Source organism: Mus caroli, unplaced genomic scaffold, assembly GCF_978045245.1.
Source record: "Mus caroli unplaced genomic scaffold, Mus_caroli_1 scaffold_2, whole genome shotgun sequence".
Taxonomy (NCBI): Eukaryota; Metazoa; Chordata; class Mammalia; order Rodentia; family Muridae; genus Mus; species Mus caroli.
The window spans coordinates 119,053,531-119,197,709 of record NW_028227257.1 but is presented as its reverse complement, the minus strand read 5'-3'; the positions used below and the strand labels follow the sequence as shown (position 1 = coordinate 119,197,709).

General features: G+C 39.2%; 1 protein-coding gene across 7 annotated transcripts; it reads left to right on the top strand.

Moving 5' to 3' along the window:
* The first annotated feature begins 61,563 nt into the window (after positions 1-61,563).
* Tank (TRAF family member associated NFKB activator) lies at positions 61,564-140,484 on the top strand. 7 transcript variants are annotated; one of them, XM_085834853.1, is made up of 9 exons: positions 94,849-94,934; positions 98,863-98,896; positions 111,681-111,747; positions 112,306-112,414; positions 113,134-113,252; positions 129,193-129,263; positions 129,837-129,952; positions 135,296-135,846; positions 138,932-140,484. In XM_085834853.1, the coding sequence occupies exons 3-9, from the start codon at positions 111,721-111,723 to the stop codon at positions 139,106-139,108; spliced, it is 1,170 nt and encodes a 389-aa protein (XP_085690979.1). In that variant the 5' UTR covers positions 94,849-94,934; positions 98,863-98,896; positions 111,681-111,720; the 3' UTR covers positions 139,109-140,484. The 7 variants fall into 7 exon arrangements, with proteins under 7 accessions (XP_029329448.1, XP_021006880.1, XP_021006871.1 ...); XM_029473601.2 differs by having other exon boundaries at positions 112,303-112,414; XM_029473588.2 differs by lacking the exons at positions 98,863-98,896; positions 111,681-111,747 and adding an exon at positions 61,564-61,663 and having other exon boundaries at positions 94,787-94,934; positions 112,303-112,414.
* Positions 140,485-144,179: the final 3,695 nt, after the last annotated feature.

Genomic DNA, 144,179 nt, shown 5'->3' with positions numbered 1-144,179 from the left:
TGCAGTCCTATAGGTAGTTAAGATCTTTACTGTGGTCTGGACATGGTGATGTACTCCTTCAATTCCAGCCCTTGGGAGACAGAGGCAGACTACCATGGTCTGCAGAGTGAGTTCCAGGCCTACCAGGGCCACACAGTGAGACCCTGTCTCAAACACAAACGAATGAACAAACAAACAAATCTTTACTCCTCTACTTGAACGCCTTGCTCTCTCTCCAACAGAAGGAGAAAAAGATGAGCTCTTGGATTAATTTGACACAGATTCAAAATTGCTCTGAAGAACATAGGTATAAATATTTTTGATGCTGTACAAATGGTATTTTCTCAAGTTAATTGCCTGTTAGAGAATATTTAGGCAATTTACAATTTAATTTTTTTTTTAATTTTATGTGTATGGATATTTTGCCTGAATTTATGTCTATATGCCCTATGCATGCCTGCTACCTTCTGTCCAGAAGAAAGTATAATATCCTCTGGACCTGGAGTATCAGACAGCTGTGAGCTGCCATGTAGGTGTTAGGAACCCAAGTCTTCTGGAAGGGTAGTTAGTGCTCTTAACCACTGAGCCATCTCTCCAGCCTCCCAATTCTTTGCGATATAAATGAATACCCAGCTGAATGACCTTGAACATAAATAGATGTTTGTCAGCCTCTTCCAACTTCCTTAAGAAAATCCCCCGAAATCAAATTACTGAGTCAAATACTGGATGTTTTCAAGTTTTCCATACACTGTTGTCAGGTGCCTGTTTTCAGGAAGTCTGTACTGATATATAGTTCCACACTGTGTCATTTATAACCATCTAAGAATAAATTACTAATATTGTCCCTCTCATAAATACTCCGTCTTCTTGAATGTTTATAGAGTTGGCAATCAGCTTCCTTAATCTGTGACAGTGACCAAGAAGTTTCTAAAGATATCCTAGGAGATTGTAAACATCCCTTGCCACCTTCTCTTTGGGATTCCTGCCAAACAACCACTTAGCTTAAGATCCCTGAGAGGAACTGGAGCTACCACTGCCTCCTGAGAAGCTAAAATGAGGTTGGTGATTTTTCTCAGTTCTAGCTCTGGAACATCTTTAAGAAGTACCTAGGACATGGCAGCCATCAGGCAGGGGTGAGGGAAGAGTTTCTAGACTCTCTTCTGTCTTCATTTCTTCTTTTACCCCTATTCTTTGATATGGGCAATTCCCATTTTATAGGTGTTTGCTCACACTATGCATGTTGCAATTACAGCATAGCTTGGAAGTTCTAGAACAATTCCCTTAAGCACCTATTCGAATATCCCCAGTCACCTGTACTTTCTTCTTGGGAATCCATGGGTGACACATTGAAGAAAGACAAAGATCCTTGTATAAAACATTGACTCAAACTAGCTGAGGTATTTTGCTCATCAGACTATGTTGCTTTCTGTGGTTTAAACAGCGATAAGAGAAAGACTTTCATAATAAGGAAGAGTAGCTGAAATCTACTTGACCTTGTCCCTAGGTCATTGTGAGAAAACAGAGGGAAAAACAGAACCCAGTATATTTGGACTGTCATTAAATCTTCTTCAATTTCGAAAGACATTGTCCTGTCTGATGATATCTAAGATACTATTGCATTCTCACTTTTCTACTCCAGGTTAGTCTATGTAAGCCCATGCTTTGTGTTCCCAGTAGGAAACAAGCCTTTTTTTTTTTTTAAGATAAGGTTTTCCTTATGTTACGCTGTAGCTTTTGCCTCACCTTCCTGGGTGCCAACCTTACAGGCATGAACCACCACATCTACTGAGGACAAGCCTCCTGAAGACCGTGGCTCTTCATTTCTTACCTGGTACTTTAGCATTCAGGATGCAAGGACTACATCTGTGATGTATATATAAGTGGAGAGGGATTGAGTTTCAAGGCTGCCCTTAACTGAGCCCCCTCGTTACCTGGCTACCCCCACTGCTCTCAGACTATGCCTGCATGGCAAGTATGCCAGAGACAGAACTTTGAAAAGGACATCATGATGTCTTCTTTCCAATCAGGATTTGTCTCACAAACAGTTTATAAGTATTTCACTATGATTTCTGCCCAATTGTTACCCCCAAATTCAAAGCAAAAATGAAATGTGGGGGTTTCTTTTAGATAAGAATGACTACAGCTACACCTACATATTAGAAAGTAGAGAAATGTTTGTCTTTTAGTCATGATGAACCTATTGAGTACAATGATTCTCAATCAAAATTTCTGTGAGCAATTTCAGACAGAAGAGTCAAAAATGTGAATATATATATATATATATATATATATATATATATATATATCTCCACCCCATTTTATACTGAGTTTTAAGAAAATAGATCCTTAGAAATCATATTTTAGTCCTGCCTCTGCCCCTAACAATAGGGATTTTAACACAATCATCTTTCTAAAAGAACAACTGTCGTTTTCTCAGAGAGCCACTGAACCCAGATTTGTAGTTCAAATTCAGCAGCTCACTATCTCTGTCTTTTTTTTTTCCTGGCTGTTTGCAGGCTGGACTTGTTACAATTGGGTCACCTCCCTTCATTCCTTAACTGTACACAATGTCCACGCACTGAAACATCAGATGCTGTAAGACCACGTTATTCCAGCTCTGACAATTTATCTGCAGTTCTTGTGTGTTAAATCTCGTCATTCTGAGACTGTCTGTACTCCTATGATTATGTACGTGGAGAGAGGCTTGCAGGGTTTGTTTACAATTAAAGACGCCATATGCTCCTCTAAGAAAAAAGATGCTAATTACCAGGGAAAAAATGAGGCATGGAAATATGGAGTTGCTGCAGTCCTACTATGCCAGCAAGCAAGACACCTTCTATTCAACGGGAACAAATGTGACCAGTCTATCTGTTCAGAAGAGGGTAAAGAGTCAGAAAGCCGCCTTCTACTACTTACATACAAACTCGAAGTGTGACATATTTTACATTTTCAGACAAAACTGCTTCAAATGCTTGTTCACATATAAAGTTATATATAACAAGATTGGAAACTCATGCTACTTAAACTGAGTATTTACCAATGGTTGAGTAAAAAATAAAAACTTCAGTAAGACATTTGTCTTCAAAATAATTGCTGGTGCTTGAATTCTTCAGGGTTTTTTTTTTTCCTTTCCTCCAACTGGTTTGTGACTATAGGTAAATTTTTGTTTTCAGGAAAGAACAATATAATGTATGTAGCTTTGTGCCCAACAACTCATTGCCATGAAATGTCACTATACGTCACACTTTTAAGGACAGTGATACCAAGACCCTTGCACCGTAGTTATTCATCACCCCAGGTCTTCTCTTCAAACACAGGCATTCACATAGAATTTCCCCAAGAAGAAAACCCTAACAGTGTGACTAATTGATCACCCATAACCATATGAACACAGTGTAAGATCTGGCCCAGTAGTCTGTACAAGGAGCAGGCTTCAGCATTATTGTAGAGCAAACATAAATTTCTCCACGTTCCCAACAGAACTAAAACAAGAAGTCTAGGCTGTCAGCAAATGGTTCCTTCATGAGCAAACATTTCCAGAAGTTAACTCCAACTCTTGTCATTTTCTTTCTTTCTTTTTTTTTTTTTTATAAAATTTTGAACTTTATTTTTTTTAATTTTTAATATTTTTATTACATATTTTCCTCAATTACATTTCCAATGCTATCCCAAAAGTCCCCCATAGCGCCCCCCACTTCCCTACCCACCCATTCCCATTCTTTTGGCCCTGGCATTCCCCTATATTGGGGCATATAAAGATTGCAAGTCGAATGGGCCTCTCTTTCCATTGATGGCCGACTAGGTCATCTTTCGATACATATGCAGCTAGAGACAAGAGCTCCGGGGTTCTGGTTAGTACATCATGTTGTTCCAACAATAGGGTTGCAGATCCCTTTAGCTCCTTGGGTACTTTCTCTAGCTTCTCCATTGGGAGCCCTGTGATACATCCAATAGCTGACTGTGAACATCCACTCCTGTGTTTGCTAGGCCCCGGCATCGTCTCACAAGAGACAACTATATTTGGGTCCTTTCAGCAAAATCTTGCTAGTGTATGCAATGGTGTCAGCGTTTAGAAGCTGATTATGGGATGGATCCCTGGATACGGCAGTCTCTAAATGGTCCATCCTTTCATCACAGCTACGAACTTTGTCTCTGTAACTCCTTCCCTGGGTGTTTTGTTCCCAATTCTAAGAAGGTGCACAGTGTCCACACTTTGGTCTTCATTCTTCTTGAGTTTCATGCGTTTAGCAAATTGTATCTTATATCTTGGGTATCCTAAGTTTTGGGCTAATATCCACTTATCAGTGAATACATATTGTGTGAGTTCTTTTGTGATCGTGTTACTTCACTCGAGATGATGCCCTCCAGGTCCATCCATTTGGCTAGGAATTTCATAAATTCATTCTTTTTAATTGCTGAGTAGTACTCCATTGTGTAAATGTACCATAATTTCTGTATCCATTCCTCTGTTGAGGGACATCTGGGTTCTTTCCAGCTTCTGGCTATTATAAATAGGGCTGCTATGAACATAGTGGAGCATGTGTCCTTTTTTCCGGTTGGGACATCTTCTGGATATATGCCCAGGAGAGGTATTGCTGGATCCTCCAGTAGTACTATGTCCAATTTTCTGAGGAACCGCCAGACTGATTTCCAGAGTGGTTGTACAAGCTTGCAATCCCACCAACAATGGAGGAGTGTTCCTCTTTCTCCACATCCTCGCCAGCATCTGCTGTCACCTGAATTTTTGATCTTAGCCATTCTGACTGGTGTGAGGTGGAATCTCCGGGTTGTTTAGATTTGCATTTCCCTGATGATTAAGGATGTTGAACATTTTTTCAGATGCTTCTCAGCCATTCGGTATTCCTCAGGTGAGAATTCTTTGTTCAGTTCTGAGCCCCATTTTTTAATGGGGTTATTTGACTTTCTGGAGTCCACCTTCTTGAGTTCTTTATATATATTGGATATTAGTCCCTTATCTGATTTAGGATAGGTGAAGATCCTTTCCCAAACTGTTGGTGGTTTTTTTGTCTTATTGATGGTGTCTTTAGCCTTGCAGAAGCTTTGTAGTTTCATGAGGTCCCACTTGTCAATTCTCGATCTTACAGCACAAGCCATTACTGTTCTATTCAGGAATTTTTCCCCTGTGTCCATATCTTCAAGGCTTTTCCCCACTTTCTCCTCTATAAGTTTCAGTGTCTCTGGTTTTATGTGAAGTTCCTTGATCCACTTAGACTTGACCTTAGTACAAGGAGATAGGAATGGATTGATTCGCATTCTTCTACATGTTAACAACCAGTTGTGCCAGCACCATTTGTTGAAAATGCTGTCTTTCTTCCACTGGATGGTTTTAGCTCCCTTGTCGAAGATCAGGTGACCGTAGGTGTGTGGGTTCATTTCTGGGTCTTCAATTCTATTCCATTGGTCTATTTGTCTGTCACTATACCAGTACCATGCAGTTTTTATCACAATTGCTCTGTAGTAAAGCTTTAGGTCCAGCATGGTGATTCCACCAGAGGTTCTTTTATCCTTGAGAAGAGTTTTTGCTATCCTAGGTTTTTTGTTATTCCAGATGAATTTGCAGATTGCACTTTCTAATTCGTTGAAGAATTGAGTTGGAATTTTGATGGGGATTGCATTGAATCTGTAGATTGCTTTTGGCAAGATAGCCATTTTTACAATGTTGATCCTGCCAATCCATGAGCATGGGAGATCTTTCCATCTTCTGAGATCTTCTAGAATTTCTTTCTTCAGAGACTTGAAGTTTTTATTATACAGATCTTTCACTTCCTTAGTTAGAGTCACGCCAAGATATTTTATATTATTTGTGACTATTGAGAAGGGTGTTGTTTCCCTAATTTCTTTCTCAGCCTCTTTATTCTTTGTGTAGAGAAAGGCCATTGATTTGTTTGAGTTAATTTTATATCCAGCTACTTCACCGAAGCTGTTTATCAGGCTTAGGAGTTCTCTGGTGGAATTTTTAGGGTCACTTATATATACTATCATATCATCTGCAAAGAGTGATATTTTGACTTCATCTTTTCCAATTTGTATCCCTTTGATCTCCTTTTGTTGTCGAATTGCTCTGGCTAGGACTTCAAGTACAATGTTGAATAGGTATGGAGAAAGTGGACAGCCTAGTCTAGTCCCTGATTTTAGAGGAATTGCTTCAAGCTTCTCACCATTTACTTTGATGTTGGCTACTGGTTTGCTGTAGATTGCTTTTATCATGTTTAGGTATGGGCCTTGAATTCCTGATCTTTCCAAGACTTTTATCATGAATGGGTGTTGGATCTTGTCAAATGCTTTTTCCGCATCTAACGAGATGACCATGTGGTTTTTGTCTTTGAGTTTGTTTATATACTGGATTACGTTGATGGATTTCCGTATATTGAACCATCCCTGCATCCCTGGGATGAAACCTACTTGGTCAGGATGGATGATTGTTTTGATGTGTTCTTGGATTCGGTTAGCAAGAACTTTATTGAGGATTTTTGCATCAATATTCATAAGGGATATTGGTCTGAAGTTTTCTATCTTTGTTGGGTCTTTTTGTGGTTTAGGTATCAGAGTAATTGTGGCTTCATAGAATGAGTTGGGTAGAGTACCTTCTGTTTCTATTTTGTGGAATAGTTTGTGAAGAACTGGGATTAGATCTTCTTTGAAGGTCTGATAGAACTCTGCACTAAACCCATCTGGTCCTGGGCTATTTTTAGTTGGGAGACTATTAATGACTGCTTCAATTTCTTTGGAAGATATAGGGCTGTTTAGATCATTAACCTGATCTTGATTCAACTTTGGTACCTGGTATCTGTCTCGGAACTTCTCCATTTCATCCAGGTTCTCCAGATTTGTTGAGTATAGCCTTTGGTAGAAGGATCTGATGATGTTTTGGATGTCTTCAGGATCTGTTGTTATGTCTCCTTTTTCATTTCTGATTTTGTTAATTAAAATGCTTTCCCTGTGCCCTCTACTGAGTCTGGCTAAGAGTTTATCTATCTTGTTGATTTTCTCAAAGAACCAGCTCCTTGATTGGTTGATTCTTTGAATAGTTTTTCTTGTTTCCACTTGGTTGATTTCACCCCTGAGTTTGATTATTTCCTGCCGTCTACTCCTCTTGGGTGAATTTGCTTCCTTTTGTTCTAGTGCTTTTAGGTATGTTGTCAAGCTGTTAATGTGTGCTCTCTCTAGTTTCCTTTTGGAGGCACTCAGAGCTATGAGTTTTCCTCTTAGAAATGCTTTCATTGCGTCCCATAAGTTTGGGTATGTTGTGGCTTCATTTTCATTGAACTCTAAAAAGTCCTTAATTTCTTTCTTTATTCCTTCCTTGACCAAGGTATCATTGAGAAGATTGTTGTTCAGTTTCCACGTGAAGGTTGGCTTTCTATTATTTATTTTGTTATTGAAGATCAGCCTTAGTCCATGGTGATCTGATAGGATGCATGGGACAATTTCAATATTTTTGTATCTGTCGAGGCCTGTTTTGTGACCAATTATGTGGTCAGTTTTGGAGAAGGTACCATGAGGTGCTGAAAATAAGGTATATCCTTTTGTTTTAGGATAGAATGTTCTGTAGATATCTGCCAGATCCATTTGATTCATAACTTCTGTTAGTTTCACTGTGTCCCTGTTTAGTTTCTGTTTCCATGATCTATCCATTGGTGAAAGTGGTGTGTTGAAGTCTCCCACTATTATTGTATGAGGTGCAATGTGTGCTTTGAGATTACTAAAGTTTCTTTAATGAATGTGGCTGCCTTTGTATTTGGAGCATAGATATTCAGGATTGATAGTTCCTCTTGGAGGATTTTACCTTTGATGAGTATGAAGTGTCCCTCCCTGTCTTTTTTAATGACTTTGGGTTGGAAGTCAATCTTATCAGATATTAGAATGGCTACTCCAGCTTGTTTCTTCCTACCATTTGCTTGGAAAATTGTTTTCCAGCCTTTCATTCTGAGGTAGTGTCTATCTTTTTCTCTGAGATGAGTTTCCTGTAAGCAGCAAAATGTTGGGTCTTGTTTGTGTAGCCAGTTTGTTAGTCTATGTCTTTTTATCGGGGAGTTGAGTCCATTGATATTAAGAGATATTAAGGAAAAGTAATTGTTGTTTCCTGTTATTATTGTTGTTAAAGTTGGCATTTTGTTCTTGTGACTGTCTTCTTTTAGGTTTGTTGAGGGATTACCTTCTTGTTGTTTCTAGGGCGTGGTTCCTTTCCTTGTATTGGTTTTTTTCTGTTATTATCCTTTGAAGGGCTGGATTCGTGGAGAGATAATGTGTGAATTTGGTTTTGTCGTGGAATACTTTGGTTTCTCCATCTATGTTAATTGAGAGTTTGGCTGGGTATAGTAGCCTGGGCTGGAATTTGTGTTCTTTTAGTGTCTGTATAACATCTGTCCAGGATCTTCTGGCTTTCATAGTCTCTGGTGAAAAATCTGGTGTAATTCTGATAGGCTTGCCTTTATATGTTACTTGGCCTTTTTCTCTTACTGCTTTTAGTATTCTATCTTTATTTAGAGCATTTGTTGTTCTGATTATAATGTGTCGGGAGGTATTTCTTTTCTGGTCCAGTCTATTTGGAGTTCTGTAGGCTTCTTGTATGTTCATGGGCATCTCTTTCTTTAGATTTGGGAAGTTTTCTTCTATAATTTTGTTGAAGATGTTTGCTGGTCCTTTGAGTTGAAAATCTTCATTCTCATCCACTCCTATTATCCGTAGGTTTGGTCTTCTCATTGTGTCCTGTATTTCTTGGATGTTTTGAGTTAGGATCTTTTTGCATTTTACATTTTCCTTGATTGTTGTGCCGATGTTCTCTATGGAATCTTCTGCACCTGAGATTCTCTCTTCCATCTCTTGTATTCTGTTGCTGATGCTGGTATCTATGGTTCCAGATTTCTTTCCTAGGGTTTCTATCTCCAGTGTTGCCTCATTTTGGGTTCTCTTTATTGTGTCTACTTCCCTTTTTAGGTCTAGTATGGTTTTGTTCATTTCCATCATCTGTTTGGATGTGTTTTCCTGTTTTTCATTAAGGACTTCTACCTGTTTGATTAGGTTATCCTGTTTTTCTTTAAGGATTTGTAACTCTTTAGCAGTGTTCTCCTGCAATTCTTTAAGGGATTTTTGTGCTTCCTCTTTATTGTCTTCTACCTGTTTACCAGTGTTCCTCTGTATTTCTTTAAGTGTGTTATTAAAGTCCTTCTTGAAGTCCTCTACCATCATCAGGAGATATGCTGTTAGATCTGTGTCTGGCTTTTCCGGTGTATTGGGGTGCCCTGGACTGGGCGAAGTGGGAGTGCTGGGTTCTGATGATGGTGAGTGGTCTTGGTTTCTGTTAGTAAGATTATTACGTTTACCTTTCGCCATCTGGTAATCTCTGGGGTTAGTTGTTGTCGTTGTCACTGTTTAAAGATTGGAGCAGAAGCTATGTTCCACTCACCAGCAGTCTCAAAATCCTGTGGCGGGGGTCGTGGGTAGCTGGCAGTACCCCGGTGCTGGTCCAGCCGGAAGAGGCCTGTGGTCCTACTCAGGCCGGTTTTCTGCTTCCCTAACTAATGCAGTCTCAGGTCCCGCGCGCAATTGGATTGGAGCAGAAGCTGTGTTCCACTCTCCAGAAGTCTTAAGATCCTGTGGCGGGTGTTGTGGGTAGCTGGCGAGTGTCAGCCGACCCTGCGCCCTAGCTACCCCGGTGCTTTTCTGACCGGAAGAGGCTTGTGGCCCTATGTAGGCCGGATTTCTCCCTCCCCAACCAAAGCAGTCTCAGGTCCCGCGTGATTGGACTGGAGCAGAAGCTGTGTTCCACTCACCAGCAGTCTCAAAATCCCGTGGCGGGGGTCGTGGGTAGCTGGCGGGTGTCAGCGGACCCTGCGCTCTAGCTACCCAGGTGCTGATCCGGCCGGATGAGGCCTGTGGCCCTACTCTGGCCGGTTTCTGCTTCCCTAACTAATGCAGTCTCAGGTCCTGCGCGCAATTGGATTCCTCTTGTCATTTTCAACTGATGTTATCAGAACTCCAAAGCAGCAGGCACTTGACCTTAACCACGCAGTTTCATAGAAGATGCACATCCCTCCAGCATCCTCCATACCCTATCCACCAGAGTCGGGAGGTAGAATAACTTTGGAGTCACTTCCACAGTGACTCAAGTTAAGTCTTACAGTTGTGTAACACAAGTAGATATCAGCTCTTGTTTCTTATGCTTTAAAATGACAATTGTTCAGCAGCAGCAGCTGCAGCAGCAACAACAACAACAACAGTAGCAGCAACCGCAGCATGACTGTTTGGGGATAATTTCTTACCACTACTTTCCTCTACCCAGAGGAAGAATTTATGCCTTCCAAACTCTCTCAAGAGAATGGTGAGTAAACAGAGCTAATGTGGCCCTAATGTTGGCAAATTCAATATGGATACCCAGGCTTCAGGTACTGAAACTCCACTGGGCCCAGGGACACATCAGGAAACACAATGATGACAGTGAAAGACTTAGGTAAATAGAATAGAGCCTTTAGGGCTGACATGACATGAGTGCCAAGACTTGAAACTCTTTTGACCTTCTGGGGTTTTTGCTTCAGCCACATGAAGTTTGTTAGTTAGGTTGTAAACAAAACAAAGTGATCTTAAGTAAGTTTGGTTTATTATTCTTTTTTTTGTTACATTTACATATTTTTGTGTGTGGTCACACATTTATGTGTTGTTGATGATGATGATGATGATAATGATGATGACAATGATGATGATGATGATAATGGAATCAAATGTAGGGCCTTGTTAAGCAGTGGACACTTCCTAATGATGAAGGCAACCACCTCCATCCACCACCACCATCCACTACCTACATCCCTCATCTCTATCCACTACCTCCATCCACTACCTCCATCCACCACCACCATCTACCACCTCCATCCCTCATCTCTATCCACCACCTCCATCTACCACCTCCATCCTTCACCCCCATCACCTCCATCCATCAACTCTATCTATTACCTCCATCCACCACCTCCACCCATAGCCTCCATCCACCATCTTCATCCATGCCTGCTCTCCTGCTTTGCTTTGTCTACCTTCACTTTGATCTCATCTCACCTTGGTCCCCAAATCATTGGTTACATCACATTAAACTAAATTCAAACTCTAATTTCCCAGATTTGATAATTAACCCCTGATGTTTGCCTATCTACTTCGATTTGATTCACTCTGGGCAATCCTCTAAGCAGAGAGCCCTCCATGGACTAATTCATCTATGTCATATGATAAACCACAATACAACTTCCTACACAATAGCTATGAATGATAAAGACCTCCACATGTGTGGCCCCACAGCATTATTGTAAATGTGAGTTTTCTTCTCCAGATGTTAATTGTCTTTTTTTTTTTTTTTGCTCCAAAAGTATTTATTTATTTATTTTAATTAGGTATTTATTTCATTTACATTTCCAATGCTATCCCAAAAGTCCCCCGCCCACTCCCCTACCCACTCCCCCAACCACCCACTCCCACTTCTTGGCCCTGGCCTTTCCTGGTACTGAGGCATATAAAGTTTGCAAGACCAATGGGCCTCTCTTTCCACTGATGGCCGACTAGGCCATCTTCTGCTACATATGCAGCTAGAGACACAAGCTCTGGGGGGTACTGGGTAGTTCATATTGTTGTTCCACCTATAGGGGTGCAGATCTCTTTAGCTCCTTGGGTACTTTCTCTAGCTCCTCCATTGGGGGCCTTGTGATCCATCCAATAGCTGACTGTGAGCATCCACTTCTGTGTTTGCTAGGCCCTGGCATAGTCTCACAAGAGACAGCTATATCTTGGTCCTTTCAGCAAAATCTTGCTAGAGTATGTATTGGTGTTAGCGTTTGGAGGCTGATTATGGGATGGATCCCCAGATATGGCAGTCTCTAGATGGTCCATCCTTTTGTCTCAGCTCCAAACTTTGTCTCTGTAACTCCTTCCATGGGTGTTTTGTTCCCAATTCTAAGAAGGGCCAAAGTGTTCATGGAGGCTTACTGACGAATAAGCTCACTGTGGGGCAGCGGGTGTGGGGGAAAGAGAGGAGTGGGAGAGAACCCATGTCCTGCCAGAGTTTTGGTGTTTTGGGTGGGCGGACGCAGGAGGACTGTGTACATTTTTTGCGCAGCCCCAGGTGGGTGTCTGGCTGTGTTAAGCCACTGACCCCACACGGAGGGTGGTGGACAAGGGGCAGCCCCAGGTACCAGGTTTTTAGCCTCCGGCATCTCATGCTGGATATGGAGGAAGAGCTGAGAACAAAATAGGGGCCCCGAGGCAGCACTCGGCCCCAGGGATGAAGGGAGAGAGCAGGGGGAGAGGAGGCACTGGATGGCTTTCACGTGGGCAAGAGTCCTTGGTCAGGTCCCTGGCTGGAGCACAGGATGGCCTCTTGGCGGGAGGTTAGACACGACTCTTTAGGAGAAAGTCCATCCCATCATTCAAGCATGGTGGGCTTTGATCATCAGAGACAGTCTAAGGTTTTAGAGCTTTATTGTAGAAAGGCAGGGAGAAAGAGAAACGGTAGAAAGAAGGGCCAGCTATGGCCATGTGGAGAGAGGGGGAAAGAGAGAGAGGGAGGGCTAGAGAGTAAGAAAGGTGAGAGCTTAAGAGAGCTAGGAGGGGCCAAGCAGCCCCTCTTATAGTGGGCTGGGCTATCTTCTTGTTGCCAGGTAACTGTGGGGAGGAGCATACCTGGCTATAGTCAGGTAACTGTGGGGGTGGAGTCTAGCCAGAATGCCAGAAGCTTGAGACATTGTCTGCGTGACTGAGTCACCAAATTATGGACAGGCACCTGATTTTGGAAACATGACTCGCCTTTCTGTCCCTTGTAGATTTCTCGGTTATAGGCAGCCTATTTTGGTTGAATGGGGCTTGCTCTGGTGACCCAAAAGAAAAATAATCTATTTGGGTGCTGCTCTTAAATAGCTTTTCATAGAGTTGTGCACATCTTATCTCTGACTCATCCTGTCAAATATTTCTCTGATTCATCACTTTGACTGCCGCTCAATAAGATGTTATGTTCAAGCATGGCTGCTTCTGTCTACCAACTAACTTTATTTTCATGGTTTGGGATTAATGCTATGTCTATTCCAGCTAGAAGAATTAAAGATATATACTAAAGGAATGTCTGTATTTCAGCCAGATCACATATACCAAGAAGGTCTTTGGATGTGATCCCTATCTAGAGCTGCCATGTTGTTGGATTAAAATTTCTCTACACATTATTTTGTTATTAATGATTATTAACTATCAATTTGCAACTTCAGAATTGTTTTCTATATTAACTCGTTTAGGCCTAACAACTATGCCTTCTTATCACCCCCTTAATAAGGAAAATAAAAGATCTGAAAAGGATGGTCAGGTCACAGAATCGTGCAACAAGCAGAAGGAAGAAGACCTATCCCCAAAACACTAAGTTGGGCTTTTTTTTTTTTTAACCACACATGTAACTGGTCTTAAAACATGTACAATCATTTCACCTATGGGAGAATTGTGGCTTCCGTATTCTAAAACACATACAGTAGTTTTAATCTTGAATTATCTCTAAGACTTGAAAACATATAAATAGTTACTCTCATCTGCTTACAGATAACCCACATTGTAACACCAGTTCCTAAGTGTATTTCTTCACCTTTAGTTCTCTTTCCACATATCCTTCCAGAAACATGTATTGCAGATATTTCCTCATGATAAGGTAGGTCCATTACTGTTCTAAAACAGAGCAACTATGAACATGAGACCTTCTAGAACTTGAGCCTACTAACGCTCCCTCTGGAGGGAGTAGAGGAGGCTCATAAAATATCAGGCCTTCATGACATCCCTACAAGAGCTCTTCTCTCTCAAAGAATATATAACAGGTAAACAATAGATCAGTGGGGGAAGGAGGGACAGGGGAAGAGGACAGAAAACTCTTCAGTGATGTTGCTCCTATAAACTACACAGAGGATTTCCCAATAGTTTGCATTTGGGTTGTCCCTGCTTCTGTAATTAACCCAAATAAACTCATTGGTTCACCAAACTGGACTTAGAAACTCTCTTATGTGCCCTTTATGTGAAGTATGTAGACATCTCTTTCTGACCTCAGGAAGAGTCAGACAATAGCATAGCTGTAATAAGGGTGTGATCTTTGCTGGCTAAGCCTACCTATATATACCTAGTAGGCTTTCCCTTCCTTACTTCTGGTATTCCTCTAGCCACCAAGGACCCTAGGCTATGCTTTCAAGGAGGGAGGTAATCACATGAGCAATAAAGTGGAACTGATCAGCATATTGGACCATTGCTAGAAAATCACTTCTGTGATCTTTGACAAGGGAGCAAAAACCATCCAGTGGAAAAAAGACAGCATCTTCAACAAATGGTGCTGGCACAACTGGAGGTTATCATGTAGAAGAATGTGAATTGATCCATTCCTATCTCCTTGTACTAAGGTCAAATCTAAGTGGATTAAGGAACTCAACATAAAACCAGAGACACTGAAACTTATTGAGGAGAAAGTAGGGAAAACCCTTGAAGATATGGGTACAGGGGGAAAATTCCTAAATAGAACAGCAATGGCATGGCTTGTGCTGTAAGATCAAGAATCTACAAATGGGACCTAATAAAATTGCAAAGCTTCTGCAAGGCAAAAGACACCGTCAGTAAGACAAAAAGGACACCAACAGACTGGGAAAGGATCTTTACCTATCTTAAATCAGATAGGGGACTAATATCCAATATATATAAAGAACTCAAGAAGGTGTACTCCAGAAAAATCAAATAACCCCATTAAAAAATGGGGCTCAGAGCTAAACAAAGAATTCTCACCTGAGGAATACCGAATGGCTGAGAAGCACCTGAAAAAATGTTCAACATCCTTAATCATCAGGGAAATGCAAATCAAAACAACCCTGAGATTCCACCTCACACCAGTCAGAATGGCTAAGATGAAAAATTCAGGTGACTGCAGATGCTGGCGAGGATGTGGAGAAAGAGGAACACTCCTCCATTGTGGGTGGGATTGCAAGCTTGTACAACCACTCTGGAAATCAGTCTGGCGGTTCCTCAGAAAATTGGACATAGTACTACCAGAGGATCCTGTAATACCTCTCCTGGGCATATATCCAGAAGATGTGCCACCCGGTCAGAAGGACACATGCTCCACTATGTTCATAGCAGCCTTATTTATAATAGCCAGAAGCTGGAAAGAACCCAGATGCCCCTCAACAGAGGAATGGATACAGAAAATGTGGTACATTTACACAATGGAGTACTACTCAGCTATTAGAAAGAATGAATTTATGAAATTCCTAGGCAAATGGATGGACCTGGAGGGTATCATCCTGAGTGAGGTAACCCAATCACAAAGGAACTCACACAATATGTACTCACTGGTAAGTGGATATTAGCCCAGAAACTTAGGATACCCAAGATATAAGATACAATTTGCTAAACGCATGAAACTCAAGAAGAATGAAGACCAAAGTGTGGACACTTTGCCCCTTCTTAGAATTGGGAACAAAACACCCATGGAAGGAGTTACAGAAACAAAGTTTGGAGCTGTGTCAAAAGGATGGACCATCTAGAGCCTGCCATATCCAGGGTTCCATCCCATAATCAGCTTCCAAACGCTGATACCATTGCATATACTAGCAAGATTTTGCTGAAAGGACCCAGATATAGCTGTCTCTTGTGAGACTATGCCAGGGCCTAGAAAACACAGAAATGGATGCTCACAGTTAGCTATTGGATGGATCACAGGGCCCCCAATGGAGGAGCTAGAGAAAGTACCCAAGGAACTAAAGGGATCTGCAACCCTATAGGTAGAACAACATTATAAACTAACCAGTACCTTGGAGCTCTTGACTCTAGCTGCATATGTATCAAAAGATGGCCTAGTCGGCCATCAATGGAAAGAGAGGCCCATTGGACTTGCAAACTTTATATGCCCCAGTACAGGGGAACGCCAGGGCCAAAAAGTGGGAGTGGGTGGGTAGGGGAGTGGGTGGGAGGGTATGGGGGACTTTTGGGATAGCATTAGAAATGTAAATGAGAAAAATACCTAATAAATATATATTAAAAAAAAAGAAAATCACTTCTGCAGAACAGTTCATGAGCGAGCCAGGTGCAGTCAACTTTGTATGCAATAACAATAACCAAAAATATATACATAATCACAAGGCCTCCCATTGCAGGCTATGGGCAGTGTTCCCTGAATGGCAACAAACTGCACAGGCTTGCTCCCAGGAGATCCCTTGCTACCTGCTACTGGTTATTACTTCCTGTCTCCAAAGGTAACTCTAATATTTCTCATACAATTCCCACAAATTCTTTCTCCTCACCTTGGATGCTGCCTCCTTAATTCAAAGGCCTCACCCACCCACTTCTCTCCTACTTCTGTCGGGCTAGGTGATTCAGTTGCTCTGGTATGTTACATAGTTTTCTATCCAGGCATTTCTTCATCTATTTTCCATGGTTTTGTTAAGCATTCTTTACATATTAAAAAATGGTTCTTTGCTGCATTTGTGAACACCAGTCTGCCTAGCATCTATCTTTTAACGCTTTAAACTTCCTTTCTAATGAAAGCCCTACATTCTTGTTATTCAAATGGTCATTTCTTTTAGGTTTCTAGACTTTGTGCCACTGAAAAGCCCTTCATTTCCTAGGATGTTGCAATTGCCCACAATTGTTTTGTCTGTGGTGTTTGCTATTATTTTCCTGCAACTCAATATTTCATTTATCTGCAGTTTATTTAAGCTGTGAAAGATTATCACATATCTTAGTCTTGCTCGTTTTTAGATAAAGGGTATTATTATTATGCCATACAATTGGCTCTAATACAACACTTCATTCTACCTGTAGGTCAGGGAGATATTATAGCAGGAGACCCAAATGTTCAAGTAGGGATGGAAAGGGTCACCATCATCTTAGGTACTAGGAACTGCTACTTTGTGCCAGATTTCTAATTCCACCTGTGGCTGGGCCTCTTCTCCATCCCTACCTTCACTTATCAGCTTCGGGGTTCTTCTGTTCTTCTTGGTTTCTACTTGGGCACCTTATCCATCCTATCCCTCTCCCCAGCTTGCTTCTGCTTCTTGCCCTCTTCAGAGCCTAATGTGATACCTGAGGCCCGTTCTCCAGATCCAGATCCTAGCTTTACATTTTTTCAAATGCCTCAGCAGAGGCCTTGCCATCTTTGCTGAATAATAAGCATTTGCTTCTCTAACTGAAAATGTCAACACACAATGTTCCTTAAGTGCTTGGTTTATTTCTGTACTCTGTGTTTCACTGATCCATCAAGTATCAAAATGTTTAATTTTTATATAACTTTGTAGGATGATTTTTTTTTAAAAACCTGAGTGTTCTCCATTTGTGACCACCACTTTTTATTGCTCTTCTGTTTCCCAATTCGCTCTTTCACCACCCCAATCCCACAGTGAACTTTAGTATCGTATTGCATAATACTTGACCTCAGGCATTCAGCAACAAATGGCAGGAGAGAATGATGACCCTTGACAAAGTGATCTTGACCATTGAGCTTTAACAATGGATTCTTTAGTTTCTTCCATCTTTTTGGTTTCTGTTACACAAACTGTACAGCTGGGACTCAAAATCGAACCTGAATGATTATTTAATAATGACTACTGCAACTATTAGCAAATGATGAAACTGTATTGAAATCAGCTCTTAGCTGGACTATGCAGCAGAGACATCTGAGTGGTTTGCTCCTGGAACTGTAAAGCTGTTGTGGATATGGGCAGAAACAGGCACCTAGGGCCTTTCCCACTCAAGAAACATAAGATTAAGAAAAGCTGCGCTGCTTTCTACTTCCAATGCAGTAAACCTAGATTACTCTCTTGCTTCCGAAGGTATGGAACAGTGTGAATAGTTGACAAGATTTCCTAGGGATTCAGGATAGTATAAAGTGAATTCGAGTGAAGGAAGTAGAGAATTTAACTTGAACATGACTATGTTGTTCTGATGTTCAAGCTGGTCCTACCTCTCAGTAGTTGCTGCAAGATGAAGAGCTGTCCCTGCCCCCTCATCTAGACAACATGGGAGAGCTGGCTCCTAAGGCATGAGACTGGGAGAGCTGGCCCTAGTGGCTCAGGCACAGGAGAGCTGGTAGGCTCACAAACACAGCTTGCACCCGGGCCCAGATCCACAGCTTTGAGTTGGCACACCCTAACACAGATCTATCCCATTTGTGAACTGCTGAAGTGTATGAAAGGGTCTAGTTCTGCAGAACCAAAGTCAAATCCACAGGATCTCTATGGCATTGGTCAACAACAGGCTATCTGAGAGAAGCCCTGATGAGGATCCAGTATTCATAGTGTAGCAGAAGCCAAAGGGCTCAAGCCAAACCAATGACTCATTGCAATGCACATTTGCAAGTAAAAATGTTTGGGCAAAAGGGTGTACTGCAGAACGTTACCACAGCTGCTTCCAGAGCTTCCACACAGAAATTTCATTGTTGTTTTGCTTGTTTATTTTGTTTTCTTTTCTTTTGCAGGGGAGGTTGCAAGGGTGAAAGGCAGATACGGAGGGAGGGGAAAGATGAGTGGGCTTAGGGTGCATGATGTGAAATTCACACACACAAAAAAAGTTATTTTTTTTTAAATATGAAAGAAAAGGAAAAGAGTCAGAAAACACACACATGCCTTCCATTCTGCTTCACTGGTGGAAACACTTATGGGCACACTGAGCATCAAGGAAATCTGGGACTTGTATTTGGGTCATTGCATGTCTAGGAAGAATGAATCTGGGAGGTAAGTGGCCTGCTTGGTGGTACAGATTTTTGTTGTTGCTGCTGCTGTTGTTCAGATGGATAAAGAAAATATACTCAAATGTTCATAGCAACCATCTCTTGTTAGTGAGATTTGAGGAGACTTTCTCTTAATGTTTTCTGAATTGTCTAAACATTTTTAAATGACTACTTTCTTCATAGGAAGACAGCTTGAAACTTTATTAAATTAAGAGAAGGAAGGCTAGAGATGAATACACATTACTGCAGTTGTGTTTGGAAGACAAGATCCCTTTTCCTTCTTGCTTTCATGTGGTTTCTGATTTTTTTTAAAAAAATTTATTTGAAATTTTAGAAAGTAGTTCACCAAATGTCTTAGTTCTTGCAGGGGCAGGTAGAAATGTTGTCACGGACTATATTTGGGCTTCACACATGGTCACAATTACAGTGTACTTCTGTCAAAGCCCTCTGCTTTCTTTGTTCGAAAATAGAAAGTAAACCTGTTTATATATGACTCTCAGTAAGATGGTGAACAGCACAGAAATCTGCAGCCTGGCCCCTTAAAGCAGCCATTTTAAGGAAGTCATCTGCTCTATTGTAGACTGGTAGGTCTATGCACCTGCTAAGTAATTCTCTTCATACAAGTTGTAACATTCTCCAGCTATAGAACAATTTCTCAGTGCTTACTCAGCTATCCCTGTGGGACATAGCTGTCCCTTCTCTCTTACCTGGGATCTTCTGTGCATTCATGTAGGGCTAGCTCACTAAATTATCCACTGAGGTCCCAAACCATGGACACACAAGATGCCATATTGCTACCACGCTTCATATTTCAATGATGTTCATGAAGACCTAAGAAATTAATTAAATTCGTATTAACTGATCCTGATTAATAAAGATTGAAAGAGAAAGAAACTAAACTATCATGAACAAAATTTATAAGACTCGGGACAGCAAAATAGCTCAACAGAAAATGTGGTTTTTCCATGTGGGGAAACCCTAATAATTAAAGTCAAAATCTACCATGACCAGATAACTCCTCTGAACTAGATGCGAAATGGAGGGTTCCCTTTACCAGCAGGGCTTTCCCTTCTCTGATCTTGTCTGAGGAGCCCAATCCCCCCATACCCTCTACCTGGGGAAGGTCAAGGAGTCCTTGGCAGACCTTCAAGTTCAACTCTCCTAGCCCCTTTCCCAACCAGCAGGTACCTGGGATACCTGGGATGCCTCTCTGTACAAATCAGACACGCACAGTACTTTAAACTCTAGGCAATAATTTTTATTTACCCTGAAAACTCCTTCCAACTCTCCAAAATTCATATATCCCTTTTCCACCCTGAATAAAGTGTATGCATTCAAGCCCCAGTGTCTTAGTTAAGGTTTCTATTGTTGTGAAGTTGCACCATGATCAAGGCAATTCATATAAAGGACGTTTAACTGGAGTTGGCTTACATGTTCAGAGGTTCAACCCATCATCATCAAGGTGGGAAACATGGCAGCATCCAGTGAGAGGACTGAGTTAGCCAGAGCCAGGCTGACTCCACAACAGGTTGCAAACTGGCAACTTGGAAGTCAAGGCCTAAGTTTCTGTTTCCCAGAAATGAGAACCTGGATCCAGGAACTTTTAGCTAGCCAACCACAGCCTCAGGCAGTCAATCTGAGAATACCTGATCATTTGGCCTGAAGCAAGAATCAGTAGCTAGAATGAGTAAGAAACCACCCTGGAAAATCTCCAGAGCCCTAACCAATTATAGAATCAGATATACCCCCTAGAAACAGAGTTAACCTATCAAGATAAAAGGGCACATACCCATCCCTGAAATTCCCCTGACAATAAAAGCTGAGCCTGCGAGTTCACCAGGGGTCTCTATTCCCAAATCAGGAGACCCCTACTTGCAAGAAATTCAGCTGAATAAATGCTCTTTGCTTTTGTATACTATTTGAGTCTGGAGTATCATTTTTTGGCAATTCTCAGGCCCTAAAACCAGAGAGACATGCTGGAGAAGCTGAAAATTCTACTCTTGTTCCAAAGGCAAAAAGGAGCAAGACTATCTTCCATGTGGCTAGGAGAAGAGTCTGAAAGCCTGCCCTCTCAGTGACATACTTTCTCCATCAAGGCCATACTTTCCAATAGTGTCACTCCCTGGGCCAAACATACTCAAACCACCACATTCTATTCCTTAGCCCTCATAGACTTGTTCAAACACATGAGTCTATGGGGTACATACCTAGCCATAGCATAACGCAGACTACATTTAGTCCAGTTCAAAAGTCCCATAGTCTATAGCAGTCTAATCAATGTTAAAAGTTCAAAATTCAAAATCTCTTCTGTGATTCATGCAATCTTTTAACTGTAATCCCTTATAAAATCAAAATTAAAGTGCAGACCACATACCTCCAACATCACAGGATATACATTATCATTCCAAAACTTCATAGTGAGGAAATACTGGACCAAAGCAAAACTAGAAACCAGATGGACAAACTCCAGACTTCACATTCCATGCCTGATGCCTGACTCTTTTCTGCCTTGTTGACTGTAGCACAAGTCTCTTTGGCTGGTTCCACTCCCTGTTAGCAGCTTTCAACAGGTATCCCTCAGTTCTGGCATCTCAACCATCTTGGGGTATCCAAGGCAACACCACAGAATGGTACAGCTTCTTGATCCAACGTCTTGGATCCACACATGATCTTCTGGGGCTCTCAAAGGGGCTTTGGTCACTTCTACAGCTCTGCCCTCTATAGAATTCTGGTTGACCCCACTCTACTCCTGCTGCAGTACTTGGTGGTCATCCTATGGCAATGACATGACCAATATTCTGCAGTCTTCTGCTGTGACTAGGCTTCACCAATTGCCTCTTATATGCTCTCTCCATGGTGCCTCAACTTCTTTGCATGACTCCTTTAGTCCTGGGGCTATCAACTGCAACTGGGGCTGCACCTTTAACAATGGTCTTCCCTTACCTCACACAATGCCAAGCCTCAGCTGCTCTCTTATTGCCTTCAAAACCAGTATCACCTTGATAATTTTTACATATTACCAAGTCCAGCTGAAACAAGAGGCACAACCTTGTCTATCTCTGGAACACATCTTCTTTGTGCTCTCAGAAAACACTTCCAGATTTCACCTCAGTGATGCTGGTCTCTTCTTAATCACCATTAATTTCTTAGCTCCACCTAACCAGCATCAATTGCCCCAGTAGTTCCTTCTATTCTGGACTCTAAAACCAAGCCACATGGCTGAAGCTTCCAAGTTTTGCTGCTTGTGGGGCTGGAAGATGGATCCCCTTGTTCTATTGCATTATCACCAGCTTTCTTTTTTTTTTTTTTTTTTTTTTTCAACTCCTTTATTGCCTAAGCTTGGCTGTCCTGGAACTTGCTCTCTAGATTGACCTTGAACTCAGATCTGCATAGCTCTGTCTCCTGAATGCTGGGATCAAAGTTGTGTACCTCTACACCTGGAGTTAAGTTTTTCATCACCTAGAACTTGCTCTGTCCAGGCTGGCCTTGAACTCAGAGATATGCTTGCCTTAGTCTCCTGGGATCAAAGGTGTCTCAGCCAACACTTTTTATGGCCACGATTCCTCAAGATCCAGATCAAAAAAGCTGTGTCTTCCAGCCTCAAGATCTGGACCACAAGTGTGTCCTCCATTTCTGGATTGTAGTTCATTCCAGATTAAAAATCTAAATGTAACTATAACCAGGTAAGAATGTCTAACATGATATAACTATTCCTTGTTCAACTGCAAACACATAGACAATAAGTTTAGCTGGGTAAGATCTTGTCCCAAGGTCAACACTCCCTTGATTGTTTATCTCCTTGAACACAAGATTCAACTCCATCCTACTTCTTCATTATTTGAGCCATATATTTTATACTTTTCCTTTTGAAGCCTACTATGATTGATCAGAATGCTCTTCATGAGACTAAACCAGAGAACAAAGTCTCTAGTGGGCTTCTGTGAGACTTTTGCTATCAATGCAATTAATATAAATCTCTTTACCTTAGCCTCAGGTAGACTCTTCAGACAAGGGCAAAGAGCAACTACATTCTTCACCAAAACACAACAGAAGTAGTCTCTAGGCTACATAACTGAACTTCTTCTCCACTGAAACCTCTTAGACCAGGTCTGCACAGTTCAATCATCTTCAGCATCAAAGGTTTCCATATTCATACTAGAGTGGACCATTAAGCCCCTCTTAAAGCATTCCACTGCTTTCTGAAGTCCCAAAATACACATTTCTCCCAACAACATCATGGTCAGGCTGATCATAACAATACCCTACTCTGGTTACCAACTTTTGTCTTAGTAGGGTTTCTGTTGCTATGAAGAAACATTATGACCAAACTCTTATAAAGGACAACATTTAATTGGGGCTGGCTTACAGGTTCAGAGGTTCAGTCCATTATCATCAAGGAGAAAAGCATGGCAGCATCCAGGCAGGCATGGTGCAGGAGGAGTTGAGAGTTCTACATCTTGTTCCAAAGGCAAACAGAAGAGGGTTTTCTCCCATGTGGCTAGGAGGAGGCTCTCAATCCCATCCTCACAGAGATACACTTCAGTCAACATGGCCTTACTTCCCAATAGTGCCATTCTGTGCACCAAGCATATTCAAACCTCCACATCCACCCCAATAAAGTTATGTGCCCAACTAAAATCATCTAAGAGAGCTGTTTTGAAGGAAGGTAAAATATTGTAAATTGTGAGTTGTTTAAGAGCCCACTGCCCAGGCCTGGGACTGGGAACAAAGCGAACAGCCTCCAGGCCTGCCAGGGCAGGGCTGTTAAGGCATTCCTAAGAACATCTTAACTGTGAAGATGAAAAGAATTCAAGGACGCAGGCAAGGCTATCTTGTCTGAGTCCCCACCATTTGGCCAGAACCTCCCCCTCTGTCTATTGCCCCTTAGCGCCAGGTAAAAGTCATACATCAACTGGTTGCTATGTGAACAAAGATAAGCCCCCAGCCCACAGGAACAAAGTCCTGTTGCTCTGTAATCCTTCTGTTAATGTTTGAATAAGCCAACAGTGTGTCGCTATGCTGAATTCCACACCCCTAAACCCCTTACCCCATAAAAACTCCTAGCTTTCGAGCCTCGTGGCCGATATCCGTTATCTCCTGTGTGGGATGCATGTCGGTCCGGAGCTCCGTAATTAAACGTCCTCATGTAATTACAGCAAGAGATGGTCCTTCGTGATTTTTTGGGTGCACACCGAATCGGGAATGGGGTGGGGGTTTCCCCACTAGGTCTAACAGTTTCACTGAAGATCATTGAAGAATGCTTTCAGCCTTCATCTAAAAGAACTGTAACACTACGATAAGATCTTTGAAGTGGTACCTACCCCCCCCAACCCCCACCCTCTGCCCACTCATTCCCAGCCAGTATCATACAGATCCCATAGCTTCCAGACTCTGTTTCAACCTTCCAGCCCAGTGTGCACCATCTAGACACCCTGAGAGGGGAGGAAGTAGAGTACACAGAACCACAGCTGGATCTCAACACATATACCATAGCTGGTACCTGGGATGTGGTGCCACAGCTGGAGGAACTACATACCTGACAGCAAACTGCCAACCCTGGTGACCTGAGTTTCTTCCCAGGGATTCAGAGGATGGAAGAAGAGAACCAATTACCTCAAGTTGTCCTCTGACCCTACATATGCACTGTGGCACGCATAAAAGTAAAATAAAACAAAATAAATAAATATTTAAAAACGGAATTCTCAATAACATAAAAATAACAGCATATTCACAGAGATAAGTGCATTTAGAAGCACATATAGCAGCAGAAAACAAAGCAAGTGGAAGGAAGGTACTGCACCTGGAAAATGAATCAAAATTGTAAAATGTTTTTCTTCCTTTTCTCTTGCCCTTATATATTTCTCTCTCCTTGGAACTCAAGGTACCCAGACATCACTTAAATGCAAGCATCATGATATAATGAGCAAGAGGAACACTTACTATACACAGGTATTCACAAGCATCTCATGTTTCAGGGGCCCAGTGACTCTGCCTGTCAGCTTTTGGTGTGATGTGTGTGGAGGAAGGACTGGAGGGAAGAGAATGATATAAAAGAATTCAGGTCCATTTTAACCTCTCATCTTAGATAAGATTGCAAATGTCTGCTTTCAGTTTTAGACACATCCAAGTATTTAAAAAATCCACCCCTTGCTTTATGCTCAGAGGTATTTTTGTTTTGTTTAATTGTTCTGCTACTCCAGTGCTTCAGGTTTGACCATGTATTTTAGTTGTTTTATCAGCTGCCCTAGCACGGTCCTTTGTTCCTCTAGATTTCCCCTTCCTTCTTTGAGAAACACACTGAACACATTGATTCCTGGCAGCTGTTCTGCATCTCTTTGTGATGACTGAGACAAAGAGTTAGCTAGGTCTGCTGTACCTGTCAATCAAACTGCCTTGGAATTTGCATTTATAAATATTCCATTGATGATTTTTTTTAATAAAAGCTATTATTGCCCTACCTCATGTTTTCATTTTCCTAACCTACCCTTATTATTTATGAAGCACAATAGATAACCAATATATCATCCATATTTAAAGAAAAGAAGCCAGATCTGATGGCACACAAACACACACACACACTCGATCCCAATACCAGGCTGCCTAAGGGTCACAAATCCAAGCCCATCCTGAAATACTAAACAAACAAACAAACGCAAAAGAGAAGCAAAGAGGAAGAAATACCTTCCTAAAATGTCCTGCAACTCCGGATTTCTAAAAATAATTGAAGATCAGTGCCTTTGCAGAATAGATTTTTATGGTTCTTACCCCTTATCATCCCCAGATCCCAGAGTTTGCTCTAGAAACTAATTAGAGCTTTTGCTGAAGTCCATTTTTAGCCTATGTTGATACAGTAGGTCACTGTTGGCTTCTTAATAACTAGAAAGCTTTTTCTTCTAAAAATGGGTCTTGTAGAAGAGCATCACACCCATAAGAATGTATTTGATGGTAAAGAAATATGCTTCTTTGGTTTATGGTAAATACATGCATTTCTTTGGTTAACTTGGGCCCTCTTCTGTTGTCTGCCAAGAGAAAGCTCCTTCAGCTTACACTTGGCAAAATGGCAGAGACCTAAGCTATGGGAGAAGGCTGTCCTCACACTATTTGCTTTGTAAGGGGAAGAAGAACTTGTTGTAAATTGTGTAAGTTGATGAAACACTAATAAATTGTTGGGACCAAGAAGATTTTTTCTGTTTTATTTTTTTTTGCAAAAGGGCACTGCAAAAATTATGAATACAGAACACGCAGAGAAATTTTAGTAGTCATTTCTGCCATATGAAAAGGAAACTAGAGAGGTGAAGGAGATCTAAGGCCTAGAAAAACGTGGATGAGAGGACAGAATGCTAATATCCATTTATCAGTGAGTGCAAACCATGTGTGTCTTTTGTAATTGGGTTACCTCACTCAGGATGATATTTTCTAGTTCCATCCATTTACCTAAGAATTTCATGAAGTCATTGTTTTTAATAGCTGTGTAGTACTCCATTGTGTAAATGTACCACATTTTCTGTATCCATTCCTCTGTTGAGGGGCATCTGGGTTGTTTCTAGCTTCTGACTGTTATAAATAAGGTTGTTGTGAACATAGTGGAGCATGTGTCCTTATTACATGTTGGAACATCTTCTGGGTATATGCCCAGGTGTAGTATTGCTGGATCCTCCGGTAGTACTATGTCCAATTTTCTGAGGAATCACCAGACTGATTTCCAGAGTGGTTGTACAAGCTTGCAATCCCATCAATAATGTAGGAGTGTTTCTCCTTTTCCACATCCTCGCCAGCATCTGCTGTCACCTGAGTTTTTGATCTTAGCCATTCTGACTGGTGTGAGGTGGAATCTCAGGGTTGTTTTGATTTGCATTTCCCTGATGACTAAGGATGTTGAACAATTCTTTAGGTGCTTCTTGGACATTTGAATTTCCTCAATTGAGAAGTCTTTGTTTAGCTCTGTACCCCATTTTAATATGGTTATTTGGTTCTCTGGAGTCTAACTTCTTGAGTTCTTTGTATATATTGAATATTAGCCCTCTATTGGATGCAGATTTGGTAAAGATCTTTTCCAAATCTGTTGGTTGCCATTTTGTCCTATTGACAGTGTCCTTTGCCTTTCAGAAGGTTTGCAATTTCATGAGATCCCATTAAGTGGATATTATCCCCAAAGCTCAAAATAGACAAGATACAATTCACAGACCACATGAAGCTCAAGAAGAAGGATGAACAAAGTGTGGATGCTTCGGTCCTTCTTAGAAGGTAGAACAAAATACTCATGGAAGGAAATATGGAGACAAAGTGTGGAACAGAGACTGAAGGAAAGGCCATCCAGAGACTGCCACACCTGGAGATCCATCGCGTATACAGTCACCAAACCCAGACACTATTGTGACTGCTAACAAGTGCTTGTTGACAGGAGCCTGATATAGCTGTCTCCTGAGAGGCTCTGCCAGAGCCTGACAAATACAGAGGTGGATGTTCTTAGCCAACCATTGGACTGAGCCAACCATTGGTCCCTGATGGAGGAGTTAGAGAAAGGACTGAAGGAGCTGAAGGGGCTTGCAACCCCATAAGAACAACAACAATATCAACCAACCAGACCCCCCAGAGCTCCCAGGGACTAAACCACCAACCAAAAAGTACACATAGAGGGACCCATGACTCCAGGTGCATATGTAGCAGAGGATGGGCTTATCTGGCATCAATGGAAGGAGATGCTCTTTGTCCTGTGAAGGATCGATGCCCCAGTGTAGGGGAATGCCAGGGTGGTGAAGTGGGAGTGGGTGGGTGGGGGAGCACCCTCATAGAAGAAGGGGGAGTGGGGACGGGATAGGGGGTTTCCAGGGGGCATGGGGGAACCGGGAAAGGGGATAACATTTGAAATGTAAATAAAGAGAATTAAAAAAAAAAAAAAGAGGACAGGATGACCAGCTGTCCCTTTTCCAAAGCTATTGACTATTTAATAACTAGCAACATCTGGCCATTTATCGAATGCTTTATTGATTATTGTTTCTAGAAGCATATGATGACATAACTGTGCAGAAAGGTTTTGAACAACGAATTGTGGGGGGGGGGGAGAATGCCAACTTTAAAAGGTTAATCTAAACAAGAATAATAAGTGGGTTTTGACATCTGTATCAGTCAGGGTTCTCTAGAGTCATAGAACTTATGGAATGTCTCTCTATATTGAGGGAATGTATTGTGATGACTTACAGTCTGTAGGTCCAGCTAACCCAACAATGGTCAGCTGAGGATGGGAAGTCCAAGAATCTAGTAGCTGCTTAGTCCGATGAGGCTAGGTGTTTCAGCTGGTCTTCTGTATAAGCTGGAATCCTAAAGAAGTAGGCTCCAAAAGATGTGCTGGCAAGTTAAGTGCAAGCAGGCAAAGAAGAACAAGTCTTCTTCTTCCATTGTCTTTATGTAGGCCTCCAGAAAAGGTGTGGCCCAGATTAAAGGTGTTTACTACCACACCTGGATCTGGAAGTTGCTTTGTCCCAGTCTGACCTTGAACTCAGAGATCATCTTGCCTCAGTCTCCTGGGATTAAAGGTGTGTAATGCCTTGCCTGGACTTAAGCTTTTCTTGGCCACTATGCCTCAAGATCTGGATCACATGTATGCCCTCCAGTTCTGGATTATAGTTCATTCCAGACACAGTCAAGTTGACAAGAAGGAATAGCCATTACAACATCCACAACTAATTCCACGTTATGTAATTTTAGAAACCCACACTTGCCTCTCTGTCCTAAAGTCTGCCAGGATTCGCATGGCCCCAATACAATGGCATTAAGAACAGTCTATCATTGTTTATTCTTTGTGATCAGTTGTTTATCCGGTGTTAAACAAATATTGTGGGAAGAATAGACTGGAACAGGCTTCAGAACTATTCTTTGGATGCTCATCAACAGAAACACAGAGAGACAGCAGAGCTCAGCACTTGGATAGATAAAATCCAGCAGGAAATCTAAAAGAAAACTGACTCGAATTTTAAATCTTCAACAATGAATAGAGTCATGGGATTACTGGTATAAATGCAAACCTGATGCTGCAGAAAATAACTCTGAATTTTTGTTTCCAAAAAATAAATATATCAACTTGTCTTTCCAAGGAGATCCTTAATGATACATGTGCCAGGGTAATGTATGCATATATATATATATATATATATATATATATATATATAATGTGTGTACTTTATATATAGGCTTTTTTGAAAAAAAGCAGAAGTAAAAAAAAAAGCATGAAGAACATATAACATATGGCATTCTCTGTCGCCTCAGCTGGTGTTTGCCATTTCCTGCTTGTAACTTTCTTAATTTTACATCTTCTTTTCAATTTCAATATACTAGACATTTAAATCAGAATTTTAAGTTGGCCTCCCCCCTTTTTTCCCATTTGCTGTTCCTGCTCCTATTAATTTTTTTCAGCTACACGATGAGCTCTAGCTAATTTAAAGAAGGGCTTGTGATTGCTGTGAGGTATTATCAGGATTAATCAGTGCAGTGTTCATGATGATGCGACTACCCAGGGTGAGAGATACTCAGAGGTGAGCAATAAAATCAAAACTTATTCTAATATCTTAATCAAATTCTGTAGGACTTTAACTGATATTAGGGAGATTGAAAATCTGTGACTGATACAGAGCTGGTCTTCAAAATAATACCCAAGTCATTCTGATCCACTTCCGCATCGCCCCTCAGAAGTGGTGCCTTGGTTTCCTAACCCCAACCAAAGCCAGGCCACCTGAGGAAGAAGTCCTCTTTAGAAAACTCAAAGCAAAAGCATCCTTAACCCTCAGACAAACAAGTTCTTCCTCAAACCACCTTACTAGGATTCCAAGTATTAAGAACCTGGTCTCTGCTGGCTGCAGAAACATTTCTCATCAATTCCAAAAGTCAAAAGTGAAGGGAAGAGAACAAAAATTAAAGCCACCTTACTCCTACTACAGTGAATCTTAGGGGCCAGCCAGACAGCTCAGTGGATAAAGTTATCAGAGCCTGAGTCTGATGCCTGGACCCACGTGACCGGAGAAGAGAAGCAGTTCTCAAGAGTTATCCTCTCACGTCCACATGACTGCCTGACACGTAGGGAATAAGTAAATAAATGAGATATAATAATATCTCTGCCGGGTAGTGGTTGTGCACGCCTTTAATCCCAGCACTTGGGAGGCAGAGGCAGGGGGATTTCTGAGTTCAAAGCCAGCCTGGTCTACAAAGTGAGTTCCAGGACAGCCAGTGCTACACAGAGAAACCCTGTCTCAAAAACCACAAAAAACGTTTAACAACAAAAACGTATCTGTTCTACACTAGAAATCAGTTGCACTCTTCCATACTCAGGCAGTAGTGCCTAAGATGAGACTGTGTCCGCTAAGGGCTAACCCGGATCTCGGAGCTTCACCCGGATCACAGTTCCAAAACTAATCGCTGAGGCTGGGACTAGAGATTAATTAGAATTAATTCTTAAGTCAAGTGAATCTTTGGGTGTGTAAGAAATCACATCTATTGCTAAATAAGAGAATTTTCGTGTTACCAAACAGATGGGGAAAGGCTATAAAGATTACACAATTAAGGAAAGCCAAAACTTAGTGTTCTTCAAACAAAACTTAACATTTTCATTTCTTGCCCTCATGCCTTACCCCAGCTAGAGAACTAATATGGAACTGAGGCTTAAGGCCCTTAGACCCCAACACCTATAAATCACCATGAAAATGTACTATTCCAAGCGTGACAAGAAGAAATTCTTATGATGAACATTTACAACATTCAAAAAAAAGTGATGCAAGATGTCAAAATATGTATTTAGTGACTCATAAAATTCCATTGCCCTAATGTGGAAAAAGAAAAAAAAAAGGAATACCACAGTTAAAAAATATTTTCTGCAGATGTCTCTAAAGTACTTCTAACTTTAAAATAATTCTTCCATGTTCTCGGCAATTTCTCCTGACCTTAAGTAGCTCTCATTTCGTTGATATTTTCTTAGCACTGTTCTCTAGGATTAGATACAGATCTAAAGGTAGAAGAAAGGGGATGTGACTGCTGGACTTTCACTCCCTGCTTACCCCCAGACACACAGCCAGACAGGGGAGATAGGAGACAGAAGGGGAAGAAAATGAGTGTTTTAAACCCCATCCCCCATCTCCATCTTTGTGAAAAGCGATGTACAGTTTCCATATTATATATAATGTTTTAAAATTGTTCCACGGTCCATTAAAGTAAAACACCATTAGCAAAATAGCAATTTCATACTGACAAAGATAAAGAAAACTCTACACACCAGAAAAAAAAAAAAAACCAAAAAACCAAAAATGCCTCCTTTCCCCAACCTCTGAAGAAAATTATCTTTTACGAAAATTGAGACCAAAGGCTAACTAAATCTTTCTACAGATAGGCATTCATTGTTGTGTGTTTTGTTTCCTTGCTAATGGTTTTGTTTTTAAGGCATGGTGTCATGTCGCTCAGACTGTTGCAGAGAGGCAGATGATTTCACACTCTTGACCCTCCTTCTCTACTACCAATGATGAGATTACAGTCATGTACTACTTTGCAAGGGTACAGGTACATTTCTGATAAGTGAAATATCTTTCAAATGATCTCCACCCTCCAGTTTGACATAGTCCTTACCACCACCTCCTAAGTTTCCCAGGCCACTTCACACATTCACCTAGTTTCTTAGTCCCTGTATGTACATCAGATTTTGGACCTCAAAGTTAAAATCATCTTTTATCCACTCACATAAACTCAGCACAGGAGGGGGCTTCCAAATCCATCCTTTATCTGTTAGATAATTAGATTTTTCTGATACACACACACACACACAAGCTTTAGCAAATCAGAAAAACAACAAAGGGACTTTGAAAAATTAGAAGGCTGAGTTCTATCTCTCTCCCATTGAATTAAAATAGCCAAGGAAGAGGGAGAGGGAAACTCCTCATCTATTCAGGTAAATCTACCTGGTGAGCAGCCAGCACACATTTCCTTATTATATCTAATAACAAAGAGCTTGCAGTTTGTTTGTTTGGTTATTAAGCCCTGGGGTAGTTTGACAGTATATCACAGATCCTTGTCAAAACTTGAGGGGTTTGTTATCAAAACTAGTCTTAGCTTCTTCTTCCTGATGTACATCTCATTCTCTCATTCGCTGCCTGTTAAGTCTGGAGAAATCTGTCCTTCTCTATGTCCACGTGAATACCTATTTAGGTATTTCAGCTGTCATCAACAATATCTTGGTGATGGGAGGAAGGGGATTTTGCTTCCAAAACTATGAAAGAGAGTCCGTGTGCAGAAATGACACATTGGGAAATGATGAAGAGCAACATCTGGCCCAGATTGAGTCATACAGGTGCCGTCAACAAAACAAACAGGAAACTTCCTTACTAAATAGCAGAGTTAAACTTCCAGGCTATTTTGGACGTTATACAGGCCTATTAATCAATTAAGTAAAAATGTAATTAGAATGGATTTGACCAGATGTTTGTCTGTACTAGTTGAAGTGATGATCATTATAACATGGCAAAAATTCATCCATAAAACTGACCATAGAAATTTAATAGCCATAGCTAATATACTATACTATACTATAACATAATATAATATGCAGATAGACAGTGTAACATATTTGATTCTTTTCAGAGTTTTAACTCACAAATAATCTCTCATCAGTAATAAATAAATCCAGTGTCAAGTGATAACAAACCCACATGAAATGAAGAACAGACCTGTCACATGATTTACTCATTTAGAATCATCGCCCACTCAGACAATCAAATTCCCAAATCTGACACCAATGCTCAAGCCCTGCAGATCTTCATCTTTCTGGCTTACAGTGTCTAAGAGGAAGCTGGGAAGAGAAGGAAAACTTAGCCAACACAAACTAAACTGTGATTGTAGGACACATATCCCCAGACAAGAAGAAAAGCAGGAGAGAAAATAAACCTGAGAAACTGAGGAGTGGTGAGGTACTGCTGGGACATAAACATCTGCAAGCAATTCCCAGGCACATCAGGAGCAGGCTGTCAAAGACACAGATGCAGGGCCACAGACAGGAAAATGGCACCGCCCAGCTGAGCAGCCCTAGCACCGCCATACAGAAGAAAACTGACATTTTTCTTGCAAGACATCCCATCTAAGGAATTGAGCTCTGGAACATCTGGGGAAAGCAGCTGAAAGGGTTGCTGAACCTCAGCAGCCAAAATGTTTCCTGGGGGTCACTTATCATCAGAGTGGGAGATACAAAGACATTTCCTCTTCAAGGAAATAACTTTGAAAAAAATGATGTATAGTTACTTGATTCTGCCACATTTTGTTCGGCATGCAAAGGTCCGTCAGGACAAAATAGAAGAAACAGTATCTTCTATGTCAAGATGTTAATTCCTTCTAGTGACTAAAAGCTGGGATTATCCGTTTGAAACAAACAAGAAAAAATGACGATGGACAGACCTGGTGGAATAAAGCTTCAATTCCCTGCTCAGGAGGCAGAAGTGGATCTCTGTGAGTTCAAGACTAGCCTGGTGTGCATACGGAGCCCCAGACTAACCAAAGCTACATAATAAGACCCTGTCTCAAAAATTTGAAAACATATAAAAAATATTAACACATGACAGTAAAACAGCATTCTATCCCATGCAAATGTACAGGAATGAGATTGGAAGTGGACTGATTTCTTCTTCAGTACATTTCTTCTTCAAGGACATGATATTAAAACTCTGCTGTGAGTCTGGAGAGATGGCTCAACAGTTAAGAGCATGACTGCTCTTCTGAAGATCCTGAGTTCAAATCCCAGCAACCACATGGTGCCTCACAACCAACCATAATGAAATCTGATGCCCTCTTTTGGGGTGTCAGCTACAGTGTACTTACATATAATAAATAAGTAAATCTTTAAAAAAAAAAAGCTCTGCTGTGGAATTGTAAACAGATTACAGATCTCTTTGAGGCTTGTTTTGATTTGTTTTGCTTTGTTTGTTTATTTGTTTTGATTTTTGAGATAGTATCTCTGTGTCGCTGCCCCTTTCCTAGCACTCACTTTGTAGACCAGGTGGCCTCAAACTCAGAGATCTGCCTGCCTCTGCCTCCCGAGTCTTGAGATTAAAGGCATGTACCACCACACCCAGTTATTTTTGAGGTTTAAAATATATCATTTCATTTCTTTCAGTTTTTAAATTTTACTAGTTTCCAGTGTTAGTTTAAAGATAGATAAACTTGCTCCAATTGTCATGTGTGCCTATACTACTGTTTATTAGTAAGTTTTATATGTATATGTGTGTACACATGCCTGCTTTAGAAAAAACAGAATTTAAATACACAGGAAAGGCCAACATAATAAAATTCAAAATATTAAAATCAAAGCAATTATTCATCTTTGTTCATATTAAGTCTGTTTTATGTTATAATCTGTGTGTATTATAAAACATGTAAATTGGAATATAGGTTAAGAAGCCATATCTGAAATGCTGTGACCAGAAAGCCTGCAGGTTTCAAAAGATGATTTAGATTTTTGGAACATTTGTATAAGCATTATTGATTAAACTTCAATATAAAGCTCAGAAGGCTATTGAGCAGAAGAATTCTTTCTTAAGAGCCTTACCATGAAAAGAAAAGGGGATGTCAAAATGAATAAAGGAATGAAACTATAACTATATTCAGTGTAGAGTAACAACACAAGACAGTTGTCAGCATCCTGATGATAAGTAACATAAAGATAGTTATCATCAGGAAGATGGACTTTACTGTAGGCAAGAACATTAAGAAGTTTTAACAGTAAATGATTCTTAAAATTGTATTTCAAAAATAGCATTTCACTATCAGAAAACAAAAGAGTTTGAGGAAACCAAATATCAAATCTACTAGTTGAGTTCACGTGATAGGCATATGGTTCTCTCTATCTATCTATCTCTTTCTCTCTCTCTCTCTCTCTCTCTCTCTCTCTCTCTCTCTCTCTTCTCTCTCTCCTTCCTTTCCCCCCTCTCCATTTCAATGTAAAATGACTAGGTCTTAAAGTAACTGAAAGGAAATAGAAGTAGAGTAGAGGAAGAGTACAGTGGAGATGGATGTAAATAAATTCATTTATTAGACTCACATAATGCTTTGAGAGAATCTCCCTCTACAAAGAATCTTAAGCTAGAAAAGACCCTGTTTTTTAAATCAACAAGTAAGAAAATAATAGTTTAAACATAAGCTACTGTTTTCACAAATTCTAGACTTTCTTTGTGAAACTGAACTTCTAAAAAGCCAGGCAGGAAAGAATGTATAAAGTCCACAGTACAGGGCAAATGAGAATACAGCTGTAGAAATATACTGAGTCAACATAAGGAGACACCGTCCACAAGACGAGAGTGGGTGGCATCAAAGGAAAGAGAGGATACTAGGTAAGGAACTTGGATCAATTTCTTCCAAAGGAGATACACAAATATCCATTAAGAATCTAAAATGATGTTCTATATCACAAATCTTCAGAGACATCAACACAATAGCACAATGAGCTATTGTTTCGCCTACTAGAGCAATGAGAGTAGGGATAACATATTGGTGGGAATGTGGAAAATGGAAAGCTTTTTACACTCTGGTGGGATGGCAGGATTGTGAAATGGTGTCACTTCCATAGCAGCTCCTTTAAAAATTAAAAATAGAACTACCATGTGAACCCAGAATCCTAGTTCCCAGGATTTGGAAGTATTGAGAGTAGTTTTAAGGAGAAATGTTTATAGTGGCATTTACAATATCCAGGGATGGAAAAACAAAACAAAACTATGCACCCATGGGCCAGTAGAAGAATGGACAAACAATGGCATTTCACTCAGTCTTAAAAGGAAGGAAATTCTGTCATATGCCAAACATGGATGAAACTCGAAAGCATCATGTTAAATGAAGCATCAGAAAAAGACTATGATTCATTCCCCTTACATGAGATGTATAGACCAATGCACAATCTTCTCAACAATTCACTGACAAATCCCAACACTTGGGAAGACCACTGTGAGTTTCAGGCCAGCCAGCACTACATAGTCATAGACAGATAAATAGATAGATAGATAGATAGATAGATAGATAGATAGATAGATAGATAGATAGATAATCACCCACAAAAACAGATTCTGGTCAGCACTCTGTTCTCCAGGGTGAACTTGTGATCAGGACATAGAAGATAGTTCAGAGTGAGTGCTGGCTGTCAAATTCTTGGAAGAATTATCAGGAGCCACAATGACTTCCAACAGAAGACTGCATAGAAAAGGTTGAGACTGCATAGAAAATTGCCTAGGAGACTGCTTTCAACCCAGAGATAAAGGTGGGTATTATTGGCATAACCAGTGCATTCTACCATCAGTGAGAAGGAGGTCTCCAAAGAACATGGGAATCAGTTATAGAAAATAAAATGAAAACATGAGATTTGGTGTGTACATTTCTACCACCTGCTACATTTCCCATGTTCTGAGATGGAAAAGTCCCTGCAAATTGCACAGATAAGAATAGGCTTCTGGAAGTTATGTTTTGAGTTTTGGTGCTGAGTTTAACCCAATGCATGCCCATAACAACAAGAGGAGGGAAAAAAAAGTACTTGACAGTAATATATATATGGAGATGATCAAGACCGTCTTATACAGCTTCTACTTTTCCTGGAATTACAACATATGTATTTGAGCCAAAAGCAACTCCATGACAGAGGGTTCTCAGAAGGATCGTGAGGCCCTCCCTTTTCCAACTACATAGCTGTGTGAGGCTGGATTTTAAAAATATACACTTCAACCAAAACAACATTTCACAACAGATTGAACGCAGGAATAGACACGAGAATCCAGCTGTCTTCTAGTGAGACAGACATTAAAGAGCTTTGCAAAGATGCAAAACAATGCCACTCTCCACATTAATTTTTGTTTTTTAAAATAAAATTAATATATATGGTTGTATAATATATAATTATGTTACTATGTCAATAAACCTGTCTCATTAATTTCCAATAAATTAGTACGTCTACTTAAGCTTCTCTAATTTCTACTATGATGAATAGTAGCATAAAACATTAATCACAGATTTGAAGGTCTCCTCAGCAATTTTCAAAAACATTGGGTTACCAAGAATGATGATTAATGCCCTTAATCCCAGAAACTTGGGAGGCTGAGGCAGAATAGTCCGACCTTATGGATTGTCAGCTTAAAGCTAAAGTGGGTTACACAGCTAAACAGTTTATTAATTAAGAAATAACACAAAGGTACCCTTAAAGCAGAAAGAACCACTGTTCCTAAGAACCTAAATGTGTGCTGTATGTAAAAGACACTTTTTGACTTTATAACACAAAGGAAGGACAGAGACTAGGGCAACAACAGAAACTAAGGACACATAAATAGCACAAAAAAAGGTGACGTTAAGCTTCCTCTTCAATATCACCCTCACAAAAACACTCCATTGGAAGTAGTTCCCACTAGCAGAAAATGACACAGACTTTAGGGAGCATCAAAGACTAACAATACTTGACCACTCATTTGTGTCTGATCCGATTTTATTACTGTGTTTTATCCAAGGTTGTTCTAATAACTGATTTAGCTTCTGATTTGAGAAGCTCATCAAAAAGTTAAACACCTAAATGTGTACATACATATACATGTGTGTGAGTAAACATGTATGCATATGGGTGTGTGTATATATATATACACTCACGCACATATTGAGGCCTGCCCCTCTAGCATAGCTGTAGCCATTTTGTTCCATGCCTGCCAGCTATTTCATATCATTGCTGTAATATGCCTGCCAGTCATTGACAAAGAAAAATAACTTGACTTAGAGCAGGATCATGCTGAAGAACAAACCCTGTTATGTTCCATATATTATGAGGTTTGTTAATATTAAGAAACTGCATAACCATAAGCTTCACATAGGACCCATTATATTAAAGGTTTGAGTGAGGGCCAAACACCGGGCAGCACTGCCAGGACCTGCGTATGAGCTCATAGTGGTTTCTGAAGTTCTAGCCTTTATAAGCTGGCCCTGAGAAATGTCCAGTGCACTGCTTTTAGCTCTAGAGCCTGAGCTATTGTCCTGGTCCATCAGTCTTTAGGTGTGTGTTCAATAAACTATCCCTGTCTGACTGAGATCGGTGTGAGGTCGATGTTTGTGTGATTTGTGGGGAGGCTCCTGGATCCCAACATATGTACAAGTATGCACACATATATATGAGACCAGGCTGGTTATAATAAGTGTGTTTCAATGAAAGGGGACAGTGTATGCTAAGGGAAAACATAAACAAAGGATATTTATTACAGCATTTACAAAGCACACAACACATATAGCCAGCATCCCCTTAGAGAGAGGATCTGGTCATTTACGGACAGCACTTACTTGATCATAAATTCTAGATTCCCCTAGAACTTTAGCTTACAGAATAAACAGAGAGTTCCATGGTTACACGTGGTATACATTCCTGTTCCTGACCTGGTTGAATCTGAGTTTGCTTCATCCCTAAATCCCTTGCTACGGTGTTTTTGTTTGTAATAATATGTAGATAATAATATCTCCCTTAGGAATTCATCCTAAAAGGATGCTATAAAGGGAGATAAGATTGGTGATGGCAATGCTCTTTGTTGGAAAGGTGCTATTTAAATTTTTAAATGCTATTATTAGGGCTCTGCAGTGCAACAGATGGGACCTGGAGGAAGCTTAGTGTTGATATTTCCTTTGAATATTTCTTCTTCCCATCTCTCACTTATTATTTATTAAGAGTCTATCTCTGATGTGCATAATAATAAAAATGGGGGGGTCTATATTTGAGCTGAATTTACCAGGATAACCTTATCCAGACAGTATAAAGTATGTTGCTTCTGTCCTTTGGCAATGATCTATACCCTTGGATTGCTGGCCTGCTAGGACTTGATGCACATAAATAGATTGATTATAAGCTATTTTCTTTGTAAAAGCATTGCTTTTTATAGTTGAAAAAGAATATGAAGAAAAAGCAAAGACACACTGCTGGTGGGAATGCAAATTAGTATAGTCTTTATGGAAAACACTATGGCCCTTCCTCAAAATATTTAAAATAGAGCTCTTGTGTGATCCAGAGTCCACTTCTGGATCTACATTAAAGTGGTGCAACTACTTTATTAGTATATGGATAAGACATCTGCACTCCCATGTTAGCTGCAACAGGATTCACAGTAGCCAAGATAATAAACTTCATTGTCGACTAAGAAATGAATGGGCAAAGAAAATGTGATGTATGTACCCCACACTCCAGCCACAGTGAAGGAAATTCTGCCATTGGTGATAATCTGAGTAAATCTAGACAACATGAATGACATTAAATTGACATTAAATGACAGAAAATTAGGATAGACACAGATAAGCATAGATAAATGAATACCCAGGGATCTCATTTATGAAATCTGCAGAAGTAGATTCTACAGAAATAGAGGGTCGAATGGTAGCTACCAGAGGCCGAAGTAGTTGGAGGAGGGTAAGGAAGAGCTATTGATTAAAGATTATAAAAGTGTAGTTGGGAGGAATAATATCAAGTATGATAACTATAGTTAATAATTCTATGTTACAATATAAGGGGTGCTAAGTATTCTTTTTGTAGTAATTACCATGTGAGGTGACATATTTGTTAATTACCTGGATTTAACTATGTGTGCATATGCTTCAAGATATCTTATTGTATATAAGAAGTGTATAGTTTCAAAACTATCTTATTTTAAAATGTATTGGTACTTAATGTCCGTGAAATGAAAGTAGAGCAATACAACATTAAAGCTCCGCCTGTGATTCAGATGTTTCCCTGGGGTGGCTAAATGAACACCATAAACGAGAGCACCATCGTGCCATTATCGGTAGGTACCAGCAGTTCACAGCAGTGAGGGAGGGAGATCAAGAAGGCTCAGTGATGGGAGCACTGGCCAAAAGAGGACAGCATACAGCAGATATAAAAATGGATTTCCTATAAAGACCTGATTTGAGAACCTAACAGAATCAGATCATGCCCCTCTCTCTTCCACTACCTCCACTTCCAAGTTGCTTTCTGTATACAGTCACCTCTGGCTAAAGCATTTTTTTACTTCAAGGCTGACCTAGTCTTCCTTTTAATTGTATGTAAAGTGTTTCTGCAGCCAACTCTCTACTGTGATACAGTTCCGCACTGAAGACTTGACAGGGAAAATGCCTGGAACCCATCTTTACCTTGCCCGACTTGTGGATTAACACCGTCACAGAGAGGGAGATGCTGCTTCAGAAGCGATGCGATGAGCAGGCTGCTGCTGGGCAGAATACGAGAGAAAAAGAACAGGTTGTGCCTGTTTATTGCTGCTTGGTGTTGTTCCCAAATAAATGGATGCTAATTGAGAGGGAGTGTGGCTTCATATTTTATGACACCCCGGGTATATGCTAGGAAGTCTCAGGAGAGGTGATTTAAATTAAAGCTAATGTTGAACTCCACTTAATTAGCATTGCTGTGGATGATTTCATTTTTTTTCCCTGTTAAGGGAAGAATGTGTGAGGTTACTGTTTTCCTGTTGCAAATACTAAACTATATGATGGAGGTGAAGAAGTTATTTCAGAAATGAATGACTTGCTGGCAAAAGAGAACCAGACAAGGATGGCATGTTACTAATTAAGATGAGTGATGTACTAGCCAGATGGAAGGAATACAGATTAGAACAATGGAAAGAAATCCTCAGAATGACACCATTATTTTGGAAACTATTGTAAATCAGCCAGGGGTGGAGACTACAAGCAATTTCCCTGACAAATGAACCAGTCATCCTGAGCATCCTGTAGGAGGCACATGATGGAGAGTCCATACTAAAACCTTGAATGTTCATCTCCACCTAATGGAAACCTAAAAGTCTAGCAGGAGAGTGACTAGCCCTCACGTTAGCCAGATCCTGCCAGTCAGTACGACAATTACTCTAACATTGGCCTCCCTTCATCTTCAGCTCTGCCACTTGCCTTTATCTTTTTCTCACATCTATGTGTACGCTGTGCAGACTTTATGCATCTGATCAAGTTTCTTCCTTAAGTGCCATGGAAGGAGTTGCCCTGTTGGCTACAACAAGGGGGCTGAGACAGTCCCTGATCTCCTTTTCTATGAGACCATCTCTCAATTTGGAATCCCAGCCTCTCTCCAGTCAGACAACAGTCCTGAATTCATCTCCCAAGTTTCTCAAACCCTGTCTAAAGTACTCAACATCCCTTGGTATTTCCATATTCTGTATTCCTCCGAGTCCTCAGGAAAGATAGAATGGACTAACCTTTCCTTTAAAACCACCCTTCCTTGTCAAATTGAACTTCAAAGCACACGATTGATTTGTTGTGATTTAGCCATGTGACCCTAACCTCTGACCATTGCACCAGGCACAAATACTCCAGAAGCATTTTTGCAGATTAATAGAGAAATAAGTGGGCCAGAGAAGAAATACAAGTGTGTAATGATCCTACAAACTATTTGCTAAATGGCCTGTCCTGCTCAAAGTCTCAGGAGAAAAATTCTGAAGTTGGCCAGAACGCAGTTACCTACCTCTGCCAAAGTGGACGACTGCCATCTCAGAATCAAGATGATTATTCAGCTCTCTGACGCAAGTCAAACACACTCCCATCTCCTGCTCACAAGGCGCCAACATAAAATGGATGCTGAACTGGGAGAACAGGTGTGTTTGTGCTTGGAGAAAGCAGCCAGGGATATGAAAATGACTTAGCAGCTGGTGGGAAAGAAGATTGAAGTTGTGCCAGGCAAAAGGTGCTTTTCCCCTAATTATGCAAAAGCTTTAATTTCATTGATCATATTGTTCCCTTCTTTCTCCCTCTAAATGATATGAAATCTATATAACAACTCTTTGGGGAAGTCCAAATCATTGCCAGGGATGCTTAATAAGGGAGCGAGGGGCAGAAAACACTCTTAGGTGAATGACCTTGCTATTTTATGAGCATTTGTGAACTGTGGTAAGATTAATTAGCAGGGAAAACACATATAAAATGAGATGTAGTCATTAGAGCTCAAAAATCTGTCAATAGACCCAGGGAACCTGAAAAGCTCTTTAATATCCCCGCCGCTATTAAACTATTGACATTTATTCATTCTTCTCATTTGATAAAAATGTATCAACCAACAGTGCCTTGGTGGGCACTGAACCATACTCAACGAAACATAGGTTGAAAAATATAGTTCCTACTTTCTATAGTGGCTCACAATGTAGGCATGAGAAAAATGATCTGCCCTCACTCCTCTGAGGTGTGAAAGAGGCAGTGATTTAGATAGAACATGATTCCAAGGTCAGTCTGTCTTTTCATTTAAGGTGGAAAGATAATTTTTTAAGTTGAGTCTTAGGTGAACTTGATGATTTGTAAAAACAACAAAAACAACTTGGTAAAGGATTTTAATTAAGGGCAAGAAGCTTGCTCACTCACATGTAGCAGTGACCTGCGGGTTTATGGTGTCCCCTAGCATTGCTCTGTAACATACAAGTGGTCCCATATAAGTATGTTTGTAAGATATGCCTAGCTTTGGTAAATAAAGTTTAAAAAGCAGAGAATTATAAAATCGCACAGACACACGCACACACGCATGCACAAACATGCACATATTCTCAGCAAAGAACAACTGCATGCAAATGTGTTGGTGACATTGTTGTTCTTAATCTCACTTCGTTCCCATTTAAGAAAGCAACGTGTGCCAAGTCACCAAGTTAAGGCTACCTTCTGACTCTACAGCTTGTGGTTATGAACCAACATTACACATCTCTCCACACTGTCAAAAAACTGTATCAGCCGTCCTCAGAGCTGGAAACAGCAGTCACAGAATGAGGTTCCGTATCTCTCTGTTTGACTTATAAAATGTCAATCATTGTGTGGTCTCAGATACATTGACTTGCTCACTGTTTGGTAACATTGCAATGACAATGTGTTTTAAATATATGCTGGAAGGACAATTTAAACACTTGACAGCAGTGAGAGTCAAGACAGACCATATTTTCTTTTCTGAATCTAGTATGCAAGAGAATCTGCACATACTGCCAGGGTTTCATTGTCATTTACATAGTCTTGGAATGGGAAAGTGCTGCTTAAGCAAGCATTTCACTGGTTGGCTTTTACCTTGAGAGCCTGACACAGGGAAGGAGGTTAGTGGAAAGGAAACAAAGAAGACATAAGCACAAAGAACAAGCCTATGGGTGCTACCCTCTTGCAATTACTCTCACACTCTCTGATAATTCTCTGAGTGAGAATTATCACTCTCTGCAATTAATTAAGTAATTTTACCAAATATTCTGGGAATATTTGGCTTCTCTTGTTTCTTTTATTGTTGAACTTTGAAGGCCACATGGCATGAATTTGGAGTAGAAGACCTAGATTTTACTGGATATTATACGAGTACACTTCTACTGCACAGATTTTAATTGAACTTCTCTTTTCTAATTTATTTTTTTATTTTATTTTATGTGCTGTAGTGTGTGGGTGTCAGATCCTCTGGAACCAGAGTTATAGACAGTTGAGAGCAGCCACAAGGGTGCTAGGAATTGAACCTGGGTCCTTTTGGAAGAGCAGACAGTGCTCTAAACCACTGAACCATCACTGTAAGCCCTGATCTCCACTCTTTAATACAAATAATTGGATCTAGAATTTAATTTTACTGATTAATAAGTTAGCCTGCCATGATTTAATGGATCTTGCTGACTGATGACATCTTGGGACAAAGACAACAAATTTTATAACTAATGGTGAGGAAGCTTAGTGAGTACCATGGTTTATATGGATATATGTGTTTCTTTGTTTGTTTGTTTGTTTGTTTGTTTGGACAGTTCTTCCCTGCCTTTGTGTCCCACAGAAGCCGTATAAATGTGTCCACATATATTCGTGTGCCTTGCAGTGGGCTACACTTCAAGAACGCCATGCTGAACTCTAGTCTCTTCTACTGAACAGCAAGCATGCTTGATTTATACTCTTGGGACTCTTTTTTTTTTAATTTTTAATATTTTTATTACATATTTTCCTCAATTACATTTCCAATGCTATCCCAAAAGTCCCCCATAGCGCCCCCCACTTCCCTACCCACCCATTCCCATTCTTTTGGCCCTGGCATTCCCCTATATTGGGGCATATAAAGTTTGCAAGTCCAATGGGCCTCTCTTTCCATTGATGGCCGACTAGACCATCTTTCGATACATATGCAGCTAGAGACAAGAGCTCCGCGGGGTTCTGGTTAGTACATCATGGGACTCTTAACTCTATCTTCGAAAACTATTTGCTGTACAAGCCATTTTGAAAACGCATCCAGCAATCCCAGATTATACCTCTGCTCCTGTGGCATGCAGGAATGTCAGAGACCCACGGAAAATTGCCTCTCAGCAGTGTTAATCCGACTGTAACATTTACAAAGGCTTAAAAAAAAAGCATGCCCTCAGCCCTTCAAGAATCCCACAAAAGAGCTCAAATTAGCTGATGCGAGACTGCAAGCAAAGAACTTCACTTTTCAGTGCTCCTCTCTGTGTGCTTATAAAACAGGAAGGGTATCTGCCCACTCGCTGCTTATTTTGGGAAATAAAGGGAAAAGAACAGTTTGACAAATACTTTGGGTTTTGTGATGGACACTAAAATAGGAGAAGAGTATATACAAACATATTGAATTCTAATCACACGTTTATCCTCCGAGGCTTTGGGAGGAAGTATGATAAGTTTACAGATATTTTATTCTGATAAGGTGGGAAGCACATCTTTTCATTCGTGTTGAACATGTTTAAGCCTTTAGATCCATCAGATATTTATTAAATACTCTGTTATTATTGAAGCCACCAAGTAATCCCTGAGATCATATGATTCTCCTTACAGCTTGTTCCCTGCCCCCCTCATTAGCATGGACACGTGGTGGCCACGGTGGCCATGGTGGCCAGGGTCCCCTCCCTTCCAGCTCAGAACTAGATGTTATCTTCATGGTTTTTACTGTCTTAAACATTCTCCCTGCTATCTGCTGAGTGTGTGAATAAAGCCAAAGTAGACTTTGAAGTTCTAGTTATGAGATTCATGTAACTTTAGCAGCTGCCTTTTTCTTTTTATCTGAATGCAGATCTCAGGCATTCCATGGTTAACCCTGCTAACAATTGAGATAGTCTGCATTTCCCTTGAAAGTGTTTGCCTACGTGCAGTCTGTAACCCTCAATATGAGAATGCCTCTCCCACACCTCAGATCAACGAAATTAGAATATCTGAGGATGGAATGAAGAAATAAGCAACCTAGCTGATTCGGAAAGTCTCTAGGGTTTGAGTACTGTTCATTAAAATAATCAATAACATAATTCCAATAATTATGTTAACCTTATACATTTTAGAATATAAGAGGCAAGCATAGGCTACTCGTTAAAAGGAAAATGAGACGTAAAGAAACTGTATTTTAAATGAAACATAAAAGACCAAGTGTATCTTGATGATGCACTTTTCTTAAAAGGATAATGAGCTAAAAATAATTCAACAATGTCAGTCTAGGAATCACATACTCTTGTCTCTTCTCTCCACTGTTGGCCTCCCATGCTTGCCTCTCCAGTCATTTACTGTTTCTCATGTGAACTCTCAGAAATCACTTCCCAGAAAGTGCCTATACTCTCTTCCTCTGAAAACTCACAGACCTGGTGGCCCAGCCTTAGAATTCACAGCGAATTTTGTTCTGCAGTGCAAAGGTCACTGATGGGCCTATCAAAATTGGGTGTTATATTTTTGGTTGTTGCTGTTCTTTTTAGAATTTCTAGTTAGGAAAAGCGATTATTTTCCCCCTCTTCTACTTAGTAGCTGAAAACCTACAAAGTGGACAAATCTCGAGATGAGATGCCCTTCCATCCTTCGTTTAATAGGAAGCAGCATACATCATATCAGGAATACCATAAAGTGCTGCTCAAGATGTACATAACCCTAAAGGGGAGGCAAAAGTTGAGTGGCAGCTAGCAACCAGCCGGAGCTGTGCTCACCAGATCTGCTCCTTTGTTGATGTAACACCTGGAAGGGAGTATACAGTCCCTTATTGGGAGAAAAAAAATCTGCAATATGTTTGTCTGTCATTAAAGCTCTTTGATTGATTTTTCACCCCATCAAAAATGCCTGCCCAAGCATTCAGTATAACTGAGGATCTGAAAATACAAAATTGTTCTTTTTTAGTGCTTTTTTTTCTGTACTTGCAAACAAAGGAGCTAGCTAAGACCCTGCCAAGATTACCCCGAGTATTTGATTGCTTTGGTGCACAGCCTGCTGAAGAGAACATGGCTTGAATTTCCCTGCTTAAAAGTAATTCTAGTATTTGCCATGCAGAACTCCAGGGAAATCCAGTAATAATAATGTCAGTGTCTCTGGAAACAGAACAGTTTCTTCAGTATATAGAGTAAAATATGGTAGTAGGTACTATGTAGACATAATAGGTCCTATTAATATGCTTTGAACCTTAGCGTTAACTTATAATACATAGAACACACATGTGTCTGATGAACCATTAATATTACCGCTGTCATTACTGTTTCTCTCATGTAAAGTCTGAAAAAGAGGAAGTCAATCAAGGATTTAGTTAGAAGGGGAAGATCAGAAAGTAACATATGAGTTGATTTCATCTTATTAACAGTTATATTTTCCATTTAAGTAGCTTTTACTGAAACTAATGACTGCCCGCACCGTGCTTGGTAATCAAAGCATGACTCATGACTGTCACATGCCCGTTCAGCTTTTCCACACCAACAGACGTTCTCTTTGTCACTTGCCCATCTTCAACTCATCTGTTCTTTAATCAGTGATGTTTTCTAAGATTGTTTGCTTTAGCACTTTTTGTAGTTCCGACTAACCAAGCCTACAGCTTTCATTTTAGATATTTGACATTCAAATATCCATTTTATAGAATTTCTGCCAAATTTCCCTTTAAGATCTGCTTTAATGATTCCATTAGTGTTAAGTGCATCCAATCACAAGGGTAAGGATCCCCAGAATAAACCTGTAAATATGATCCGGGGTAGTCAGTCCCTTCAAAAATTCAAAAGTACAGTCTCAAAGGCCTGTGGTGCTAACTATTAGAGTTAAGCCTGAACTCATCTGACTCAGAATGTGAGAGCTATAGGGACAGGATGATTCTGCTTCTCATCCATCACAAGATCATGGCCAGCAGTGCTGCAACAGACGGCAGATTAACAAGGGAAAAGTATGCAAATTCATTTAATACATTTTGTGTGACATGAGCTTCAGAAAGGAAGAGCAAGAAAAAAAAATGTCTTCTCTGAGCAGTTATGCAGAAACAAGATTGGAGGACAAAAGGCCTGATGTGAAGGAAAGAAACAGGGGGCTGAGTGCTCAAAAAAGCCTGCTTGTTCAGATTTTCCTTGTCCTCCCTCTCCAACGTTCTTTCCTCAGTGTATGAGGCAGAACACTGGTACAATGAGTGACTTACGACCTACCTGCATAGCAGATGGAGTAGAGAATGCCTTTATGACCAGATCTCGGAGGAGAAAAGCAGAAGGTGGCTGCAGAGCTGGATATTGCTTGCCAACCTGTCTATACTGAAAGATACCTAGAAATTCATAAAGCAAGTTCCATGTGGGCCTGTGAGGGTGTTTCCAGAGATGATTGACATGTGGGTCAGGAAAGTGAGAGTAACATCTTTCAATAGGTTGGGGAAGGGGCTCTAGAAAAGTGGGAGGCTTCTGCACAACTATTTCTACACAACTCTCACTGAATAGGTGATGGTTTTGGCTGCTGCCTCCACAGGTTATTAAGCCTCTGAATGGTAGCTCGCTCTAGCTCTGTATCATTGGTCCTTCTCATTCCGTGACTGCCAGCTTCCAGGACTGAGCAGCTAATGGTTGCTTCAGTTTTCAGGCCTACAACCATCAACTGTTCAGCCTTGGTTCACTGTTTTGGTTACTTTTCTATTGTTGTGATAGAACACCAAGGCCAAGGCAACCTATAAAAGAATGCATTTGGTTTGGCTTACAGTTTAAGGGTAGAGTCCATGACACCAGAGCAGAGGAGTAACCTGAGAGCTCACATCTTGATCCACAACCACTGGGAAATTGCACAAGTTTTTTGAAACCTCAAAGCTCACCGTCAGAGACACCTCCAACAAGGCCACACTCCTAACCCTTCCCAAAGAGTCCCACCAACTGAGGATCAAATCTTCAAACTTATGAGACTTTTAGGGCCAGCTTCATCTAAACCATGAAAGTCATATAAACCAATCTAATAAAACCCGTTTTGTTTTTATTATTATTATTATTATAAACAAGTCCTATTGATACTGCTTGTCTTCAGCAGAGAATAAACATCCTGCCTTGTTTTGTTTTGTTTTTATTTTCCTAATCTTCAACAGAACTTACAATTTTGTTCCACGCTTACAAACATGGACTTAAACAGGTTCAAATACCGTCTATCTCATTGACTTTGTTAGCTGTCTTCAGAATTAGACTAACCCAACCCTCTGCCTGAATTTCTAACACTGCCAGGCCAGAATCTGCAGCTAAGAGATTTGCTGGGTATCTGGCAGCTGGGCCAGAAATTGGCTCCTCAGCCACACGGGGAAAGATGCAGCATACTGAAAAATTAAGTACGCAAAGAGTACATAGAAAGAGAGTGATAAGAGATGAGGGGAAACAGGGAGCAGGGGCCACTGCCATGATAGGAGGTACACATCTATCTAAAATGTGTTTTGTATGTAGCTCATCTTTTCATTTGTGGGTTTTTTCAGCTTGGTTTTGGTCTGGGTGTGTGTTTTAAAAACATTCATTTGTCCATTTTAAAATAATTGTTATCGATCTTTTTGTGTAGATGTATTCTTATGGAGATAAGCAAGGAAGTTAGTAGTCCCATCTGCCTCTCTAAAGTGTATGCATATGAAGACCATAGACCCATGAGTCAAGTCCTAGTTGCCTTCTGTTGTCAAATTGATTGAGTCTGGGATCAACTAAGAGACAAGCCTCTGTGAGAGTCTGTGGGGCTGTTTCCTGGGAGGCTTAAATGAGGCAGAAGTATTGTGTCCCAGAATGGGCAGCACCTTCCTATGGCTACCCAAATACAAAAAGAACTAAGGGGAGTTTGGGAGGGCGTGCAGGAAGAGCTGTGTTCATCTGCCCACTTTCCTTCTTCCTGGTAAGTGTATCTGCCCCATTGCTGCTACTACGGTCATCCTTAGTGGATATTAGAAACGAGGTGCTTCAGTCTTCCAGGATGGACTGAAAACCAGCACTTCTCCAAGGATCCTACAAGTCTTCAGCACCAAATTGAGATTCTTGAAGCACCCAGTCTTGTGATGAGCAGGCTGTGAATTCTCCGCCTCTCCAGTGTGCAGACAGCCAGTGTGATGCAGATGGTCACTGTCCACTAGGTCTCCTTGTAAGACATGTTCATTCCCATGGTTCCGTTGCCCTAAAGAACCTTCACTGCACACCTGACAACTAATGCACCTGCTATTTACTGTGGCCAAGTTCACTTGTCTCTGAGCCTGCCTTGTCGCCTGAAAAATATCAAATTTGCAAGATAATTATGAAAATAGCCTATCCCGGAAAAGGTACAGGATACAAGTTAGCTTCCTGCTCCGTCCTTTTACTGAAATTTGCAAACTAGGTGTTAAGGTAATAAAAAGAATCTCCACATTTCCAAGATTAGCCTTTTCTGGAACTGCTCTACTTCAAGGCAATCTCATTAACACCCATTTCACCTTCACCCACACAGCCGTCAGCTCCAACAGCAGTTAATCACTAGCAGGAGGTCACAACGTACATCCAGGCCTCCTGAGCCTTACTCCCAATTTATAGTTTCTGAGCCTGTTTGCTACAGAAAATTTAAATACGATGACAACACAATATTTTATCTGTGGTTCTAAAAATAGGTAGATTGAGTTTTGAATTTATGCTTCTCCCTTATCCTAATTTCCAACATAGATTATCTATAAATACTCTAATATACATAAAATATTTCCAAATAAATATTTTGTGTAATTTTCATATTCATTTACGCAGCATTTATTTGTGCTATAATACAGCAGCTTTTGTGGGATGTAAATGCTTTTCTGTTTTAGGACTTTTAAGGTTTTTTTTATTTTTATTTTACTTATTGTTGTTGTTGTGTGTATGGGTGATGCTCATGCATGCTAGAGAGAACATGTACAGATAAGAGGACAACCCTGTGGAACTGGTTCTGCCACTTCACTGGGTCACCTTTTAGATCTTTCAAGACAGAATGTCACGGAGTTTGCAATGTTGACTGCAAAAAAACAACCAACTGGGGGCAGTACTTTAAATACTGATACCCAGGGTGACATATCTATCTGGATCATGTGGCAAAGCTAAACTGACCCCTCATGTCCAGGAAGAAAAAAAAAAGAGAGAGAGAGAGAGAAGAGAAAGAGACCTTTCTTTCAATCATACAATAAAGATCTTAACAAGCTCCTTTAGGACACGCCCACACTGGCACTGACCCAAGTACCTCCCACTGGCCACACCTCCCAGGATTTCCCCCATTTATTTGCACCATCCTGGGAACAAAGCTTCTTTTTAGTACATGGGCTTTGGCAGGGTGGAATGTGGTGGGGAGACTCAGTACACATTATTCAAGATCCAAGCCGAGATTGAAAATCAGTACCAATCTCAAGCATACTGTGAATGTCATCCCATTAGTTCTCTGGACAATAAGCAGCCAGGCATCCCAGAAGTCCACCACCATGTCTGTTTACGCATTCCCTCTTCCTTCTGCTACCCCAGGGTACACTTTCATAGGCTCTAGTACATCTAAGGGATGACAATCTTCTTTTCCATCAGCTCAAGAAATGTCTGACTCTGGACAAAAAACAAAACAGTAACAATAACAAAAAAAAAAAAAAAAAAAAAAAAAAACCTCACATTTTTTTTCCCCCCAGACTTTCTGGAATGTAAACCTCTCATCTCTGTCAAGTTGCCACAGACAGTTTTATCCAACGCGAGCTGCATAGATGAGCAGCCAACACAGTGTGAGGACCAAGAGTAGAAACAAGAGCCTAAATCTCTGTCAGGATCTATTTCTGCCATCTTTTAAGAGTTAGAGTGTTGCTGCCACAGGGCGGGGCTGAGCGGGCTCATAGGGCCTCCCAGAGACTGAATCATGGGCCCCCCTAAGTGGGTCTGAGGTAGGTCCTCTGAGTACACATTACAGTTGTGTTCTTGTGGGACTCCAACCGTTGGGGTTATTTCTGATTCTTTTGCTTGTGCTTGGAACTCTTTGCTGCTACTGGGTTGCCTTGTCCAGCCTTGACGTGAGAATTGTATCTAGTCTTATTATATTTTGTTTTGTTTTTTGTTTTGGGGTTTTTTTTTGTTTTGGGGTTTTTTGTTTTTGTTTTTGTTTTTTTGAGACAGGGTTTCTCTGTGTAGTCCTGGCTGTCCTGGAACTCACTCTGTAGACTAGGCTGGCCTCAACTCAGAAATCCACCTGCCTCTGCCTCGCAAGTGCTGGGATTAAAGGTGTGCGCCACCACGCCCAGTTTATTATAATTTGTTATGCCATGTTGGTTGATATCCCTGGGAGGCCTGCTCTTTGTTTTTGAAGGGAAACAGATGAGGAATGGATCTGGGGGAGAGAAAGGGGATGGAAGGGGGCGGGAGGGGGCGGGAGGGGCGGCGCTTAGTTGTTAAGACCATTTGGTGCTTTTCTGCAAGATTGGAGTTTGATTCCCAGCATCCATGTCAAGCTGATGGTTCACAATGCCTTTTCTGGACTGGAAAGGTACCCACATCCATGGGGCATGTGTGTACATGCCCATGCACACACGCGTGCACACTGATGCGCAAACACACAAATAAATATAAAATCTAAACATAGAAGGAAATAACTTGATAGAGAAGGTAAAACTATGTTTTAACTATGGTTCAAAATCAGCATCAATGACTGTTTTTAAAAAGGCTTTTTAATTCAAAAACTTGACTTACAGATTGGTGACTAGTAGGCTCGCTGTGACAGCGGAGACAGAGTGCTTCCTGTTGAGTGGACACAGTGGAACAAAGCCCATGGGCAAGTAAAGGCAAGGCGGTAAGAACAGAATTCACACAAGGGAGGAGCAAGAATCGGGCCCAGACTGTCCACTCAGGCTTGAGAACAGACCACTGAATTCCAGAGTAAAATAGAAATAGTTCGAGAACATGGGTTGTTAAAGTGTGGGAAACCTGCCAAAATTAGCAACACGAGATCAGATTTAGGTCATTATAAAAATGATGATCACAAAAGACCAGACGCAGGGGTTTTTGAATTAAGCAAACCCCCTTGTGTTGGACTTTCACTGGAGAGAAACCATAGTGACTTTAAATATACCTTTTGTAGGTCTTCTCTGTCCACCTTAGCCTACAAAAGCATTATCATTTCGCAGTTCCATTTCCCAGCCTGTGGGAACCACCCTGAGAGAATTACAAAAGTCTCAAGGCCTACACACCAAACTGGTCCAACCACTTGGGCTGAAGTAACTCCTTAAGAAAACATGTCCGTGCACCAAACGATCTTCTTCCATGTGTATGCATGGCTAGATTATGAATAGATGACTGAAGCGTAAAGCAATACTAGCAAGATTTTTCTTACATTATGATGAGAGGTAACCTATTTCAAACATCATATGATTTGGGGGAGTATCAGAGTTTTGGAACTGTACCTGAAAAAAATATTACAGTTAATGTTTGTTTCTCCACCTTTAACTAATATAACTAATATAACTAATATAACTAATATAACTAATATAACTAATATAACTAATATAGCTAATATAGCTAATATAGCTAATATAGCTAATATAGCTAATATAACTAATATAACTAATATAGCTGATTCACCTAAACAAGTGCTGTTGTTGAATGCTGGCATAGCAGGATAGAGAGAAAAACCCAAGGGTGCCAGATACACATCTACTGTCCTTTTGCTCCAAGACCATCTTCTGCTGTTTGCTTTTCAAAGGGCTTGGGGTGGGGCTGAAACATTGAAATGCTTCTCCTTTGCAGTGAGCACACGTTTCATCTTTCTCAGTATGGGCAGCTACAGAGGCACAGAAATGAAACACAGCTTTTCTTTCTTTCTTCTCTTTTCCATTTGCTTCCTTTTCCTATCTTGTGGCTGGTGCCTGGACATTTGCCCCAAGCTGTAGTATATATGGGAGGCTTCTAGGGAAACTTCAGTACTATACCTACTGACTGCTTCCCAAAGAACCTCACAGGTACCCCTAAAGTTGACTTGCCTGGCTCAGTCCCTCCCACTTGGGAAGCAATCACTGCTGTCCCAACGACATGTAGACCATTTTTGGTATGAAGGACCAAGAGCACTTCCTGCAGGTCTCTCCCCTCATTTGTTCCTTATTTGGATACTCTCTTAGAGACCTGGGGTATTCTCATGAATCTTTTTTGCTAACTCTTAGTAGAATACCACATCGAATAATTTTCCATACTAAAATGGCCTGTTCAAATTACCATATGGTTTCTGTCTCCTAGTTGGACACTGACTAATGTCAAGGGGTGAAGGAGACCTTTATTCTGGAAGAACAAACTTTTAAGTGATTACCTAAACCCATATATGTGTGTATATACATATACATATACATATACATATACATATACATATACATATACATATACATATACATATACATATACATATACATATACATATACATATACATATACAAACATACACATACATATATATAAATATATCAGAGATAATTTGACTCTCTGCCAGTTATCTATTTGAAAAAAGACTTGACTATTATAAAGGAAACAAAAATGAGCTATAAAGTTTAGAAAGACCATCATATTAAATCTTCAAACCAAAGAAAAGCAAAAGTCTGAAGCAAACGAAAGCTTCAAGTCTGAGAGCTCTAATCAGCTACAGGATGTCAGTATTATTGTGCCCTAATATCTCCTGGAGCCAGCATTTTGCTGCCTGGGCAGCAAGGCTAAGGGATCTTCCTGTCTCCAAACTACAGCACTATCTTCCTTTAAATATTTACTATTTCTAGTAATACTATTACTATTTGTATATGGAGTGTGTGGTGTGGTATTGGGTGTGTGAGTGGGGGCGGGGTGTGTGTGTGTGTGTGTGTGTGTGTGTGTGTTCATGTGTATGTGAGGTTCCCAGCATCTTTAGATTACAGAGTCACGAATGGTCAAACACTTTGGAGCTCAGATCTTTAATACCCTACCAATCTGTCAGTACCATCAGTCAGCTTGATATTGAGAAAATCAGTTCATCTCTTCATGTCTGTTTCCTCTGTGAGGTAAATGAATACAGCCAGGTTCAGCCAGAGAAGTAGCATGCCCCACACATAATTACTCTGTCCATTGAGCTCTACTTGAGTCTTTCCCCTGGTAACAGTAGCTTGTGATTATCCCAGATCAGGTATCTTACTAAATACAATCAAATTTAAAAGAAACCTAAGTTATAAATTAAAGAACCCTGAAGTCACTCTGCAAACTTCAGCTAGTTAATCCTCCCAGCAGCGTCAGGGCATCAAGCTAAACCGTTTTCCACGGTCAGCTCTCACACTTGAGTCTGACTTGTTTTATTAAAAGTCCTCAAAGCACTCCGAGCCATGGTTTTCCTGTCTTGGCAGCTTTTCTCTACATCTTATTTCTCTCTTACTGTTGTTGTGCCTTAAAGATTACAGACAGGTTAGTGTGTGTGTGTGTGTGTGTGTGTGTGTGTGTGTTTTAATCTCATCATTTACTGAGAATTACAAGTATGAACTGTGAATCTTGCTAATATTAGATGTTCTGTAAGTACTAACTTACAATGCTGTGTGTACTCAAATGGAAAATTATCAATGACCTTCGGTCTCTTGCAGCCATCTCAATTTTATGAATTTATCAATCCAAGATAGAGATATCAAGGCATGCAAATTTGTTTTCTGTCATTTATAAACTCTGAAACTCTTTAATGGGAGCCAGTACTTCTAGTTTCTCCTGATATCTAAGCCCTTTTCTAGGTTTCTCAGCTTTGAAGGAAAATGCCTATGAGTCACATTTCATTGATAGTTCTCACTAACATCAGACAGGAGTTCCAGAGCACACATCAAAGTCAGAACATGCTGTAAACTAAATGGGTGGACACCTTAGGTCCTGAAAGAGATAGCAAACCATCTAATGCTTGAAACAGACTCGTCTCATTCCCTGATGGGATTCTGTCAACTTTCAGATTGTTAATGAAAACATAAGCAGTTCTTCTTGTCCCCTGCAGTCTGGCAAAGCTGTCTGTAACAAATTAGAAATGAAAGAAAAGTTGAAGAACAGAAAAATCAGAACATACATTGCCATCTCCTTAAGTAATGGTACTGTGCCCTCCAAGGCAGCTTGGTTTTGTTAAACTGGCACTTGAGAAGAGACCATGAGCCTAAATTGCCCCGCCTCTTCTTTTTTTTTTAATTAGATATTTTCTTTATTTACATTTCAAATGTTATCCCCTTTCCTGGTTTCCACTCCAAAAACCCTCATCCCTTCCCCACATCCCCTGGTCACCAACTCACCCACTCCCTCTTCCTGGCCCTGGCATTCTCCTATACTGGGGCATAGAACCTTCACAGGACCAAGGGCCTCTTCTCTCATTGATAACCAACTAGGCCATTCTCTGCTACATATGCAGCTAGAGCCATGAGTCCCTCATTGAGTTTTCTTTGATTGGTGGTTTAGTCCCAGGGAGCTCTGGGGGTACTGGTTAGTTCATATTGTTGTTCCTTCTATGGGGCTGTAAACCCCTTCAGCTCCTTGGGTCCTTTCTCTAGCTCCTTCATTGGGGACCCTGAGCTCCATCCAATGGATGACGGTGAGCATCCACTTCTGTATTTGTCAGGCACTGGCAGAGCCTCTCAGGAGACAGCTATATCAGGCTAGCAGCTTTATTTATAATAGCCAGAAGCTGGAAAGAAGCCAGATGTCCCTCAACAAAGGAATGGATACAGAAAATGTGGTACATTTAGACAATGGAGTCCTACACAGCTATTTAAAAACAATGAATTTATGAAATTCTTAGACAAATGGATGGGTCTGGAGGATATCATCCTGAGTGAGGTAACCCAATCACAAAAGAACACACATGATATGTACTCACTGATAAGTGTATATTAGCACAGAATCTCAGAATACCCAAGATACAATTTGCAAAACACATGAAACTCAAGAAGAAGGAAGACCAAAGTGTGGATACTTTGATCCTTCTTAGAAGGGGGAACAAAATACTCATAGAAGGAGTTATAGAGACAAAGTTCAGTACAGAGACTGAAGGAAGGACCATCCAGAGACAGCCCCACCTGGGGATCCATCCCATATACAACCACCAAACACAGACACTATTGTGGATGTCAACAAGAGCCCCTCCAGTTCCTAACCAGAGCATCCACTCTGCATCACCCTCCTTTCTCTTCACCTTTCTCCTACTTTATCCAACTGTACTATGATCACATGCCTGTGCCAAGACTGAACTTGCAGGTAGAGAGTAGATGTTGAAAGTGCTATATTCTCAGTTCATTACTTTTTTTGTAAATGGAAGCTTCCAAATGGCATGAAGTAATCAAAAGTGGCAGGGAATCTGAATTTCTTTCACCTCCCCTCCAATTCTGTGCTGCTGTTGAATAATGGTCTCCATGTTCAGGTGCATGACAGCAGACAAGTAGGCCTGCCAGCTTTGCTATGAGATACTTGTTAAAACCATGGACTATGGAGACACACATGAGGGCTTCTACATACAAGTCATTTGTACTCGATTAGGCTAGTTCATTTTTATACATCCATTTTTGTACCTGTAATATAGTACTTTCACCATGGGGTGCTTACAAAAATTGAATGAAGTGTTATATGCAAAGTGCTTGAAATTGTGTCAGGGCCACAGTAATTTTTTAAAGGCATCGTTGACTGAGGTTTTAATCCCTTCTCAAGGTTCCCAAACAACCATCATTTGTCATGTATTTGATTTATTTGTACAAAAAGAAGAAACTCGTTGCTTCCTGGAGTGAAACTACTTATCTTCTGAATACAAGAATGTTGTTCTCCTATAATAAACAAAATTTGTTTCCTAATTGCTCTTATCCACTGGCCTGAGGCCTACCTTGAAGAATTTAATTGATACTTGTATACAGTTGTTTTTTTTTTTTTCCTCCATATTCTCTAAGGAAAGCATTCGCCTTTCCTGCAATCATGTGTTTATGACAAGGATGAGTATTTAACAGTTTATCTTTGCTCTCAAAGATCAGAAAGATGGGTCAGAACACAAGAATGTTACTTCCTTTTTCTCTAAGGGAATTCCAAGGCCCTTATTAGTTTGGGGATGGCTTATTGCCTCCATATTACTGCCTCCAGGAAAACTCGTCAATTTTGTATGATTGCTCATAAATTAAATCTCATCAACCTTCCTAGTCACAAGCAATTTTCCTATTGTTTCTCTTCATAAGGTGGTAGAGACCAGTAACTAGAGATCTTGTAATTGTTCCTATTAACGTATTACATATCACAGCATATTTTTTCCTTTGGATAGCCAATAATATCAGCTGTCAAATAAATGAGGATGGCTGAATGCTAGGGAACTTAAGACCCTAGTTTTATTGCCATTCTCAAAAAATAAATCTGAAGTACCTCTTAGCTGCTCAGTTGTGTACCTCAACGCTTTACTTTAAGAACTGCCAAGAGTATTAACATCATGTCTGTCACCAACATTAAAAATATTCTTCTATAATCCTAAAAGCAAATGGAGATTATGTTTTATCTACTTGAAAAGCAATTAAAAACAAGCAAAAGCCATATATGTAACCTAAAAGAAACAGTAAATACATTGAGATCATAGGAAAAATATGAACTACAATTTTAACCCTTAACTCTTTTACTTCTTCAGTGCTTACTCTTAATGAATAGTTATTGGACTGAGAACTGTCTCTTTGCCCATAAAGCGTTATTATGTAGTGATTTGGATAAGAAGTATCCTCCTCCATGCTCCCGCACAAAAGACCTATGTGTTAAGAGCTTGCTCGCCAGATGGTGAGCATCTGCAACATAAGGGTTTTCACTTCCTTTAAAGATGGGCTCACTGATGGATTTGTAGCTTAAGTGGTGCATTACTAAGAAGTAGAGCCTGCTTGGGAAAAGTATGTCACTGCGTGTCTTTAAAAGGTGTGCTTTGTCCCTTCCTGCCTCTTGTTGGAGTCACTCTATCCCCTCTATGACACTGTACTCTCTGCAATGATGCCTTCCATTACTATGCAAGCACCCAGAAGCAGTACAATCAAGTAATCATGAAGTGAATTCTCTGAAATCATGAGTCTACAAGAATCCTTCATCCCTTAACACATGTGCACAGATGTTCTGCTACAGTGACATAAAAAATGAGTAACACATCCTATTTTCATCTTTCTCAATGAGTTGAGTACACAGCCCTGCATCCCTAAGCTCATGGACTTGAATGGTGAGATGCCTCAGTGTGTTGTTCCCAAAGCCTGATAACCTGAGTTGAAGAAACAGGTAATAAATGTTTATCAAACAAACAAACAAGCACTGATATAAGGTTGTCTCTGGGTTTTACTGCTATGAAGAAACACCATGTCCTTATAAAGAACAACATTTAGTTGAGTCTGGCTTACAGGTTCAGAGCTTCAGTCCATTATCATCAAGGCAGGAACATGGCAGTGTCCAGGTAGATGTGGGGCTGGAAGAACTGAAAGTTCTACATCTTCTTCGTCCAAAGACAAACAGGAGAAGACTGGCTTCTTGGCAGCTAGGATAAGGGTCTTAAAACCCACCTCCACAGTGATATGCTTCCTCCAACAAAGCCACACCTACCCTAACTAGGACACATCTCCAAATAGTGCCACTCCCTGGGCCCAGAATATTTAAACCACCACAAAGGTCAATCATTAAATCGGATTAGAGCATAAATATAAAAGTTGTAGCTCTGTCCTATTACCAAAAGCTTAGGGAACATCTCAGAAGAGGGTGGAAGGAATGTGCTGAGAAATGTTCTTCTGGATGTGATATGTCTGACGCAATCATGGGAGCCCTGGTTACTAGCTCATACAAGATTTGGCTTGTCAACATTTATCATGAAATAGGAGAGGGCTAATGAGACCATGTTCTTCCCTAAAGGACTATTGACAGTTAATGGTGGCTGGAGGAAGGGATTACAACCGACATGTTACCCATACTTCAGTAAAGCTTTTCTCACCCAAGTTCATTCAGGCTACCCCATATGACACACACAAAACAGAGGCACAAAAGTGGAAGATGGGTGAGTTACGAAGAGGAAGAGTTTCAGGGGGAAGGGGCATAAAACAGGCTAACAGCTTTTTACAAGGATGTACATGTATAGAACTGTCAAAGAATAAGAAAAAATATTTTGAAGAATTGTAACAAGTGAAGTTATTTCCCTATCTAGCTTTGCTCCTTGTATTCTCCAGCCATTCATACCAGCCCCAAATTCTACTGTATGTGGATACCAAACATAAATATTACCACTAAGAAAGAAATATTTGGCAGAAATTTATGTGACGTTGCAAAATCTTATCATCAGCTACTCTCCCCTGCATGTGGTTTATGGAAGTTGGGGGAAAGTTAAGTTTAAAATAAAAAAGCATGAATCTTCTCTTCAGATATGGTAAATTACATCTCAGGGTCAGGCCTGCTGCAGCCATAGACCAACAAGATCTTAGAGCTTGACCCTATCAACAGGTAAAGTCAAGAAAATGTTTCCACTTCCAGAAATTCCATATCCAAGCATTCATCTTCTGGGTGCTGGTATGATAATCTAAGTGAAGTTTCTGAATTAAAAGTCTACTCCTGTGCCACATGGCCACCTAACTAGCTTCTTGGACAGATTTGCAGGTATCTGAGTCTCGCTGAATCTTAGTTAGCAGTTAATAGGACTTGCTTTTTATGTTCTCAAAGGAAAAGGAAAAGATCAGCTAATAGAGCATTCTCTCTGGAGAGACCTTCCACACACAGTTACAATGAGAATCCTACTACCCCATGCTGGTTCTGCTCTTATTGGTCAGGTAACACGTTGGTCATCTGTCTTTTTTAATCAGAACCTAAGTTTTTCCGCTACCACCCAACTTGAGCTTGATGCCCCTTTACCCCCTACCACCCGGATCACTGTGCCCATCTATCCCTTCCTTTCCCACTGGGATTTCTACAAGAGGATAAAAAGGTAAGACTCAAGAGCAGGAGTGGACTAAGGACTCAATAAGGACAGGGGAAAATATCATTACCTGCCTAGGGTCTAAACTAGTCAGCGGTGTCTTCAGCTTTTAATGTCACACGCTTACTCATAACATCTTCAAAACGCATCTCTAACCAAATCAGAAAGTTTCTGCACCACGGTGTCAGAAGCCCCTATCAATGTCCAATCAGGTTGTGACCAATATTCCAGGAATTTAGCCAGTTTTTCAGGAGTTTGGGACTTAGCCAAACTCAATGGCCAAAGTAAATAATTGAAGGAGGAAATGTAGGACAGAGAGACCAAAAACTGAAGGTGGGGACATGTATTTCCCCTTCAACACAGGAGGGCTGCTTTTCCAAAAAGCTGTGCTTTAAAAAGCTTGCTTCACAACTGTAAACTCTTAAGGACTAAACTGTCCACACGCCAGCGCTATCGTAAGTTTCTGATGTTTCAGTTCGTTGTATTTACATTGTTAGATTTTAGTTTTCCATTGCACAAAAGCATGTTTAGTATTTGATATTCGCCAGTGAGATTGTAACAAGTACATAGTGCTGAAAGAACACAAACGCTTCGCTGCGTATGTTATGAGTATATAGAACAGTTTTTAACCACATGCTTATTCAGCACTTTAGAAACTTAAAAAAATATTTTGGGGGAAGGAATAATTCCACCATATGCAGCATTAGCTCCGATATGTTCGATATGCAATTTAAGAAATAATAGTGCTTTACAGTAGCAAAGGAACTAAACTATGAATCGGAAATTGTAAATTTTAGTTTCTATTAACTGGAACCTTGGGGGATGCCTCCCGACATTTCTTATGCAGGATCTCAGCAGGGAGACTTCCCCACAGGGTGCAACCTTGTTCCAACTCATGAACTTGCTGTGAAGGAGCAGCATACAGTAAGTGAAATTGCACTTGGGGTCAGACCCGTCAACCCATCAGGGTAGCTGTTGCTTCTAACTTTGTGACATAGAGCACTTACCCTCCCTGCTTAATCATATGTAATAAAAGGGGAAACCGGAGAGATCATGTATAAGGACATTTCCATTTTATAACAAAGAAAAATGCCCGGATATTGCTGTCTTTCATTTATATGTAAAGCTTACAGTTTGGTCCCATGTGGTCTGAGAGAAACACTCCCCCAGGGCTGAAATGTGCTTATTTATGCAAACAGTGACCTGCGTCTCAAACTTGAAATTCTGTCTAAAGAATCCTGTTTTGCTTTACCTCTCTCACTAGTACCTACAGTCCCGTTCTGGAATCTTAAGATATACCTTTTTTTTTTTTTTTCCACTAGGCTACATCCAACTGGCCTCTGTAAGCCAGAAAGCAAAGAAAAATATACTCAAATTTGGGGTTTGACTTTTATTTATAGATATGACTTGGAGTAAAGCTAAAATGGCATTTTTTTTCAGATAAGCTTACTTTTAAAACTTTTTTACATGAAAAAATACTTTTTCCAAATAAAATTTTTATATTTATAATTTCTAGATTTTTTTTTCATGCCTTAACTATTCAGGTAAAATATCATTGTTTCAAAAGGAAGTCAGAGTTATAGTCACGGGTGGTTTCAGAACATTTTCTGGTAGTTTTTGCTTCATTTCAATATTTTGCCATGATTGGCTGTTGATAGCTACAAATAAGGAAGTCTTCAAGTCAGGGGATTTCTCAGTGGAAGTCCCCAGTTCAACACAAGGGAAAGCTCCGGACAGTTTGGGCAGCATCTGTAGAGTCTGTGCAAACGGCTTCCAGAATGGGCACGGGCCTATGTCTTTAAAGAGACATAGTCTGTGAAGGAACGCCTGTCACCTGGAGACGATCAGCTGGAGACGATCAGCTGGAGACATTACCTGGAGGTAATCAGCTCTTACTAATTTCTATCGACTGTGAGCTTAGCAAGGATGTTGGGATGCCTTAAGTGTGGCAAGATCTACTCCACTCTGGTATAGCTGACTAGGCTGTCCCTGGCAGGAGTCGGCGATGCCTTTGTCATCGTCATCAGGGTTAGAGGGATCCAAAGACTATTTAAAGCACTCTGACCCTTTTACTCTGTCCCTAATTTTTAAGACAGAATGGTGTATGTGTTTAATTGAGATGAGTTTTAAAAGTTTATATCTGATATGTGAGTCTTCTCAAGAAGTGTTTTTTTTTTTTCTAATACTGTGTGACTGAAAGATAGTTGGCCTAAGTTAGGTTACATAAAAACTATGTTGAAAGTAAATTAAAAGTATATGTAGTCCGACTTTTTGCTTATGTTTTAAAAAATCAATTCCAGCCTGATTAAATGTGTCTGTTCAAATGATAAACTAACATTAGTACTTTTATTCTCATAAGAAATATATAATGATGAGCATTTATGACATCAGATGTTAGCTTCATAAGCAATTCTAATTATAGTAATCAAGGCTTATGCTGCTCCCAACAGACCCTTTTATTTTCATCACAATTAATATTGACGATCATATCACATTATTTCCTTAAGGATAACCCCAGATTAACTATCAAGAAATATTTTCAGTATTGTTATATTAAATAGTTTTTAGACACTCAATAAGAGTGTCTGCTAAAAACAAAATCATGTATATTCAGTGGTATAGTCATACAAGACTTAAATAGAAATTCATATTATTTCATTTTTCCTGGCTTTTTATCACTACCAACCTGCCTTCTTATAATACTGAAACTGTGTTTGGGATGCTTTACCCAAGCTGGAGGAGAATGGGGAAGAGAGAAAATGACTTCATCCAAGTTACAGAATAATCACATCATTCCTGTAGACCGTCTCCCTCCTCACTCACCCTCTGCCATCTCTAGGATTACAGTACTGTGTGTGCATAGCAAGAGATACTAGTCTGCCTCTGGGGGTGTGGAACTATATATCAACCCAATGTGCCTAAATGTATGCCCAGAAGTCAACTGGGATCCTAGAGCAATGTCCAGTTAGTTATTCCTCTTAAACATTTGTGATTTATGGCTACCAAGATGACTCAAAACAACTGTGAAATTCCCCTGGGGGTGGGGAGGATTCTGGCGGAATTTTTAAAATGTACACACTAACTTGAGAGAATGGATCGTCCATGCCATATAAAATATTCCTGTCTGTGAACATTCTGCCTTTCTATGCATTGAGGCTCCAGTAAACATATGGAGTCCTTTGCATTATACATTATAGATATAGATTGTAGGACATATTCCAGGCCAGTTTGCTTTGTCTCCTTATGTGTGCAGTAGGGGATTAGCCGTGTAAGAACCTTGTTTCTGCTGTGTTTTAACTACTGCTAACATCTTGATTTTATCATTTTATGTAGTCATTTTATTGTTCTCTTACTTTTTTCTAAATTACATAATTTACATGCCATTTTAGATTAAAAAAAATATGTGGACATGCGTCTTCTTTCTCGTCTTCTCAGCATACCAGCTAGAGTTTTTGGATCAGGGAAAGCAGGAGAAAGCAGTAGATTGTTATATTTCTGATGTTAGGGGAATTTTCCCAGTGGTTAATGAGATTGGCTGTTGGTTTGAGGTAAATGCTTTTATGATAAAAAAAACCCAAATAATTAACAATACCCTGATTTATTAAGGGTACAGTTAATAAACAATTTCAAGGTTTCATGTTAAATAATATTTAATGTCTTTGATCACATTAGAGACAACTGTGTGACTTTAGCAATTCACATGAGGCAGCTATCTGCTTTTTAAAAAGATTTCGAAGAAATCAGGTTGCTGTTGTGTTTCCCTGACAGAGCTGATTTTATAATTAGAAACTGTATATTGTTGTTTCTCAGATTAAAATAATACATTTGGTTGATCAAACCAAACCAAGCCTACACATTTCCTTTTTCTCTTCAATCCACATGCTTAGACGCCTCTCTCCTATCATTTTGGCTTCACAATTCGGTTCACAGCTCACACTAACAGGAAAGAATGAAAACAGTGTGTTGGAAGCCAAGGAACCCTATCCAGGCCGAGCAACCAGACTTACAAACAAAGCAGCTGTTCCTACGCTCGCTCCCTGCAAACAGCTTTCGAAAGTTCCATCCAACGAGGGTCTGCAAAATGTGTGTCCAAACCGGTTATCACCAATCCCGTTTGCATTAAGAAAACATATACTGAAAAGCAAACGTTTGTGGTTTGCTGAGAAGTTTTGCACTCATACACAGAAGGCAAATTCATCTAGATTTTCATTTTAGGACACCTATCAGTAACGAGTTTGTCTACCAAAGTTTAGTTTCGGAAAGGAAAATGAGAAAAAGGCCAAAACATCCTAAATGCTAACACGTTTCATGCACGTGGTCTGTTCCCTGAAATGTTTAAGGAATCAATCCAAAGCCTCGACCTTGGCATTTCTGCTTACAGATAGTTCTTTAAAATATTTTCCCAATATCTTCTATTGTTGTTGATTGGTATACATTTAATGATCTTTTTTTTTTAAACATAGCTTAGGTTTTGTTTGAAAACAATTAATTTTAAAACAATTCTTCTGTTCAATTTTTTTAATCGTATCGACACACATGATATTATCCTATACTTTAAAAAATCATTTCTATAACTGCATAGATAATCCTTGCTGGTGCTCACTGTTTTATATTTGTATTCTCTCTCTCTCTCTTTTTCTTGATTGGTGGTATCACGGAACTAATCCCTTGGATGTGACATTTTATACTTAGCTGTATACAAAATATCTTTTGGTTTTATCTTTGCTAATATTTGCGAGATATTTTAAAGATTATTTTACTCTTCTCAGTTGCTGATTTGAGTGTTTAAGTTTATATATTTTCAACCCTTTACTGTTTCCTAATAATATTTAAGACTATAGAACTTTTAGGACCACTTTAACTACAACTGATAGATGTTTATCTATCACTATTACATTAACATAGCTTCATAGTTTCAGCAGGGCTGTGTGGTTTGGCTTTGGGATGTGCATGGGTGGGAGTGGGGAGTGCTGAGGACTGACCCCAGGACCTCATACAAGCTCAGTATGCAACTTTACCGTTTATAACTGCAGTTTTATTTTCTCTTTAACCTGGAAGTTATTTAGGCCAGTAAACTTTGTTTAGAACCATTTTAGATTAAAAATTAAGCAAGAACTATTATAGATAATATAGGTATTATATGTATATGTACTATAGACAATATATGCATTGTGTGTATATATATCTTTATATATATATACACACACACATATGTATATGTATATATATATATATATATATATATCTTGTATGTCATCCTACTTCCTGCCTTTAACCCAATGTCACTGCTATTGATATTAGCATAGTTATAACAAATCTAGATCTTTTTATTTTAATAAGTCTTTAAAAGTTTTTATTATTTATTTTGCTTATCTCTCCTGTAGTGCCTGTTAGGCACTTTCCCCTGATAATTTGTCTTTTTCTAGTTCTTTGGAGTATACAGGGTCTCACCTTATTCTGATTCTCTAGCAATGGAATAACAAGAAACCCATCACCATGCCTTCTTATTTGTTTACATGAGCTCTGGAGATCAACTTGGGTTCCCAGGCTTGTAAGGAAATGCTTTATCAGCAGAGCTAGCTTCCCATCCGAAAGTTTTCCTTTCCTTTCTTTTCTCTTCTTTTCTTTCCTTTCTCTTTTTTAATCACATTTATATATTTACTGGGTGTGATGATCAGACGCACCTAGAGCATGTCTGCTTTTTCTTTCCACCTTATTTGTGGTCAGACTTAGTGATGAGTGTCTTTACAGACACTGATCTATCTCATCCCCCTCTGGTTTTCTTTTTAATGAGGATGTTCATGGTTCGTTGAGCGCTTTTTAAAAGCTACCTGGGCTTTCATGTGTTGCAATGTTGCTTTCATTAACCTCTAAGAAAATCTTCTTTGTTTTGTGATTTCTTTTCTGGCTCACTAGTCGCTTCAGAATGTGTTCATTTTCACAGATCTGTGTCTTTTCCAGTTTTCCTTGGATTATTGACTTCCATCTTCTTTCTATCTCAGTGGAAGAACGTATTTCATATGGCTTCGGTTTTCTGAAGTCCAGTGAGACTCTGGAAGGGGCAGTATGGGGTCTATCCTGGAGAAGAGTCCTTGTCCCCTTGAGGAGAGTGTGTTCTGCTTCCTTTTGGCACAGTGCTCTGTTGACGTGGGCTTGGCCCACTTGGCTCACAGTACTGTTTCAGTTGCCATTTCCCTATGGTCTGTTTTTCTGCTTGTCATCAAATGTGGCGTAATGAAATCTCCAAGGATTGTTGTAGTCTATTTCCCTTTTCAGTTGTGTAAATGTGCTTTTCGATTTCTTTAGGGCCCTCTTTTCTGTTTATATGTATAATTGTTATATCTTCTTGGTGAATGTTTTTATAAATGTATATGTATGGGTTTTTTTTGTTTGTTTTGGTTTGGTTTGATTTGGTTTTGTGAAACAGGGTTTCTCTGTATAACCTGGAACTCACTTTGTAGACCAGGCTGGCCTCGAACTCAGAAATCCACCTGCCCCTACCTCCCAAGTGCTGGGATTAAAGGCGTGCACCACCATCGCCCGGCTGTATGTGTATTCTTATTGTTTGCCTCCTATGGAGGGTTTTTATTCTACACATATTCTGTCTAATATTAGTACAGTCACCCATCTCTCTTTTGATTACTGAACTCAGAAATATTTTTTCATCTTTTATCGTTATTATTTTATCTTTGTGTGTCTTTGTACAGCATGTATATGCTTGGGTGTGTGTAAGCATTTCCATGTGTGAATCCACGTGCATGTACATCATGGTGCACCTGTGAAGGTCAGAGGTCACCTTCAAATGCCAGTGGTTCTCAGCTTCTTCCATCTTTGAGAAAGGTGCTCGTAGTTTTGTTTCCTTCCCACTGCATAGGCCAAGTTACAGGGTCCCTGGTTTCCAGGGATTCGTCTGTCTCTGTCTCCCATCTCCCCATAAAGATGTTGATATTATAGACATGTGCTACAGCATCTGGATTATACAACTATGAGGATTCAAACTTTGAGCCTCATACTCGCATGGCAAACTCTTTATATGCCCAGCCGTCTCTCCAGTCCACATCTTTCACTTTCATTGATGAGTGCCTTTTCATCTGAAGTAAGCCTCCTCTAGATAGCATAGTTTGATCTTTGCTTATGTTGGGTTTTTTATTGACCAAGCTCTGCTTTCTATCTATTTTTAAGGTAATCACTAATAAGACGTGCCACTTAATGAATGTATTTTTAATAACGTATTTCTTTTTTTTTAAAGTCTGAAGTAAAAATACCCAGGCTTAAGAGTAGATGAATCATGCCACTTAAAAAAACAAAAACAAAACAATAAAAACCCTCCAATGAACATTACTTTTTTTTAACCCATGGTACAGTCTTATGCCATAATCACTTTCACTAATTCAAGTGAGATTATATTTAGAAATGAAGTCTAGCATAAAAGTGAATGGCTAGCAAAGTTACAATAAGTTATAAAGTTACAAAATAAACAAATGGCATGTAATCAAGAGTACAGACAATGAAGAAACCCTGTCAACCGCAGGCAAGGCAAGAAGTTGAAGCTGCTCAGATCTGATAGAATTTGTCTAGTTTGCACTGAGAAATTTGTAAAGTAAATAGAAATAACATCTCTGAGTTACTGGCAAAGAAAAGCTTAGGTATTACCTATCAGGATTCTTATAGAGAAATTGAAATATTTCCTCATTGAAAGAAAACAATCTTTAAAGGTTTATTAATCATTTCATGAATTCACAATAGAAGGCCTAGTTAAATTAAAATATTACTAAATATTTGGTTGAGGATCATTTTAGAGAAGATGGCTTTGACATTCAAAGTTCACGAGAAAAACTCAGCTATCTTTTAATTTTGCTTTAATGTCAAATTAAATAAGGCAACTTTAAAATTCAATAAAAACACACGATTAGTCTGTTTTAAGAAGAATTTCCAAAATTCAACCCATTAGCTTTTTTTCAGGAGATATCATATGTGAGAACCAATTATCCTAACTTAACTTCAGAAGTTCAAATGCAAAATAAAGCTCACAGCACAATGATGTAAGATATTTCCTCCTCAGTATCAAAGAATTACTTTATGTTTGTAGATGCTATTCTGTGCCAATGGGTAATTCAACTCAAGTGGTAGCTTGCCTGGTCAACATCCTTCTCAATAGCTTCTTGTTTGCATTGAGGGTGTTCTGACATCATTGTCACTTCCTTAAACTACTCTGGGAATGCAAGCTGGTGACTTTCTGCCTGAGCCAGCTGCTGATGACAGCATAGCAAACATAATCTCTGCTGACTGCGGAGATTCATGTTTTCAAGAGAAGCCCCTTCATGGACTGCTTGAATCATCCTTATAATTTGGTTCCCAGACACTGTGCCCTTAACTAACAAATGCCTCTGCATGCTCTTACAAGCTCTTGTCCATTCATTATTTCATAAATCACTTCCACCTTCTGTGTTTAACTGATTCTTTATTTACACTGTTTTAGCCCCTTTTCATTTTTCTGTCCTGTATTTTTTAACAGATATTTTTCGGAGTCACATGGAAATTCAGATAATTTAAGTGAATATAGGCTTAGTTTTAGTAATATCCATAAACTATCCTATCGGTTTAATCCCTCTCTTATGCTTTCTTGCAAGTTATCTTTATCTAATTGTATGCTCATGTATAAAATAAAAAAGAAATTGTACATAAATATTGAATCATGCTGGAATTTATATTTACATAGTTGATTGATTTATACTATATAGTACAAAAGTGGTTTTTTTGTTTTGTTTTGTTTTTTTGCTGTTGTTTCTTTGTATGGTTTCAATTCTAGTAGGTTTTTAAATTTTTCATTTTCCAGTACTCCTTTATTATTCTTTAGGGTAGTCAACTAACAACAAATTCCTTCAGCTTTGATTTGATGTCAAAGTATCTTTGTTCGCTTTAATTTTTTTTTTTGAAGGATAGTTTTGCTGGATATAGAACTCTTGGTTGACCTTTTTTTCCCCTGCGTTTTCAGCATGTCTTCACATGATCTTGTAGTCTCCATGGTTTTCAAAGCAAAACTGCTGTTAATCTCTTTTTTAAAATGATGTATATGCTTGTTTTGACATGTCTTTTTGTATGTCTATATACGATGTGTATGCCCAGTGTCCTTGGAGGCCAGAGGGAGTATCTGATCTCCTGGAACTGTATTACAGACTGCTGAAAGTTACCTTACAGACTGTTTCGAGCCACCATGTCATACTCTGGGAAAGCACCCAGTGACCTTAACCACTGAACCACATGCCTAGCCACCAAACTACCACTAATCTTAATAATAATTGCTTGAAGATAGTTTGACACATCTTTTTTGAGATAGGTAGGTAGAAAGACAGACAGACAGACAGACAGGCAGGCAGGCAGGCAGGCAGGCAGGGACTTGAGAAGCTCAGAGTAGCTCCAGACTTGCTACGCTTCTAAGACTGACCTCTATCTCTCCCCCTGAGACAACAGTTGTGTGCCACTGTAGCCTGGCTCCTCTTCTGATTCTCTTGATACTTCCAAGATTCTCATTTTGTCTTGGATTCTTTATGTTTTCCCCAGAGAGGTAGGGTGTCATATAGCCCAGGCCGAACTAGAACTTGTATCTGAATATGACTTTGAACTTTTGATCCTGTCTCTAGCTAGGACTAGAGGTGTGCACTGCTGCACATGGTTTGTGGGGTGCTGTGATAAAACACAAGGTGTTGTGTACATGAGGCCAGCACTCTAAACAGGATACATACTCAGCCCCAAATATGGAAAAAAAATTTTTTTTAGATAAGGCTTTATGTACCTCAGGTTTACTCAAACTCTCTATGTGCGAAGGTTTGAATTCCTGATCCCCCTGCCTTCTCTTCCTGGGAGCTTGGATAGCATGTAGAGATGTGGGAATGATACTTATTCCAGGCTTGTGGTTTATATTTTGTGTTAAAGTGATGAGATGATGTAAAGTGACTGTAGATGATTTAAAAAATCTAGAAACATGGTAACATTAAATTTTGATGAGAGATAATATGAGAATAAGTATAATGTCAGTATGAAAATTATGAATTAATGGTGGTTTGAACAAAGGGTAGCAGTGGAAGCAGACTAACATTGAGAACTTTATACGTGTGTGTATGTGTGTGTGTGTGGGTGTGTGCGCGCAAAAATTGGGGGGAGGAATTCTTATTATTTGTCACTCCTATAAATTACTTGCCAAAGTGTTCACTGTTTTGTGTTTTCTTTATGTATCATAGTCTTCTCAAAGGCATGCTCCGTCTTGTGTTTGTTCGTTTGGATTTTGTTTCATTCTGTTTTTTTAGATATAGAATTCCATTGTGTGGCTCCAGCTGTTCTAGAACCCACTATATAGACAAGACTGGCCTTAAATTCACAGAGATCTGCCTGCCTCTACCTCCTTAACACTGAGACTATACTCAGCTTATATTTACTTACCCGAAGCCTAGTAGCCCTTTCTAATTGGATGCATAGATTCTCCTTGGTTCTCACCTTCTGCCTGGTGTTCCTTGTCCTTCAGCACAGATCTTGAATTGAGACACCGTGTAGATGTGGACAGTTCACAGCTAACTCTCCACTTGAAACTGATATTCATCAGCTTCGGCTCTGTGGGTGTTGGGCTGAAGGGACACAGACTGTCTACTTTTCACTATGAAAAGAGTTCTCAGCTAAGTAGAAACTATTGTGTGTCATTTCTTGTCATAAATCATATGTAAAAAGTAAGTTCTGACAGAGCCCCAGCTGTCTAATAACATCCTTTACTTATTGATTCCACATAATTGGGTATAGAGCATCACACCTATCACTCACATTACAGAATTGTTATCCTCCAAATCCTAGCCCCCAAACAAATAATAAAGATACTTACCAGGAACACTGGGGCCAGAATACCACTTGTAGGTCACACATAATAACAATTACTGTCCAACTGACAAGCAGGTGCCCCAGGACTGTTAGCTTTTTCCCTATTCTTCAGGCCTCCAGACTTGTTTCCCTTCACACAGCAAAGAGCATGTCCAATTCTTCCAGGAAGTGTCTTATCAGCAGAGTAATGGGGATTTTAACAGTGCCTTTGTGCAAGGTAGGAAAAAAATTTCTCCGACAAACCTCAGCAAGTGACCACAGCTTGTTCAACCATACATATTTGGTACTGGCTATAAGACTTAATCTTCAGCACCCTGTGATATTATAAGTATTCATATAAAAAAAAACTTTAATTGGAGAGTCTAAGACACAAAAAGCTCATCCAGATGTGATTGTAAATCAAAAGGCACCATATTGACTGGGATATTTCATGTCAGAGGTTTATCCAATGCCTGAGATTCCCAACTATAGTAAATATTTATATTGGCATGCTTCCTTGCTCCTAGATTTATATTCAGAACTCTCCATAAAATATGAATTAGCTTCAAAAATAGGTCCTCTGTTTTCATCCCCTTTCCCAATGTTGTGATTAAATTTTCTGACAAAAACAACGTAGAGGTAAAGGGGTTTATTTGGCTCACAATCCCAAGTTACTATTCACTGTTGCAGGGAAGTGAAAGCAACAGTAATGTCAAACAGCTGCTCACATCCACAGTCAAGAGCTGAGAGTCAGTGAATGCATGCTTGCTTTCACACAGCTTACTTTCTCTACTCTTATCTAATCCAGGAAGGAATCCATGCCTAGGGAATGCAGCCACCCAAGTGGACAGGTCTTCCCACCTCAATTACTATATTAAAGACAATGCCCCACAGAAAAGCCTACAGGCTGATCTAGACCATCCCTCACAAAGACCCCCTTCCCAGGACATTCTAAACTGTATTAAGTTATGACTAATGCTGTCACAGGCCCCAAGGTACATCTTTTTAAAAGCTTGTGATTCCCCATACTACCAACATCAATGCCACTTCATTCCTTACTAATCAGAAGTATATACTAACGAGTGAGGAGTAATTGCATTATCATTTTAAAAGATTATTCCTCAAATATCCACACTCATTAGTTGTTAAATGTGGAATTGTAAATACATTATTGCTTCTTAGAATTTTACAGTGTTGGGGTTGGGGAGATAGTTCAGTCAGCAAAGTTCTTCACAGGCATAAAGACCCAAGTGTTTGTGTGCTTATAATCCCAGCACTGGAGAAGTGGAAATAGGCAGATCCCTGGGACTTATCAACTAGAAAGCATATTCTAATCAATGAGCTAGCCCCAGGTCCTAATGAGAAACGATGTCTCAAGAAACAATATGGATGGCCGTGCCTAAGGAGCATCCAATGACAATCCAATGACAATCTTCAGCTTCCATGCGTGCATGTGTGTGCAAGCACATGTTAGAAACACAGGCATGCCTGCATATACATACACACAAAAATAATTCTACCAATGTCATCCAATATAGTTTTTACAGTTCTCATAAAGCATATATTGTACGTTGATCGTATGTCCCCCACACCTATCCTTCCTTTCTCAGGCCTCCCTCTTCCCATCAGCCCTTCTTGTTCCGTTAGATAGTTTCACTTCAACTTTTGTATTTTGATTTTATATATTTATTTAAAATCTAGGAAATACAAATGAAAGCTAAAACTAAAAAAACAAACTATATTTTTGTACATTCTGTCGTTGGACACCTTATTTGGTTCTATAACAGATATTGTGAAGAGTGCTAACAATAAATGTTGCCGTGCAGATATGTCTATGATATATCAACTTGGAGATCCTCGGGTAAATACCCAGGAATGATATAGCGGGGTCATATCAACTTTTTTTTTGAGAAACATCCATATTGACTTCTGTAGTGATTGGACTAATTTACATTCCTATCAGCAAAGTACAATGGTTTGCTTTTGTTCAATTCCTGCCAGCAAACATTTTGGTTTTATTGGTTTTCCTTATCGCTTCCATGCTGACTGGGGTAAAATGGACTGCCAATATAGTTATAATTTTTACTTCTCTGATGGTTGGTGGCATTTAACATTTTTATATGTTTATTGGTCTTTTGTATCTCATCTCTTGAGCTGTCCATTTCGTTGGCTGATTTTTGATTGGGTTGTTTCCATGTTTAATTTATTGAGTTCTTTATATATTTTAGATATTAATCCGCTGTCCAATTCAGTAACAACGATTTTCTCCCATTCCATAGGCTATATCTTTGCTTATTTAACATGAGGTCCCATTCGTCAGTTATTGGCCTTATTCTCAGAGCAAATAAAGTCCTATTGACAATTCTTGTCTAAGCCTAGATCTTCTCCACTTTTTTCTCTAACCGTTTTAGAGTTTCAGTTCTGACATTCAAGACTTTGGTTCCTTTTGAGTTGATTTTTTTTTTGTACAGGTGAGAGATATGAATCTAGTTTCATTCTTCTATATATGAATGTCCACAACACTATATTTTTAATCTTCATTGAATGTCAATGCTGATAAAAGTCGTGATCAGGAAAATTAAAATATATGTTTGTGTTTTGATTTAAAAATCATCAATTTTAAACAGTTCTGTCAGCATTTAGGCCCTTTGTACATGTACAGTCATTTCTCTTCATGACTAAACATCATGGGAATGGAAAATAAAAAAATCTATGTGTAAGAAATGCATATTTTCCTTATTCAAAGTTTGCAGCACATCTATATTTCTAACTGCCTATGTAGTCAGCCTTGTGTTCTTAATGTATTATTAATTCTATAATTTTAACAAGGAATTTCTAAAGCAGCTTCAAGTGCACTCAAAACTTAATGCTGAATGAACTAGATTTCATTAAAAGGTGAAATTTCTACTCTTCCAAAGATATTACCAGGAGGCCCATGGCCTCTCATGCCCTTAATTCTAGTATCAAGGAAACAGAAACAAGCAGATGTTTGTGAGTTCAAGGCCAGCCTGGTTACATAGAAATTTCCTGGCTATCTAGACCTGTTTAAAAAACAACTAAAAGAGCCGGGTGTGGTGGCGCACGCCTTTAATCCCAGCACTCGGGAGGCAGAGGCAGGCAGATTTCTGAGTTCGAGGCCAACCTGGTCTACAGAGTGAGTTCCAGGACAGCCAGGGCCAGGGGCTACACAGAGAAACCCTGTCTCGAAAAACCAAAAAAAAAAACAACAACAACAACAACTAATATAAGCATATGCAAAGAAAGGCCATGTGCCCTTAAAGAAAACACTTCCTCTCCCAGAAGCCATCAGTTAAATCAATCAAGACACAATTGCCTGTTAGAACAACCAAAATCTAGAATACTAAAAACACTGAATGAGGGCTGGCACAGACAGAAACTTTCCTTCACCACTGAGCTAACAAAATAGATACACACTTACCATCTTTCGTAATTCTTTGCATCTGCCTTAAGGAGTTGATAATTTATTTTTTCCTCATGAAAGTTAGAACATTGTTCTTTCTAGCGGCTTTTTCCACCTCAGCATTGAGGAAATACATGGAGATGAGGAACATGCTTGGAAGTTTCTAGACCTTTCTCTCAATCTACTTTGCATCTAATCCTGCTCTAGAGAAAGCAAGTCACTTTGTTTTAATATGAGCAGTGCTGTGTCACAATTAACTTGATGGCTTATTGGGAAAAAGTTTTTACTTGATCTAAATGTTATAGATGGGGAGTTCTGCTTGTTAAAAATTTGAGTAATATTTTATAATTTTTTAAAGAATCATATAATGTGTTTGTTCTATTTTTTTCCTTTAGAAATATATTATAATGCATACATGTCTGGGTGAGGGTATAGGATCCCCTGGAACTGGAGTTACAGACACTTGTGAACTGCCATGTGTGTGCTGGGAATTGAACGGGGTTCTTCTGGGAGAGCAATCAAGCGTTTAACCTCTGAGCCATCTTTCCAGCCCCACAATGTTCTGACCATATCCCCCTCAACTCCTCCTAGATCCATCCCCTCTCCCAACCTTATGACCTCCAACCCCATCCCAAGTGACCACAAAGTCAGACATAGTGTCATCTACTGAAGCATGAGCCACACCCTAAATAAAACTGGCCTCCTCCCCTCAAGTCCACCCACTGCCCTTAGCTCCTCACGGATACTGGTTTGACATATGGGCTTGCGAACCCCACCCATCACTGTGGTAGCAGGTTGATTGGGTGGATCTTGCTTAGGTTTTCTGTGAGCAACCGCAGCTGATGAAAGTTTTAAAATTGTTTTAAACGATGGTTTGAATTTTAAAATTTGCCCCAAATATTCAAGCTAACGGTTAGAACCAGACAAGTGTTTGAATCTTTGAACTAAAGAGAAAATGGGGCAGCCAGAACCCAACTCTCTTGTTCTAACATGGAAAAGATGTTTTTCTCACTGCGCCCATCTGAAATTTCTCTCTCAGCTATTATTCAAGCATGTCTGGATAAAATAATGAGAAACTTTTAATCCCTGAGAAATTTACTAGAAATTGAATTTTATTTAGCAAGTATGTCCATTGGAAAGTATTACTAGTGGGAGGAAACACCGAGTTGATGTGTATGTGTAATAGTTTATATTCGCATAAGGATCTGGTGAAAACTGTAATTTCCTGGGCCTTCCCCTACCTGCTCTAAACAGGAATTTCACAATATATCAAGTTTTTCTGAGTGGTTCTCTAATCTACATATAAGGTAATACTAGAAGTAATTATTTACTGTTTGCTCAAAATTCTAGCTAAAACACTGAAGTGACCTTTAAACAAATGACTTATGTTTAGGGTTCTCTTGCTGTCAGATGTTATTTCCTGTATGGCCGCTGTGGAGCTTGGCGGGGCGGGGCTTTGTGGGCGGGGCTTTCCTGCAGAGGCGGGACGTGGGGCGGGGCTGGCCCTGAGGATGGAAGGTGAAGCGTTAATGACTCAGAGCGCAGTCGCTGCCCTCTGAACTGGAACGGAAAGCTACTTCCGGTTGCAGTCATTCTGCCGGGCACCGGCGACCTGTGGCTTGTGCGAGCACAGCGGGAACCCTCAACTGTGAGTAAAAGCGGAGACAGGGAGTCTGGGTCGGCCGAGCCCGGGGACGCAGGGCTGGGGTGTGTGAGCGGGTGTGGGATGCGCTGCGCTGCACCGAAGTCTCCTCCGAGAAGCGGAGCTGCGGCCCCAGCGAGTTTACAGCGCGATTTTCAGCGAGAGAAAGCGCGGGTCCCTGTCCCCGAGCTGACCCTGTGGGGCTTTCCCGGCCCGTGACCTCGGCTCCGCGACGACAGTCCCCCACCCGTCGCGGCAGGGTGACTGCCGCTCTCCTCGCTGCTTCCCGGGGCGGGAAACGAGCGCGGCACGGCCTGCGGTGTTGGGGCGCGGGGGATCCCGGAGTCCTCAACTTCGCAGAAGCCGGTCGCCCCGGCGGTTATGCCCTGGAACACTTAATAGCCTCTTTGTGTCTATCCCGGGAGTTGCGCAATTCCCTTCCCTGCTTTCCTGTGGAGTGTCATCATAGTCTTGCCAATGAGAAGTTGGGTAACTTCCCCCTAGGAGTCCCAGAGAGAATGGGTGGCCAAGGCTCAAAGAGCAGAAGTAGCCATCCTCCTTCCCTGGTCACCCAGTCATTAGGTAGAGTCTCCACCGTCGTGGAAACTGACTGGCAACGAGTTAGACACCAAAAACAAGCAAACAAGCAAACAAACAAACGAGGAGGAAAAAGAGCAATGCTTGTCATGAAATCCGATCAAGGGGGAAGATGCTCTCTGTACCCCCAGAGGACTTAGCCTCTCTCACTATTAGGCTGGCTGTACAAAGAAGCCTTCTTGGGTGTCTTTTTCTCTCGCAGAAAACTTTTGAGAAGTTATGAAGAAGAAACGATAAGATAGAAAGTGAAGTGAGGTAGAGTAACACCCCTCCCGTTAGCAGAAAGACAAGCACCACCTTCTTGTGAAAAGCCATATTGCCCCCTTTGAGGGGGGCTGGGAACCCCTCAAATGATAGAGGAGAAAATGAAACCACCCCACTAAAGCGTTTCCAATCATGTAAGACAAAGCCTTCCACATCTCTTAAAGGCGCCTACTCACTCACGTTGTTTTGCTCCTCTATGGAAATGAGATCATTGCTTACTCTGTACACCCTCTCCTCTTGTGTTGGTCACTTTTCCCAAGTTTGGTTTTTTATGTCGCTTTCTTTCTTTCTTTCTTTCTTTCTTTCTTTCTTTCTTTCTTTTCTTTCTTTCTTTCTTTCTTTCTCTCTTTCTTTCTTTCTCTTTCTTTCTTTCTTTCTCTCTCTCTCTCTTTCTTTCTTTCTTTCTCTCTTTCTTTCTTTCTTTCTTTCTCTCTCTCTCTCTCTCTCTCTCTTTCTTTCTTTCTTTCTTTCTTTCTTTCTCTCTCTCTCTCTCTCTCTCTCTCTTTCTTTCTTTCTTTCCTTTCTTTCTTTCTTTCTTTCTCTCTCTCTCTCTCTCTCTCTCTCTCTCTTTCTTTCTTTCTTTCTTTCTTTCTTTCTTTCTTTCTTTCTTTCTTTCTTTCTTTCTTTCTTTCTTAAAGGTACAGTTGTTGCCAGGCATGGTGGCTCATGCTTTTAATCCCAGAACTCAGGAGGAAGATACAGATATAGTAACCCTTCATGATATGTGCCCCATACTGTAAAGAACTATTAGTCATGTGGCTTTGCCTAGGTTTTGTACCCAAGATTATTGTCTTCTTGCAAATTATTGAGATAATTTCCTGTGCTATTTCATTTTAATACTTGACTCATTTTAAACATCTGAAGTTATTCTTGTACACTGTAGAAACATAATTATGAATTAGGTATCATAGGTTTTTTTTTTTTTCAACGTAATAAAAACAAACATACCAGGAAGAGGACTTTTCATTTGCGGTATTGTCTCTATCAGAATGGCCTGTGAACTTGTCTGTGAGGTATTCTTTTGATTGCTGGTTAATATGGGAGGGTCCAGCCAGCTCTGAGTACTATTATCCCTGGACAGGTGGGCCTAGACTTTATAAGAAAGAATGAGCAAGCCAGGAGAAACAAACTAGGAAGTAGGCATCACCCTTCTGTGGTTTTCGCTCCAGCTTCTTGCTTGAGTTTCTGCTCCAACTTCCCCCCAGTGATGGGTTTTGAACTATGAGTTGTAAGGTGGAGTGAACCCCTTCATCCTCAAGTTGCTTTTGGTCATAGTGTTTATCATAGCATCAGAAACAAAAGTACAAGTGGGTTAGGTGAGTGAGTTGACTTAGCAAGTAAAGGTGACATCAGGGTTCCATCCCGAGGAACAGCAAGGTAAAAGGAGAGAAACTAACCCCTCACATTGCCCTGTGACTCTTTTACACACACACACACACACACACACACACACCATGCCGAAAAAGAAAAGGAAAGAAAGAGAGAAAATAAATTAGTTCTTTCAGTTCTTTTCCATCTGACTGAAAATTCTTTTTTTATTTTTTGAGGTTGGAAGATTGGGCCATGTGAGACCTTGTCTAAAAAGAAAAGCCAGGCATGGTGGCACATGCCTTTAATCCCAGTGCTAGGAGGCAAAGGCAGGATCTCTGTTGAATTCAAGGCCTGTCTGGTCTATAAGCTAGTCAGGTCTATATAAGCGAGACCTGGTTCTCAAAAAGAAGAAGAAAGAAAGGAAAGTTTACAGTGGCTAATTTTATGCTATGTGTACTGTGTATTCTGTCACAGGTGTTAGGGGTTTGTCTTGGTTTGTTTGTTTTTAATCTTTTTAAAGATTAGAGGTTGAAAAATGTGACACATATTACAAAGGCCTGAAATGCACATTTTCAGTTGCTTAGAACCAAGTACTCTTGCCTATTCTAACAGTCCTCAGTTTTTGTTTTTGTTTTTGGACTGCATTAGCGATCCATCCAAAATGTAGTCCTTTGGTTTCCCTCTATAAGTATAGTTCATAATCTTGATTTTGAAAGTTTTTTTTTTTTTAACCTATTCTGATAGCTTCCTTTTTTCCTTAAATTTCTGATGATTAGCATAGCAGGCAGAGGAAAAATGGCAGTATAAATTCTAAAGGGAATGTGGTTTGAATGAGAATAACCTTTAGTCACCAGCTTGGTGAACTGCCTAAGAACAATTCTGATGTGTGGCCGTGTTGGAAGAGGTGTGTCAGCGAGGATGGGCTTTGAGGTTTCAAAAGACCTATTCTCTCTCCACACTATTTCTCTACCTTGCTGAGAGTGATGATTTAAAGTTCTCAGGTACTGTCTCCAAATGCCATGATGGTCATGAACTAACCTCCGAAACTGTAAGCAAGTCCCAATTAAATGTTTCCTTTGCTAAGTTTCCTTGGTCATGATGTCTCTTCACAGCGATAGAATAGTGACTAACAAGATAAAAACACAAACTTCACTTGACATAACTGAACATAAATGAGTTAAAATCACCCAGTAATATTTGTATCTTTAAAATGTTAGAGAAAAAAGATAATTAACTATAATCATAAGAATCGAGGTTTCCTATTAGTAGACCATTTTTATTTTCCACTGACCTTTATGTGAGTATGTTTTTTTTTTAAAATTATATGGTAGCATGTCAATATTTTTTCAAATTCATTTCATGTGTGTGTGCATATATGTGAGGGAGGGGGCATGAAGTAAGCATGTGTATGCCATGGTACATGTGTGGAAGTCAGAAGCAACTGCCTTCACAATTCTATTTCCACCTTCTCCCTTGTTAAAGTGGGGTCTTGTTTCTGTGGAGCTGTGTATACTCCAGTCTAGGTGACCCAGCTTCTGGTCATTTATCACATTTCACCATAGGAATGCTATTTCACCTGGCTTTTTATGTGGATTATGCACTGAGCCATCTCACCAGCCCCAAAATTATTTATACCATAGAAAACTTAGTCATAAATTAAAATAACCATTCACTAAAATGCCTGAATTCTAATCAAAGTAGTGTCATGGCATATCCTCCATGGTTCTTATATATATATATATATATATATATATATATATATATATATGCCTAAGGTGGTTCTTGAAAGTAATCAAAAAAATGTCTGAAATAGTCATGTGTAAAAGTTAATAATTCTAGGGCCAACTCCATGGCTTTGGAAGTAAAGGAGTTTGCCACCAAGTCTGATGACCTGAGTTTGATCTGGGGATGCACATGATGGAAAGAGAGAACGAACTCTCACAAGTCGCCTCTGTCTTTCAGACACATTCTATGACATACACCGCCCCCGCCCCCCGTTTATACCCATATAGAAATAACCATGTGCTTTTTAAATTCAAGTTAATTATTCAAAGGCCAGCTAGAGAGCTCAGCAAGTAACGGTGTTTGCTGTACAAGCCTGGCAACCTGAGCGTGAACCCTGGTATGCATTTAAGTAAGTTAGAAGGAGGGAGCTGACTCCACAGAGTCTTCTAATAGATACATGCACAATAGATTACTTAACATCATTTATATATCAACAACAAACTATTAGTTAAAAAGTGCTGGCTAGTTTTATGTCAACTTGATACAAGCTAGAGTCATTTGAGTAGAGGAAATATTAGTTGAGAAAATGCATCCGGGGAATGGCCTATGGGCAAGCAAGCCTGCAGGGCATTTTTAAATTAGTGATTGATATAGGAGGGCCCAGCCACTTGTGGGTGGTGCTACATCTGGGCTGGTGTTATATGAAAGCAGGCTGAACAAGCCATGAGGGACAAGGCAGTAAGCAACACTCCTTCATGGCCTTTTTGGCCTCTGCATCAGCTTCTGCCTCTTTGTTCCTGTCCTATTTGAGTTCCTGCCCTGGCTTCCTTTGATGATGGATTGTGATGTGAAATCAAATCCCCTTTCCTCCCCCAGTTGTGGTGGTGTTCTATCACAGCAATAGAAACCCTAACTAAGACAGCTTTTGTATAGTGATTGGCTTGTAACCAATCCTTAAGGCTCTGCTCCAAGCATTTGTAACACACCATTCCTTATCTTTATCCTGAACTGACCTGGTACTTTTCACTTCATATTAAATAGTGTGTAATTTCCCACCCATTCCTTTAATCTGCCTGTGCAATCTGACTACAGAGCAGTGTCAACTTGGTTATTACCATTAAATAAGTTTTCCAGAAAAAAAAAAAGGAAACTAAAAACAGTAGAGTGAAGCCGATAGTTTCCTTCAGGGTATAGAACTTTGCTCTGCAGACAAAGCAACACCTTTCCATTTGAAAAGGGATAAAAAAAAAAAAAAAAGCATGTGTTTTACTTAATAATAGCACTCTCCTGGCTACTTCATTTTTCATTTTGTGTACAGGATTAGTGTTTGGCTAAGATTAGTAGAGCAGTTCTCTGCTCTGTATAATTGCTGTCCTCTCGTCTATTTGGGTTTAATTCCAGGAGCTTTGGTTTCATATTCTGATCTTGATCTCACACTGTAGAACCTTGAACCTAACGATCCTTCTACCTCAACCTTTCTGCTCCCTGGGATTGCAAACCTGTACCACAAGGTCCAGGAATAACAGTATTTTTAAAGGGACTTTTGGATCTTTTTTTTTTTCTTTCTTTCTTTCTTGTTTTTAAGAGAAAGAAATTGGAGGAATAAATATTGCTGATTTTCTCACAGAAAAATATCCTGGACAATGACTTAATTTTTCTTCTCTCAGAGATAAAAATCTCCATATAATAGCTTATGTATCAATAACTTTTACTTACCACTAATACTTCTCCTTCACACACACATGCACAAAGGGTGTGAACAGTGACAATAACATTTAAGTTTTACGTTGTTGTAATAGGGAATTACATGACATTGACTAGATTAAGAAAATAATAAGAATTCTGTTTCACTGGTTACTTAGCAAGTTAAAAGTATGAGTGCTTAAAATACTTGCAGTAGAATGGGAAGCTGTTCATTGGGTAATGGACCACATACAGTTAAGAAATTTTGCTACAGACTTACTTGCTATCAAGATGGAAATCAAGGGCTTCCATCCTCTTAGTATGAAGGACCTGTTCTTTTAGATTGCTTGAAGAACATTAGTTGAGCCAGTCAGCAAATCAGCTGTTATTACGGGATGGTTTGCTAGTTTAGGCTTAATGACTAGTTACTATGCAGCATTTTCTATATCATAATTTCATGACCCCATATATTTGCTGTCCCTAAATCAGAAATGTTTTCACTGGATAGTGACGTTTCTCAACATTTTAAAGTTATTTCTTTCAGATTAATCTCAGAAATTGTGGATAATAATTTGTGCTGCTCTTCCCCCACATAATTGTACTTGTCCTCCTCATGTGACATACTGAATACATTCTCTGTAGTTTTCTCATCCAAGAATGTCCCTGATATATATGATTTATTACAACAGATTAATGTGAATATATAAAATTCCATTCCCTTACTTCTCTGTCTCCAGATTCTAACATGGCCCTTACTGAGCCCTCTTAAACATGACTCCTGAGGGTGGCACATTACCTGCAAGCTCACCATTTCACAGGCTGAGACAGGAGACTAACAAGTTTAAAACCAGTTTAGAGTACACGTAGAGTGTCTCTGTGTGTTTCTCTCTTCCCCTTCTTTTCTCCTCTTCCCTTCTCTTTCTCACTCTACCCTAACTCCATAAAACCCACAACAGAGTAGTCACTCATGTGCCTAAGTACAGCTTCCAGAGTAATTGACATAATAATATTTAGCTCAGAAGTAGAAAATCATATACCCAATTTTCCTTCTGATCTTCTGTTCTCTAATTATATACTTGAGTCCCTTGCATTTGATAAAGAGTTTTGAAGAAAGAAAGTACAGTCATATTCCTGATGGTCAGATAGACCATATCTGATAATAGATGTGGCACACAGCCTGCATGTGTAGTAGGTATACTATCAGGTTTGTCTAAGTATACAGTTTGGTGTTTTCATGGTTACAATATCCCCTAGCTCATACATCCCCATGTACTATGGAGAAAACAAGGAAGTAAAGCAAAACTCAAACTCATGGGTGTGGTCCTATAAAATCTTTCCTTCTTGGGAGACACATTTCTACCAGGCTCTAACATTTAGAGCATTATTCTGAGACTCTCTAGTTCAGCTGGTATAGATGTCCTATTTTGTTTATCTGATAATTTTAGCTAACCAGATTTTAGAAAAAAACACAGACAAAACGTTTTGACACTGCTAGAACTACAATAAATTTTTTTATATCAGCTGCATAATTGGAATATAGAAATTGCTTAGTGTGGCATACTATGAGTGCATTCATAACTAAGGCTTATGACATGAAAAGTAAGATTAGAAATGCAAACTGTCATTTGAGAAATTTGCTGATTGCTTCTTCTATAGTCCTGGGAATGATAAATGATCATCAATTTTAGGGATGATGGTTCCTTCCCATTTTCATTTGAGTAAGGAAAATATGAAAGGTCTGCCTAACCCATTCAAAACTGACAATAGAAAGTGTCTTATTTATAGATGTATACTGTTATTGACTGATTTTTCTGGGCTTTGCTCCTGATACTAAAATTAGAGGAACTGTAGTTGAGATACATAAAAGATAAAATGTTTCTTTCTTGTACTCACCTTTTACCCTGGTCAGGAGGCATCTTTTTGAATAGAATGTGAATTCTTACTATTCATACCTGGAAGGGGGTGGGGAAGGCTGGTGGCCTTCTCCTCTAGGGCAGAGCAGAAGAAGTTGATGTTTCTGAGGTGGTCTCCTTTCCCTGCCCTGAAACTGTATTAGGTGTGAATTGACCTCTCACTGCAAGTATAAGCCCTAACAGAGCTTTTACCCAGAAGTTCAGAAGGCTCAGCAGTCGAGGAGACCCAGGAGGGGGCCTTCCCTACATCCTAACTCTGCCACACGTAGATTATTGGAGGTACAAAATTGTTCTGCACCAATATCCCCGAGTCTCAGTGAGCTCCTAAAGCACCACTGCTCTCCCTTGGCCTTTACTGCCGTGATCCAGCATTGGCTGACTCCTTTAGCAGCAAAATACTGGCTCCAGAGAAAACAGGCTTACATTACTATGTCTGAAAATAAGAAAAGTTTATTTTAAATGGCTAGGAGCCTGGTAAGCTAAAGAACGGTGATGGCAAATCTGAGGGCTTGGGCTAACATAACAAGAGCCTGGGCTACACAACAAGGCATTGTCTTCTAGAAAAGTAAACTAAAACAAGGAAGGGGGGAAAGATAGGCCAAGCAAGGTAGTATATTGTCATTAATCTCAGCACTCAAGAGGCAGAGGTAGGTGAACCTCTGAGTTGAGGCCAGCCTGGCATTCTAGGACAGCCAGGAACCCCCTCTCCCCATTAAAACAAACAAACAAAAAACCAGGACTAAATTCTCAGCAAAGAACTAAAGATTGTGTTTTTACATCAGAGTCCTGTGATCATCCAGAACTTCCATTTTCTAGTTCTGTGACCTTAGGTAACTTACCTACACGTTTGAAGTAGCAGAGGATGTGCTCCTGCAACAGAAAGCTTGCAAGGCAGGTGGTTTATATAGAGCATCTGGCAACGATATGTCTGACCCCCGTAGTCCTTGCAGTCTTCCATGAGGAAGGGGAGACCACTTGTGCAGCCTGACATTTCTTCTTGTGCTGTTGTCTCATGGTTAGAGGACTGCTTTTTACTTCCTTCATTGTTGGGATGCAAATCAAACAAAGAACTTAAATTGCCCTGGCTCATGGCTGTATATCTCTTAGAATTTTTGAAGACATGCCATTGGATCATGTCTTTAAATATCTGTAGACAATTTGAAATGTCAATAGTATTTGGGATGCTTATGTAGATAGATAGGAGAAACATCAAGTCATTGTTGCATGGTCAAAAAAGGACTGATGTTATACTGAACTTGAAAATGCTCGCTTATACTCTGAAAAGTAGTGGACATGTCAATAAAACATCATCCATCACCCAAAACATCAACAAAAAAAAAAAAGATTTTTTTTTTTTTAAAGAAAGACTTCTGTAGCTGGGTGGTAGTGGTGCACGCCTTTAATCCCAGTACACAGGAGGCATAGGCAGGTAGATCTCTGTGAGTTTAACGCCAGCCTACTCTACAGAGTGAGTTCCAGGACAGCAAGGGCTGCATAGAGAAAGCCTGTCTTGAAAAACCAGAGAGGGAGAAAGTCTACGTTAGCAACTACTACTTTTGTTTCCATCTTCAGGAACAGTTCAAAGAGCAGACCATGCGTGGAGGTGTGTTTTACATATTCCTGCTATAACATGACCTATGACAGTGATTTAAAAAGGTGTGACATTTTCTGCTTACACAGAATTATCGTTTAAGAAGACTTGTATACAATTTGCTGATATTTGTTGCTTGATGATCCTAATGCATTTACCCGAAGTAAATTATGTTATAACCACAAACATTTTAAAATGAGCAGATGAATGAAGTCCATGGAAAGGTCCTTATAGAGATATCTAAACTTACCAATTCTGTTAAGAGACAGTATGTTTTATGGAAATTGTCTGTACTCAGTTTTATATCATTTAATTTTTTCAGAGATAAATAGAATTGATATAGAAGATCAAATTTGTAGTCAAAACTCTTCATTCCCTGCAGTAGGATAGCACAAAAGTAATGCCCAAATTTATTAGATTTGAATCTTCATATTTAAGAGAAACTGGTATGATCTTAAAGAAAGGGTGAAAAGTGGATAATTGTGGCATAGATGGAGATCTGAAAACTTGCCAGGCTATCCAAGGATTTGGGGTAGATGGGGCTTATCAGGGATATTCAGCAGTTGTAATGAGAGTAAGCTCCATAGTATACAAATATTGAATCTAGATTTAAATGTATATTATACATTTAAAGTTACACCCTAAACATCTTGGGAATAAGTGGAAATACAGATTTGGAGAGCTCTGAAACCTTATTTACTTTCTCATTGGCATTCTCACAATTACTTCTAACAAAACAAGTTGTGACTTGCAACCATTTGCCCAACAGCCTCTAGGCGTCCTCAGGGAAATTAACACTGAGGTATGAGGAGCTATGCCAGTGGTTAAGAGCATGCGGGTTATGGCTTTATAATTACAAGGCCCTTGCTTCGTCCTATTTATCTATGTAATATTCTCAAGGCTAAATGCTGCTCAGCAGTTTTAAACTTGTGATTTAAAGGAAAAATGGGCCTTTTGTGAAAAGCTCTATCCTGAAATTTCACTCTCTATAGAAGATTGTTCTCCCTTTACAATCCTCCTTCCTTTTGTTCCGATGCAGTGACTCAGGACAGGCTAGAAGGGAGGCTAATCTGCTGACTCCTAAGATTTTAAGTACTAGTTTAGAAACAGTTGCCCTTTATTAATCTTGTACAGCCTTTGGCATTTTGTATATTGTTCTCTTATGTTGGGAGGATCTTTTAAAAGATTACACAAAAATATTTTTCTAAGTTTTCATGTTAAGTACTTAAGATGATACAAACTACTTCTCTTGAAAAAGAAATATTATTAGCCATACTTTACTGTCATAAATTTGGAAGATTAGAAAAGAGATTTTTTGAAGACATGCATTCGAGGGCTAAAGATGTGGTTCTGTGAGTAAGAGGCTTGTTGAGCAAGCACATGGACCTGCTCTAGGTCCCTAGCACCCATGTTGAGAAGGCCCAGCCTGGCTGAGAACGCTTTCCTTCAGGAGGATGGCTAGAGCTTACTAGCCGAAATCGTGAATATCAAGTACAGTGCCGAGGGAGTAAGGTAGAGAACAACCAAGCAGGGCATCCAGCATCTTCCTCCAGCCTGCACAAGGCCACCTGCACACGCCCATACACTCACATCAGAAGGAAGTCAAGCACCTGCCAGACATTTATTTTCCCTGTTATTTAAGTGTATGCAAATGGTAACAGACCTGCATTTCTACCTATTTCACTAATAATCTCTTTTAGAAAAATCATAGAATTATGTTACAATGACAAATTTTGTGCATTTCCTAGTTTTCCTTCTAGCATTTATAGATAAATAAATGAGCCTATCTTTTTTTTTTTGGTCTATATATAGGAGAGAAAAAAGTATTAAATGTTGGTAATATAAAGTGATGTAATAATAAGTCCTGATTCTCTCTCTTTTCCATTTTCTTTTCAAAAATTATTTTTCCTTGCATTTTTCTTGATAAGACTATTTGAACATTGCTATTTAAAGGTATGCCAGTGTCAGAACATTCAAAACATATGCCAGGAATACAAACAGTGGGAAAAACATATTTAATCTTTACTTCTTATAAATTATCAATTTATTGGCTATTCTCATTAATTATCTTTTCTAGCATTCTTATTCAAAATTTAATTCACTGTATTCTCAACTACCCTACCCACCCCACCAAACATTCTTCCTCTTACCCTGTGTCTTTCACTACTAGTCTTTTAATATTCTGGAAAATTACTGATGGATCATCTGCAACAGAATCATTTTATGCTCTGTGTTGAGTAGGTCCTAACACCCCTTTCCCGACTAGTTTAAAATCACAAATGCTCAAGTGCTGCCTTCTTACCTATTAATTCATATCAAGTTGGCCATCAAAACTTATGTCCATTTCACCTTTGAAATGTCTCTGGAACGCACTCATCTTTTATTTTCTCTGGTTCTACTCCAAGCACCCACCTCAGACATCAGCAGTGGCCTTGTTCTCGGGTATTCATTAGAGTTGATGCAGTGAATAGGCTGTACAGAGCCAGCTCCCTTTGCTTGTCCCCCAAGAACCAAGGGCATGGGAAACTAAGGCTTCCTTGTAAAAATAGATCTGTGCCCTGCTTGAAAACCCTCATTAAACCTTTAGTTGAACAGGCTGAAGGTTAAGTTTTTCAGTGGCATTTAATGCTTGCGACAGTCTGCCCTTAACTGAATATGTTGACGTTTATGCAGTGACTGCACTCTATAGTCCCAGAAGTCACTTTACGTATCGGCTTTATGAATAGGTGCCTTAGGGTTTTCACAATGCCAACATATATGATGACTCGACTGTACCATATCTAGAATCTCCCGCTCTCATACTCTCTGCACTAAACTTTCTTTTTTTTTTTTTGCATCTGAAACAATTTATTTCATCTCAATTTGAAATTGCAATTTATCTTGTGAGCTGAGTATGAATTGAGGACTCTGGTAAAAGTGTAAAGATTTTCCAGAGCACAGAGATCAATAGAAAACCCATTTATGAAAGCTTGGATTTGTTCTCAGATGCTGGGAAAAGTGAAAATCCTGATTTATGAGCTAAGGATTAAGTGTGGGTTATAGGCAGTAGGGGAGACAATACTATGTCTTTTCCTTTTAGTATTTTGAGTTTGGCTCATCTCAAAAATTGAAAGCAAACAGATTTATTTCACCAAGATCAGAATGAAGACTTGAACTTGAGTTAAAGGGCTTCTTATCTCCAACACCACGTCCATCAAACAGTATTTTGTATTTCATGTGATGCTGGTGCCACAGGTAATTCTTTATAGTACATCAAAGTGAAAGAGAAACTGCAGTGGTTTCCATGAAATAATTTTCTTTTTTTTTTTTCTCTTTTTAATATTTATTTATTTGCAGATTGCACTTTCTAATTTGTTGAAGAATTGAGTTGGAATTTTGATGGGGATTGCATTGAATCTGTAGATTGCTTTTGGCAAGATAGCCATTTTTACAATGTTGATCCTGCCAATCCATGAGCATGGGAGATCTTTCCATCTTCTGAGATCTTCTATAATTTCTTTCTTCAGAGACTTGAAGTTTTTATTATACAGATCTTTCACTTCCTTAGTTAGAGTCACGCCAAGATATTTTATATTATTTGTGACTATTGAGAAGGGTGTTGTTTCCCTAATTTCTTTCTCAGCCTGTTTATTCTTTGTGTAGAGAAAGGCCATTGATTTGTTTGAGTTAATTTTATATCCAGCTACTTCACCGAAGCTGTTTATCAGGCTTAGGAGTTCTCTGGTGGAATTTTTAGGGTCACTTATATATACTATCATATCATCTGCAAAGAGTGATATTTTGACTTCATTTTTCCAATTTGTATCCCTTTGATCTCCTTTTGTTGTCGAATTGCTCTGGCTAGGACTTCAAGTACAATGTTGAATAGGTAGGGAGAAAGTGGGCAGCCTTGTCTAGTCCCTGATTTTAGTGAGATTGTTTCAGCTTCTCACCATTTACTTTGATGTTGGCTACTGGTTTGCTGTAGATTGCTTTTATCATGTTTAGGTATGGGCCTTGAATTCCTGATCTTTCCAAGACTTTTATCATGAATGGGTGTTGGATCTTGTCAAATGCTTTTTCCGCATCTAAGGAGATGACCATGTGGTTTTTGTCTTTGAGTTTGTTTATATACTGGATTACGTTGATGGATTTCCGTATATTGAACCATCCCTGCATCCCTGGGATGAAACCTACTTGGTCAGGATGGATGATTGTTTTGATGTGTTCTTGGATTCGGTTAGCAAGAACTTTATTGAGGATTTTTGCATCAATATTCATAAGGGATATTGGTCTGAAGTTTTCTATCTTTGTTGGGTCTTTTTGTGGTTTAGGTATCAGAGTAATTGTGGCTTCATAGAATGAGTTGGGTAGAGTACCTTCTGTTTCTATTTTGTGGAATAGTTTGTGAAGAACTGGGATTAGATCTTCTTTGAAGGTCTGATAGAACTCTGCACTAAACCCATCTGGTCCTGGGCCTGAGCCCAATTTTTTAACGGGGTTATTTGATTTTCTGGAGTCCACCTTCTTGAGTTCTTTATATATATTGGATATTAGTCCCCTATCTGATTTAGGATAGGTAAAGATCCTTTCCCAATCTGTTGGTGGCCTTTTTGTCTTATTGACGGTGTCTTTTGCCTTGCAGAAGCTTTCCAACTTTATGAGGTCCCATTTATCGATTCTCGGTCTTTTTTTTTTTTTTTTGGTTTTTTTTTTTTTTTTTTTTTTTTTTTTTTGGTTTTTCGAGACAGGGTTTCTCTGTATAGCCCTGGCTGTCCTGGAACTCACTTTGTAGACCAGGCTGGCCTCGAACTCAGAAATCTGCCTGCCTCTGCCTCCCAAGTGCTGGGATTAAAGGCGTGCGCCACCACCGCCCGGCTCGATTCTCGATCTTACAGCACAAGCCTTTGCTGTTCTATTCAGGAATTTTTCCCCTGTACCCATATCTTCGAGGCTTTTCCCTACTTTCTCCTCTATAAGTTTCAGTGTCTCTGGTTTTACGTGGAGTTCCTTAATCCACTTAGATTTGACCTTGGTACAAGGAGATAGGAATGGATCAATTTGCATTCTTCTACATGATAACCACCAGTTGTGCCAGCACCATTTGTTGAAAATGCTGTTTTTTCCACTGGATGGTTTTTGCTCCCATTACAGATGGTTGTGAGCCACCATGTGGTTGCTGGAAATTAAACTTAAGACCTCTGGAAGAGCAGTCAGTGCTCTTGACAACTGAGCCATCTCTCTAGCCTAAGCATTTAGGTGTTTAAAAATAAGGATATACCATTTTAATGGAATAGACATTTTTCATTCACAGAGTAAATTCTTACTCTACTCTAGAGTGGTTCTTACTCTACAGTAAAGAACTGTAGAGTAAGTATGTTACTTAGAAATCTTGTCCAAACATCATTTTTATACTGATGAGAAAGTAACTTGAAAATTTCATGCCCAATAACTAAATACTAGAACAAATCCTTAAGCCAGATAGAGTCTCAGTTCAAGGTTTTAGTATCCTAGCTTTTAAAACAGAAGTGTGGTTTACATTGACAAATTGCTATATGTGCAGCTTTTTAAGGTGAGATAACTTCTAACATCTGCACTAGTGTGCTTTTCTGGCCTCCTTATTTATTTTTTGTAAATAGTCTTAAGTATACCTCCACCTCCACCCCTACCCCCCAAACAGAGCAAACATAGGAAGAGTGAGAAAGAATGCCTAAGCATAGGAGTAGCTTCAAGGACATATCCTTAAGTATTTTTGAATGAGAAAGTATTTAAATAAAATATCAAAATAGTATCATCTATCAGAGATATCAGTGAGAATTCAGGTCCTGAGTGGGACAAGTGAAGAATTACTAGTCCTTCAAGTCTTCAGAAGTGATTATACTATGATCATTGCAATTAAAACCTGGAAATTGTTGTTAAGCCTGGTAAGTTACTTAGAAACATATTTAAAATAATAAGATCTAGCTTATTTGCTATGTTAAAATGGTAAAATATTGAATTATTGCATAGTACTGTTGAAGTATTGTTCATGCCTCTGTGTTTAAAGCAGCATTGCGGGACTAGGGCTATAGCTCAGGGGTGGAACATGTGCTTACCATGTACAAGTCTCTGGGTTCAGCCTCTGTCATCACCCTAAACAAAATGCTGACATATAGGCAGCTGATTTTCAACAAAGTAGCTAAGGGTATTACTCAGCAGGAAAATACTCTCAACAAATACTGTCAGGACACCTAGATAGCCTCACAATACAAATAAATCTGGACCCTATCTCAAATCATATATAAAATTAGTGTGTGTGTGTGTATCTCCAAGCATAAACACTAAAATTGTAAAGCACTTCTAGGAAAACAGATGAAAATATATGTCTGTTTTTGGATTAGATCATAGTTTTTTTAGATAAGGCACCAAAAGAAATTGCAAGCAGCAAAAGAAAAGGATTAGTAAATTGAAACTCATTCAAGTTAAAAAATGTCAAGTTCCAAAAAGCACTGTTACAAAAAAGAAAGGAGCGTTTGCATCTGACAGTTTCCCCTGAGATCATGCCCCTCATAAGCACTCTTGATTCTTCTCCAGAAGAGAAGAGGAAATAAGCCCCAGATGTAGAGCCGAGCCTCAGTGTTCCTGCCTTGTATGCCTGAAAAACCCAGAATGCTATAAAAGCACCAGGGTCATAAGCCATACACAGTGATCACTTTGTTTGTTGACTGTTCCTCTGTCCTGCGTTAGTGTATAAAGGAAAATAAGGTTTGTAGGAGATAGGCAAATGATTTCACTGGAAATTATTTCCAATTTGACCAAGATAAATAGCCCAAAAAAAGTATATGGAAGAGTGTTTGTTTTCATTATACATAAGGCAAAGGAAAACCAAACCACAATTTAATACTACTTCACACCCAGGCTAATATCCCATCCTATTTTAAAAGTGTATGTTTAAGTAAAACACAGTTATATCCTTACCCTCACCTTCTTTCCAGTCACTCTCATGTCTTTCCCATGTCTATCCCCTCACTTTTTCTTAAAGTGGAGGCCTCTTTTATTATTATTATTATTATTATTATTAAACTCCCTGTGTGTGCGCGCGCGCGCGCGCACAAGTATAAAACCTACTAAGTCTTTTTGTTGTTTATGTGTTTATGATTTCAGAGTTGTCCACTTGGTATTAGATAACTGTGATGTAGCTGTTTTCCTCTGAGGTTAAAGCCTCTGAGGTTAATCTTGGAAGGAAACGTGTTAAGACATAGGATATAAAAGAAAAAGAAAGCACCAGGTTATTTAGGACATGTGGGAAGCCAACTCCAAGATGGTGCCGGTTTCCGGTTGCCGTTGTCATAAACAACACCACTGCACAGGCATCAATTCGAATTTGGTGCCAACCCCTCCCAAGTGGGTGCATGCAAATTGGGTGCTGGTAGATTGACCAATCCCAGGGGGCCACGGAGCCTTCTCCTGTGCTGGGTGCATATAAGCAGGGCTCCCTGGGCGCCTGGGGTCCCTGTAGAAGCATCAAGGCGTTCCTGCAATAAAGGCTGTTGAGAAGAATCCGACTGTGTCCCAATCTTTCAAGATGTTATTGAGACGTAGATGAAGATGTGTTGTACATATATCCCCCAGGGATCCCTGAGCATCTGTTAGTCTTTGTATTGTATCCACTTACGGTTTTCTGTGATGGCCTCCATTTTCTGTTAAAGAGGAGCTTCTTTGATGAGGGCAGTGCCTACAGTTATCTGTGGGTATAACGGTAACATTTAGAATGGAGTTCGGAATTATGCTCGTCTAGTAAAGTGGTAGTCGGGTCTTTTCTAAGATCCATGACTCCACTAATCCAAGGAAGCAGGGTAAGTTTCTGGTATTAGTACTAGGAATGTTAAATGGGCCTTAAGTCCAGTTAGACCGCTGTTAGTTTGTTCTAACGTATGAGTGAGTGCCATTATTGCCATGCTGGTCATTGCTGTGGTTTATAGATGACATGACAACTATGGTTTTTTTACATGGACTACAAGAAGTGTTGGTGAAGATGTATAAAAATTGGAACCTTTGTGCATTGCTAGTGGAAATGTAAAATGGCACAGCCATTATGGAAGCAGTTTGGCATTCCCCACTAAAGTAAAACGTAGAATTATCATTTGATCCAGAAATTCCCCTCCATAGAGGACTGGAGAGATGACTCAGTAGCTAAGAGCACTGACTGTGCTTCCAGAGAACCTAGGTTCTATTCCCAGTACCCATATACTGACTTACAAAGTATTTGTAATTCCAGTTCCAAGGAATTCAAAGTTCTTTTCTGGGTACTGGGTATGCATATGAAATACAGATACACATGCAGGCAAAACACCTGTATACATAAAATAATAAATTAAAAAATGTTAATGTGCATTAAACTCTAAAAAGTCTTTAATAAAAAAATGTTAATGTGTACACAAAAGTTCATAGTAGCTTTATTCATAGTAGCGTAAAAGTAGAAAGAATCTGAATACCCAGCAACTGAGGAACAGATAAACAAAGTGTAAATCCATTCCAAAGTGAACATACAACAACATTTGGAATATATTCAGTCATGGAAAAGAAGAAATCATTGGTATGTGCTCCAACGTGGATGAACCTCAGAAATAGTGTATTATGTGAAAGAAGCCACACATTTAAGCCTTATGTTATGTGGTTCCATTTATCTATTCATTTTATGATAATTATGAGTTTAACTAGGGTCCTGGATATGCTAGTTTAGCTCTGTACCACCGACCTACATCCACAACCATTATCATATCACTTATATATATAAATGTTACAAAGAGACAAATTCATTTAAACTGACCAATTACTTGCTAAGACATAGATGAAGCGAGGAATTGACGATAGCTTTTAACAGGTTCAGTGTTTCTGTCACGGAAAATAAATATTCACAAAATTGTACCAGTTCTGCCACACAGAAATATATTTTAAATGCCCACATATATATGTGAAAATGTTAGATTTTATTTTATGTGAATTATATTTAAATATGATTTAAATATTTAATGCCCAGAATTTACATAGTGAAAAAGGAGAACAGAGTCCCAAAAGTTGTCCTCTGACCTCTACATATGTGTTGTGACACATGTGTATGAACACATGTGTACAGATACACATAAAATAAGTGTTTTAAATTTTTAATTGAGGTTTATAAAAATTTCCCCCAAAGAAATAATTTGCTACCCTTGAGAACCAAAGAGAAATGTATTGGTGTATTCTGTGGCTTTAAGAAAATCCTAAAAAAAAAAGTCTGGGTTGTATTTTTTTTTTTTTTTTTTTTTTTGTAACTGCACAGGAAGAGTCAGAATCATTAAGGAGCTCTCTGCACAGTGCCAAGGAATGTATTAGAGATGTTAGGCAAACTGAGATGAGAAAACCAAATTACCTCCTCTGAGAACATCATCTGTAGCTCAGAAGCAGCGGGGAAGTGAGGAAGCTAATAGGTAGTAGAGTGGAGACTGAAGGGATGTGAATTTTCTTTTCTTTTTTTTTAATGTATAATCCAACAGCAGCTCTCCCTAGATTTCGTTCTAAAATAAGAGCATTTTCACACTTTTTAATTGCTCTGTGATAACAACAGTGTGAATTCCATCCACAAACATTTATTATCTATTTAGTTTTGCTCTAATTTAGTGTAGCAAGAATTCACCTTCTAAGTAGGAGTAACTGTCCATTTAGTAGAGAGAAGTCCCTTCTCCCATTACTAATCACGTTACACATTTCTATACTAGAGTGTTAGTAATTAAATGATCTTTTATATTTCTCCATTTTTAGATGACATTTACAGGTTCCTTTTTCCAAAACAGCATTTTTATGAACTGGACAATGATTTAGGAATTGCAGTATTAGCAAAGACTATTTTACTTAACATTGTAAATTTCATATTTCATGTCATGATTTCAGGTGAAATATTTTATAGTTTTGTAAACCTTCATATCACCTGGTGCTATGTTTATAGGGCGTTTTTCAAGAAGCAGTTCTAAAAATGTATGTAACTTAATAACTATCTAGCTGTTCTGATATTTTCCAGAGTTGGCATTCCTACCATCCTTTATAGTGATGCTACAGGACAAAGAGGAATGGATAAAAACATTGGTGAGCAACTCAATAGAGCATACGAAGCCTTCCGACAGGCATGCATGGATAGAGATTCAGCAGTAAGAGAGCTACAGCAAAAGGTGTGTGCTTTGGGATTTGAAAATTGGTTAATATTCTGGTAAATTGAGGCTGAGAACTGAGAATATTAGATGGTTGGAAACTTTGGGAAGCTATAATTATTAAAACAGAAGAGTGTAGTGATGAATCAACATTGATATTTTTGTTACCTTTTAAAAAACCATTTTGTGTCATATGGGAAAGGTTTATTTGCTGGGTTCATTTTAAATGATTATGATTAAGTAAGATAGAACATTGTTTTTCTCTGTGTAGCTTTTAAATATCACGATTTACTTTCATATAAGTAAAAAATTACTATAAAGGTCATTTTATGATTAAGAGAAGTTTATCACTGCTCCTCAGTTTTGCATTGCTTCTTTGTTTTTTGTTTCTTCTTCTTCTTTTTTTAATTGTTATTTGGGTAACAGGAAGATTCAAGTCTTAATGTATCCTGGAGCTAAATTTGTTATTATCACCTTCCACTCTTTATGACAGCTAAAATAGAATGGAACATTGGTAAGTTATTACAGAGATGTACCAAAAAATTATAACCAAAGCATTTATGGAGAAAAAGAGTCTAGAGAAATCTCTGTCTTCCTGTGTACTTTCTTCCCTCCAGCTTCACAAATTTTGTCACATGTGTGGGAAGCATAAGGAATTCCACTAAGGATTCACAGTTATTTGGGTTTTGTTGTTGTTTTTGAATTCAAAGCTGTCCTCATAGATACTGTGTCAACCAAAAGTCCAAACTCAGGAAAAGTAGATCCACTGTAAGTGTTATTATACTGTCTAAATAAGCTGAGACAGCAGTTACAGTCTTACTACATAGGAATGGTTTTAAAGGCCATTTTCCCAAGTAATATCAAAGGACCAATTTTGCAAGTAAACCTTTATGAAAATAACAGTCACAGATCTACTAGGAGGAATAATAGCTTATTCCTCCACTGACCATTGGAGATAGGGGACCTTACATTGTTTTCTTTGATTAAAAATGTTCTTGAGGAGCTAGAGAGCTAGCTCGGTGGTGTAAAGTGCTTGCCATTAAAGCATGAGGACCAGATTTGACTCCCCAGATCCCATGTAAATGTTGGGTGAGCATGTTGATCTGCCTGTAATTCCAGCATTTGATAGGCAGAGACAGGAACTCCTTAGAACAAGCCACATAATCATACTAGCCACATTGGCAGCAGCCTCTAAGGCTCAATTGAGAGAATGAATAAACCGGAGAGTAATTGAAGAAACCCTCAGCATCAGCCTCTATAGGCACACACATGCACATGTGCCCACAAACATGAACATACATGCATACAAACCACACATACAGATATGAAAAAAATGTTATTCCATGAAATTAGAAGTAAAAAAAAAAGCTAGCCATAAAATCTTTTTTGTTTCAATAACTACAATAAGTCACTCCACAGTTTCTTCCTTTGTAGATGATACAGCTGCTGTTAAAGGTTTACACCTCCCTACACACTACAGAAGCTGCTTTATTCTTTGTGAATTTTCGCTTGGTTTGCAAAAGAATATTCTGTTGTTGAGTGAACTATAGACTAAATCTTCTCATCTTAGGAAGCTGGAAGGAAGAGGGCATGATATGACAGAGACCTTAAGGATTATTTAAATGAGAAAGAAATTAAAAAAACACCCAGGTTTTAGTCTTTCTACTTTAGAGTTAGGTTCATTAAAAGACTTGACAGTTCTATTTGTGTTCTAGGGTAGCTTGGAACTAGGGAAAAAGAGTGTTTAGAGGTTTTTAGATTAAGACAGAAACCAGAATTTCTCCTACCTCCCAGTTTTATCCCTTTTCTGCCATGGATGAAGCCTCTGCTCACACTAACATGGGTCTCAAAGAAGAAAATGGGAATTTAAGTTAATGTTTGTCAAGTATTCAAGAATGGATAAAGAAAACTGTGTTATTTTAAACGCAAGATAGCCTGATGAATTTCTTTGATACATTTATTGTGAGTCTGTGTTATTGGAACTTTGATGAAGTTTTAAGGATATCAAAGTGAGTGAAACATTGCTTATGCTTTTAGGAACTTTTACAAGTTCAAATAGACAATAAAATAGTTATTTCATATATAATTTAAAAGACAAAAAAAAAAAAAAAAGAGGCTCAATGGCTGACTGTTTTCAAGTGTTACAGAAAAGATCAAGCAGGTAGTGTACGACCCAGAAAAGGCATTTAATTCATTCTTGTGGAGCAAGTCAGCACACTGTTTGTGTGTGTGCACATGCGTGTGCCTGTGCTGTGTAAAACAAGAAGTAAGGGAATGTTTGGTACCTTGCATGCCCTACTAGGTGGTCCTATGAGTCCATTAAAAGGATGAGTATTGCAGGGAAAGAGCTGCAAAGATAACAGACTCATTAGAACTATGACATAACTAGTATGTATCTTTATTCAGTCAAACATTACTGAAGAGTTGTGTGCTTTAGAAATGTCTTGACACTGACAAAGAGCTCAGCAAACATACTGAAGACATGTTACATGTGTTCTAAATGCGAGTTTATAAAAATATGGCAATCATCCAGTCATAATTTATAATTATAACATGTACATTAATTAAAAATCATATATTAATAATTTGTGTAATATACTAAACCTTTATTAACATGTATTGGATACTAAGATATATTCTCATGTATTGCACCTCGCCTTAAAAAAATAAATGAATAGCAGTCATTATAAGAATTCAAAACAAGAAGCTGAAGTAGCAGTTATGGGTGAATTAAATGATCTAAAATTTCTTTAGGAGCTAATATTGAAAGCAAGTGGCACCTGAATGTAGGTCACTTATGAAGATGATGGTAATAGACTCTAGAATGACTTTATAATGACTACTTTAATGCTGATAACTGAAATCAAGAGTGGTGAAGAAGGTAGAGTTTGGGTATGAAGAAATAAGATACCATAATTTGGTTCTATGACTAGGTTTAGACCTGTGGAACATGTGGAAGACCATCTAATGAATAGGTATAAGTTCAGTTCTGTAGGCCTACAAGGAGTTCTGTGTTGAAGACTGTGGTGGTTTAAATAAGAAGCACCCCCCCCCCAACACACACACACAAGCTCATTTATTTGAATGCTTAGTTACCAGGGAGTAGGACTATTTGAAAGGATTAGAAGGATTAATAGATATGACCTTGTTGGCTTTGAGATTTTAGTACAGAGACCCATTTATCCTAACCGCACATAGATATTTTTTTTCTTTTGCCACTCTATTCCCTAACAGTCTTCCTACTACACATGTCTTCTGAAATTTTTCAAATCATATTCTTTCATTAGGGCCTTTACAATTGCTATTCCTAAAGTGGCTTTCCTTTATATAGCACCATGGTTTACTTCCTTGCTGCCTTCAGGTCTCTCCTCAGATGCCACCTCCTCAAGGCATTTCTTAAATTTAAAAGTAGTCTCTCTACTATTCTTCGAGCTCTACTTGCTTTTTTTGTTTTTCAGAAAGATGTACTACTGTCACATTTTATCAAGGGTGTATGTGTGTGTGTGTGTGTGTAAAAGAGAGAGGGGGTTGTTGTTGTTATTATTTTTACATATTTGTCTACTAACAAAGTGAAGTCCTTATGAGGTGTGAGAGCATTGAGACTTTGTTTTGTTCAGTACTGAGTCTAGCATAGAGAGCAGAAGATATTTAAAGAACAAGAAAAAAGGTAAGAGGAAGGCAACCAGTCAGTTTGCTTTTGGAAATTCAGAGCTTAGATTAGAAATCAATCAGGAATAGAAAGCAGATAATGTCTCAAGACTGGGAGAGACCAAAACAAAACACACACACATACACAAGTGAAAAAAATGTGGATGTAGAAGAAAGAGGGATTGTCATCTAAATGTAAATTTCTGAAATAACATTGGATAAGAAATAAAAAAAAATGTTACATGCAAATTATTTTGAGTTTTTAGAGTAACCGTTTATATATTTGTTGGTCCTTTTTCAGCAGCTGAATAAAAATCAGTAGATAAGATACAGAGGTAAGTGGTACTTATACATTGAGATGCTAAATTAAAGGGTTGAGAGTAAAATAAGTATAAGTACCAAAGAAGCGATATAACTTATGTGCCCTGAGACAGGAGCTTAAAACTAGAAAGATGCTTCTAGGAACAAAAGCTGAAGAATGTCTGAGCTCTATAAAGGGAAAGAAAAAAAAAATTAGACACAGAATGTAAGAGTGAGAAGACTGTAACACCATCTTAGTATATATTGATGGTTAGGATCCCATGTCTTTTCAAGTCATAAAAGCTGGTAGCTAGAATGGGTTAAGGAAATAGAACACTTCCTGGAATGGTGGTCAGACTGGGGGGGGGGGGGGGGTTGAGAAGCTATGTGAAAGAGCCAAAGTTGTTGACTATGAAAGAATGACCAAAATATAAGATAGCAACAGTTTTAAAGAGAGACGGTGATAAATAATTGTCTTGCATTTCATATAAGTGGATGGTCCAGTACAGACAGTGATAGGCTAGAATAGTACTTTTGTCTTTTTGTTCTCCCATCTCCTACTTCATTGTTCAATTCTTGTAAATATATGCAATATCACAGGTTCATTGAGATATTTGCATCCTTGGGAAACAATATAATTAATTGTCCTTATTTTAAAGTGATGCGTCATCTGCTAATTGAAATTTATTAGCCATTACATCATCTGTAGTGTAATAAGACAACCATTCTGACGCTGGGTTTCATGCTGTGACCTTGCTTATTTCTTTTTAAACTGAACTTTCCCTGTAACATTATTTTCTGGGGAAATATGTATGTCCTGCAGATAGCAGAGCTCAGTCCATGAAACAAGATGTAAAGTCTACAGTGTGAGTTTTCAGCAAAGGGCAAGAGAACCCAAAGAACTCGCAGGAAGCTCAGAGGGATGCAGAGTGTCCCTAATGCTGAAATTTTATGGGAGGCAAATGTATGCAAAGATCCTGTGCAACCATTAAACCATGCTTATAAGCAAATACAATGTCTTGTTTAACAGATCACCAGGGAGAGCAATGGCAAGGAAGTATGGCTAGAAAAATACATGGGAACAGAACAAGCCTTAAGTCTTAAGAAATAGTACATTTCCAGATTCTTGAGGTGGAAATGTCTGTTATGCAGATCATTTCCCTCTGACTTTGTGTGCCAAGGGTCAGCTTGCTCCTAGGTTTCTCAGTCTAGGCTGTTGCCAACAGGTATGTTTTAGCATTTCGGAGACTTTCATATGTGTCCATTTGTTCTATAAATTACCAATCCAACTCACTAATTCCAAGAGAAGAATCAGTAATAAAATAGAACATTTGAACTTTGTAAATTTATAAAACATAAATATTGGGCTATAGAAAATGCCCTACAGTGGACTTCTACTTTTCATTATATAATCAGAAGATATTAACCTCTTTGTTGAAAAGAAATATGTAAAATAAAATTTATCTTTTTTTTTTTTACTGAGTGTTGATTAAAGAAAAATTCACAGGCTTGCATAGAAAGGAAACAATCTTACTAATTCAAGGATTTCTCAGGTGCTGTTCCATAAGTTTTTTTAATATATATATATACTGATAGGAAAGATGACTGATGCGTGATATTTAAAGTCATCCAATTTTCTAAGGAGCTGTGTCGAGTAACCAGTGATGGTAAAGTAAAGGCCACAAATAAGATTAAATTTGGTTTTGATTTGTTTTTTTTTTTTTTGATTTTTAATATTTTTATTACATATTTTCCTCAATTACATTTCCAATGCTATCCCAAAAGTCCCCCATAGCGCCCCCCACTTCCCTACCCACCCATTCCCATTCTTTTGGCCCTGGCATTCCCCTATATTGGGGCATATAAAGTTTGCAAGTCCAGTGGGCCTCTCTTTCCATTGATGGCCGACTAGGCCATCTTTCGATACATATGCAGCTAGAGACAAGAGCTCCGGGGTTCTGGTTAGTACATCATGTTGTTCCAACAATAGGGTTGCAGATCCCTTTAGCTCCTTGGGTACTTTCTCTAGCTTCTCCATTGGGAGCCCTGTGATACATCCAATAGCTGACTGTGAACATCCACTCCTGTGTTTGCTAGGCCCCGGCATCGTCTCACAAGAGACAGCTATATTTGGGTCCTTTCAGCAAAATCTTGCTAGTGTATGCAATGGTGTCAGCGTTTAGAAGCTGATTATGGGATGGATCCCTGGATACGGCAGTCTCTAAATGGTCCATCCTTTCATCACAGCTACGAACTTTGTCTCTGTAACTCCTTCCCTGGGTGTTTTGTTCCCAATTCTAAGAAGGTGCACAGTGTCCACACTTTGGTCTTCATTCTTCTTGAGTTTCATGCGTTTATCAAATTGTATCTTATATCTTGGGTATCCTAAGTTTTGGGCTAATATCTACTTATCAGTGAATACATATTGTGTGAGTTCTTTTGTGATTGTGTTACTTCACTCAAGATGATGCCCTCCAGGTCCATCCATTTGGCTAGGAATTTCATAAATTCATTCTTTTTAATAGCTGAGTAGTACTCCATTGTGTAAATGTACCATAATTTCTGTATCCATTCCTCTGTTGAGGGACATCTGGGTTCTTTCCAGCTTCTGGCTATTATAAATAGGGCTGCTATGAACATAGTGGAGCATGTGTCCTTTTTACCGGTTGGGACATCTTCTGGATATATGCCCAGGAGAGGTATTGCTGGATCCTCCGGTAGTACTATGTCCAATTTTCTGAGGAACCGCCAGACTGATTTCCAGAGTGGTTGTACAAGCTTGCAATCCCACCAACAATGGAGGAGTGTTCCTCTTTCTCCACATCCTCGCCAGCATCTGCTGTCACCTGAATTTTTGATCTTAGCCATTCTGACTGGTGTGAGGTGGAATCTCAGGGTTGTTTTGATTTGCATTTCCCTGATGATTAAGGATGTTGAACATTTTTTCAGGTGTTTCTCTGCCATTCGGTATTCCTCAGGTGAGAATTCTTTGTTCAGTTCTGAGCCCCATTTTTTAATGGGGTTATTTGACTTTCTGGAGTCCACCTTCTTGAGTTCTTTATATATATTGGATATTAGTCCCTTATCTGATTTAGGATAGGTGAAGATCCTTTCCCAATCTGTTGGTGGTTTTTTTGTCTTATTGATGGTGTCTTTAGCCTTGCAGAAGCTTTGCAGTTTCATGAGGTCCCACTTGTCAATTCTCGATCTTACAGCACAAGCCATTACTGTTCTATTCAGGAATTTTTCCCCTGTGCCCATATCTTCAAGGCTTTTCCCCACTTTCTCCTCTATAAGTTTCAGTGTCTCTGGTTTTATGTGAAGTTCCTTGATCCACTTAGACTTGACCTTAGTACAAGGAGATAGGAATGGATCGATTCGCATTCTTCTACATGTTAACAACCAGTTGTGCCAGCACCATTTGTTGAAAATGCTGTCTTTCTTCCACTGGATGTTTTTAGCTCCCTTGTCGAAGATCAAGTGACCGTAGGTGTGTGGGTTCATTTCTGGGTCTTCAATTCTATTCCATTGGTCTATTTGTCTGTCACTATACCAGTACCATGCAGTTTTTATCACAATTGCTCTGTAGTAGAGCTTTAGGTCCAGCATGGTGATTCCACCAGAGGTTCTTTTATCCTTGAGAAGAGTTTTTGCTATCCTAGGTTTTTTGTTATTCCAGATGAATTTGCAGATTGCACTTTCTAATTCGTTGAAGAATTGATTTGGAATTTTGATGGGGATTGCATTGAATCTGTAGATTGCTTTTGGCAAGATAGCCATTTTTACAATGTTGATCCTGCCAATCCATGAGCATGGGAGATCTTTCCATCTTCTGAGATCTTCTATAATTTCTTTCTTCAGAGACTTGAAGTTTTTATTATACAGATCTTTCACTTCCTTAGTTAGAGTCACGCCAAGATATTTTATATTATTTGTGACTATTGAGAAGGGTGTTGTTTCCCTAATTTCTTTCTCAGCCTGTTTATTCTTTGTGTAGAGAAAGGCCATTGATTTGTTTGAGTTAATTTTATATCCAGCTACTTCACCGAAGCTGTTTATCAGGCTTAGGAGTTCTCTGGTGGAATTTTTAGGGTCACTTATATATACTATCATATCATCTGCAAAGAGTGATATTTTGACTTCATCTTTTCCAATTTGTATCCCTTTGATCTCCTTTTGTTGTCGAATTGCTCTGGCTAGGACTTCAAGTACAATGTTGAATAGGTATGGAGAAAGTGGACAGCCTTGTCTAGTCCCTGATTTTAGAGGGATTGCTTCAAGCTTCTCACCATTTACTTTGATGTTGGCTACTGGTTTGCTGTAGATTGCTTTTATCATGTTTAGGTATGGGCCTTGAATTCCTGATCTTTCCAAGACTTTTATCATGAATGGGTGTTGGATCTTGTCAAATGCTTTTTCCGCATCTAAGGAGATGACCATGTGGTTTTTGTCTTTGAGTTTGTTTATATACTGGATTACGTTGATGGATTTCCGTATATTGAACCATCCCTGCATCCCTGGGATGAAACCTACTTGGTCAGGATGGATGATTGTTTTGATGTGTTCTTGGATTCGGTTAGCAAGAACTTTATTGAGGATTTTTGCATCAATATTCATAAGGGATATTGGTCTGAAGTTTTCTATCTTTGTTGGGTCTTTTTGTGGTTTAGGTATCAGAGTAATTGTGGCTTCATAGAATGAGTTGGGTAGAGTACCTTCTGTTTCTATTTTGTGGAATAGTTTGTGAAGAACTGGGATTAGATCTTCTTTGAAGGTCTGATAGAACTCTGCACTAAACCCATCTGGTCCTGGGCTTTTTTTAGTTGGGAGACTATTAATGACTGCTTCTATTTCTTTGGGGGATATAGGGCTGTTTAGATCATTAACCTGATCTTGATTCAACTTTGGTACCTGGTATCTGTCTAGGAACTTCTCCATTTCATCCAGGTTCTCCAGTTTTGTTGAGTATAGCCTTTGGTAGAAGGATCTGATGGTGTTTTGGATGTCTTCAGGATCTGTTGTTATGTCTCCTTTTTCATTTCTGATTTTGTTAATTAGGATGCTTTCCCTGTGCCCTCTAGTGAGTCTGGCTAAGGGTTTATCTATCTTGTTGATTTTCTCAAAGAACCAGCTCCTTGATTGGTTGATTCTTTGAATAGTTTTTCTTGTTTCCACTTGGTTGATTTCACCCCTGAGTTTGATTATTTCCTGCCGTCTACTCCTCTTGGGTGAATTTGCTTCCTTTTGTTCTAGTGCTTTTAGGTGTGTTGTCAAGCTGCTAACGTGTGCTCTCTCTAGTTTCCTTTTGAAGGCACTCAGAGCTATGAGTTTTCCTCTTAGAAATGCTTTCATTGCGTCCCATAAGTTTGGGTATGTTGTGGCTTCATTTTCATTGAACTCTTAAAAAGTCCTTAATTTCTTTCTTTATTCCTTCCTTGACCAAGGTATCATTGAGAAGAGTGTTGTTCAGTTTCCACGTGAAGGTTGGCTTTCTATTATTTATTTTGTTATTGAAGATCAGCCTTAGTCCATGGTGATCTGATAGGATGCATGGGACAATTTCAATATTTTTGTATCTGTTGAGGCCTGCTTTGTGACCAATTATGTGGTCAATTTTGGAGAAGGTACCATGAGGTGCTGAGAAGAAGGTATATCCTTTTGTTTTAGGATAGAATGTTCTGTAGATATCTGCCAGATCCATTTGATTCATAATTTCTCTTAGTTTCACTGTGTCCCTGTTTAGTTTCTGTTTCCATGATCTGTCCATTGGTGAAAGTGGTGTGTTGAAGTCTCCCACTATTATTGTATGAGGTGCAATGTGTGCTTTGAGATTTACTAAAGTTTCTTTAATGAATGTGGCTGCCTTTGTATTTGGAGCATAGATATTCAGGATTGATAGTTCCTCTTGGAGGATTTTACCTTTGATGAGTATGAAGTGTCCCTCCCTGTCTTTTTTAATGACTTTGGGTTGGAAGTCAATCTTATCAGATATTAGAATGGCTACTCCAGCTTGTTTCTTCATGCCATTTGCTTGGAAAATTGTTTTCCAGCCTTTCATTCTGAGGTAGTGTCTATCCTTTTCTCTGAGATGAGTTTCCTGTAAGCAGCAAAATGTTGGGTCTTGTTTGTGTAGCCAGTTTGTTAGTCTATGTCTTTTTATCGGGGAGTTGAGTCCATTGATATTAAGAGATATTAAGGAAAAGTAATTGTTGTTTCCTGTTATTTTTGTTGTTAAAGTTGGCATTTTGTTCTTGTGGCTGTCTTCTTTTAGGTTTGTTGAGGGATTACCTTCTTGTTGTTTCTAGGGCGTGGTTCCTGTCCTTGTATTGGTTTTTTTCTGTTATTATCCTTTGAAGGGCTGGATTCGTGGAGAGATAATGTGTGAATTTGGTTTTGTCGTGGAATACTTTGGTTTCTCCATCTATGTTAATTGAGAGTTTGGCTGGGTATAGTAGCCTGGGCTGGAATTTGTGTTCTTTTAGTGTCTGTATAACATCCGTCCAGGATCTTCTGGCTTTCATAGTCTCTGGTGAAAAATCTGGTGTAATTCTGATAGGCTTGCCTTTATATGTTACTTGGCCTTTTTCTCTTACTGCTTTTAGTATTCTATCTTTATTTAGAGCATTTGTTGTTCTGATTATAATGTGTCGGGAGGTATTTCTTTTCTGGTCCAGTCTATTTGGAGTTCTGTAGGCTTCTTGTATGTTCATGGGCATCTCTTTCTTTAGATTTGGGAAGTTTTCTTCTATAATTTTGTTGAAGATGTTTGCTGGTCCTTTGAGTTGAAAATCTTCATTCTCATCCACTCCTATTATCCGTAGGTTTGGTCTTCTCATTGTGTCCTGTATTTCTTGGATGTTTTGAGTTAGGATCTTTTTGCATTTTACATTTTCCTTGATTGTTGTGCCGATGTTCTCTATGGAATCTTCTGCACCTGAGATTCTCTCTTCCATCTCTTGTATTCTGTTGCTGATGCTCGTATCTATGGTTCCAGATTTCTTTCCTAGGGTTTCTATCTCCAGTGTTGCCTCATTTTGGGTTTTCTTTATTGTGTCTACTTCCCTTTTTAGGTCTAGTATGGTTTTGTTCATTTCCATCATCTGTCTGGATGTGTTTTCCTGTTTTTCTGTAAGGACTTCTACCTGTTCGATTATGTTATCCTGTTTTTCTTTAAGGATTTGTAACTCTTTAGCAGCGTTCTCCTGCAATTCTTTAAGGGATTTTTGTGCTTCCTCTTTATTGTCTTCTGCCTGTTTAGCAATGTTCTCCTGCATTTCTTTAAGTGTGTTATTAAAGTCCTTCTTGAAGTCCTCTATCATCATCAGGAGATATGCTTTTAAATCCGTGTCTAGCTTTTCCGGTGTGTTGGGGTGCCCTGGACTGGGCGAAGTGGGGGTGCTGGGTTCTGATGATGGTGAGTGGTCTTGGTTTCTGTTAGTAAGATTATTACGTTTACCTTTCGCCATCTGGTAATCTCTGGGGTTAGTTGTTATCATTGTCACTGTTTAAAGATTGGAGCAGAAGCTGTGTTCCACTCACCAGCAGTCCCAAAATCCTGCGGCGGGGGTCGTGGGTAGCTGGCGGGTGTCAGGCAACCCTGCTCTCCCGCTACCCCGGCGCTGATCCGGCCGGATGAGGCCTGTGGCCCTACTCAGGCCGGTTTCTGCTTCCCTAACTAATGCAGTCTCAGGTCCCACGCAATTGGATTGGAGCAGAAGCTGTGCTCCACTCACCAGAAGTCTTAAGATCCTGTGGTGGGTGTTGTGGGTAGCTGGCGAGTGTCAGCTGACCCTGCGCCCCAGCTTCCCCGGTGCTTTTCTGACTGGAAGAGGGTTGTGGCCCTATGTAGGCCGGATTTCTCTCTCCCCAACCAGAGCAGTCTCAGGTCCCGCGTGATTGGACTGGAGCAGAAGCTGTGTTCCACTCACCAGCAGTCCCAAAATCCTGTGGCGGGGGTTGTGGGTAGCTGGCGGGTGTCAGGCAACCCTGCGCTCCCGCTACCCTGGCGCTGATCCGGCCGGATGAGGCCTGTGGCCCTACTCAGGCCGGTTTCTGCTTCCCTAACTAATGCAGTCTCAGGTCCCGCGCAATTGGATTGGATCAGAAGCTGTGCTCCACTCACCAGAAGTCTTAAGATCCTGTGGCGGGTGTTGTGGGTAGCTGGCGAGTGTCAGTGGACCCTGCGCCCCAGCTGCCCCGGTGCTTTTCTGAACGGAAGAGGGTTGTCTTGATTTGTTTTTAATCACAGATATTCTGCAGTGCAGAGAGTATACTACAAAAAGAAATCATTTTGTAACAGCTAGTGCTAACTCAGCTGCAGCAAAGGAGCTCTTTATCATGGGTACCACTCTGTACAAAGGGCCTCTGTGGACTACTCTCTTCTGCTTCCTCTCTTCCGCCGTCCAACCCGGAAGTCCCGCCTACTCACCCAGTATTGGCTGCTTTATTCATTAGGAGATGGTTCACAAGAACAGCACCAGGCCTATCCGCAACAACAACTTCTTACAAATTAGAATAGGTGGCCATGTTTCTCACGGGACCTTCTCAAACTTATGAGTATCTCAAATGTGATAGCCATTGATATTTTCTTAATTGATGTTACATAACATAATAAAGAAATTGAGTAAAAAATACAAATATCTATACAAACGCATTCTTTACAAAATGTGACAGAAGCACTCATGTCAACTATTATCCTCATTTCTACAACTAGTCACATGGCCTTAGCTGGTATTTATAACTACCTTCCTCTACTACCCATTCTGTATTTCCTCCACCCTTGGTAAGCACCTCAACAGCTCTTGGCTCTTTTCCTGAAGAAGTGTTCCATACCTTCATTGCTGAAGGGGCTGTTGTAGTTTCTTGTTGATTTTAATCACAAGACATGATAGCACCTTGAGACACCCTAAAGGATCTCCTGTACTCGAGACAATCTTTCTTACCTCCATTTTGGAGAATCCAATTTTCCCATGTTGTGATTGGATCAATCGCCCTGCCTAACACTGTTACTCCTTTCTTAACCTGTTTGCTTAAGGGCATCAGAAGCCCAAATGGCCCAGAGGAAGTCTGAGCTTCAGCTGAGTGGGATGTTTGTTATAACTCTTGGCATTGAGTAAACCTTCCCCCTCCCCCAACCCCATCCCAACCTGCATTACCATTTACTATGCTGAGAAATGACAGTACTAGCAGTAGATAGTCAAATTGATAATCTGATTTTTCCAGCTCAGTGGATCCTAGTTAAGTCCTAGTTTCTAGTCAATGGTGAGTGGGAAGCTTATTAAAATAATACACAAAGAATGATTGAAGAAAGAGCTACATGTAAGACAAAATATATTATCTTGTACATTTTTAAAAAGAAAGTAGTTGGGCGGTGGTGGCGCACGCCTTCAATCCCATGGGCAGATTTCTGAGTTCGAGGCCAGCCTGGTCTACAAAGTGAGTTCCAGGACAGCCAGGGCTATACAAAGAAACCCTGTCTCGAAAAACCAAAAAAAAAAGAAAAAAAGAAAAAGAAAAAAAAAAAAGAAAGTAAAATTGATAACTTCGTTTACCAAAGTTTTATGGTGGATTTAAAAAATAGATTGTGTATAAAGTATTATCTTTTGTCTAAACTGCTATATTTTGGTATAAATAATATTTATTTTCCTTCATGAACTGTGGAGCTCCCTGTTGAGAGATTTTTATACAAGCAGCGCCTTCAATAAAGATCTCATATCTACTAATCTTGGATCAGTTTTAAATGTTTTTACATTGAAAGCTTGTTTTATCCACCCAACACTTATTAAATTCCCTAGTAAAAAATCACTGGAAGAAATCCATTGTACTTTCTCAGAATGTTGGGATTAGTTCTTCAAGATGAGAAATAATATTTGACCAGTGTAGAATATTATAGATGATTTAAGGAAATTTAAATTTTTCTCCCAATATAAGAAGTAAGCATCTTAGAAAATATGAAAAATTAGAGCATCCAATGTCTGCAACAAGAAAAAATTCAATTAACAGAACCCAATCTTAATATTTATGAAACTCATGAAAACTTGAACAGCTGTATGTCCAAAATTATTGGAAATATGGTATCTTAGCTTCGAGGAGAATGGACTGAAAAAATGCTCTAAAAAAAGAACACTTCTTTTTAATTTATTTTCATTTCATGTGAATGAATGTTCTGCCTGCATATGTGCCTGTGCATCAAGTGCATGCTGATGCCTACAGAGACCTGAAGAGGGCATTGGATCCCCTGGAACTAGCAATGCAGATGGTTGTGAACTTCCCTGTGAATGCTGGGAACCTAATCCAAGTCCTCTGCAAGAGCAGCATTTCCTCTTAACTGCTGACCCAGCTCTCCAGCTTCAGAATAATTCTTAGGATGAGGCTTTTGCTTTATTCATGATAGTCTATAGAATATTTCAATGACCCTTTTTGATAAATTGATGGTATGTACTACTATGTATTTGATCTCCATCATACTACTTTGTTGCTGAACACTAAGAAAGAACACACAACCCTTTATGACACAAGTGCCTATATACCTGTTTACTTCTTAGACTCTGATAGACCACTTGTTTTGCTAGTCTTTGGAATTAGAAAGAGTGTCAAGTACACAGAAGCCAGAGTCATCTTGGCCAGATGGTGTTTGATACAGATGGATGGTTAGTTGTCATGCAGATCTCCTAGTTGGTAACTTGTTGCTGCCATCTGACTCAAAGAATCATTCACACACACTGGCTGTCAAAAGCATCTTCTCTTCTGTCTGTTTTAGCTGTCATGTCTGTGCTCTGTACAGAAGTGTTGACAAGACATTACTGTTGTACATTTTCAATGTGGTTGTTAGTGAGTTTTCTGTTTGTGGGGTCTTTGATAGTACTGGAATGCACTTGCTTTGTAATTGTAGTAGCGTTTAAAATAATGTGACTGTGCATCAATTTTCTGATTTTTTTTTAAAAAAACATTTTATGCTATTTGTTTGTTTATTTGCAGTGAACATAATCTTTTGACTTAAAAAAAAAAAAGTAAACATGTTTTACTTAGTTTCAAGCATCAAAAGCAAGGCCATTTACCCCTCCATTTCTTCAGGTCATTTTTGAAGGCACATCAATTTCTTAGATATTTCATTAACAATTTAATTAGCGTGTTATTCAACTAATATACACTGAACATCTCAGTATATGCCAGACTCTCTGTGACACTAGAGATTACAGAAACAAATAGTCCCTGCCTGTCAGACATGTAGACAGATTAGAAAACCATAAACCCATGAAAAGTCCAGAAGAACATGAACCACAGTTCCACTGTATGCCCAAGTACACTTTCAGCATATTAATTTTTATGTAAAAAGATTTTTGCCTTGGCTTTATAATACATTATCATTTGATTCAAGAAACATCTCAAGGCTTTTATGTGAAATGGCCGCTGATATATTAACTTTCCTAGCTATTTAATACGTTTCAGCATTATTTGTTATAATATGATATAGACAGATGTGCTGAAGTGTTTAGGCTGGAGAGAAGAAGATGAAAATTAATTGGCAGAAGTGCTCTGAGTTGGTTCCAAATGAACATACATGGTGTTTTGGTTTCTTCACGGAAGTTGGGAAGTGTGCATAATAGATGAAGAATGGCCTGAGAGTTGAATAATTTCAACACTTATTCTTAACCTATCTCTAATTTGCTAGGGTTTTTTTTTTTTTAACCTGGTTACTTGCTCAAGGATGTATGCACCTATCCAGATATAGTGGGAAAATGGGTAATAACTAAAATTACTTGTTTATGTTATAAAGAATTTTAAGGTCTTTGAAACACAAATGTTGTAAATGCATAAAGCACGTAGGGAAGACCTAGTATTTTGCTGATTCTCCCACCTGAGAGAGCAGAGATAGCCCAGACACTTGAAGGTGTTAGGAGTTAGCTGATACATTTGCCTCTTTCTTGTAGTCAGTCTACCCACTTTTCCAGCAGTTTGGGTGCCAGTGTGTATAGAATAAGAGAAACATGGCTCTGTATTAGACTTTGTTGGGATCTAGGGCTTGATAACCTAGAGCTTGAATTCTCTAAGGCTGAGACTTCTCCTTGAATCTTTCTTCTGTTTATAATAATCAGCATATATTTAACATTGTTTGTGAAGCTCTGTGGGGAATGTCAAGTTATGTAAGACTGCTCCCAGGTAACATACAAAGCTAACATGCCAGTCAGGTTACTTACCCACTTTCTCAGTTACAAGTGTCCTATGTATGAAAGTCTGTCTTTTATTTGAGTAAATATAGTGGGTTTTTTTTTATTTCTTTTATTTATATTTGAGACATAAGGAACAGATCTTTGATTTATAAGGAACTTTAGGCTTACTTGGGACCTGAAAATAATACAACTTCATTAATTGTGAACTTTAGTTTTAATCAATTAAAAAGCTCAAACATCTAGTATATAACAAATGTTGCTATAATTATTAGAACCCTTTTCATGTTTTGAGAAATTTACATTTAGTCATTTGTAGAAAGTATCAGAGACTTTCATACTCTGTGTGCTTTCTTAGTGCAGCTCTTAAGAATGTACTCATTAGCCAGGCGGTGGTGGCGCACGCCTTTAATCCCAGCACTCGGGAGGCAGAGGCAGGTGGATTTCTGAGTTCAAGGCCAGCCTGGTCTACAGAGTGAGTTCCAGGACAGCCAGGACTACACAGAGAAACCCTGTCTCGAAAACCAAAAAAAAAAAAAAAAAAAAAAGAATGAGAATGTACTCATTAGGTAACTGTGATCTGACACGTTGAGATTTTTTTTTGAAGGTTGGCATATCTGTATGTCTAATCCATGTCATTTTCATTGTTTAGTTTTCATAGTCATAATAAAATAGCAAGATCAAATGAAAGTATGAGAGGATTATGCCTCTTAAAATCTGTAAGTAGAGTTTTTATATAATAAAAATTAACCTTGTTGTTCTCGTATCTGGCCACAAAAGTTTTAGAATTTATATTTGTTTCTTTGGCTTTTATAATCTTTACGTCTGGGTACTTATTCCATGGATTTATATACTCTAAAAATTAAATTCAGTGTTTAAGACATAAAATTTTGTTTTAAGACTGGTTTGTATTTTTAAAACATAACTTTAATGTAGCACATACTTTATCATTCATGCTTTTTTCTTATTTACAAGTATTAAATTTCAAATTATAATTTTTATCTTTACTGAAAGACCAAAAAAAAAAAAATAGTGTCAAACTGTTGACTGGAATTTCTTTAAATAAGATATTTTTTTTAAAAGTTGTCTATTGCTCTAAGTGTTTTAAGTCACTGATACTAACTATAATGGAGTCAGTAACTCATGAATAGATTGTTCAGTTACCTGGGTCGGATAGGAAGCTTCTGTGCTTATTAATAGAAGTAAAGCATCTGTCAGTGAGGATCAGGCTAACTGGGTTTTGTTTTTTGTTTTTTGTTTTTTTTTTTTGTCAGCAGACTGAGAACTATGAACAAAGAATACGCGAGCAACAGGAACAGCTGTCATTTCAACAAACCCTAATTGACAGGCTGAAATCACAGCTACTTCTTGTGGATTCTAGTCGAGGTACTCGTTTCTTTTCTTTTTATATATTTCTGGTAACTTTAGAGAAAAGATAAAACCTAAGTATTTCTTTTTTATCTTGAGATAAGAATCATAGTACCAGCAAGAATCATAGCACAGCTATACATTATGCTTGTTTAATTGAAACTTAGAGGAGATGAGGAAGTGGATGTTCAAATATTTTGTAGGCTGGAATCCTGGGTTGCTAATTCTGAGTTCAAGGCCAGCCTGGTCTACAAAGTGAGTTCCAGGACAGCCAGGGCTATAACAGAGAAACCCTGTGTTGAAAAAACAAAACAAACAAACAAAAAATCTTATGGGAAAATAAGTGTTTAGTGGTAAGAAGAACTTAATAAGTAGGCAACTTACCATGGTAAATATTACACAAATTATAAAACTAGAACTTAAAATATATTCTTTGAAATTACTGAGATTGTGTTTTTGTTTTTTGGTTGGTTGGTTGGTTGGTTGGTTTGTTGTTGTTGTTGTTTTGTTGTTTTGTTGTTGTTTTGTTTTGTTTGAGACAAGGTCTCACCACGTCGCCCTGGCTGTCCTGGAACTTACTATGTAGGCCAAGCTGGGCTCAAACTCACAGAGATCTGCCTCTCTCTGCTTCCCAGAGTGCTGGGATCAAAGGCTTGGGCCACCAAGTCTGTCTTTATTTTTATTATAATTATTTTTTCCAGGGCTTTCTACTGATGTACAAGTGTTTTGTCTTGCAGATAACAGTTATGGCTATGTACCTTTGCTTGAAGACAGTGAGAGAAGGAAGAACAATTTGACCCTTGATGAACCACATGATAAAGTGAAACTAGGCACACTGAGAGATAAGCAATCAAAGGTAGGAAGTGCTGTCAGTCTCCCTTTTAAGCGGTCAGACTTCACAGAGTTATAGATTATCTAGTTTATATGCTCACACAGTTTGAATGGGTAAAACATGGGAAGAAGGCAGACAATATATTTTTTCACCCCTAACATTGATTCTTCAGAAAGTAGCATTTAAATGCTGATATACAATATATTTCATTTTTTCTTCCTGAGGCAATGACTCACCACTGAAATTTTTTTAAAGAGTTTTTTTTAATGAATTTTATGTGTGCACCATATGCGTGCAATGCCTTCAGAGGTCAGAAGATGTATCAGATCTCCTAGAACTAATTACAAATAGTCGTGAGCACCTTGTGGGTGTTGGGAATTAAACCCAGGTTCCGGATAAAAGCAGTAAGTGCTCTTCACCACTTAATCGTGCTCTGGCCTCGATCGTGTTATTTTTAATTATGTATGTCTGTGTGCCTACATGTGGATGTGTGCACATGTAAGCAGATGCTCATGGAGGCCAAATGCAGTAAATCACCTTGAACTGGGGTCACAGTTGCTTGTGAGCTATGTAGAGAAGGTGCTAGGGACCAATCTCAGGTCCTCTGCAAGAACGGTATACACAATTTACTAATGAGCCATCTTTCTCCAGCCCCCTACCACTAGAATTCTAAACAAAGTTCTCTATCTGCAAACATGATATATCCTCCTAAATAGCGTTACTTATATTTAAGATAACCCTTAAGCTTCATATTTCCTAGTGTTTTTTAAAGATTTATTTGTTGGTGTGTGTCTGTATGTTAGTACAGTATGTGTGGGTATATGTGCCTGTTACATGCTCACAGAACTAGGAGAGAGTACCAAGTGTCCTCCACTATCACTCTCTACCTATTCATTTGAGGCTTGGTCTTTTCAAAGTTTATTTGTGAGTTTTATGCTTGTGAGTGTTTTGCCTGCATGCCTTCATATGTACCACATGTGTGCCTGCTGTCCATGGAAGTCAAAACTACTGTGTAGGTGCTGGGAATCAAACTTGGGTCCTCTGAAAGAGCAACAAATGAGTTTAACTATTGAACCATCCCCCCAGCCCCAGAAGTGGAGTGTTCGCTGGATCTGGGATGTGCATTTTCTTCTAGGTTGAAAGTCAACAAGTCCTAGCCATCCTGTCTCCACCTCCCTTAGTGTTGGGGTTATAGATAGATACAGGCACTCTGCTTGCTATTGAGTACTAAGACCAGAACTCCAGTCCTCACAGTGACACATAAGAGTTCTGCTGAGCCATCTCTCCAGGCTTCCTACTAGTTTCCCATCCCCCTCGTATCATAAGCACTTAATGAAGTATAAGTTTTAATAAAGTAATAAAACTCTAAACTGAGTTAAATAGTACTATAGAAAAATAATCCTACGTTTAAATTGTTTTCTATTTTTTCCTTCAACTTTCTTTGCTTGGCTAGCTTATTTCCAAAGAATTAATAATGCTGCACCAATTGTACTGTATTTGTGGACAGACCATGGAACAAGGTCTAAAGAAATAAACTCTGGGTAAGGAATAATTATAAATTCAGTGACTTATCATTATCCTTGTCAGTGACACTAGTGAGATTTATGTCATAGCCATATTTTAATTCTTTGAATAGCTCATGAATTTCATTTCTTATGTTGTAAGCATTTAATAGAAATAAATTAAACTACATTTTAAATTTCTCTTTTTCTTTTATGTTATCTTCAATCCAAAGGGCTAGCAGAAACTGAATGTTTAGACAAGAAATCTATTCTTTTTACATTCATACTTATTTTTCTTTTTAAAGTGTTTTTAATTAAAATGTGACTTCATCCCTTTCCCTCCCTGTTTCTCCCTCCAGCCCTTTCCAGCTACCCTCCCCTGAGCCCCTCACAGGCTCCCCTTTCTCAAGTTGATAACCTCTTTTTTCTTGATTATTATTACAGTGTGTGTATGTGTGTGTGTGTGTGTGTGTGTGTGTGTGTGTGTGTGTGTGTGTGTGTGTGTGTGTCATTTTTGCTGTTTGTATATATGTGGTTTCAGGGTTGACCATTTGGTTTTGGACAACCAATAAGGGTGCTTATCACTGAGAGAGACAAATGATCCCTCTCTCAGTAGTCACTGCGTGTTCTTTGTCTAGGGGTGGGACCCCAAGAGATTTCCCTCCCAAGTTAATGTCCATTGATACTGCCATTGTTCTGGTCTTGTTTATGCAGCCATTTCTAGGAGAGATGTTTCACACCTGAATTCTTGGTATTCTGGCTCTTAAAGTTTTCTTACCGACCTCCTGGTATTCTGGTTCTCAAAATTTTCTCCTCTCTTCCATTATGCTTCCTATAGATGAAAGAACAGTGATGTCGCTGTATCCATCTGTTAATCTCTGCACTGTGTGTGTCCAGTGTGGTTTTCTGTTCCTATAGATGAAGGAACAGTGATGTCGCTGTATCCATCTGTTAATCTCTGCACTGTGTCCAGTGTGGTTTTCGGTGTTGGTTTCCATTTGCTGTAAAGAGAAGTTTTTTTGATTTGGGGTGCGAGCTACACTTGAATATAGATTTAGACTGTTGTGAGGATCACTCTGGTCTAAGAAGGTAGCAACAGTAGATTATTTTCTAAGGCCCAAAACCTCACTAGCCCAGAAGCTAGATAGATTTCCAGTACCAGGCATGATTTCCCTCCTGTTGTGTGGGCCTTGAGAATTTTCCATCTTGTTCACCACAGTAGTTACATATGCTTTACACTGTCATGTAACTAGTTTCTCTAAAGTTACTCAGAAATTAACAGCATAAAAAACAAAAATTATTTTCTTGATTTCTGTGTCAGAAGATTGTTAGACAACTGTTGACTGCCACTGATATGGGGGTGCCACTTATTGCACCTTTCTGTGTGTCTTATCAGGATGGTTATTGTCATGGTTCATCCGTATTGCAGCTGTTTAATTACATCTCCTTTGTAACATCTTTCATAGTGTATTCTGGAACCACAGGAAGGAGACTTTCAGATCTTTACCAGCCTATCAAAAGGAGGGTTTCTTATACCTGGTTCTTGGTTTTTTGTTAGTCCGTGGTTCTTGAGCCAAGCACAAATGGCTTGGCTTCCTCCAATAAATATGTATATTATGTGTGTGCACATATACTTATGAACCATGTATAATCTTAGGTAAATATAAAATAATACAATTCCTTGATACTTTCTCAAACAATCTTGGTGTTACGTGTTCCTTGTTCCTCCTCCCTCTGTACTAACCATCCCCCTCCCACCCAGTTGGAGGTGCAACCCACTCCCTGTGCCTCCTCTTCCTGTTTCACATCATCTGCATCCTGCTACCCCGTTACCTCCCCCACACTGTGGTTCCTTGGTTCTTTTGGTTTCTGTAGTTACTCCATGTTTTCTACTCCTTTCTGAGGACTTGCTGCTAGGAACCACAGATGACAGAGAGCATGGAGTATTTGTCTTTCTGGGTCTGAGTTGTCTCACTCAGTATAATCTTTTGCAGGTCTACCCATTTACCTGAAAATCCTGAGTTCCTTCTTAGAGCTGAAGAGTATGCCATCGTGTATGTGTGCCACTTCTCATTATCCATTGTTTTGTTGAAGGCCATTTAGGTTGTTGCCATTTCCTGGCTATTGTGACTAGGACTGCTCTGAACACTGCTGAGCAAGTGCCTGTGCAGGGGAATGTCAAGTCCTTTCGGCACATGCCAAAGAGTTAGACCAGATCATATGGTTAAGGACTTCCCAAACTGGCTTCCAGAATGACTCTAATAATTTACATCCCTACTGACAGCGAATGAGGGTTCCTCTTCTCTACAGCTTCACCAGAATTTATCAGCTGTTTCGTTGATCTTAGTCATTATAACGGGTAAGATGAAATCTCAAAGTAGTTTTAATTTGCATTTCTCTAATCTCCAAGTATGATAAACAATTTTTGAGGTATGTCTCAGCCAGCTTTATTTTTTCTACTGAAAAATGTTTAGAGCTCTAGCCTATTTTTCAACCGTGTCATTTGTTTTCTTGACTCTTTGTTCTGTTAGTTCTTTGTATACTCTGTATGCTAGTCCTCTGTCAGATGGATACTAGCAGATTCTCTCCTATCTGTGGATGGCTTCTTCCCTTGCTTACTTTTGTGAGGTCTAGTCGTCAATTACTGATTGGTCTTAATTTCTAGGCAAATGGAGTCCCATTCAGAAAGTTCTTTCCTATACCTATGTCCTAGAGGTCTATGTGTGCCCATGCTTTCTTCTAGCAGTTGTAGTGTTTGGGGTTTTAAATTTGGAGTCTTTGATCTACTTGTGAATTTGATATTTATTGATCTGTACTGAATACGTTATAAATAAATTCACTCTTAGCTAATACAGATGAGAAATTGTGACCTAAGAATGGAACTTTGAAATATATGGTTATATTAGGTGTTTTGATTTTTTTCAAAATGAAGCAGTCCACACTTACTTCCTATTTTGTAAAATCTGCAGGATGAAAGTAGGAAGGCATGGAGGAATGGGTAGGATATAGATAAACTTTAAGGTGTACTTTAAGATGTTGATAATATTTAAAGAAAACAATTAAATAAAACCATTTCTAGAAGTTATATTCCTAATAAGTTGTCTTTGTTTCCCTAGGAATTAGTAAGTTAGCAAAAACGCCTTTAACCAGTAAAAGAAGGATTTACTGCTACCCGCCTACAGTTCTTTTGTCCTCGTGTCTGATGAGTAGCTTGAAGATAAGTTTTCTTTAGACTATTCCTGTTAGAATATGCCAGAGAGGAAAGGCTCTTGGACACTTTGGCAAATTGCACTTGTGTGGCTACCTAGAGAAATGAGACATGAAGCAAAGGAATGAGAGGTAGTTGGGGCAGGGGGACCATTTTAGAAAATTTGACTTTAAGAAACATCAACTTGGGTTGGGGTGTAGCTCTGTGGCTGAGTGCTTGCCTAGTATGTATGCTTTCTGGCTTCAGTCTCCAGTACTGTAGTGACTCAACCAATCAATAATATTTAGAGTTCCGCTTGTGTTTGTGCTGTTCTTATACAGAAAGTATGCAGGACATTCTAAAAAGAACATAAAGAGGTCAAGACATCAAGTCTTATCATCAGATGACACTCAGTATTCTTTTTCAGAGTTGAAAGAATGTGCCTATAGTTCAACTCTAATAACTGAGTTTCATATCTTGCTCACCACAGTAGTTACATATGTTTTACACTGTCATATAACTAGTTACTCAAAACTTACTCAGAAACTTAACATCATAAAACAAAAAAAAATTATTTTCTCAATTTCTATGTGTCAGAAATTCAGGAGTGACTTAGCTGGGTGGTTGTGGCTCACAACCTCTCATGTTGCTGAAATCAAAAGTAGTCAAGGATTATAGACTGAAGGCTTCACTGGTTGGAGGATGCACTTCCAAGATGGCTCACTCACATAGCTTTTGGCAGAAGGCTTTGCCATATGGGTGTCTACTCATAGCCTGGCAGCTAACTCTCCTCAAAGTAAGGGATCCAAGAGTAAAGTGCAAGCTGCTTTCTGTGACCTAGTCATGAGCGTCACGTACCTTCACTTCCACAGTATTCTGGTCTTTAGAAGTATGTTGTCAATCCTTCCAGGAGCAAGAATCAAAGTCTGTCTTTAAAGCATCACAGGCATTGTAGATTAGTCTTTTAGGAAAATGCAGGGGGTAGGGGAGAGGGGGTAGGGGAGAGGATTAGTCCAGCATCAGATGATGACAATTCGTTTCCTGAATCCTGGGTTTAAGCTCAGAGGGAGAAATACCATAAGCTATGATCTTAAGAATTTGAAAAGTTATAAAAGAGGATGTTAATGGACAGTGAATAGAGAACTAAAAAAACATTACATATTGTTTCTAATTTTTATAAACAACTTTTAAAATTGAAAATATTTATAAATAAACTAATTTATGTGAAAAATGCACCCTCTTCCCTTCCTACCACCCCACCCCACTCCCCACCCCTGGTGTGTGCACATGCATGGAATTTGAGTTCCTTATAAGCTTTGAGCACTCATTTTGCAGCTCAGAGTTCCAAATGCTACCACAGTTCTTCCAAAAACAACATGGTAAAGTTTGTCACAGTCCTGGTACCAACTTCTCTATTACTTTGCTTTCTTTTGCTGTGATAAACACCATGACCAAAAGCAACTTGGAAGAGGAAAGGATTTATTTCATCTTACAGTGCATCCTGAAGGGAAGTCAAGGCAGCAGCTCAGGGGAGGAGCCTGGAGGCAGGAACTGAAGCAGAGACAGTGGAGGAATGCTGCTTATTGACTTATTCTCTGTGGCTTGCTCAGGTAGCTTTTTTTTTTTTTTTTTTTTTTTTGTGGCATCACCCACAGTGGGTTGGACCCTCCCACATCAATCACTAAGAAAATGCCCCACAGGCAGGCCAGCCAGATGGAGGAAACTCCACCCTTGAGAGTGTCTCCTCCCAGATGACTCTAGTGTATGTCAAGCTGGCAGAAAACAACTAGACAAATCCCTTCAGTTTTTCTGTGGGTCGTGCTTGAAGACAGTATGAAGCTCACAACCATTAAGCATCCTGGCCTTTTGTGGTTTTTAAAATATTAGGGTAACAGGTCTAGGTCTTGGCTGGCATCTTCATGCTTGCCCTGTGTGCATTGACAAGCTCTGAACTTCTGGTTGATTTCCAACTTAGGCATATGTAGGTAAGTGCTGGGCCCTGTGCCTTCCTTCACTACTTTAGGCATTATTTTCTGTTGCTAGTCTCTTAAACTGCACTTTTTTCTTGTTTAAGTTGCTGTATATTATATATAGTCCAGATTTTGTATCAAGAGAGCATAACATACAGATAGATGACAAACATTTAAACAAATTAACATTTATCATTTAAATAAAACTTAAATTTTAGACTTTTCATCAAGTCATTAATCACAAAGGTATTTCTATAGTAAAGTTATATCTAATTTATATCATCTAAGCATACTACTATATGTAACTTTTCTAAGAATTTGCAATGGAATTGACTGAAATGTTAAAACCATTGCTCCTGTGTCCTGTTAGTGCTCACTTGCCTTCCCCTCTTCTAATATACAGAAATGGGAGTTGTGCTTAGTAAACAGCGGTATATACCAACTTGGGGCTTATAGAAAACTAAAGGAAAATGTGTTTTATATGTACCATATTAAAAGAATCCTTGCCTTTTCAGTAGGAGCAAATGCCCCATTCTACCTTCTCCCAACCAGTTTTATTTTCATTCATTAGAATTTTAAATTTTTCCAAAGTTATCAAAATTAGATATCACAAAATCTAAGAAAAAAATGTTGATATGGAAAACTTTCTAATAAGTCCCTTAAGTTTAAATTAATACATATTAATTTATATTAACATTGAAAGAATTTTAGAAAAAAATGTATTTTATATATATATATGTGTGTGTGTAATACTTTTTAGAAAAAGAAAGATAGAAATCGCATCTTCCCTAACACTTAAGCAAATTGAGTATTTTCAGTATAGCTGACTTTTCTCCCCTTTTGTCTCCAAGTTGTCATATTTTCCACATCCTGCCCCTCCCTTTTTTCTAAATTATAAAGACTACAAAATGGAGTTGGCATATTCTTTCCAGCCTTGGATTCTTTAAAACATGAAAAGGCTGTTTGTTCCTCACAACCTCAATAGGTAAGGAACAGACCCCACATATACGCACAGCAGCCTCATTTGTCTTACTATTATGTTAAAATCTGTCATCCTAAAAGCTCTCCACATCTGTTCGGAAGATACTGATTCTGGTTTTTGGTTTGGAGGTTTGGGTTTGGTTTGTTTTTTCGTTGGTGGTGTTCCCCCACCCCACCCCCACCCTGGGGACAGGGTTTCTTTGTGTAGCCTTGGCTGTCCTGAAACTAGCTCTACAGATTAGACTGGCCTCAAACTCACAGAGATCCACCTGCCTATGCCTCCCAAGTGCTGGGACTAAAGGTGTACAACAACACCACTTAGCAAAGACATTATATTTCAGTGTTTTAGAATGCATCTACATTTAATTTGTTGTATTATTGTTTTGTTTTATATTTTCTTTATTAAATTATATGCCAGGAATCCATCCCCACATATACAACATGGTTGTAACAGGAAAGCTCTTAGCTGTTATGAGTATTATTCTTTGATGCTACACCAAAACTTAGTAACAGGTAGCTACTTTTTAAATTTTTATTTGTGTGCATATAAATGCAATGATATGGAGGTCAGAGAACAACATGTAGGAGGATTCTGGTCTCTCTATCATGTAGGTCCCAGGGAGCAAACTCCAGTAGTTGTGGTAACAGGTGCCTTTACCTGCTCAGCCATCTCACTGGCCCAGTTTTGTAACTGTTAGCTGCAATGTGACATCTGAAGCCACATCAGTGAACTCCTCACCTACTTAACTGCCAGTGGTCTATCTTACATTTTGACTGTCTTTTTACTTACGTATGATTTTAACATAATGAGTTAGATAGTTGATTATTGGCTTGCTGAATTGTATAGATTATAGATCTTCCAAGTGTTGACTTATTAGATGATATTTAAAAATTGAATTTAATGTCATCACCAAGCTCACCACATAAACCTTTTAAGTATTGGGCAGCTGTCAAGCTTACTATAACAGGTACAACTTTTCCAAAATTTTAATTCTCACTTGAAAGCTCAAATTTTATCATTGGCAACAAGTCTTGTCACTTGTTTTCCTTAAAGTGACAGGCTAGCTTCATTTGCTTTTGAGAAAAATGTCTGAATAACCGTAGCCTGCATGTCATTCATTCTTTGAAGTGAAAATAGCATTCTTTTTAAAAAGTGACTAGTTCATCTCACAACTAAAGCATTATGCAAGTCTCCCCAAGACAATCCTTGCACTTCAAGACACATCAGAAGCTTCACTTACAGCTACTTTTTGTGCAATCAGTGTAAATGCCAGTTCAGTAAACACTGCACATACCATCTTAATACTACTGTGAGAATATCATTAACCATATTGCAGATGCCAAAAGGAAACATAGACAATGTCAAAGAAAACCGTCTGTACTAGCCATAGCATAGAGAGCAGTAAGGAATCTATTTGCCTTGCCCCCACCTGGGCAGGCGGAGCTTACAGAGACCTCAGATGGATGCCCATACTTACGTGAGTGGAAAGGAACCTGTAGCCTAGGGAGTCCTGCGCTTCACAACAAGCACCAGGTTAGCTGGATCTTTGAGGAACTATCTGGTCTTTCAAGTTGACTGTCTGTAAACATAGCAGTCCTGAAAAAACGGCCACATAAAGAATAGTCAGACCCTTATATTCATGTCATGTGCAAGGACACTAAGGGCCTATGACAGACACCTCTCCAAGTGCAGACATCTTGAAAGGATCTTGGGATTCACAGAGATCTTGAACTCTATGCTGAGACGCAGTGCTTTAGATAGATTGTAATTTCCTCTTAAAAATCATGTTACCTTTTTGTCAGTAAGAGAAATACTGAGAATATTCAAACATTTTATCAGCTTCAAGAATACATGAATATCACCATTTTCCTCATTATTCCTTTTCACATTTATTGGATAAATATTAATATATATTAAATGATATTTACAAATTATTGCCAGTTGTTTATCTGTATCCATTGTACTAAGTACATAGCAAATGCTGATTTTTTTTTTACTGTAATCTGTTAAAACTGTGGAGACTTGGGGTGCATAGCTCAGAGCTAAAGGACATGCTTACCAGTCACAGGCTGGATTGAAGAATGGAGGTAACAGAAGAGCAAGGTAGCTCTCGGGACGAAGGTACTTCCTCCAGTTCTGATAACCTGAGTTTGGTCCTGGGGACCCACATGGTGAAAAGAGAGGATTGCAATGGTAAGAATGCCCCATTATCACCACACACAATGTATAAATTGGTGCAATAAAATTTTAAAAGAGAGAATGTATGTGGATCAGAAATCAATAGCAACAAAACAAAACAAAAACAAAACACTTAGATTTGCTTAACCATGGGATCTCCAGCCCTTTTCCCAATGTGGTATTTTGACAATTTTATGCTGGCTTTGTAATCCCTTCCATGACATTGCTAGAATTTGGAGGTTGAGTAGGGGAAGACTCACCTAATTTTTCATTTGTATCTAATGCACTACACTCTGAACTCTGCTGCTTACTTAGGCAGACTTGCTATGTTATGACAACAGACTCACCCTGAAAGGTTTTTTTTCCCATTAATCATATTTCTATATTCTCATTTCAAATTTTTAAAAGATTTTTGTTTTGTTTTTTTGTATCTTGCGTATGGTTTAATTAAATGTAAAATAAAAAAAAAAAAACCTATTTCTACCAAAAGAGTTGGCATCTTTTATTACTGTATCAAGGGTTTTATTTATCCAGATAAAAGAAATATAGGAATATTAGAAATATAGGAATATGCATCTCATCTACATTTCACATTAATAGCAGAATAAAACATCAACTCTGTGATTTTTGTTTCTTTTACATAATACAGTTTTTAAAAACTTAATTCACAAACTATAGAGTCAGGTCTTTAAGCGCAGGTTATGCTGTGCTTGTGTGCTTTGCCTGGAAGTGCAGCACATGTATATCTGGTGCAGTCTCATTGCGTCCACACTCAGGGAGGAAGCTGCCAAGTGCCGTGCTCTTCCTTCCACTTTGCCTCCAGACTCTGCTCAGCCCATGAGGTGGGAGGACACATTTAAGGTGACTCTTTCCTCCTTACTTTTCTGAAAACACCCTAATAGCCGCACCAGGGTTGTGTTTCCATGGTGATTCGAGATCCAGTCAAAGTAACATTGAAGAGTGAGCATCACAGTACTGTGTACATTAAATTATAGTTAAAGGGTTTTCCCAGATCTGTTTAATTTAAAGGCCGTATTTGGGAAAGAGGTATGAGAAACCTTATTTAAAATGGTTAAGTTATGTGGTTTCTATTTTGCATGAGAATTCCCTCCCAGGAATAAATATCTATACATCTTAAGAGGTAAATTAGGGGCTAGAGAGAAGAACTGGATTCAATTCCCAGCTCTCACATGGCAGCTTACAACTTGTTTGTAATTCTAGTTTCAGAGACATCCAATGGTCTAATCCAAGGGCACCAGGTACAGATGTGTTACATAGACACACATATAGGCAAAATACCTATACACATATATAATACAATATTGTTAAATAAAATAAATTCAGAAAGATAAATATAATGGAAAGTGAAGGATGTAAAAGATAGGTTAATTGAGAAGTTTTGATCTCCAAGGTTATGTTAGTATATTTGTAGTCATATTAGTTATATACAGATGAAATATTTTTTACTTTTTTAAGTGTATTTTTATTGTATATTGAATTGGTAGATATTTTTGGTGGGTTTATATTATACCAGAACCCTGTAAAGAAGTTGGAAGTAATTAGGGTGTTTAATTTTATTTTTATATTGTTTATTTTCTTGCCATTTCCTCCAGAACACTGGGATGAATCCCGTTTTGCCCTGGAGTTGTTCCCACACTGGCAGGGTTTGCAGAGCACACTCTCTCATGTAGAACAGACCAGACTCCTGGTATTTTGTTCCTCTTGCGTGCTTTATTTTCAGGAATGTTAACAAGGGTGAAAGAACCATAGATCTTTCATGTACTGAAATGTTTGTAGATTAACTACAATTTCCCTATTCTTATATATACTTACATTATCCCATTTACTTCTGTATTTTTTCTTGATCCTATTTTCTAGGATCTTAATCCTCTTGTTTTTTCTTTCTCCTTAGTTCAGTTTAATCTGATACTTGATGTTGCTATGAATTCTGTCTCACTATGTCTAAAGCTCATATAGAAATATCCAGACTCAGTTGGTCTTTTAATATTTGTTTAAGTTCCAAAAAGCTACATGAACGTGAACCCCATGTTTTCTGTTTCTTTCACCGCTACTCATGTTTTGGTTTTTGGTGCTGAGTTTACCTGGCTCACACTTAGAACTTCACAGCTTTTCACTCCTTACCAACCTGTCCTCTTCCCTTGTGTCTCTTGATTTGCATTGTTAGTGAAGCTCTCTAAGATGAACCTATCCTGCACTCGGGTGAAGGTAGATGGGTTCCTCCCTGGGAACTGAAGGTCAGCCTGGTCTGCATAGCCAGTCCCAAGTTGACCCTTTTTTTTTTTTTTTAAGGCACAGTTCTTTTTTTTTTTCTATTCTTTTTAAATCCTCTCCTCTTAAACATAATTCAGAAATGATGTGAATTAGTATTGACTCCACTGAGTTGCCTGAGCACCCAAAGTAAACATCATTTTTACATGCAAGAATCCCAACTAAAGTTTAGAGAGAATACTTCATGCTAGACTGACATAACATGCCAGACATTGCTATATATGCTACTGAAAATATATCTCCTTTATTTAAAATTAATTTAAATTAATTTAAAATTAATTTCTAGGACTGGAGATACATCTCATTGATAAAGTACTTGCCTAGAATGTTTTGAGGTCATGGACTTAATCTCCAACAATGACAAAATAAATTAATAAAAGTAAATAATAGAACTGGGTGCTGTTGGTGCACACCTTCAATCCCAGCACTTGGGAGGCAGAGTCAGGTGGATTTCTGAGTTTGAGGCCAGCCTGGTCTACAAAGTGAGCTCCAGGACAGCCTGGGCTACACAGAGAAACCCTGTCTCGAATAACAAAAAACAAAACAAAACAAACAAAAAAAAGTAAATAATAGAATTAATAAAAATTAGCCTTTTGAGGTTTAAGTTACTTAAATATAAGAGATTATACCAGCTATAAAAAAAGATAGGACTTGCCTCAAAGTGTAAACTGAGCCTGTCTACAATCCTAGCACTTGGGAAACTGAGGCAGGAGGATCTTGATAAGTTCTTGGTGACATACTTAGCAATTCCTGTCATGTTGCTCTGAGGTCTCTATACAGGGCTCGGGTTAGCCTTGACTCAAGATCTTCCTACCTCAGCTTCCCAAGTGCTGGGATTATAGGCATGGCTCAGTTTGCATTGCTTTCTCAGAGGGGTTCCTATCTTATGCCTAGTATGTTTTAAAAGGCAACACAAAAACATTTTCAGTTATCTTTTTGGCTTTGTGTGTGAGTGTGTGTGTGTGTGTGTGTGTGTGTGTGTGTGTGCAGTAAGGAACACTCCCTGTGTCTCAGGCATGCTAGCAAGTATTCCACCATTGAGCCACATGCCTAGCCCAATTTTTTATTATCTTGATATGAAGAATAAACTGACTTTTTGAATAATGGCGTATTAGCGTCTGTTTCCTCTTTAAGTATCGCCCAATACGCTGCCTATTTCTGACATGCCTATTTTTATATGATACCTGCTTTTGAAAAACTAATTGATGATCAGTAAACTATCTTAGTTCACAGAAGGACATCTTTCAGCTCTCAGACGGGGTTCTCTTCATAGATTCAGCTTGGGGCTTATCCCCGTGGAGAGTGAATATGACATGCAATACTTACCTTATCAATCACTTCACTAGTTACATACTCCAAACTGGAACTTGAAATAGTTCATTCTGTTGTATTATGCCTCAAAATAAATTTGTTTGTTGAATGATTAGTTCCGATTTCTCTTGCTTCCTTACTTGAAAATACAATAAGTTTGGTTCTTACAGTATAAAATCCACTTGAATAATATTTGAGAATGGAAGGAAAAAATACAAGTTATATCTTTCTAGTGTTAACATTCTCTCTGACATGCACTGCAAACATGTAGTCGCCGTTAAGGAAGGTGACATTAAGGCAAGATAAACTGGTACATACATACACATGGTCCTGTAGCAAGGAGGGTGAGACAGCATAAGGTACATAGGAGACCCTGTCAGAGAGAGAGGGCAGTGGCAGGAGGGAGAACATGGAAAAGAAAGTTAGTGTTGAACAAGAGTTAATGTTATCATTGGCCACATTAATCCTAAATCCCTTCCAACAAAAACAGTTGTCTTGAGAAAGTTGTTACATTGGTACTGTGGAAAATGGCATTAACACATTGTGCCCATTCTAGCCACACACTACCTCAGAGGGTCTTCAGAAATCCACTTACATTCCTATTTTCCAGTTACCATGTTAAAGTATCTTTTTAAATTCTTTACTGAATGCTCCGGATTCTAAAGTTTTCCAATGCAGGCTGCGGGTGCTGGCACACAACTGTGAACACAGCCCTCTGGAAGCTACGGCAGGGCAATCTTACAGACCACAGAGTGACTCCATGCCTGTCTCAAAGCGGAAAATGTTGATTTGCAGCATATTAGCAGCCATAGTGTTAATGGTAGAAATTACAGTGTGCTACTTGACATGCCAATGCCTTCCCTTTCATGGTAAGAAGAACAAAACTAAGAAAAGCTCTATTTTTTTATCCTAAACTGAAAGATTTTCATTTTTAGTTACTTAATAGAAATTTCTGACTCACCTGAATCCCCTTTGCCTGTACCAGTACACTCCATGATTTTTTCACTAGTTATCAAATCTAGACATCAAAGAAGGTTGGCACCAGGCATATTCCAAGCCAAACAAAAATGTGTCGTTCCTGTATTGCCTTTTCCTTCAGCCTTCCCCAGTCCCGGTGTGCTTCTAATGCGCTCAACATGAGATCAGTCACTCTTAGTTATGGGAAAACCAGACTTTGGAAAGAAGGATGTTGTCATTGCAATTCTCTCTATTTTATCCTCAATTTCAGGTTAAACATTCTTTTTAGTTCTTTTAGCTCCCAGTAAAATAGTTACTGCAAATTTCTAGTGGCAATTTTTAAAGGAAACCACTCTATTTGTTCTAATCCCTTTTTACAATTGAACATTAAACCATCAAGCATTCTGTTCCCATGATGCCCTCTCCTTTGACTTTGTCACTTACGTTTGATTAGGTCATGGTGGCAGTTTGGGTACAGGGGCTGCAAAGATGGCTCAGCAGTTAAGAGCTCTCAGTGCCCTTCAGGGTGTCTGAGGCCTGTGGTCTCCATGGGCGTCTGCACAAATGTGCACGAATGTACACACACCCCTACACATAATTAAAATAATAAAATTGAATCTTTATTTTGCTAATAGCTAGCAGTGACATTAATTGAATAAAACCAAAAGTTACTCAACACTGGGCTGCCAAAATGGCCCAGTGAGTACAGGTACTCACTGCTAACTCTGCAGCCTGGATTCATTCCCAGGTCTCAGATGGCAAAGAGAGAACAGATCCCCACCAGTTGTTCCTGCATTTGCACACAAAATAAATAAATGTAAAAATGGTTTGAATTTGAATTTAAGAATTATACAGTTTGGACTGAATTGTAAGTATATGATACTGGGATTTCTTCAGATTTCAGAATTTGTCTGCTTGTGGCTTCAGATAGCTTGCCAGTCAGGATTAGAGGTTTTGTGTTTTTCCTCTGGACCATAGAATGCATGACCATAGTGTGTTCTGGGGGAATCAGTTTTCAGCGTCAGAATATATGTAATACCAGTGTAGGCCACAGGGTGGGAGTGAAAGGCAAGGACTTGTAGCCAAACAACCCAAATGCATAATACATTATCTTGATAAACCTCTCACATGCTTACTCTTATTTTTAAAAAAACTGTAACAAGAGACAATGGAATTGGTTTACATATATAGGCATTATTAGTGACTATCAAAGGACAGTGTCCGAAATTTCTTCACTACTAAGTTTCTGGGCATAGAGGTGCTCAGTGATCAGATTAGCACTTCTTCTTAACTGAGTATGAAATTTTATTATAATTACCATTAGTAGAGATAGTAATCAAAGAAGTTACTAGAAGTAATTTGTATTTTCTATCTCCCTTTCTATCGTGTACTTCTATTTTCTTTTCTTGGTCTCATTTAAAAAGAAAAAAGACCTATCATATTTTTTATGTATACATAAAACCTCCTGTACTGTGTGAGAGAGCATGTATGCACTGATGTGGCTGGGTTTAAGTAGGTGAGTGTTGTATTGTGCTTTCTCATGTAGTTTGGAGGCATATACAGTGTCATCGTTTCTTTTTATCTTAAGGTGAGAAGACAAGAAGTTTCTTCTGGAAAAGAAACCTCAAAGGATCTCAACATCCCTTTGCATCACGAAAGGTGGTTCTAGAGCCTTCTTTGCCAACCCAAAATGAATAAATATTACAATATGCAATATTTTGCATAGTTTAAGACTTTTAACAATTATTAAAGAAAAATAGTTGATCTTAACTACTGCAGTAGACCCGCGTGTGGAAATGAGCTAGCTATATCACGTGGCTCCAGGTACACGAGATGTAAAGCACTGACCTCTGCAGTCTCCCCGTCTCCACAGCCTTGTATTGTAACTGTATTGTTTGGCATGGGTGACTCCTGATATGAACCAGAGTGAGGAATAATTACTACTCTAGTTCTGATGTTTACAGCGAGCTGACCTGAGGCTTGTAGCAAAGTATGGACGGGTAGATTCACTAACCTGCGGTGCACTTATGAACTTTTACTATTTGCTTTGTACCTAGCTCTTCAAATACTAGAATTGTTTGAGGATATTTTTTTGAAGTTAAATTTTATTTTTAATGTTTCACTTTCCAATAATTCTGTGGTCCATAAAAACTATGCTATATATAGTTAATTACAATATAAAATCATTTGAAGGTATAACCATAACATTTTAAAATATTGATTTGTTTTTAGGGATAATATAGAGAAGACTTTCTGGGACCTTAAAGAAGAATTTCATAGGATTTGCTTGCTAGCAAAAGCACAGAAAGACCACTTAAGCAAACTTAATATACCAGATATTGCAACTGGTAAGATTCAATTTACCTTGTAATATTTTAATTGTACTTGTTGAAATTGATTTCATTTTCAGTGTAAAAGTGCCTCCAAATTTGGCTTATGAAAAGTGAAGAATCTACATACACCTTGCCACTTATATTTCAAACAAATATATGCTATTAAATTCTGGGAAGATTTAATTTATCTTGTAGCAATTTTTATTGTACTGGTTGAAACTGATTTAATTTGCAATATAAAAATACCTACAAATTTAGGTTATGAAAGGCTAAGAATCTGTACCTTGCCCTTTATATTTTAACAAATATATGCTATTAAATTCTATAATGTACAATATAGAATTCTTGATTTTTTTATATTATTTTCATTGTATATGGTGCTGTATAGATTTAATAGAATAGCCTAATTACCAATCAGACTAATGAGAAGTACCATCTTGATATACAGGACACATGTCTATATTTTCTACTTCGGTGTCATATTAAACATTAACTCACGTGTCAGTAAGTGACCTTAAAGCAACACTGACATATATGAGCTAATGACAATTATAATATCATATTAGTTTTTAATCTAAATTCTGCCTGAAATGTTTCTGATAATCTAGTTTAAGAATAAAACTAAGAATAAAAATGTAGAATTCACATTTTTGTAGACCTAGTTCTCTTGGCAGCAGATAATAAAAATTGAGTATAAAATACCTCTTAGGGAACATCTGTTTTGCACACATGTCGGGTTCATGTTTTTATTGAGGTAGGGTCTCAGCCTGCTGTCTGAGACATAGAACTCACCATGTCAACCAGGCAGGCCTCAAACTTGCAGCAATCCACTTGTCAGGCCCCGAGTGTTAGAAATGTAGGCCAGAGCCACATGGTTAGTGCAGTGTTTGGGCAGGGGACTGGGGGCGGGTGGGGGGACGCAGGGGGGACGCAGGGGACACGCAGGGGGGACGCAGGGGGAGTATTTGCTTGCTTGCTTGCTTGCTTGTTTTTTAAACTCTAGGCTATCATCTTGGTAGTTGCTTCAGTAGTTACATATTAGTAACAAAATAACAGAAATTGAGTCTAGCATCAGGACACTTCGGTAAACAAAACAAAACAAAATGATCATTTGTAATTATGGATTCTCTTATTGCCCTTGTGATTTAGGATATTCTACAGGCAATTCCTAAGCAATATGATTTACATGTTTTCACTCTGAGAGGTGGGACAACAATGATGATGAGCACATTTTTCATTAAAGATCCCTGTTTTCTGCGGCTCTCACATTGTAGCTTTAAAATCATTGATAGTGTGGGTTCTCTTTTTGCCAGTGCTGGCACTTCTATTTCCAGAGAAGTTGGACCTTGTGGTGAGTGGAAAGGAAGTCAGGCTTTATAGATAGAGAGAACTTGTGTTTCCCCTCCTGGTATCTTCCTGACTTCTCCAAAAGAACTTTTAATTTCTCCATTTTAATTTTTGTAATGTTCATTCTACACAGATTAAAGATATAAAAATAAGCAGTTTCACTGAAAATAGGCTTGCTGTATCTAGAATTCATAAGCATGCTCTTTGAACATCAACATCTTATCAAAACATTGTAATAGTGATATATTCTTTGTTACACAGAGAACATAACCCATTATCAATTACTTAATCCTTTGACCATTTTTAAATTGCTTAAGTCTAACTCTTAGTATGTATCTGTCAACCTGAGCACTGAGTGTTTAACTTCAGTTTTTTCCCCACTAAAGCAGTTTCCTAACATTATTCTTGTGCTTTATAGAAGCTGTGTCACAGATAGTAAGTAAGCCATTACTCTTGGAGTGTTTTAGATCTGCAGTAAATCAAGTAAAGCTTTGCTAGCTCCAAACAAAGCCCAGATGTTCAACACTGAGCCCTGACGGTATAGCTCTGTACCATCAACGGCTATATCTTAGGGGGAAAGAAAGAGCACACAGTTTAGAAACAGACACCTGCGCAGGGTCTCCAGACACCCGTGTCCTTACCGTGCCTCTTCTCCTCACTCACTCAGGGGGATAACCGTGAGGAAGGGTAAGGGGGCAACTACATGTTTAAGCAAATGTCTCCTCATGGGACAGTAACTAGTCTAAAAGTGGGGTCCTGTTTTGTTGCCTATTAGAATAGAATAGAGGATTAGAGGTGTAGACGACCATCAACTCTTTTGTCAGCATTCATGATAATTTGCAAAAGCAGTCTAAACAGCCTATGTGTGCATTTTTCTAGTCTAAAATTTTTCATTTTACTTGTTTTCCTTGCAAAACTAAGTGTTATTGAAACAAACAAATTACAAAAGCTGCGTGCTCACTGGCTGCTGTCTGTCGGTGTGGCACTGGGTGACGGGTATTTCCGTGGACTTTGTTTCATTTTATCTAAGCTGGGGCTTGGAATAGTCATGGGATTAGCTCAAGTCCCTTTAATCTGACTACACTTGTATACCACTCAGTAGTCCAAAAGAAAATATCTGCCAACTTACTGCCACTGCTTGCTGTCTCTCTGTTTTCTTTGAAGGGGGGTTAGGTCAAGTGTTAAGAAAGTCATTCAAAGCACAGTTCTGTCAGCTTGAGGAATCCTCCCTGTGTAGAAACCAACTTGTCCAGTTTATCATAATGGTTCTGAGAGCACTCTGGAGTTGACTACCTGGGACTAGTGCCAGATTTAGCATCACTAGCTACTCTACCTTGGAAGTAGCCATGGAATTAACCTCTCCATATCCCCTCCTTCACATGTAAATTAAGGATAATAATAGTGCCTGTGTTGGCGTTATTCTGAGTATTAAGTGAATTAATGTACATACGACAGTCAGTGCATGGCACATGGAAGTGCTATCAGTGTTAATAGTCGTTGCCATTAGCAGCAGCTGGAGATTCTAAAGTATTTACCCTGTTCTCCTAAATAGCATTTGAGAAAGTATTCTTTCTCAGGTATTACATAATTTTATTCCTGTTTCCTAGCATTTCCTGCCACCCCTCAAATCTACTGCCAAGAAAAATGACTACTTGAGAATAAATGGGGTTTTATCTACCTCAAAGGTCAAAGAAATCTAGTGGAACAATTGAGTTTGGTCTCAATTACTATCCTGTCCCCAGTTACAGTCTACCTAGTAAATGTACAGTATAATCCTAGACCCTGTGAGGAAAAGAACACAGTATCATATGTGTGCCAAGCATTAGGTGGGACCTCGGTAAATAGAGAGCAGAACATGGTTCTAGATGTCCTAGAAACCTGCTTTAATGGGGGAAATGGAGTCTATTTGCTAGCATAAGATTGTTCTATCCTCAAGTCACCTAAGCATCATGGGAAATCCATCCAGAGAATCAGTGACTAGATCAAGATGGGAAGGTCAAGCAAGAGTTAGGCAAAGAGCTAGGCATGGGTAATGTGATAATCATAGCACTGGCAAGGCTGGAGCTGGAGGAATGACAGTGTGGAGGCAACCTGGGTGCCATGCCGAGGCAGTCTGAGGAAGAGATGTAGTAGATATGTATGTAATGGTACATAATGGACCAAAGAAGGTGGAGGCATTGTACTGCACATTGTATCCAAACAGAAAGCTTTGTGTGTTGGAATGTGCTGTGGCAGCATGTAAGTGTCTTAAGACCCCAGTGATAAAAGGAAAAGAAATAGATTGGCATCTCCTGAGTGCCTATTAACACAGACAGACTGTGGAAGGTGCTGTGTGTACCCTGAACTCTGATGCCTGCTTCATTGGTAAAACCTTCATTTGGGAATGTATGGCTTTACTAATGACTATTCATCCATTGAGTAAAACGCATTACAGCACACATTGTATTGCATCCTACAATTCCAGTCTCTGGGTTGTGGAGTCAGGAGGATCAGCAGTTGAATGCTCACCTCACCTACATAGTAAGTTCCAGGCCAGCCTGAGCTTTAAGAGGCTCTATCTCCAAAGACAGCAACAAACAACCAGATATGCTACAAAACACATTGGCTTCTTAAAATAACATTGTGAAGCCTAATCTTGTTTGTTTTTTCAGTATCTCAGAATCATAAACAAGGGTAGTACTTTGATAATTGCTGGGTGTGGTTTGGTTTAGTTTGGTATTATAGCTCTTGCTGGTCTTTTATTACACTGTGGCCTTTGTTGCTTTGTTTTTAAGATTTAATTGTAATTGTGTATGTGGGTATGTGCATGAATGTGGGTACCCATGAAGACCAAAGATGTAAGGTCAATTACGGGTGCGATGAGCCACCCAGTGTGAGTTCTGGGAACTAAACTCCAGTCCTCTGGAAGAGCATAGGTACTCTCGCCACTGAGCTATCTTTCCAGCTTAACATTGTGTTTTCTGAATTCATGGTCTGCACTTCTGTTTTGCTTGGCTTCTCTCATACACCAGCATTTGCTGGTTCTTGTCTTCCCTTAACAGCTCATAGCTCCATTGAATTTGCTGTGGTCTCTGTAGCTCCAGCTCTGTTTCCTTGGAAGTCACCTTGCCAGCATCTGACTGAAGCTTAGAGATTGTGTTGAAGAAATGATGAATGAGCTAAAGACACTCTAGTTCCCACCTCACATCTGCTTGTTTGTTAAAGGGCCTTTCTAAATATGAGAAAGTGACTTACAAATACAGTGTTAGTCTTCTCTTTCTTTCTTTCTTTTTTTTTAGACAGTCTTTCTATATAGACATGGCTGTTCTTGAACTTGTTATGTTGACAAGGCTGGCTGTAATTCACAGAGATCCACCTGCCTCTGCCTCCTAAGTGCTGGGACTAAAGGTGTGTACCACCACATTCAGCCATATTCACATTTAATTCCTTAAAGTGCATCCCAGAATGTCAGCCTCTTTTACCTCTACTGTCTTTTCCTTTCCTGACCCTGACACCACCACTCTTTCCCATGAACTCTTAAGTGTAGACAGTGACTAAACTGACCAGAGTTATATTCAGTAGCACACTGCTCTAATTATATATATACATACATATATATGTATTACATATGTATACGTTTATATGTATATGTATAAAGCATTTCCCTTTTAAACTTATTTGTCTAAGTAAGCTTACAGTTGTAGCTTCTTTTACAAAGTAACTAAACATATATGCTGTGAGTGGTTTTAAGTGTAAAGCAGTCTAGCTGAGAACAAGACGCTAAGCTTCCAGAGGAAAACCCAGCAGAAGACAAAGCAATTAGGTTGCAGCCTGTACACTGTGTGCTCAGTTCACCTGCAGGGGACTGCTGTTATCCTCAGGGAAGACGATAGCAAACACAAAAATGCCAGTTGTCCTCAGTTGTTATAAAAGCCAATAGAAAAAATAATAACCCTCTGTTTAAAGCTGGTTCAACACTTTTTTCAATGATTTGAATGTGACTATTTGCCTTTTGTATCTGTTTTCCTGCAGACACACAGTGTTCTGTGCCTATACAGTGTACTGATAAAACAGAGAAACAAGAAGCGCTGTTTAAGCCCCAGGCTAAAGATGATATAAATAGAGGTATGTCGTGCGTCACAGCTGTCACACCAAGAGGACTGGGCCGGGATGAGGAAGATACCTCTTTTGAATCACTTTCTAAATTCAATGTCAAGTTTCCGCCTATGGACAATGACTCTATTTTTCTACATAGCACTCCAGAGGCCCCGAGCATCCTTGCTCCTGCCACACCTGAGACAGTGTGCCAGGACCGATTTAATATGGAAGTCAGAGACAACCCAGGAAACTTTGTTAAAACAGAAGAAACTTTATTTGAAATTCAGGGAATTGACCCCATAACTTCAGCTATACAAAACCTTAAAACAACTGACAAAACAAACCCCTCAAATCTTAGAGCGCCGTGTTTGCCAGCTGGAGACCACAATGTGTTCTATGTAAATACGTTCCCACTTCAAGACCCGCCTGACGCACCTTTTCCCTCACTGGATTCCCCAGGAAAGGCTGTCCGAGGACCACAGCAGGTAACTGCTTTGCATTAACAAATATTTTATTATGTGTGAACACACATTTTATCATACATGTGCAGATACAAATCTGTTTTAAGTTATCAGGCATCCATTTAAAATTAATGACTATCCAGAGTTGAGGCTTTCAATAAAATATGTAAGTTCTGTATTCAAGGACATGATTTTCGAATGTGACTGTGCTAAAGCTTCCTTGTGATACTGTGGCATGGCTTTACCTGCTTCGTCCTCTTCAAGCACAGCTTGTTCACATCAGTGCTTTAATGAATGCTTTATTAAAGTCAGTTACAGGCAGCAAATAATTTTTTTAAAACTTGTGTAGGTACAAATAATAATGTGTAATTTTCCATAAGTAGATAATTGCACCAAATATTCAAAATAAACTGTCATTCAGCCTACTTGTGTTACATTTCTAGTTTCAGCAGTACAGAGGTCTGTAGTGTTTGGTTTGTTTACTAACCTGACACTAAGCAGATATCCTTGTACATTTTTCAGATAATCCCTGCATATGAATAATGTAATCAAGTGTCTTCTTTACTGTTTGTGAAGCACAAGGACTTTATAGCCCATGAATCTAGTCCTACCATCCTTTCTTCCAGATTCAGGTTCTTTCACAGAAATAGTCCTTTTTGTTAGGAAGAAAAAAAGTTTTGTTTAATTTCTGAAGGTAAATGCTAAGTGTAGAAATGTTAAAATAAATAGAAGCATCTCATTAGAACTTTCAAACATTTGATTTTCTTTCAGATTAAAAAAAAATACTTAATACATTTGGTTTACGTATTCCTAGCAGTTATAGGCTTTTTGAACAGCATGGAAAGAAGCAGTAGTCAAGCTGTAGGATGTTTAGTAGTGGGTGTAAGTAGAGATTCTGACAAGTCTTAATTATTAACTCTCTTATGTTCCACCCTGTACCTTATTTCACTTTATGGTCTCAGCTATAGTTGCTACCAAATGAAACAATTAAACAATTTCATGTGTTGCGAGTAGAGTTCCTGTGGAGCTGTGAACTGCATGGATTCTAATGCGAGTTATTCTCCCTCCATTATATCTCTTGCTTGTCCTTTTACTAGTCAGCCGGGCGCTCATGTTTCAGTAGATGGCACCCTGCATTGTGCATTTACTTTCAATATTGCAGCAAGGGAAACAGCTGGTATGTGATTACAACTTGATGGAAAAGTATTCAGCTTTAAAAATGCAAGAGAATTGGTGTTGAGCTGTCACAAGACATGGGGCAGAAGGTTAGATAATTGATATTTTGGCAGAAAAAGCAAAGAAATTGGTTTGATTTAAAGGCCATGTTACAGTTTTAGCTTGCAAAAATATTTCTTCAAATGGGGCTTTTAAAACATTACTTGCTTGCATTAATAAAGCTCCTAAATACAATTCTTGAGTTGTCCACAGTAAAAAGTTTGGGTTATATATTCTATTTTTACTTTATATTAATCATTACTACCAAATACGTATTTTTCACTTCCACTTTCATTGCAAAGACTAAAATATATATCAGCTTATTTCTGTTCTGTGTGGTTTTCTTGTTTTCTTTTTGCTGAGTCAGTAATTGAGGTTCCAATTAAATTCCAAGAACAGACCCAATCGGAATCAAAAGCTATAATGTCAAATTTCAAAATAAATTGTCAGGTGAAGAGTGGCTTACCAAAGTTAGGAACTGGCTCACTTTTAAGCTAATTTCTTGCTGTTTTACAAATCTTAATAAAAAATATCTTTAAGGTAATAATTTTTATTGCTAACCACAACAGTTTTACATTAGGTTTTTTTTTAACTGCAGTAACATTTGAATCTAGTTAACTCTTAACTAATTTCCATTTATGCATTTATAATTATTACTGCTTTTCTTTCATCAGGGAAATTTTTCAACCAAAAATTACTTTGCCCCAAATTTTATGAATTTTATTTTAAATATTGTTAGTTTTGTGGCAACAATCATGTCTCATGAAGACAAATTGAGTCCACATTTTAAGGCATTTGTACTAACACTTGAATGTGTCTTGCTTTTTAAACAAAGCTTATATATTAATACTGCTGTCCTGCAGTGCTCACTAATAGTGATGCATTGAAACCCAGATATTTTGATTAACAGTACTATGTTTATGTAAATACTTAACTAACTAGAATGAAGTTAAAGGCATAAAAGTTGTCAGACGCTGAACTAAGCTGTGTTTTATTAAAAACATATTACTAACTGGAGCACAAAGCAGTCTCTTTAAATGGTTTTCTGAGGTTACTCTCTACCTATGTCAAGGTAATTTACCTATGCCAAGGTAAGAATATGTTTTTAATAATCAGACTTACACAGTTCAGGAAAATAAGATATTTTTGTCAATATCATTTCTATTAATCACGTACCATCACACTAATTCATATACATATGAATAATATATATAACTAATATATTATTCTAGACTTCTTAAAAAGGTATTTACAAGTTTTTACTTCCTGATAATTACAATGGAGGTGGTTCTATTAAATTATAACTTCCTACATTCCTTTAATTGGGCAATTACTGATAAGTTTCATTTTATTCATTTACAAGAAAGAATAATGCCAAACTATAAAACAGAAGTAAAGTAAGAAGACAAAAGTATGTGTCTCAGCTTAGATTTTTTGATTTAATACTTGAAATTTTTAAAAGATGACAAATGGAATTTGTCTAGTAGTTTAAAAAAACTTCTCTTTTTGAAGAAATCAGAATGTTGATTATATGTGATTTGTTTATTTGTATTTTGAATTGTCTTTAATAAAACTGTGCTTGCACATGTACTATTAAAGACTATTAAATACAGAACCTAATATAGTCTAAAGTATTTGCCATTGTTTCCAAACTGTTGCCATGAAGATAACTAATAACTGCTGTATTAAACCTGCAGTGTTTTTAAATATGTAAAGATAAACTTCAGGGGGATGTGGTTAAGTTGTGCCAACTCTGGAAAAGAAATCTGCTTTCGAATTAGAGAATTTCAGATATAAGCACACATAAAAGTTATTCAGATACTTGGGTGTGAAATTTGATGCAAGTTGATTTTAAACACAAATAACAAAAGATGTTTTTGTTTGTTTCCTGCAGCCCTTTTGGAAGCCTTTTCTTAACCAAGACACTGACTTAGTGGTACCAAGTGATTCAGACTCAGAACTCCTTAAACCTCTAGTGTGTGAATTCTGTCAAGAGCTTTTCCCACCATCCATTACATCCAGAGGGGATTTCCTTCGGCATCTTAATACACACTTTAATGGGGAGACTTAAATCACGTTTGGAAACAGACAGATCATGTTCTCTGTGGTGGTTTTGGATTTGTAATGCTAGAGAATGCTTTCTTGTAAGCCAAATTTAAGATTGTTTATAAAGTTGTCACTTTATCTTTTAAGAGATCATTTTGTATAGAACTATAATTCATTATATTATTCATGTTTATACTATAATTTCTACATTTCAAAATTACACATGTGACTTACAAAGTTGTGCAGTCATAATTTATGTTTCAAATAGCTAAGTTTATTGTTTGACTCTTGTGAGGTCTATTAAATTTAGTAATATCAAATGTTTATAGGGTATTCAAATTTTATTTGAATTTTTAATTATTTTGCTACAGGTAATATTCCTTTAAAATACGTATATAACGTACAGAGAATAACAGACAATATGATCTAAGTAGATATCGAATCAATCATTAGTTGCCCAGGGAAATTTAAACATTATAGATCATTTTTAAATAATACACATAGTTTTAATTTTTACTGTGTGTATAGGTGCATGATTAAATGACTTAAATATTAAAAGTGACTTATGTCATGATTATTAAAAGTATTCTTTGTTTCTGAGGTAAATAAATAAATCACATTTGGGGAGGGTTCATAAAATTCATGTCTGATGGGATTTATTACACATTAATAGGTCACTTTAAATTTCAAAATGATCTTTCAAACTAAGCATTCTAATTTTTTTCCTTTTATTGGAAACAAATGTAAAAGCCTGTAAGGAGAATACATATTTATTAATTTAGATTAGAAACGTTCAAATTCTTGTTGAGAAATTTGCTATTCATTGTTAGCAGCCTGATTGATGGCCACTGGAGACATCTTAGGGTACCAAGTATGCAGTGCGGCAGAACTGTTTAAAATGAGACTTGCCTTCCATTCTTCATGATTCTTGCTGTTTGAGCTTCTCTTCCCACTCCCCTCCGCCCCCAATTTTTAAAAATGGTTGAGACACGGCTTCCATTTTATGAAGTAAGCATTGACTTGTAGCTTTCAACAGTAATGTAACTGTCCTTGAGCTATGTCTCATACTGGAGGGTTTAGCATGGGGGAATTTGATCAGGCCTCTGTGCCCAGTGGAAGAATGAGAATGGTACCTCGACTTCTCAAGGTGACGAGCACATCACATTGACATCTTCCTCACCAAGGGTGACATAGCGATTATTAGGTATGCACTGTGAAGGGTTCTGAGGCATGTACATCTTTGCCACTAGGCTGAATGGAAATGCCTAGACAATTATCCAAAGACTCTTTTCTTCCCAGCTTCCCTTCACTATACATACACACAACTTCTCAGTATGTATTAATAAGAATATACCCCCACCACCTATCAAAAAAAAATAAAAGGATTTTTTTTTTCCTCTCCTTGCCTCTCACACAATTGACATCTTTACTGGCTTGCTGACAACCAAAGAGAACTCTATCCCAAAAAGTGACTCAGAGTGGCCCACTACCCTCTTCTGGAACATCCTATCCTCACCACTTTAGTAAGGTGGGAATTTAAGATTCTAGCAGTACCCCAAGCTCCAACTTCTTAGGGCAGAGACCCTATTGGGCCGCCAGAGGGGCCTTCTTTCCTGCTCTGAAAGGTTGGAAGGATCCCGCAGCTCGAAAGGTAGAGTGGACACCGGCCAAGTCTATCCCCTCTATCCTATTGCTGTGCGGGGTGACTGGGCTGTCTCTGGGCTTCTGCTAGGCGTAGCCGGGTAAGAACAGCTCCCAGGTAAGAAAGCTACGTGCGCAAAACGCTGATTTTGGGGTGGGGGGTGGGGGGAACCACCCGTGCCTGCCGAGGCGAGGCAGTTGTGAGCGGGATGCCTGAGAAGTGGGAGGTGAATGTCCTCGGGATGGCCCCCCCCGGTGCAGCTTTCCCCGGAGGCTGAGGCTGCTGCCAGCGGGGACATCTGCTTTCTTACACTCCAGCCTGGCTCACCCCGCCCCCTCAGCCCCGGGTTGCGTGGTTATTTTACCAACACCGGGGGAGGGAAGACTTGAGGAGGTAGAAAAGGAATGGATGGAAGCTTAAAAGATTTTCTTCGCACCACGCCCCCCCCCAGTCCCCTCCTTTCTTCTTCACATCTTTTAACCTTCAAGGTAAAGACTTTATAAATATGAAACAATAAGGGAGTCTGCTGGCTCGCAGGCCGCCTCGCTCTTCTCTCTATCCTCACAAGTCTGGCCGCGGTTCGGCGGGTTAGGCTGGGCACAGGGGCCGGCGGTGAGCGCTCATCCCGTGGCGCCTTCGCTCGCGGGCTGCTGCCTCGACAGCTGCTTGTAGCTACAGTAATTAGACTGTCAGTGCTTGTTAGAGGAGAGAGGGGAAAACACGCTTCTGACAGCAGATTCCGAGACTCCCCAGTTTGTTAATTTCTAAGAGATCTTTAAAGCATTAATTGAGGTCTCCCTAACTCTTCCCTCCCATCCCTCTCCCCAACTTCTCCCACCCCAAAATATCTTTAGGAGAAAATTCTCTCCGCGTGGAAGCAGTGTTTCCCGCAAAATTGCCAGCCCGCCCCTTGCTCACTCGAGCGCGCGCGCGCACACACACACACACACACACACCCTAGTTTACATATGCATATATAGGCACACACGTATATGCAAGGTTAACTCCGAGGAGCACTCGTCCAAATAGGGACCGAGATTGCATTTAAAATGATAATAATAAATAAATAAATCAACTAGGAAGGAAGGGGGGAGGGAAGCAGAAGTCGGGAAGAAAAGAGAAAAGCAGCAGGCTGATTACGAGGTGTCAAAACTGCCAGGAGCAAGAAGGTGATAGCAATCAGGGGTGAGAAGAGTGCGGCATTCGTGCGGGGCAACTAATTATCCGTCTCATTTGAGAAGAGCAGCATTTGAGGCAGCAGCGTTCGCCTGCTGAACGGTGACAGATTGGCGCGGAGGAGAGGGGAGGTGTTAAAACAATGGAGCCCGGCGCGCGAGCGCTGCTGCATGCTAATCAGCCCTCCCTCCGCCTGCCTGCCGCGCTCCCTCCTTCCTCCCGCTCCCTCCTCCGCGCGTCGTCCTCCCGCCTGCGGCGCTCCCTCCTTTCCAGCGGGCCCGCCGCCGCCCGCTTCCCGCTCCCTGGCTTTCCCGCGCGTCCTCCCCGCCGCTGGCGAGCCGCACCCGGGTTGGCCGGCCGGGCGAGCGAAGCGAGCGATCGAGCGCAGCCCGCATGGGGCGCCCGGGACCCACGTTTAATGCGCACGCCCGCCCGGCCTGCCTGCGGGGGAGCGGACGCGCTGGTCGGTGAGGGGACCCAAGCCACGCGGGAGGCCCAGGGACAAACCCCGGAGTGGAAGAGAGAGCCAGAAAAAACAAAGCCAGATCCGGGCCGAGCTGGGTCTTTACCGCATAGGCTTCCAACCTTGGTGCGAGCTGCCGAGACCCTGCTCGCCTGAGCTGTCCGCATGGTCAAGCCCTCCCCACCCCACCCCACCCCCACCCGTCCCCCAAAGGCTTCGGGCTGTGACCCTGCGTCCTGGCCCAGAGCACACGTGCGAGCGAGTGCTTTAATAAGCCAGAGAGGGCCTTACAATTAGTTGTACTCCCAACCCCTGACCTCCTGACCCCAAGACTAGGCTAACTGGGCTTCTGTGTCACATACCCTGGGGAATACCACCTAAGACAGTAGCTGGCGAGACGAACGTCTTTTCAAAGCAAGTAACCCTCCCACGACCCGGGGCACCCGAAGATGGGGACTGGGCATGGCTGGTGCACTGCGTGCCTCCTCGATCAATTGGCTCGGTGATAAGCTGGACATGAACAGCAACACCAAAGAATGCATCATAAACGAAGTCTCGTCAAAAAAAAAAAAAAAAAAAGTCTTCCATACCTGTTGAGGCTCGCGGTTCCCTTTTTGACCCGCAGAGTTGATGGTTGAGCAGAAAAACATTTAAACTACCATTTCATCAACCATTCTTAGGATTAAAGACTTTGATGTTCCTCCCTGTGACAGAAGTGTCTTAGCCAGAACCCAGAAACAAAGAGCTGACTGCAGTTTTTCCTAAAGCACTTAGCTATTAGCTAATCAGGTGCCTAAATTAACATGATAAAACTTTCCTCTAACCATAGATGGTAAAAGAAGTAGCTGCAGGATAACCTACGAAGTATAATTTTTTTTTCTACCGACTTTAATCTTGGTATAACAACACAAACAATTGTGTGGAGACTTATTGAGGACACAAGGGTTTCATTTCTATTATTGCCTTTCCCCTAAAGTTAGAATGTCTATTAATTAAAGTATATAAACATAAAATCAAGTGACTTGAGTGAATCTTGGTGGTTTTAGATTTTGATTCTACTCATAGGGGAAGCTACCCAGTGCTCAATGTAAGTAATTCCCCGCTAGAATATGCCCAGGCACACCAGTAAAGTAATGACCTACTGAAATGCTACGAAGATTGAAAATTGAAAATTCCTAAAAAGAGTTATATAAAGTGCTTTGCACTGGGAAGCAGAGGTACTTTTGGTTTCTCTGGAAACCCACTGAGCAGCCCTCTGCCCTTAGCCCTTAGCCCATCACAGACTTTCCATTGCTATACTGCCTGCATTTGGAAAAATCCCCAAATCTGTTAGACTAGCAATCCATCTAACAGCAAGGGTAGAGGGTACATCCATGAATGTAAACCTGGGTCCAGCAATTCCATCGACATTGAAATTTATTTATTAACTATTTATCAGCCTTTTCTTCGTTAAGTAATTCTATGGAGGCATTTCATTTGAAGGTGTGAATTTATGGAGTTCAATCCCGTGTTGCCTTATGCATATCCAATAGCTAACAAAATCATTTACCTTCTATCGGCTGGCTTTTTACGGACCTAGGGTAGTTTCTTCTCAGCCCTTAGACCTCACAAATTTGCATGGCTGTTTGAATGGCATATTTACAGATAAGTTTTTATTTGCACATAAGGACAAAAAGGTGAAGTGAAATTTGGTCCCAATGGAAACCTGATAGCTTCCCTGAACATATGGCTCCTTGGGCTGTTACTTCCTCTTTGAGATCAGTTTCCAAGTTTTTTTTTTTTAATATATACATCAATTTGACACCAGTTATAAAG

What these genes read in the sequence shown, in the direction of transcription:
- Tank (XM_029473588.2), top strand. Translation starts at nt 94,836, where the DNA reads ATGGATAAAAACATTGGTGAGCAACTCAATAGAGCATACGAAGCCTTC. An exon ending in TGAGAGATAAGCAATCAAAG is followed by an intron (nt 113,253 to 129,192) that starts GTAGGAAGTGCT and finishes TTTTATCTTAAG; the next exon opens with GTGAGAAGACAAGAAGTTTC. An exon ending in TATACCAGATATTGCAACTG is followed by an intron (nt 129,953 to 135,295) that starts GTAAGATTCAAT and finishes GTTTTCCTGCAG; the next exon opens with ACACACAGTGTTCTGTGCCT.